The following is a 144,179-nucleotide window of genomic DNA, read 5'->3' as shown; positions in this document are numbered from 1 at the left end:
ATCTCAAAGTGGGAGGCCTTATCGAGCATCAGTAGAACCTTTGAAGTCTGTTATAAATAAAGGAACCTGTTAAAGGAACCTGCATGGGCAGTGATCTTGGATTGTTGGTCTAAGAAGCTTGATATATACAGGTCATTGACTTAAGATGACTTATTAGCGCACACATGCTGCAGGTAATGGAAGCGTAGCTTGCACGCTGCATGCCATGGCTATTCAACCTTCAACATCTCCTATATAACTGAGAACAGTGGACTCAGGGGAGAGATCGAGTGAGCGAGACTGAGAGAGAGCAAAACAGACAGCCAGAGGGTGGTAAGAGAGAGTCAGGGAGAGAGAGCGAAGGGGGGGCCCTGCAAAGATGAAAGACAATGCAATCAATAAGATATGTAAGATAACAAATAATGCCCTGGGTATCTCATTAATCGTAACATAGGCTTATTATGCTGAGCACAGGTTTATAAAGCTGGGTCACTTTGGCTCTCTTTATTGAAATATCAGCAGAGGTGAGAGGAGGTAAAAACACTACTGAGACTAAAACTTAGTGGTAGCTTCAGCAAAATATGTGACAGAAGGTCACCCACTCACCCCAGTAAGGAGCCTGATGTTTGCTGTTGCACAAAAACATATGGGGGCCATTTTTACACCGAGATGATTCGAGATAGCTTGTGCTCTGTGCACATGCTTTGCTGCATGAAAACTAGCTGGAGAAATGCACGCAGACCTTAAAACCAATCTGTTGTCGCATATCAGGTGGTGTGTGTTCAAGAGGGACTGTGTTGTTGTAGACACTGTGATGACATTGAACCCTCTGTCATTCTTCCCTCCATGCGTAAGAGGAAGAAAATGATAGCTTATCCCTTGATGCCCTTGAAGGCAAGGTGTCTCTACATAGTAGATCCATCACAATCAACACAAGATCATTTATATTAAATGCCTTCTTTCTCTTTTTTTTCCCCTTCTTTTTTTTAAAGGTACACCCCATAATATGTTGTTCTGAATGGAAGGTGAATTTAAACAGAGCAATAAACAGTGATCGTTGCACACAACTTGTCCTTCTAATTTACAACCAGGAGCCGGGCACTGGGCTAAGGAGAGAGGAAGGTTGGAAGTTGAGATGCATAATAACCTAATATGTATTTTCACTTAATCTCTATTCTCTGGGTGCCATGGGCTGTCTGCTGTAAAGGTGCATAAAATCCATTAGCGGAGGCCACAGTTTACAAAGAATATTACTGTAATTTCCATAAATTCAATGTTTTTCAGATCTTCAGATATTTATCGACACTTTTAATAGAAATTTAATAATGGTGGAATGTTTTTCATGTAAAGTGTGGTTGTAGTTGTATACAAGATTACATAATCATGCCTTAAGTCTTTTTTTAAAGTATGCCGTGTTTTTCTCAACAGTGAACTCTGCATCACCCCTACACTGTCTTTTCATTCAATATATCCTTTATAGCTCCTACACTTGTGTGAAAAGCCTTAGATTTGGGTATAAACATCTCAACATGGACGAGTAATCATGAATCCTTTTTATGACTGCAGGAATAAAGTTCCAAATTCACATTCGAGGATACGAAACTGGACTTGTGCTAGTGAAAAAGCATTTGTGCAACCTGCAATTACCAAGCACATTCTGCATGCAGCCCAGAAGGATGGAATCAGCATGCAGAGTAATGCTGATTCACTCACATTTTATTGCAATTGTCTTTCTCCATCTTTAAGTCTACACAAATGTCACCCACTATAGGGTGCCAAATGGCTTTCCTGCTCACATTAGTCTAACAGCAGACAGAGAAAAATGTCACCTTCATCAGGCACTGATCAGTGAGTTCCACAACACTGCCCCCAAATGTATAAGTGCATGTACATATGGAACCTTCTTCATGAATTGGAAATTTTCTATCCCTGAATATTCGTATGACTAATGGCATATTGTTTTCTGAGTTACAAAGATGGATATGGTGCAAGCGCTACCACTGCATAAATAGCTGAGCTAGACGTGGAACATTAATAAACCAACCCCCGCATTTTTCTTTTTGCATGTGATACGTTGGTGTTGGCTTTAAAAGGGGATTTGCTGCTTGAACTAGCAGATAGCAAGTGCTGTTATACCTTCAGACATAATTGATTGAAATCTGGGTCTTGTCATTTCTGGATTGCAGAACGATGTATGCTGCTTCATGTAAACGCTGCTTGCATTGACCCAGGCCCCAGGCAAGTCACAATTCACCTACAAAAATATGCTTGGCTGATTAATGCAGGAATCATGTCAGCCTATTAGGGCTATTAAGGTGTAAGCATGCATGTTAAGGGCTATCCAAAACAGGACAGTTTGGAAAAAGGCTGGGGTTAGCAGAGGGTTTGAATTTGACTTATGCATACAAACACAGTCACACACAAACACTAGAACCAATCTGAATCTGGTCCACCCTACCGTACCGTTTCACTGAGTACTGAAATGCTTGAATGAAGATGGATAGGATTTCCTCGAATGTAATCCAAAGGAGACTGCTGGTCATTGCCAGCATACAGAGAAACCATCTTGGTTTCTCTGTATGCTGTCACTTTCTCACCCAGCCAGCTAGTGGTGGGACTAAATGTGATGGGCTTTATGTGCCCTTGATTCCCCTACAAAGGGAAATTACCAGAGATGCTGAAAATGAGCCAGGCATTCATGGCCATGTCTTTACAAGATGTCCAAAGTCAAGGTCTGGGTCACTTTGGCCTCCTCCCTTTCCCCTCTCCATCTCACCTGATCAATATGTCATAGAGCAAAGCCCAATCAAAGTGAAATACCCAGGACACGCCTCCTAATAACATATTTGTGGCCATAAATGTAAAGATTAATGATAACAAATGACCAAGCCAGTTTTATGTATGCCCTGACGCTCTCTCAATGCATGAAATTTCAGGCTAGTCGCTGGTTGTCTTCAGGTTCATTACCTCCACACAGAGGCATGGGAGGTTTCAATCATACCACCCCAAAATATAACCCCCAACCAGCCTCAAAACAGAGTCTACACACACACACACACACACATACACTCACCACCTCCTCCTCTCATAATGAAAACATAGGTTAGGCGCACATTAATCAATGCAGACACCAAGTTCTATGAAATCTAAATGGGGTAAACATCCCCTGAGCATTCATTACCATTTTGTGCCAGGCTACAGAAAAGAAATAAAGAATAGAAGAATAAATATATTAGTGTATTGATTTTGATACCCCATTTTTGTAGGCGTAAAACCTACAATAAATGCACTGCACACAAATCTTGTGATCCCATGCATTATAAAAAGACCAATGACTTCAGACTAACCCTTTAAAGAAATACGCCATTAAGCTTAAGTCTATAAATGCATATTGTGACATAGTACTGATATAATTCGAATGTAGGTTACAACCAGGTTATAAATATTGACACAATAAAATGTAATACATGTTGAAAGAGAACCTTGTAAAAGCAGGCGTTATGACTGTGAGTGTAAAGGGAAAATAAGACTGCAAAAGTGTGAATTCCTCCCCATAATAAACCTACCAACAAGTCCCCTTCATTTTCTAGAACAAACACTCGTTTTAATACATTCCCATATACTTTAGAATTTCAAAACGGAAGGATTGGTGCCTTTGTATTGTAACGTGTAGCCATGATTCTGTTCCTTTTAAACGATAGTCCCTACTCTTGAGTTCATGCTCTTGCTATAGGGCAGTGGTAAGTCACAGCACGACATACAGATATTAGAAATGTAACAGTCCAAGCACAGGGCTGACCCGAGGGGGTGAGAAAAGAGAAAACGAAGACAAGAGGGAGGGAGTTAGATGCAGAGGCTCTCAGTGCTGTTGGCCTAGAACTGAAGAGCCCTTACCCAAATAAGAAGGCTGGTTTGAATGGCTTTCATGGGCCTCTGTGGGCCTCAGCAGGCCAGGAGCTGGCTGAAAGCAAGCTATGATGTATCCATAGGCTCAGAAGGTCCAGAACATCTGGGGTCTCAAGCAGGATCCCACCCTGACTCATCTTGTCTTAAAGGAGAAAAGTGTGTGTCCACGTGCATTAGTGCATGAGGCTACTTCCTGCTCTCTTTAGGCAGCGGTCTATACACAGCGGACATATTATTGTTATTCTTTGAAGACACATGCTGTGAAATGTGTCTTTATTTAGCCTAAGAATGGAGAAACTGTATTTTTATTTCTGCTCTGTTGACACTGCAAGTAATATGATTCCATCTTTGAAGACAGATTCAGACTAGTAAATATACATCATCAGTGCAGCACAGTGTAAAGCAGTTATCACTACTACCTGCAGCAATGATGAGCCTTTGTGGGAGATGGTACCAGTTGCCCTTTACTGTGGTGCAAATTACATGGCGAAGTGGCATGTCAGACACGTGTGACTGTTGGCCTATGAATACATAGGCAGTAATCAGCATTGTTTAAAATGCTCATTTGCATATGCATGCATCATTAATTCTATGCAAATGAGACAGTGGGGACTGCACTAGTGTGACTTTTCATGTAACCCAATAGTATAGCTGTCAGAGGAAGGTTATGAAGAGATGCAAAGTCATTAATTTGTGATAGTCCTTCCATATAGATTCAGTCTTGGTGATTTATGAAGAAGGTGTGCAAAATGAACTTTGTCACTGATGTGTGATCTGTTGCAATCTTTTCTATGTTTTAATGATATACATAAAAAAAGTGCACCATCTACTATGTAGAGTCGTGAGTTATTAGTTATTGTTTGATTTTCTTATGTGATACAAAAATAATCATCCTGCATTGAACTGGCTTGTAAGATATTGTGATTTAAGTGAAACACGGTACAGTAGACAAAGCATCTTGCAAGATATTCAGCTTTTATTCTTTGTTGTAATAGTCATGAAAAATGTTGTGCAAGCATTTGCAATGCACTCAAACATTTCTGATATGAAATGCATGTTTTCACAGAACTAAAATACTGTAAATGCCTGATGTGTATTCTGCAAACACTATTAGTTCAAGTAGAGGCTAAAATGTTTTCATACTTATTAGTGGGGAGAACAAAAGATATGCCAGAGAGAAGTATCAGGAAGAAGCAAACTATAACATCAGTAATATATTGTGAGAATGGACTCGCAAAAAGTGCACTCACACCTGCTTAAATGATTCTACCGTCTAGTTTCTTCTTTGTAATGAGTTAGTCTGACACAGGGGAAAGGTGGCCTCAGCAAATATAGATGAGAATAACACCTTCTGCAGTTTGAGGAGTTGAAGAGGCATCTAATAATGCCACTCTCCTCCCTTCCCTTTGCCTTATATCCCTTAGCTGATGCGACGCTTCCTCCGAAGCCTAAGAAGACGCACGATGACAGCCATGCTCAGAAAAAGATGGTAACAAGATGTGATGCATAACACATGAGAGAAGCTGGGGTGTCATTACAGAGGAATGAGCAGGCTTCATCAAGCACATCACAGATACATTTTGGACGACATCTCTACTTGTGATGCGCTTACTTCAGAGAACACAACATTTATTACCCTGTTATCTTTAATGAAAATATGCAGATCTATTAGACTGCTGTGGTGGACCTGTGGCGCAGATGAACTACTGGATTCTCATTTGCTTTACATAAACTTTTTCTATTACTTTAAAATACTTTTTATTTATTTCATTCTCCACAGAATATTGGATATTAGTATTCTGTTGCTGATAGACTATCCCTTTTTGCTGCTGTGCTCAGAATAAATTTGATATGCCTGAGTGCCTGTAGTAGACTTTGTTTTGCTTCCAAAAAGTGGTTGTTATAGACTCAATACACATCTAAACTGCACGTATCCCCTTTTCTAGTTAGAGAGCACCCGAAAAACTATCATTGGTATGATTGCTTTGGAAAAGAGAAGAGAGTTATGTAAATTAACTACTCAGTAGGACCTTTCAGTGACATGAGGTTGTGGGCAAAACACAAATTCTTCTTAAAGTCAGTGTAAATGATCTGTTTGCAATTTTGAAGCTGCTTTTTTTGTTATTCCCAAAACATGCTTTTTTAAAGCTTTTATATGCATTTACAGGAAGGACTGTACTGATGATAAATCAAAATGACTTGTGCCGTATTAGACAACATTTCCATTGTTGCAAATATAATATATTAAAAACACTATATAAATCTGGGTTACGATGCATTTTTGTCCTTATGTATAAATGGAAAAATTACGATTTTGGATATGTTTGTGTTAATTTGTGTTTGTTTCCCCAACTGAATGTTGACACTTTTTCTACAAAAAGAAAAAAAAAATCTTGTCGACCATGCATCTATAGTTTTATGGAGAAAAGCTTTTTTTTTTTTAAATTCCCGTATTCCTGCTCCAGTATTCCCTTGCTGAAATCTTCAGAGGTATCCAATAGACTACAGGGATGATGCAGGGAAACAGAGGAGGGAGGAAAAAAACTGCTGTGCTATTAAAAGTTCCTATAGAGTGAGAGTGGGAGAAGGAGGGGGATACTGGTTTCCTCTTCTTGCCTGTTAGCTAATAAAAATGCTTACATACAATGAGAGAAATGCACAAGAGCAATTAATATTTTATGCAACAACTCAGACTGGGCCTGCAGCAGGGGAAGAGGGAGAAGCCAGGGAGGAGATGAAAAATAGATTGCATTAATCCCGTGCAGTGATTTACAACAATTATGTCATCTACCTGATGGACGGAGTGAGAGGAAGGCGAAATAATTCTGGGCTTCCACCTTTGTTTGTTTATGTGTTTATGTGAAAGCTAGACTTAAGTGTCATCCAGATCCTCGCACTAAAAAGAAGAAAAAAAAATTAGGAAGAGAGAGAGAGAGGGGGGGAGAGAATGACAAAGTGCCACCTAATGTATATTCAGCAAGCCCTTCCTCACCCTCAGCTCAAGCCCCTTCCCCTGTTTCAACCCTGAAGCGCAATAGTGCTCCGCCGCGCTCGGCACCGTGTCACCATCCACATTCTCCTTCTCTGCTCAATGTTCCATGACAACAAGGTGAGACAGACAGCAGAGGTTAGGCTGAACAGCTGCTTCCTGGGTTGGAAATTCCAGGCATTGAGGGCCATCTGTCTATAGGTTCACTGATGTATATGGGAGCCATCTATCAGGCTGCTAGCCCTGCAGCTGCTAGGGCCGTCAAAGCCCAGTCTGCCACCCGCCCGCCCGCCCGCCTGCTTGCCTGCCTGCCTCCTTGCGTGGCTGGCTGGCTTCTCCCAGCCTCAACCCCAATACAATGAGAGCTCCTTCTTCACTTTGTGTCACACAGAATGGGCTGATTTGATTAAGTCCTGGGCTCTCATTATGTTAGGTAGGGGTGTAGAATTTCAATGATAATCCATAATGCATGACCAGGGGTTTTGTTGCCATGGTGACATAAATTCAAGGTTACCAGCTCAGACGCATAATTGGGTGCGCATTGAGCGCTGAAGAGGTGCTGTTAAAATTCCCCTCATGAAAGTGGAGCATCAATCATGCTGTCGCAGATTGCAAAGTACTCATAATCAGATGAAATGCTTGGCAGAGAGAAAAACGTCACAACAGGACAAGGCTTCCTACTCCGAAAGCCAATCTAACGTTTCAGAGTGGACTGTGAGACAACATATTTTTATTTTTGCTTTCTTTTAGTGTCTCTTTTCTCACTCCCATGAACCCCCTGATTGGTATTTTTTGGCCTTTTTTTTTGGTACAGTAAGTTGTTCTCAGTTCATTTGGCCCTTATCTTGCTCTTCCAGGCAGCATTATGCCCTCAGTCTGTGTAGCTCCCCCCCAAATGATGGAAATCAATTCTCACAAGAGATCAGGACCTCTATGACAAGCAGAGCCTCCAGCTCGAGGCTCATCAGACCCATTTGAACGTCAGACAAAAGCAAAAGATTTCTGCCCCTTGTGCCTTCTCCTGAAATCCTATTGAAAATCTGCTCATGCCTCCTCCAATCTGCACCACAGTTCTTTTATTGATGCTCTTTTATTTATTTTTTTAGGGAGGGTTGGGTGGTGATGGTGGTGGTGAGGGGTGTTCAACAAGGGGATATGCTTGCTTGGAGGCGTGTGCAGGATGGGCATGGTGTCGGGCCCCTAGATAAAACCCTTTTTACCCCCCTCTCCCTTTTATTTTTCCTTCTCGAATCCCTAACAAGGAAAAAAAATCTAAGAACAGATGATTAACTTGAAGCTACTTGTAAGTTGGAAAAGTTAAAAAAAAAAAAAGAATAGAAAGATTGTCAGAAATAAAATGAAAGGGATGAGGGGTTTTTTCAGGGGTTTTTTTTTTAGGTCAGGTTATTGTAAAGCATGATGTGTACCAACCTTTCTCTCTATTATGTCTGTCTGTGAGCTGGCAGGTTATATCATTTCAATCATATGAGCTTCTATCCTGAAATGCCCCCCCCCCCCCATCCATCAATGCATCACCACTATAATTCTCCTATGGTTAATAACCATAAATCAAATGAGATTCATAAACCATTAAGATGGTGCTTATTATCTCTTATACTAGGTAGTTCAGATATTCATGGCCTGGAGGTACGTGCCTTCAGACCAATAATCTGCTCCATCTATGCAATATTTCCCTCTTTTTATCACATGAATTATGCTTTGTGTCATAATTTACCAGAACATTTCTCATCACAAGAGTCATACTCTTCACTGAATTCATTTTCACTGCTTGCAGTCCGTGCCACTGTGCACCACCTCAGCCCTGTCCAGAGCCACTTAACAGGAAGGAGTTAGAACGTCCGATATCACTTGCGGAAAGTAGTACAGTGTGAAATTCAGACTTTTGAATGGTGCAGTACCTATCTTTAGGACAAGTACATGAAAAATGGATGCAGTTTACTTTAACTCCAATGAAGGCCTACTCTTTTCAAACGGAGGCAACAAACAGACGGGAGTTTCGGCGGTGCTCGAGCATCAAATTAAGGCCCTACAAGCCGACATCTGTGTATGCCAGTCACAGCTCACCTTCAAAGGCCCCGTGTACAACTACAGAAGCCATTTTTTTGAGAGTACAAAGAAAAGCAGGTTATTAGGAGGAAGGCTTTAAAAAATGGAGAGACAGACATTCCTTTTCAAGTCCAATTTTCCTTCCACTACTGTATTTGCCACCTATCATTCCAATGAACAAGCTGCTTAAAAAAAAAAAAAAAACTCAACGGGGTTCCTGCTGAAGATCTAAATCAAGTTTTTAATGAGCCCCGTCATTCTAGCGCTGCTGTCACAGGTGTGGATCTGCTGATGTCGGAGCTCAGTGGGGTTTAACACAGGCTTACCCCCCAGTCAATTAAGGAGTCAGCTATTCACAAAGAACAAGCACCAAAACTATACGCTGTCGAGCTTTGTTTTCTCCCCGACATTCTCCGCTCACTCAAAATCCACGGCTTGACGACAACACCGACGCCCAAGTTAATGCTCTCAGGCCTTAATCAGACGTATGTTGCTTAACTTCTTTATTCGTCAGTGCCTTTAACCTATCAGCACAGTTCTCTTAGTTCCAGCTGTTCTAGAGCTCGTGCTTCACATCTGTATTCCTTTTTGATCCAATTGTTTTATAACTTTACAGTTTTTGGGCCATTTTACATCAGGATCTTGTCACTGGTTTGTGTGCGTGTGTGTCTGAGTATCTAAGAGAGAGAAAGAGAAGAGCAGTGTCAGATAGGAAGAAAGCCTGAATTCCCTGTCCTCCACATGAACCCTCGATACTGTCCCATATGTTATTTTCATCCATTTCCCTTGTCACACAGCTGATATGTGGCTTCTTTGAGAACAAACATGTGTTTCAAATGTGTGTCAGTAAATGCTAGGTAGTGACCTGACCCCAAAGTATATTTTATGTGCATGCTGTTCACTGTCTTTTTTTTTTCTGAGGAGAGCTAATATGTAACTAAACTGACACCGCTTATGTGCACTCAAAGCACGCAGAAACAAAATAAAGCAATACATGTGCATCTGCTGAATAAGAAGTAAAGGAGGAAGGAAAGAGAAAAAGAGAAAAAAATGGAGGGTGATGTGGAGAACAGAAGGAAGGTATTGGTCAAGCGTACAGGGTATCAACAAAGCGGTGCAAAGGCTTGTCACTCTTGGTCACTGTGCTTACTGCTTGGTGACTGGGGAGGAATGTGCTGGTCATTCATGCCCCAGAATAGGCGTTGCTCTTTTGCCCCTTCCTCCCTGTGCAACACTATTGTATCAGCAAGAACATTGTTCAAGAGGTCCCTTTGTCCCTTTAGACTTTTGGAGGTCCCTTTTCAGGACATCTACCAAGACCCCCAGTGCAGTCAGGCCAGAGCTGTTCCTCCAACAGCTGTCTGGGATAAAGCTGAAGTCACTCTAAGCTGGCTTTCATTTGAGCCAATGCATTGCAGATGTTTATCTTTCAGAACTAGACTGCTGGCTTGGTGGCTGTTTGGTAAATGATAATGCTGACTTATCTGGCTGACTTGATGCAGCTATGTGCTTCTGTTTTTGGGGTCTTACTCATGGTTGACCCCTAGTAAAAAGCCCGTTTCCAATGTGATTGAATTCAGCTCCAGCTTAGGGGCCGCAGTAAGGCCTTCCCAGTGTTCTGCTGGGTAGATTTTCAATGCGAAAAAGTCTGGCCTCCCCCTTTTCAATGTTTACAAGGTCAAGGTTGAAGGGTCAGTGTTTCTGGCTTAGTTAAATTGGCATGGGCTTTTTTGGCAAAGGATTACCAACGTGGTTACTGCTTGATGTTTAACGTCACTTTTATCGAGGGCAGGAGAATAATGTGGGGACAAGCGAAGGATTTAGGGCCGAAGGCAGACAATTGAAGCATCTCAATAGATATCGAACCCAGTGGTGGGGATTTGCATAACCTGGTCAGAGGCAGATAGGGTAGAAAAACTCTCTCTTGAAGCTGACAGTCTGAAGGATCATTTGAGTGATTTATGTAGGAAATTGTATTTGCAAAGCAAGGGAGATAATTTAATAAAGCAAGGCCTGGCGTAGTCCTCAAGATCAGAGGGCTCTTTGCTGAAAAATGATACAGCCTCCTGTGTCAGGGGATTGTCAGATAAAGAAGACCAATATTTACCGTGGATTTGTGCTCCTTCCATTTCCTGTCTTGGTTTTACTATTATCTTGAAGAGTATTTTTTTTAAAAAAATGAGCAAACATATTATATGCATAAATATAAATGTTTAATATATGCAAATGCGACCTGTTTCATTTCCTTTATGCAAATGGTGTATCATTATTATTAGCAAAAATTATGAGAATATCAGTGAATCACTAGCCAGCTATAACTACAGTGGTGAAAAATCACACAATTACAGAGAGGAGAGAAAGCACTAAGAAACCAGATAAGTTTATGTACATCAGGCTCATAACATCAATCCTTGACAGATAATTAGGCTCTTTATTTAAAGCCTTTACAGTTTGGCAAGGGACATGTCTTCCAAACACATTCCAGTAAGAGTCACATCACGGGAGATGAGCTGAAATGTGTGAAGGATGCTGACCTTTGTTTGTATTGCTGCATAAAAATAAATGAAATGGACAGAATTGGCATTGGACTGCTCAAGTGGAGTGCTTCGAGACCTTGCCTTTATTAGATGTAAAAAAGAATAAGTAGCCATATAAATATATAGACTTGTGACAAATTAAAAGAAAGCTTGAACCCATGACTTTTACAATGAGGGGATCTATGGCTCTGTTAAGCTGTGGGCACATTATGCTGGCATGGTTTGGGACCATTTGTCCTCTTAGAGGGAAGAGTCAGTGCAGTACAAAGCTATTCTGAGCTATCACTTTAACCTACGATGACTCACTGATATCCTTACAGGAGTAGTTACTTCCATTCCCATGACACTTGCCATAGTGATGGAAGAAATGAACTATGTTTAGCATGGTTATTGTAGCAAAGCATATATTTTGTGTACTTTGTAGAAGCTGTACCAGCGCCTTTAGTAAGCAAGCTTATTTTAAGCCTATTTTAGTACAATTTAAATGCCTCCATAACAGAGTAAAAAAATGTCACAGAATCAATGTGAAATGTCACAAGGGTTGTAAAACCTATGTGATTTTAAAATGAAAAGTATTATTTTAGCTTTAAGAAATTTGTGGCATTTTAAGGGACAGATTCAACACTTAGAAAATCCAAGAAATGCTTGTGATGTATAAGCTTTGCCAAAAATGTGCAGTTAGCAGCTTATAAAGATTCTGCATCCAATCTTGGCAAACTACAGTTAATTTAACTGTAGCCACTAAATTGTAAGTCTGTTTCTGGTAATAGAGAGTAGCTTTTCTGGTGCTCTTTCACAGTTTATCAATAATACATCCTTAATACTTTTGGTTGGCAGTTCCATAGTTTGCTTACTTAAGTTACATCCATAGTAGTGACACAGCACTACTACATATTCAGGGTATTTTCTGGGTATAACACTGGCTGATTACATTGTTTTAATGGAGCAAAGAGGTCTTTTTGGAGCACAAGGATGTAATTCAGTTAGAGAAGTATATCAACAAGCTCACTAATTGTTGTAATGCATTAGAACAGATTAGATTTGCTGTTGTTTTGGACATAAGAGCTTGAATATAATGTAGCAAGGTTAACCTCTGTGGAGCCAAGTATTCTTCTAACTAGTAATGACTTCATGAATTTCAATACAATTACATTTTTAATAATTAGAGAACAAATATTCAAAGAGGTCCCACATTATAGAGGTATCATTATGTATACTAACATTTAAATATTTACTGATATTTTTCTCTCCAATCTTTCTGAGTTAACTTCAATAATCACTTCCTCCAAACCATCAACGTGTCTTTTAGGTCCTACCATTAATTAATGTTTCAACATTAAATATGATCAATCTACCTCTATTAATAAAATACGCACCATAGGCCTTTGAGGTGGCGGTAATTAAACCACTCCTTAAAATGCTGTCACTTGATCCAGCTGTCTTAGCTAATGACAGGTCAATCTCTAACCTTTCTTCATTTCTAAAAATCTTGAAAGAGTGGTTGTCAAATAGCTAATGGATCGTCTACAGAGGAATGGTTTATTTAAGAGTTTGAGTCAGGTTTCAGAGCTCATCACAGTACAGAAACAGTACTGGTGAAGGACCTAGGTGCAGTGTTCAATACTGTTGACCATAATATTTTAACACAGAGATCGGAGCATCCCATAGGTATTAAAGGTACTGCACATCAGTGGTTTTAGTCGTGTCTAACGGTTAATTATGGAGTTGCACACGGTTCTATCCCAGGACCAGTTATATTTACATTATACATGCTATACATTATGAGAATGCAAAGCATATATTTTCATTGCTATGTAGATGATACCCAGCTTTATCTATCCCACAAGCCAGATCTCATATCTGTAGAAAGGGAGGCAAAGCCCTCAAGCCCCTCTTCTGAAGAACTACCTTAAAGTTTGGGAGACAGACATCCTCTCTACTTTTAAGGTCAGCCTTAAAACTTTCCTTTTTGATCAAGCTTATGGTTAGGGCTGGATCTGGTGACCTTGATGGCTGTCCATTCCTGAGCCTGGTTCTGTCAAACATTACTTCCTGTTAAAAGGGAGATTTTCTTCTCATTGTCACCGAGTGTTTGCTCACAGGGGGGCTGTCTGAATGTTGGGGTGTTTTTTCTTATATTTTAGGGTCCTTACATTCTAATAAAAATGCTCCAAGGTGACTGTTGTGACCTGGCGCTATATAAATAAAACAGAAAAAAATTATTTTGTTGTTCCTCAATAATATTAATGGATAGTGTCACAGGCTGGGTCTCTGACCCAGCGCTCTGAGTTCATGTTTGTATTTGTCTCATTTTGTTATGTGATTTAGTTTGTGTTATTTCCTATCTGCCTTTAGTTTAGGCAGTTATTATTCCTGGGTTTTCTATGTTTTGGGGTTTTGTATTTATTCATCACATATTAGGTCTGTTAAGTTGTGTTGTCATGTTTTAGTATTTCCTGTTTTATTCTGACAATGTCATGTGTTCTTTGTTTATTGTATTTAGCTTTCCTCTCCTGGTCCTGTCATTAGGTTTATGTCTGTCAGCTGTTTTCCCCCATGTGTCGCCACTTCCCCTGATCACCTCATGTCTGTATTTAAGCCTTTTGTTTTCTTCATGCCATTGTCAGGTCGTCTGCTCATCCATGTCAGTTCACTATGGTTAAGGTTTTTCATGTTTTGTTATTAGTTCACCCAGTTTAGGTTATTGTTTAGTTTTCACCGATGCCCTATTATTTTGTACCCTCGTTGCTAACCTCAATAAACGGCTTGTTTTGTTAATCCACACCACATTTTGGTCTGCGTTTGAGTCCTCCTCTGCAACACATACGGTCTGCCCCAGTCAGACCGTGACAGATAGTTGAAGAAATGTATGTTTTCCTTTGATTTGTAATACATTTGTTTTTCTTTAGGCATTATTATCAAAACATAGACATAGACAAAGTACATATCAACTGACTTTTTATTTCTACCAGAGAAAATTTTTACCAAGACAATTTTACTTTTACTTGAATACAGTTTTTGGTAATCTTCCCATTTCTGTTCATATGGTTCAATGGGTCATTGAGTACTTTGAAGTGTATAAAAATTATGTGATATACACTGTGGTCTTTGTGGTCACTGCATCTTAGCCCAGCGAAACACCTGAGAGATTTTGAACTTATTAAACGCTGCTCTCTCCCACAGATATCAAATCACCAAGTAGGGGAATATCCTTGGAAAGGAGTCCCATTTCTCTGCCGGGGTTTCAGAGACTTATAGAATTAATATTAAGATATTTAATATTACTAACGAGTATATTTAAGTGCACAGTTTCACATATTTAGCATCTTTGAGAACTGTTGTGCTACCTTTACATCAAATCCCCACATGCCTTTTTGCATGTGCACTTTACATACAAGGCCAGTGGAAGCATTGAGAGAGAGTTGGTCTCAGTAAATGTTGAATGTCAGCAGAGTTAGTTTCCCTCTCCTTCTGCAGTAGGTCTGTTAATGTTTAGAGTCAGGGGGCCCAGGGGACCCTAAATCCCATGGACACAAAGAGCCTCTGTTTGCTGGCATGGTCACATCTGCCTAGTGACTCTGTTTGTATGTAGGGAGCACTCTATAGGCCATCAGAGGGGCCTGCTGCAACTGCCCTACTTCCATAATACCACTCTGTGTGCACTGCTCTGACCAGTGGGCTTCGCTTAATGACATTATACCACATGCGCATTAAATTCGCTGTCACATAACACCATTCTTCTCAAGATTCTAGCAGAAATGTAACATCATCAAAATCCAGCTTAGTGACACATTGAGTTAGAAACATTATTGTTTTGTTCATAAAATTACACAGATAGGACAAAAATAAAGGATCACACCATTACAATGTCATTGCAAGTATTAAAGGAAATGCAAATGACTATCTTAAGGAAATCCATTTCAATGCACCATATCGGTCTTATCATTTTCTGAAAGGCATTTCACCTATTTAAACCTGACATAAAGAGTCACAGCAAGGAGAATGTTGCACATTTGGCTTAATGTGGTGTCTTTGAATAACAGATGTTAGCTCGCTGAATTGCATTTTAGTGTTTCTTTCTGTGATGAAGGTTCTTAAAGGTGAAATTAAAGCTTTAGATGTAATGCTTAACTCAATGTCATTTTTCATGAAGCTTTTAAAAAGAAGTACCACAAGGACTCACTCTTGTTTATCGGGGCCTCCTCACCCAGCAATGAAATATACATACACCTTTGAAGCGATTAGTATTGCTATTGACATGGTAAACAATGATTAAAAATATGTGCCTTTTAATGGGCTCCAGCCCTGCCAATCAGATAGTGCGATGCCTAGTCAGCGGTGCAATAAATCATTCGGTCTGGCCAGTGGAAACCAGGACCACTGAGTACATGGATGACTCGATATCAAGATATCAGTGAAAGCCTTTGTTTAGTCCACTGCAGCAAATTAGACACGCTAAAGTGCTGGGCTAATATACACACTGCAATCTTCTCTGACCTACACAGACTGAATTTAGCACATGGGATTCCTCATAAAGCAGAAGTTTTATTCCAGCTGGTTACACAGATTGAATGTGGCCCGAATGAGAGGATGTCCAGAAAGGCCATTGGCTGGAATGAAAATAATCTGTTAAATGAGACAGTGTTGCTGTCATACAGCCAATCACATGGCAAAGTTAGCATTCGGGCCACTTAGAGTGAGCTGGGCTGTATTTAACCAGTTGTAATCATGTCTCAAAAACATTCACGAAATTTTTTTTGAGTCCAGTCGACCTTTGACCTTGTTTATATGGTACAAGATAAAACCCTGAAACAACAATGGTGAGTGGCCAGTAAAATGTACTCCGCCTGCACCATACACAGAAAGCAGTGGCACTCTGGGGACAAAGTGGAGAAGACCTTTCAGGTGGCCACAATGACAGGAGAGGTTGGATGAGGTCAGGGTGGTTTGATACTATCCTATTGGGGCTTTAATTGCTCATACAGAGGCTATAGGGGCCTTCTGTGAAAAGAAGGTAATTTATGACTGGCAGGGTGAGGTTACAGAGGCGAATGTCCCCTTAAAAGAGAGGTATGCATGCCTGAGCCCTCTCCTGAGCTCAAGTGGCTCGGAAGATAGCAATTGAGCTACTTGGGAGGTAGAGCAGCAGTCTCTTTTTCTTTCCCACTCTCTCATTCTTTCTGTCCTCTCGCTAACTCCGCTCGGCTGCTCCCTTGCATGTCCTAGATCAGCTCATCTGGGTGTGCTACGGCAGGATATCAATCTTAATGAAGCTGCCAGGCCAGTGTCGTATCAACTTTAGACTACAGGCCTTGATAAGCATACCAATTCTCTTTAACAATACCCAGGGTAATAACCAGGACAATAAGGTCTCACAAAGGATGGAGTGTGGAGACATCTGAATTTTATGGGTGCTGTGTGTGTATGTGTGTGAGAAAGAGAGAGTGATGGAGAGGTCACATAAATTGTCTAACAGTGGATGTGTGAAGCAGAAGGATGTATTTTAAATTATACGTACAATAATTATACATATATGATGTGCAAGATGTAAACACATTAAAGCAAAGCCAGAAATGAAGAGCAGGGAAGCTGTGTCGTAAGACTCATGCGAGCTTTACCTGTACCACATTATAAAAAAAGAACTTAAACATTACAAGCTGTATAAGCTACAGGTCACTGAGAGAATTTTCTCCTGTGCATTAGAGCTATTAGGTTTTCCTCATCATTATTCAGCTTCCAATGATGTCACTGAGATGATTCAAATGATGTTGTGTTTACAGTATGGTTTTATCTCCACAGCCAGATAGGTCTGGAGTGGGGAATGTGGGCGCCTGCCTGCTGGCTGCTTCTGATTTGGAGGGCGTTGGAGGACAATGTATGACTGTGTGACTGTTTGTCTGAGTGCATCTGGGGGGTTTGGTCACATGAGGCCAAGATGAACACTTGTGGTCTTTAATTTATTGTGGTGGGTTTTATGTAGCTGTGACTATCGCACACATTAGCATCATTACTCGGCTTTCATCAGCGGAGTTTCTCTTAGATTAAAACAAGAAGGAGAGAAAAAAAATATGCAAGCCACAAGCATGTTTCAGCGGGATGGGGTGGAGCTGGGGGGGGATTTCCATTCTGACTTTCTCGCAAGGGCAATCAGAAGACATGTGGTTGGACTTTTGATGTCAGCCTCAAAGAATTTGTTTGCACAAATAGTTCAAATGCTGACTCCACTCATGTAACTCAGCTATGGTGAGCTATCTTGCATCACCTTCTTCATGTAAGCTAATCATAGACATCACTTTAGAATTCCAGTGCAAAAACAACGGTGCTAAATCTAGTCATGATTAAGTCATCTGTATCCATTTGGAGCACCAACCAGAAATATTCCTGCAAACAGTCCATGTTGCACACATATATAATTTTCTGCTTATTGTGGCATAATTTCCACACAGAGCAGGCAGAGGGGGTCAAACAGTACTTTACCTCTTAATGTGAGCTAAACAACCAACAAGCATCCTCCCCAAAAAACATTTTTTACATTTTTGTCCAACTCTGAAATCAGCCTAAACGCCAAGCTGGATGATATAATTCTCAAAAAAATGTATATACTGCACTTAGGAGTATATACTTACCCTTTTAAACACACAGAGGAAATAGGTTACTTGTACAGTCTTGAAGGCTCAAGGAACTTCTTCCTCAAGTGTTTGACACTGATAAAGAAACAATAAACACATCTCTTCGGTATGGATATACAAACAATTCACACATTTGATATGATCAATGGGAAGATAAATAAGACGGGGAGAGCATTTTATGCTACGCATCCTGAATCTGTGAGACCAGTTAATGCAGTCCAGTGTGCGGACAGTCTGGCTCAGCTGGACATATGAGATATTTATAGATCCGTCTTCCCTGTGGATTGATTGTCCAGTGTGTTGTTCTTTATTGATCCAAGTTTCAGGAAACAAACACACCGCAGGTCAGACATCCACACACAGCCTGGGAATATGGACACTGTAGAATTATTGTATTGAGGCAGTTGAAGTAGGGGTAGGGGAAATCAGCTGCATATTGATACAGTGTATTTCATTTAGATGCAGCGTGCGATACTCTTGGGGCTTGAGGGCTGACATTCAAATTAGGGTTTGGAAGCAGAGATTTAAATCTAGATAAATTATAGCCCTCTGAGCAGCTGAATGTCCTGCACATGGCTCTTCTCGCTCCTCTTTTGTTCCACCGATGTCTGGGGGGCCATCTTCCACTGTGGGTGCAAGGTGGCACCGTGTTGCATTTTAATTTCTCTTGTTTTTAGGCAGCAGACTCCATCACTGTCAATGGCCCAAATAATAACGTTTTATCGGTGCACACAGTGCAGCTTACTGACGCTACTCAGCAATAAAGATGAGGTAGAGACAGACACAGGGGAAGAGAAAGAGAGGCCTCAGTGCCCCCGCTGCTATAATTTAGGGCACTCTTATCTATGCCATCAGCTCAGATTGTAATTCAAGAAGCAACAGTGTGGAGGGCCCGGTCCTTTTTATGCACAGCCATTATAGGAGCAGTGAGATGCAGTAGTGGCTTTTAGCACAGGAGATGCCAGACATAGATGGGTCGTCCAAGTGTTTTACAATTGAATGTGCTAAACTACTGCCACCATGCAGCCACACAGGCAGCCAAGCATAGGCCCTGATTCAGGTCTTTCTCTCCCCCTCCTGCTGTCCTCTGCTCTAGGCCTCAGTGATGGGCAGAGAGGACTGAGCTGTTATCCCCTCTGGTAATTACCACCATTAAAGCTAATCCTGGTCCAATTCAGGCTGCTTTTGTTTTGAGCTTTATCTCTTCAGTGCTGGAGAGTTTCTCCTTTCAGAGCCGCACACAAAGACACAGTTTTTAGAGTTGGTAATTATCTGTTATATTCCTACTGCTGGGAATAGGATGAAAAAATACCCGGGATGGACAGGAGCATATCTCCTCTTTTTCTTTTTTTCTCTCTCTTTCTCTTTCGCTGAATCTCTCCATCTTTCCCCGTACTTCTGTCTTACTTTCGCAGTCTTTCTCCCCCTTTTTCTCTCTCACCTTTATTTCATTCACGAGAATTTAAAATAAAAAGTAATTGTTAAATTCTTTGCTGGATGTTATTGAGAGATTAACGAGATTGAGCGTGGATTTATCAATCTCTGTGACAATGCTGCGATAAATGTAATTACAGTCAGTACTTATTAGCATGATGGTAATGCTGGCCTCTAATTTTCCACTGTAATTGCAGCTCTATTTTTATGAGGTGTTAACTGCTATTAATCACATTGATGATTCGGTAAATGTAGCGCAAAGATTTCCATTCAATTCCATTTCCTCTGACCTATCTCTCAGCAGATCTGTCTCTTATCAAAGGAATTAAAGATCATTGTTACATAAAAAGAAGAAAAGGATCACTTTCCATGCAGAACTTGTTTTAATGGATTTTTCTTTCACCCTTCTCCCCCAAATCAAACTCATGTCATAATTTTCAATTTGCCAGTTTTACTTAGTCTATTTTCACCAGCAGGGTGTCACTTTAACATTCGCAGTTGACAATTTGCCAGCTCATAACATAAATACAATGATAAATATATGTGTGTGTGATGGAAGGTCTGCTGCCCTAATCAGTGTTGGTAGGGGGATACAGTGTCTTGCATGCCACATTAATGCCAGTAACAGTATTCTACCCATCATACCAGTTAGGTATCACACACTGGTCTTCAACCCCTATATGAGAGGAATGGCTGCTGGTGCACATCTTTAATAAGCACCATCTGACTAGTAAAATCAGCAACAGAGTGGGTGTGATAGGCAGCATGAATCCAAATGCCCTTGTTATATCCAGAGACACACACACCACCAGCTTTCTTCCAGCATGTCGTTACTTTGTTTCAAATGCCCACTCACAGCTCATCCTCACTCCAGATGGCGCTTCCACTTCCTGGTCGCAGGCCTGCTGTGCTGGGACCTTCTGCGATTGGCCGACCCACCTGCTTCCCCGCTACCTTAGAGATGATTGACAAAAGCCTTCCCCAAACAGAGACCCTTCTGCCGCTGACATTCTGTTGTTGAGTGACAGCCCCCGTGGTGTTGGTGTCCCCGCTGATGTTTTTGGGCATGACATCATTAGTTTTTCTCCATCAAACAGCTGTTCCTTATTCCCGGTGTTCAACATGAAGTGTCCGATTCCACACTTTGGTGTAAACAGTAATGACTGGGCTTTGCATTCTTTGCACAATTCAAAACCTCCTCAAAATGTTGCACTTTTGTTGAAAAGCAAAAAATATACATAGGCCACCCTTACTCACCAAAACAGCAAAAAACCAAGCAACCAACAAGTTTAATTAGTACATTATAGGGGTTTTGTTGTACATATTGCCACTTAAATTCTATAATAGCTAGGCCAAATCAATCTGCATTTATTGTCCTTACACTGTTATAAAAACAATACAAACAACAACTCCATAAATTTCTCAGCTGGACAGTTTTCGCAGAGATGTTGTAATACAGCGGATTGTGTTTTTCTGGTCACATGATATATTTACAGCCTAAAGCATAATATATCCGTCGGCTTCTTCTTTCCTCAGTAGAGAAGGAATAAGGGAATGCCACCTGTGTTGACAGCACCAGCTGATGAGGCTGAGTGACAGGAAGAGGAGTAAGTGGTCAGCTCATCGGAGGCTGCAGCAGCGTGGTCCTCACGTCTTGGCCAGATGGTTGGCTTCAGGTGCACGTGTGTTGGTCTGTGTGGCTCAGGAGTCTCAACAATAGAAGGAAAGCAGACATCAGTCTCTGAATATCCCAGAGGAGCAGTCTACACAGGTAGCTAATGGATACGCTGCCTCCTTGGGCAATGCACTGGCAGGGCACCAGCAGGAATCATGCCTGTCATCATTCAGGCCAAAGGCAGAGGAAGACAGAATGAGAGTCTTTTATATGTATATATTATTTATTATTGCTATTTTTTAGTGGTTAAAAAGAGACTTGGATACTGCCCCGATCCTTAAAGGAGAAAACAAATAAATAAAAAGCTCTTTTTCTTCAGCTGTCATCCACTTAATGCTGACCTGACACAAACGCAGAGACACAAATGATTCCAATTTGCAGGACCAGCCTCAAGCCCCGGCAGTTGTTTTATAGGCTAACCGAAGCCACTCCAGTCCGTCTAATTATTGAAACCATTTTGAAGGGACTTTGTTTTATGTCGTTGTCACCTCATTCCAGACAGCTTGTGACCACAAGGCATTTGAATTGTTATGGTGTTTGTGTATGGTTTTTTTTTTCCACTTTTGTAAATCTGATTATAAAGTATGTTTCCTATTCTGCCCAGATTAGCCATCTGGCTGTGGGACACGGGGAGGGAATCTCTCTGCTTGTTAGGGACTGGCTTTCACAGTTCTCCCTCCGCTAAGCTCAAAGCTCGCTGAGTGACACCGCTGCCCACTCACACAGACAAAAATATCCTGCTAACTGGATGGCATATGTGAGACATTCACCACAGGGTACAGCTCTGTGTGTTTCGGTGTGTGTACAACAGAAAGAGGCTGCGGGTGAATGAAAAAAGAAGAAAGGAGAAAGAAAAAATAGACCGATAAGTGTCTTTTCTCCCCTCTTTTTAAGGAATAATACTTTGTCAAGTAGAGAGTGGGGGTGGAATTAACGTACGTTTGGAGGAAGCTTGGCTGATGGCTTTCCTAGATAAACAGCACCTCTCAAATCAAAGTCCGGGGCATCTTTCCCAAGAGGTTTATGTGGGAAAGTGTGAATATTTGTCCAAACTTGGTGCTGAAAGCTGTGAGCAGTGAGCACATGTGGGAAAGGTGGGCTGAGTATGTTGGGCAAATTGGACTGTGTCAGCTCTGCCTGCTAAACTCTTCAGCTGGTCTAATTGAACTTGACATGGTTTTACTTATGTGGCTTCCTCCTTGGCTTGGTCTCTGCTAGTCTTCTCACTCATGCTTCAGTCATTAGAAAAGTTCATCTCATTGTCCTTCTGACCTTCTAAAAAAAACAGAGCGAGGGAAACGGTGGCACCTCTGTGATCTAAAATAAATTATCTCTTTGCTGCAAAACATTAGGCCCGGCTGGAAAGTGTGAAATCTCCTAAAATACTGGTGAAAAAACTAAGCCGAGCAGATGATTAAGCTGTCACTATATTTTGAGTCTTTTCACACTTTTGAAAACTGATTTTTTTTTTTCAACTTTCTTTGCCAATCAGAAAAGTGTCTTTTCTCGCTTTTAAATGAATAATACCTTGTTATTTCGGGTGTCAGGGAGAAGTGGAATTAACTTACATCTGAAGAAAACTTTGCTGGCGCCTTTCCTAGATAAACTGTACCTCCACATGAAAGCCCGGGGCATCTTTCCTCCAGTTTTATGTGATAAATCCAGACTTGTTCTTCCTCTGATGTATTAAAAACAAGGCATTTAAAGAACACTCCAAAAAAGAAAAAGAAAAACCCTCATAGCTGGCTCATTTTGTATGAAAATAAAATGCAGTAGTTACAGTCAAAGGATACCTCTGTTTAAAAAAAGCACCATATCAACAGGGGGCGCCACACTGCAAACCCTACTATAAAATACTGTACATTGCAGCAAAGTGAGGAAATGCTCCAGAGAGACAGCTGTGTGTTTATTCACTTGCGCACCCACACTCAGACTCCCACACAAGGCATTTAGTGACTGCTAAGAGTTAAAAACAAATCACCTCTCTGACATTTACGCAGGGCTGCTGCTTCTTTTCAGATGCTCTGTGGGATATGACAATACCCGCGGCAGGAGAGGTATTGAAAAGATTTCTGGGGAGACAGGAAGCCTCCACTAGCATGGTGCACCTGGACTACCTAAACAACCAGCACAAAAAGACCCACTTGATTGAGTGAATGTGAGAGGACAATGAGCACAATAAAATAAATGGAGTGGTGAAACAATGCCAAATGATGTCACCTGGCAGTCAACTGGACCCCTGCCACACTGCCAGTTTGGTTGGCCCGTACTGTCTGTTACAAGTCACTTACTCTGTACCTTGTTTGTGCTCCAATTTTCCCACTACAGAGAAACATTTTTTTTTGCCTTTGGCTGAAAAGGCACCATGAGTGAAAAGGCTTTAATTCTTGCTATTTGGATGGCTTACCAATGCAATTTTTCAAAACACACTTCACAGATACTACTGGTGCCATCAAAGACCCCCAGAGGAACATTAGCATAGAGGAGTGTTTATACTTTGCATTGATAGTCCATTTACTCTGGCAAACATCAAAGAGCAGAAGATCAGCTTTGTTGAATGTCATTTACTGTGGCATGAGATGTTTTGATGAAACAAGCTGAATAAGGTTATCTCCATGCCTCTTCTCCGCTGAGAGGAAACAGCAGAGAGACTGCGTCGGCTGAAGCTACAAAATAACATAATCAAATATAGATATATATATTTTTTTTTTTTAAAAAAGGAAGTTGATCTTGACATCCTTGGCTGATAAGATTTCAGCTTTGCCCATAAGCAATAAATAGCTCCACGTGGAAAAAGAGCTGAAAATATCCTCCTCTGCACAGTAAACTAGTGCCATATTGTGGGACAGACTACGCCTTAACAACATCACTCACTGCCAAGATTGACTAACATATGCCAAGATGTTACTACCTTACTAATCCTTATGCAGCTGCTAATCACTGCGGCCACATTCTCAGCACTTTGCTGTTCTGCATCCAGGTTGACTGATTTGATGAGTATCAGATAGCCTGGGCCTAAGCTTCCTGTGTTGCCTCTCCATTTGGTTCCCATTTAACCTGTCTCACAGCCAATAAAAGACCAAGTCAATTACAACAAACCGGGAACTTCATATGCAGGAAATAGGCCAATTACATTAAACCCTGTGAGTTCCTACAGCCAGTGAGCTAGGGGTTAAAAGGAAAAAAAAAAGAAAAGAGTAAAAAAAGGGGAAAATATGTAAAGAGGCAGGGAGTCAAGCAGGAATGAGAGCAGTTTTGGGTTTCAATCTGCCAGTTAATCTTCAAATAGCAAGCCGGCAGTGTGCTGGTCACTGATAAAGGCCCTGGTCTGTCATCACACAGCCTCACCTCCAGTCACTCAGCCCTCCTGTCAGGACGTCATCTGGAATCTGGGAAACAGCTAAGGGCAAGGAGAGAAAGGCCACAGAGAGAGACAGCAGGCAGAGGGGAAGATCCGTTTGTGTGTGCTTGGGTGCATGTGTCTGCTCAGCTCCCTGTCTGCATCTATGTGAGCTTGTCCGTCTGTATATAAATATGCCTCTTTTTTTTTTCCCTACACAAACCCCATCCGGACCCTCACTCGCTTGCTTGCGCTCTCTCAAAATACATACACTCAGCTCAGGTCTGAGTCGTAAAAAGAAATGCTGATTGTGTGATCATGGGTAATTGTGTGACGAGAGGCTGTAAAGTCGAAAAAGAGGGTGTATTAGTGTTTTGTGGCGGTGTTTTATGGGAAGGTGTGCTTTTACGTCTGGGGATGGCTGTGCTGAAAGGTGAGAAGGGGAGGTATCAAAGAGCTGACTTTGTTGTTTAAAGGCAGTGCCCCTGAGGTAGACTGCTGCTGAAAGACAATGTTTACTGCCTGCTGATTGACACTATAAAGGCACCCGGACGACACTGAAGAACTAATTGGATATGCCAAAAAGAGTCACCGGTCTTAATGTCTGTGGGAATTCATTATTAATTTTGACATGATTTAAGCTGCACACACCTGATTTGGAGAACCTAATTCATTCAGTGAACATTATTTAAAACCTGAATTATTGCAGTAATGCTGCCGTTTTATGCTATTGTGATAAAGAATATAGAACCAGAGACCGTGGAAGTAACAATTAATTACTACACTGAACAACTGTGTTTTTGCACCTTTCTCTCTAGAAATGTCCCTTTCATAAGGCACTTAAATGAGTCCTTTCCTGTCAGTAGCTCACCTCGTATGCATGTGGGCTATTTGCATTCAGTTGAGGTTAGCCACTTATCTTTCCTGTTTGACCTCCAGGATAACATTAATTGTGTGATACTTGTAGAAGCACAAAGCAAGCATTAGCCATTCAAACTTTATTGCATGTACAGATGATTTATACATAACCAAGGTTGCTCAGTATACACTTGGTTTGGGCTTGAGAGAGTGCACAGTTCTGATTTTCCATTCAATCATAGTCACAGAAAGAATTACCTGCAATATGTTTTTTTTGTGTAATTCTAAACACAGTAAAATAACTTGTGCAATTCCAGTTTTTCTCCAAGTACTCTTTTTTCCTTTTCTGTAGTTTTTAAATCACAGACTGTGATTTGAAATAAGCTTCAACATTACTCCGCAGCCTTGTGTTCAGTTGCATGTCAAAGCATGGCACAACTGCACTTATTTTCAGTTCACTGCGCTGTGGTCTGCCCGTAACACAGAACCACTGTTCATTTTCAGATTAGTTCACTTTGTGGCCCTGCCTTCAGTCACTGTTCTGCAATGTTCGTTTTTTCCTCCCTCTCTAAGCTCCTAGATCATTTCCAGGCCCTGCATCCAATAATATTTGGTCGAGCATACATACACGCTGGCGTAGTGAGGTGAGTCAGTCAGTCAATCTTTCATTAGGCCTGGGGTGAACAGGGTCACATGCCACTCCTTCGCAGCCCAAGACAGACAAGCTGCCCATCTGCTATTTGGTTGATGCTCGGAATGATAATGCCTCATTCTCCTTTATTTGGGCCTTTCTTCCTCTCCTTCCTTCCTTCTCTCTCTCTCCCTCCACTGCCCTATATCTGTCAGCCTCTTCCTGTCTGTCTATCTACTCTTCTCATCAGGAGGCTTCTGTGGAATAGGGCAGCAGCATTGTGTGGGAGGTGATTATGTGTGATCTGCCGACTCAGACTTGACCTTTTCCATGTTATCCCTCAGATTGAAACCAGCACTTGTGGACTCACGTCCTCCCAAGCTTCCACTCTGTTCATGCTACTTTTTTTGCTGTTGCTTTAATGCTTCATACGCATTTCACAGAGAAGGGACTTCCAGACGTATGCGCTGCGGTAATTTCCCTGCTTTGGTTATATTCCATGACCAGTTTGTGGTTTTCTCTGTGTGCGTGTGTGTGTGTGTATGCACGCACACAAGCATGTGCACAGTTTACAATTTAAGATTCTAATTACAGGTGCGGCTATTTTAAGTGGACTATAAAATTAATAACTGATCTTAAATTGCAGACGCATACAATGGGGAGCCCAATGGTTTGAGCGTAGAGAGACATCTGGAAAAGTGCAACTTAATGAACGTAGCTTTTTTTAGTTAGCTAATCATATAGCACTCAAATAAATTTAGCAGCTGTTTTTAAGAGCAAAGCTTAATTTGTATTTATGGTTCGATTTTTACTTTGGGTTTTGTGCGAAACTGATGAAGCACTTGTAAGACGAGGGAGCCCGAGCACTCTGGGCTGTTAGCATAATTCAGAAGGTTTGTTCATCTTTAACTGCAAAGTGCATTGTTCTGTGTGCGCAATCGCCATGCAAAGCAAATGAGACCAACTTGTGAGCAATTTAGCCTGTTGTCACGTAGAGATGGTGAACATACCTCCCTCTCTCTCCCTCTTTCCGCGAGCTTTGCTGTCGCAGCAGTTGCTGTCAGTTTGAGCGGTGCCTGCCCCCAAATATAATAGGGTTTTCTTGACTGCCTCCCCAGGGATTGACTGGCGGTGGAGAATTCACCATGGCTCATTTGGGGCAGTGCAGGGATGGGCTTCATAAAACTAGCTGCTCCATGTCTCCAGGCAGGTTTGTGGCATTCCAAAGAGGGTGTTAGTTTCACTGATAATACTGTCATTGAAAGACAGCGCTTAGGTTTGCTGTGTTGTCCAATGTCTGTGGCTCTGTCTGCGCCACATCTCACAGGACTCGAGAATGAGTCATGCATATTGATGTGTTCGTTGTAAGGACCGTACTTTATGTAGATGAGGCCTATAAGAAACACTGTAGACCTCATATACTGATAAATCACTGTCACTGCTATACTGCCTCTACAATTTTATAATATATTGGCCGTTACAATTGCCAGAAAAGAAGGCTCATGATCAATTAGTTTCACTGTTTTTCATATCAAAATAAAACTAATACATGTCTACATGGACACTGAAAGAGTTATTGCTGGCTGTTGTCATCCCTTTTGCCTGTAGCAGCCATACGGAAATCCCACTTTAAAGGCAATTTAAGCGTTGTGACAGAAGACAGAATCCACCATCCTTATTCCATGTGAAATTGCTTAAGTCCTTAAGTGTACCTACCTCTCTAAATCAGGCATTAGTAGGCTGAGTTAGACAGTTTAACTGGGTGTCTTTCTTTGAATAGGTGTTTGATTCATTACTTACACGTTAAGCGTAGTTTTAATGACACAAATGGAGATGTGATGTGTTCATAAAATGCAAAGCGATTCTTTACATTTGCATGTTTTCATAGACAAACTGTGTATTTGGTGTTACACTTGTGTTATAAAGTCTGAAATCTAAATATTAAAAGCATGTTATCAGCCTTCTAAACACATGTCTCACCTGGTGTGATACTCATCAGCGGTGCACTTTCACAAATTCAGACCCACATGTTGAGTCACACAATATGAACCACGTACACTTTCCTACTCGCACTCCTTAACCACAGGCCAGTATGTGTGGTATGAGTGGTTTCTTGTTGCTAGACAGCTGCATGCTTCGGCCTCTTCACAGCAGTCGACTGAGCTCCGAGGAGCTTGACAAAGAAGCTTAAAGTCCTCCCTAAGTCTCTAGCCCCTGGGTCGTCTGCATACTCTGAGCCCTGCTCTGGAAAAGGCCTGAATGCGAGTTTAGCAGCTATGGTTACACCCCGGCAGACCCCTGCCGCTGCTCTTGCTTGCATTACCATTTTTTCTCTGGGCTGCTTTGGTCTTATAGCCCAGCAACAAGTTCCTCTTGTGCTCTCTTCTTATTTCATAACATGATGAAAGAACTGACAGACATAGTGCTGCTACAGAGGAACTGCTTGCGGGATGAGGAGTGTGTACATCTGTTTGTTTCAAAGTTTCTAGCAGGTCACATTTGACGTTTGTCTTCTCTGCTTCGTTTGTTTTCCTTTGCTGGAGTTTTTCTTATGTTGAGAAGCTAAAGCAGCACATTGCAAGGTGGGGTGTCTTTCCTTGGTCAGCTATCCATGGTACATCACAGCCTCTGTGGACACAGACGGAGGATGCAGACGAGGCTGATTTGTCTGCATGCACACATAGACCGATTACATAAACACACAACAATATGGGCTAAAAAATGCAGACACAATTAGAAACTCTAGGCATTTCAGCAAATGCATATATGTAGAGGGAAGTCTTGGTACATGCGCTCTATACTGGCCCAGTTTGTACCTGTGTATGTCCATTTTGAGAGTTTGCGTGTGTGGAGGAGGTGGTATCCAATGTCGGCAGCTGGAAGTACTCAAGCTGCTGCTGCAGAGAGAGAGAAAGAGAGAGAGAGAGAATGAAAGAGAAGAGACGTCTGCACAAGAAAGAGAGGCTAAGAGAGGCACCAGCACAGTCTCACTCTTTACAGGGGCTGAGCTCTTGCCGAGTGAAAGCCCCTATAGAATGAAAGCAGGGTCATCTTAACGGTGCAGCCTCCTTGCACACATACAAACACATACTCGCTCACATACACACTGGAGCAGAACAACACCATGGCCAGCATGAGTGCAGAGAGTGCACAGCAGTCCTCCTCAGGAAGCTGGTCTTGTTTAGACTTACAGCTATGTGCAAAGAATAATAAGGACCAGGACAATGTTGGTACAGACATGCAACACTCCCTCGTCGGCCTTTTATGTCTGCATGAATCTCCCTCTTCACTCGGACAGATACTCCCATTGTGTGATATTGCAGATGAAAGAGGATTAGGCATACCTATGTTATGGTCAGTACAGAGTCTCCCACCTGGCAATGCCAAAACAGTCAGATGAAAGATCTTGTGGTTTTTTGAAAGTCACTGCAGGTATTTTGCCATGCTTCTTCTTCTTCAGTTATTCAAGTTCACATCATTTCTTTCTCCCTGCTTTCAAACCTCTCTTTCTTTCTTTTTTCCTGGAGAAAGGTAATGAAGGGGAACTGCACTGCTCAGCTTAGAAGTGCGAAGGCTATGATTTTCACTGTGAAGTGCTAAAAGTTACAGTGCACAGCTGAACTTGTATATTCAAGCCTTTGGCAGAGTTACAGCTAGCTCCCCAGTTAAGCCACATGTTTTAATGTTTCAGGCTTAACCACAAAATGAACAGGTGCTTCAGACAAGGTTTCTGGAAATGTATGTCTGCTGATCTCCTTTTTTTGTCACATTTAACAGTTCAGTCTGGATCATGGACCACTCTTTTTTTTGTTTCCCTTTTCATAGATCTTTACTGTAATTGACACCTCTAGTTTTGTGGAGTGTGGGGGATACAGTCCTGTGCTGTGTGCTTCTCCCTGACAGAAACATCAGTAAATCAACCCAGCGATTTCAAGCGGGTCATTCCGGAAGATTCTGTTACCTTTCAACAAGCAGAGGGCCCCAGGCTGAGGCCAGGGAAAAAAAAGAGGCAAAGAGAAAAGAGGCTGGAAAAATACAGACACCAGAGAGGAGATGTTGAGATTTTAAAGTAAGTTTTTCAAAGGAAGAAACAAAAAGGAACAAGGCAACAGTGCAACTCAGAAAACTTAGAAATAAAGAACAAAAAAAAATAATAAAAGATGTGATATGACGGTGAGAAAAGATCTTGAGACTGAGAGAGTGTGTGAGAGTACTCAACTCAGTGGAAATCCTCGAGTTCATACCGTGTTCCAATCAAAGTCCATTGACCTGGCAGGCCTGTGACAAATTATCCCAGCGGCTCTACATATGACTCAATCAGCATGGTGGATAGCTTTCTGATGAGCAATAGGTCTCCTCGTATATCAGCCAAATCACCCCCTGATGACTGCATCAACATGCAGCCTACACTTCTCTAAGTGTATGGCGAAGGGAAATCTTCAAATCAGCCCTTACGCTGGTACCTGTTGTCTAAAGAGCACCTTTAGACCCATGCTGCACTTCATTTTTGTCACTCCTCCACAGTGGGTTAAGACCAGGGCTTAATGTTCAAGTCATGAACTTGACAATGTGACATCCTTCAAATATAATAAGCTCTTTCAAACAGACTACCTCATGTACGATAGAGAACATAGACTACAACCTGTGCAAAGTCCAAACAAAAACAGGCATTTATTATAGAGAAATGTTACTGTATAGAATAAGCGTAAAGGAGAATGCTTTAATTCTACTTATAAACACAGCAACCACGTACAGATGTACAGACTGTGAAGTTTTGTTTGAGCCTCTGCTAGCTGTCCATTACATAATGTCAAGACTGAATGAGTACTGGATGCCATTGCATTTAGCAGAGCCCCATTTGTGGCTGTGGGGTAGATACGCACCAATCACGTGTGAGAGACAAGCTAGAGGACACCTGATATGCAGCTGAAGGCAAGTGGATGGATTTGCTCTCTAGAACCCAACAGAGCAGAGCCCTGGGCTGCGAGTCGTGAACATTTAAAGGCTCAACTCTCTTCTTCTTGTAATTGAAAGTGCATTCACTAGCAGAATGTGTGTGTGTGTCGATATTGAACCGTTCGATACAGTGCTTTCGGTTCGGTACGCATATGTATCGAACAATACAACATTTGTAATTTATTTTATCAACTTTCCTTCTGACTATGCTGTCTGTGTGGAGCGCTCAGTGAATCTGCGTTCGACTACTCCGCCTAGGCTGCACTGTCGAGCGCAGATCCACTGAGCGCTCCACACAGACAGCATAGTCAGAAGGAAGAGCGCAGGGCACCTCCCCCACCCTCATTCAGATCTGGCGTTTGGAATTATTTTGGTTTTCATGTGACGTATGACCCTGAAGGTAAGCGAGTCATGGACTAAAGTAAAACAGTATGTTGGATGTGCCATGCAATGCTCAATTACATGGGTGGGAACTAGTGTGTTAGCGCAGTTAGCTCGTTAACATGTTAGCCGTCTAGCCCCATGCACGGGGCGATCGGCGGTAGCTCGAGATTTGCCGTGTTGTGGTGTTAAGGTCATTTCAACGAGATTAACCTGAAAGCACTAGTGGGAACACGACGAATATGACTGCACATTTACGCCGACATCATCCTAGTGCAAAGACAAAAACAACAAGCATGCTACTAACTTTAGCCGAGTCATTTAGACAGCTGTTAGCACATGATTCTCCTTATGCTGCTGAGAATATAGCCCAGAAGAAGCGGATAGTATAGCTTTTATTTTGGAAAGAGCCATTTCTCTGTAATAAACTCTCTTTTCCAAAGATGAGTGATTCCTCAATCAGATACAGGGCTTGCAATATCGCTAGCCTGACGTCCTGGGGCTAGCGATTTTTTCACTCGGGCTACCAAAATCTATCTCTTCCCTGCCCGTCGGGCTATTGTAGGAAGGAAAAATATATGTCAATGCTTTTGCATTCTTTCAGAAATGTAGCTGGGTAATTATGTCATTGGCATCGGTGAGCCACTGTCAATATGTGACATATTGAAATCGCGTTTGAATTTGCGCTTGTTTTTTTGCTTTCACTTTGCAATCGTGCGAACTGTGTATAGAGAGCGACAGCACTGATCTGTGAGTGATGATAATTTGCGCACCAATTCCTCTGACATCGTCTTATTAATCGTTAGCTTACTATGCAAACATGACAAGTGAAATCTCCCGCAGCTTAAACATGTGAGAGGTTGATCGCGCAGAGAATCGCTGAGCTTATGTGAGTGAGTGTGTAAAAGCATTTCAGTTCTGCTGAGCCAAACAAGACAGGTCAGGGTGAAGAAGTGACAGCCAAAGAAAAGCTTACCACAAAACGGAGAAGTTATGACAAATCAGACTATAAGGCAAAAAGAAAGTGCAGCTTTATGGTTTCATGGACAAAATAATTTCTGTGGCTGCAATATGACGAGCTAAATAACCAGGGCTGCACATAAGTGGTCCGCAGGTGCGCATTCACTGTCAAAATAAAAAACACGCACAAGGGTTAGGGTTAAATTTAAAAACTGTACTTTTGAGTTAAAATATATATTTATAATTTTAATAAATGACAAATTAAAAATGCATGAACATTTTTTTTGTATCGAAAAAATACCGAACCGTGACACCAAAGTATCGAACCGAACCGTGAATTTTGTGTATCGTTGCACCCCTAATATATATATTAGGGGTGCAACGATACACAAAATTCACAAAATACACAAAAAAATGTTCATGCCTTTTTAATTTGTCATTTATTAAAATTATAAATATATATTTTAACTCAAAGGTACAGTTTCTAAATTTAACCCTATCTTTTATATATATATATATATATATATTATATATATATATATATATATATATATATATATATATATATATAGATAGATAGATATGTATATATACAGTGGCTTGCAAAAGTATTCGGCCCCCTTGAACTTTTCCCACATTTTGTCACATTACAGCCACAAACATGAATCAATTTTATTGGAATTCCACGTGAAAGACCAACACAAAGTGGTGTACACGTGAGAAGTGGAATGAAAATCCTACATGATTCCAAACAGTTTTTACAAATAAATAACTGCAAAGTGGGGTGTGCGTAATTATTCAGCCCCCTTTGGTCTGAGTGCAGTCAGTTGCCCATAGACATTGCCTGATGAGTGCTAATGACCTATAGAGTGCACCTGTGTGTGATCTAATGTCAGTACAAATACAGCTGCTCTGTGACGGCCTCAGAGGTTGTCTAAGAGAATATTGGGAGCAACAACACCATGAAGTCCAAAGAACACACCAGACAGGTCAGGGATAAAGTTCTTGAGAAATTTAAAGCAGGCTTAGGCTACAAAAAGATTTCCCAAGCCTTGAACATCCCACAGAGCACTGTTCAAGCGATCATTCAGAAATGGAAGGAGTATGGCACAACTGTAAACCTACCAAGACAAGGCCGTCCACCTCAACTCACAGGCTGAACAATATATATATATATATATATTGTTCAGCCTGTGAGTTGTGTGAAACACCTATATATATATATATATATATATATAAATCCAGGAGGGTGTCCATGGGGTGTTTCATTTTGAGTTGCTATCTGTCACATGGGTAAACTAATCAGAGAAACAGATGAAAGGTGGGGGCTAGAGGAGGGGTCAGCTACTCAGTGATGGCTTCCTCTGATGGCAGGGTGACCCCTGAACCCCTGCTAGAGGATCCCGGGTAAGGGATAAGCCATCTGTGATGATGAAACTGAGAATGCTAGCTCCCAGGGACTGTGATGACTTAATCCAACCTACACAATCTGTCCTATGCATAAAATTCTATTGATACAGATTTATTTAATATTTGCAAAGGGGGGTTGTTTAAAAAATTGATAAGCTTTTGCTCAGTTCCTCTACAGTAAAACAAATGTTTAATGCATTCATCCTTAAGGACAGGTGAAGCTCAAACCAGAAAAGCATAAACAAAAGCTAGACTTTTCCATGTTTTCCTTTTAAGGCTTGTTTGGTGTAATGAATTTTCCATCTGCCTTCAAAGCCGAAATCCAGTCATCCATTTATACATTTATAATTGGACATGTTGCATAAACCAGATTCCTGCGCTCAATGGAGCCTTTCATGGCACACTAATCAGATCAGACGCCACCAGACAACAGATATATTTACTTGCATCATGTCAGAACAAGCCTCACTTGAAACAAAATACGCTTACACTTTGGATAAGGTGTCTGTGTACAGCAGCAAACAAAAACAGCCGGGAGAAACATGGAGTCATGGAGTTCAGCCACATCATCAGTTTGCTCTCACTGTACCGTCCCCTAAGTGCTGGTCAAATGAACAGCAACAGCTCCGCAGCAGAGAAGTTGTAAAAAGTTAAAAGAAATCCCCCCCCAGTGAACTGAAAGCAAATTTTCACCGCCTTTCTTCTCTGCACGGAAGCAGTATGAACCTAATGCTCAGGGGAGGGGACATTAGACTGTTTATAGTTTATTAATTGTTTCTGAGGGAGTGGAAGTCCAAGCGTGACCTGCTGTTAACTACCATATAAAACATCCACATGTTCACAACATCTGGGGGCTTCAAAGTAAACAATACAGTGAAATATAGTTTGAACATATTACATTTTTTCTGGCTCGAGCAGAAGTCACGTCTGTCTCGGCAGCTGCTTGGCCTTTTTAGCTCCCTCAGTCGTGTCGGCACATGTCCACTGTCAGGGAGCAGTGCCAAAAGCGACCACTGTGTTCAATTATATTCCAGTAATTGTGCATGATACACATTAATCAAATCTAATAATCAGTTTTAAACAGCATATGGTTAGCAGAGCTGCACTGTAAAGTGGAGAATATCTCCAAAAAAAAAACTTCACTTAGCAAGTAAGTATTCTGAACCTTAGAATACATTAAGTTAAAATGTCATAATCAACTTTATAACGACCAGAAATGTAATTTCAAAGCCAGCTGAGGTTTACAGATGCAAACGAGCATAGTAAACAACTGAATGAGGTCTCTGTGTGTGCGCGCGTGTGTTTGACTGGGTGTATGTGTGGGGCATAAAACACAGAGTTGGAATTAATTCTAATGTCATTAAAGTCTGGCAGAGTATCACATTATTTACATGATGTAACCTTCCTCTGCCAGGACATGTCACTCAGGACTCCATCTGCTATAGCTGCCACACAGGGGATCATTTTGAGTGTGTATATGGCCGCGAATGCGGGTCTGTGTGTGTATGTGTTTGTGCAGACACCATGATAATACAGCCTCTAATACGTGACCTAAGTGATGGCCTAAAGCTGTCAGCTCTTTCCTGTGGGAAGAAGAGGACAGCTAAACAACTGATTATCTGTTCCAGTCACCCACAAATACTACAGACAATACCTCGCTGCCAAGAGAACATAGTTCAAGTGTGACATGTGCATGCACGTGCTCGCGTGAGAGATGAGGGGAAGCCTGCAGTGTAGTATGTCTTTTTCTCTTTAAGTCATCACAATCTCTCCCTTATAATTGGCTGAATTAAATTTGTTAATAAGAGATTTTGATGTGGTAAATGTATTTAGGTACTTCAGGCAGGCCTCTTTAATTTAATCCTCGGTTTGCAGTTGTCCAGAGGCATTTATGAATTGATTGAGCTGTCATCTGCTTTGATGTTTTCCTCATTTTTCTTTCCATATTATTCTTTTATCCCCCACCCTGTTTTTATACCCACAAAATGAACTAGTTCCACAATGGGGCCTCTTTATTAAGTTCACCTGTTCACTTAAAAGTAAGCAGGCATGTTAAATATTTCTACTGTCCTGTCTATTTTTATGTTTCTTCTGTTTTAACATGATCAAACAGGAAGGCACACATTTCCTGTCTTTGGACCGTGCGGACTGAATGGTAACATCAGCAGGGATACGCACATACTTTCATCTTCTTTTCATATTCTTCCACTTACTCACTTTGTCAGTCTATCATGCTCTCACTGTCTTTGTGAGGCGTGCTTCTGTAAGTGTGTCTACTCACTTTCACACACACAAAGAAAAAGGTAACAAAGTTTTGGTAGAGCTTTGAGTTTTCCCTTGATCTGAATACAAAGCTCTGTGGTTCGTGTCGGCTCACGTTTTGCTTCCACTGCAGCTCAAAGAGCTAATTGTGCTCATCCCAGTGTGATACAATCACTGACTAATGCATTAGCCATCGTCGTGTTTGATGGAGACACAAACACACACAGAAGTCCCGGCGCCGCTCTTAACACACCTCAACTCTTGTGATGTAGATATGGGAGACTTGTCGTGGGTGCTCGCTTGTTTTGATGGTGGTCCGTGTCGTGGCAGGTTCACATGTTGTTTTGATCCCTGCTGCCCAGTGAGCTCACACAGACACAGCTGGCTAGGGTGGAGCCAACAGGGGTACATAGGGAGTTGAAGGACATGGATCTTTGCCAGCACATTTTATACATAGTGCATATCTTACAAGTACAGCTGAGAATTAGAGATAGTGGACCCTCGCCCCTCACTGCCCACCCTACCATCTGCCCGCCTGGGGCTGGGGGCTCTGTGGCTTAGCTTCCATATTACAAGGCTTGACAGCCCTTGCCCTCAATCAACCTCACACGCATGCACATGCACACATACACATCTTCCCTCCTCTTGTATTCCCTTTCTCCCATCACTTTTTTTTAGTGACAGAAGTATGTTAGTGTGAAAACTTGCTGCATATTAATGTCACTTTAAATAAGAGATTAGTGGTCTTTAACAGCAGCAAAGAGAGATGGCTGTATTTTCCTCTCTTTAATTTGGTTCTTACTCAGAAGGGACTACAAAGCCAGCGAAGGTCAGGTCTTAGTAAGGGTGTGTGTATGTGCATATATCTGGTGTCGAAAATGTGTCAGTGGGTGGTTCAGTGTCTCAATGGAGGTTGCAGGTCTCAGAGTGGATATAATTAGAAACTTCCGTGGAGCTTTAGGAAAAATAGTCCGCTTCCCCTCGCTTATTTTCCTCTCACCATTTATCTCTCTTCTCTGATGACACGATCGGGGAGTTAACCACCAAATCCATCTTTGTGTCTCAGCTTGCTCCTGTTTGTCTCTGCTGGTGTAAATCTCACATCCTGTTCCCCGTCAGCCAAATAAAACAGCAGGACTCGATAAAACACATGGAGGGGAATCCCGAGGAATCGGGATACATGACGCTTCAGTCGCACTGTCTCAATCCTCTCTGGAACAAAGGCTGATTAGAGGACTGAAATGTTTTGATGACTGATATTTGAAAGATGAAAAAGATTAAATAATCTTTGTTTAAAACTAATTTAACAACTTGTAACTACATATTTCAACAAAGGAAGTAAAACACAAACAAATCTTTGCACAACTTTTTGCTGAAATTTATCATTTCCTCGGGTTATGTGTTTGAAGGTGAGAAGTTGTGGACGGTCTGATTTATAAATCATCGCTGCAGTCTCTGAGATGTCAAGATACTGGTCACTCCCTCAAACTTGAAAGGGCATATACATTAAGAGATGACAGTTATTCGTTTGAACCTGTTGGCAGATAACAAAGAGAAAATTTCCCAGTGCTTTTTATCCCTGTACAGTTTTCTATGAATAATGGCAGTAATGGCAGGTTACTAAGGATTGGCTGAGTGACTCATAGACCTTCTATTGGCCTGTTTAATCTCCTATAGCTGTTGAAGAGCTTGTAGAGGCACACATACACACACATTCCCATGTGCAGCTATATATTTGCATTGTGTTATATTACCTAAGCCACCAACGAGGGCTGTAGATACAGAAAAAAGTTAGCTTTAGCTTATACTAAAGGCCTCAAGTTACAGTAAGGGGAATAATTATTTGATATCCTGCTGAATTTGTAGGTTTGCTCACTTCCAAAGAAATGAATGGTCTCTAATTTTTATGCTAGTTTGATTTTAATAGATAGACATGTTACATAAAATTTATTAACTGATTTGTATGTCATTGAGTGAAATAAGTATTCGATTCCCTACAACGTAGCCAGACTACCACAGATTGGCTGTGTCCATGTGGCACACAGATTGCAATCAATCAATCAATAACAGATACTCCTGAGCTCACTTATTATGTGTATAAAACACATCTGTCCACCGTATCAGTTTCTTCTATTCCAACCTATCCACGATCACGAGGAAGACTAAAGAGCTGTCAAAGGATGTCAGGAATAAGACTGTAGACATGCACAATGGGCTACAAGGCCATCAGCAAGAAACTAAGTGAGAAGGTGACAACTGTTGAGATGATTATTCAGAAATGGAAGAAATACAAAATGACCATCAACAACCAATAACCCGTGGTCTGGACCTCACGATGCAAGATCCTGCCTTGTGATTTAAGGATGATAAACAGTTGGGACCACAGTCACCAAGAAAACCATTTTTAACACACTACGCCATAATAAATGATGTTTTGCAGTCCGTACAAGGTTCCTCTGCTCAAGAAGATACAGGGTACAAACCCGTCTTTGCCAGTGAACATCTAAATGATTCGGCAAAGGCTTTTGTGAAAGTTATGTGGTCGGATGTACTTGAAGTTACTTGACCTGCTGTGTTTGAAAGAAGAGAAATGCTGAGTGTGACTTAAAGAACTGCATCCAGACAGTCAAGCATGCAGGTGTAAACTGCAAAGGGTACAGGACAACTTCACTGCACTGAGGGACCAATGAACTGGGCCATGTACCATAAAATCTCAGACAAGAATCTCCTTCGCTCAGCCAGACAAGATGCACATTATGGAGCAGGTCATGGAGTGGCTTAGCCAGTCTCCAGACCTCAGTCCTAGAGACAATCTGTGGAGTGTGCTGAAACTTCGAAAGGCCTACAAATAGTCAGGAAACATGAAGGACTTTCTGTAAAGAAGATTGGGCCAAAGTCCCTCCTGAGACGCAAACCTAGTGCCAATTACAAGAAATGTCTCGTCGCTGTGCTTGCCAAATAAAGTTTTGCCACCAAGTACTAAGCCATGTTTTGTTTGAGAATAAAATATTTTATTTGTGTGTGTTTTTTCTGAATTTGTGGTTGATATTCTGTCTGTCCCTATTAAAATCAAACTATGATAAAAACTTAAAGATGTTCATTTCTTTAAAATTGGGCAACCTTACAAATTTAGCAGGGGATCAAATAATTATTTCCTTCACTCAAGAATGTTTCTGTGTTCCTAAGATTCATATTCCACTTTAATACAGCTAATTAAACATTTTAATCAAGGACAGCACTGAATTGATCTCAGTCCGTGCTAAAGGGAGTTTGTGTTAACTATACCACTGTGATTATTCCTGCTTCACTAGAGCTGTCACTCACCCATCAGCTCTCATTTTTGCCACTACCGTGACAGAAGACCAGGAAAAACAAAGAGCTGAACCCATCCCTGACTTATAATTAATCTCTTGTCGACTTCTATTGACACATCCTCTCTTTGATTGAATAATTGCCTAAGTGCCACAAGCTTCTAGGATTGAGTCATAATCCTGAATAAGATATGACCAACTTTGGTCACCTCGTTCACTACAATTAGCTCATCATTTGCTTGGCTGCGAGAACAGCAGCTCCCCATCTGTTGTGCTCTGGTTATGGACAGCAGTTTTGGGGTTCATTTTTTTTCTACAGAGCCTGGCAACAAGTTCTCATTTGACTCCTTGTACAGTTAGATGAAGTGTGTGAAGGTACTGACACGTGCGCAAATAAATTCACATGCATGTCTGCACACTCTGACAAGTGCAGTTTCTCACATTATACTACCGCTGCTCAAACCCAACCACAGCAAACCACACGCACACACCTCCCTACACACATGCGCTCGCAAATACATGCATATCTACCCACCTGCCCGCAAAGCATTCCCACACCTCACACATAAACAGCCTGGCATCTGTCACAGCTTGGGTGGGGGTGGGGTCACACATGTACATGCACGCACACACACACAACAACACACCCAGAAACACAAACACAGTCCTCTTGTCTACAGTGAACGTACCCTTTTGACCCTTTGACAGGTACATGGAGGATCTCAAAGTGAGAGGAGAAGCCTCAGAGCAGGTCTACAAGTCAGAGATGTGCCCTCTCCATAGGTAGCTGTCTAACTCCTCAGGACTCCAGGGGATGGCTGTGCCTCTTGCAGGAAGCCATAACTCTCCTCTCAGGAAGTGAGGTGTGTCTGGAGTGTTATCTACATCTGTCTTGGAAAGAAGCGGGAGCACAAGAGGTCAGACAAGAATGGGACCACTTATATCATGTTTTATGTATGACGTGTGGCATGTGTTTGAATATTTACATGTGTCTGAAGGTGATGCAAATAGAGAGGGAAAAAAACTGGGAAGAAGTTCAGACAACTCTGCTTCCTTTGTTGACAAAGAGTCTCTATAAACAGTTCAACATGATGCAATTCCAGAGTGGAACCAGTAACAACCACATTTTTTTTCTATCTATTGATCAGAGCCCGAGCTGCATATATTAGGGTTTGTATTTCAGTCATCAAGTCCCTATTGACAACTAAATTCAATTATCTGTCCTAAAACTTTTTAATCAAACAGATGAACGTAAATATTTTGCTGCATTAACTTATCGCTTCTTTAAACAACAGCAGTGACCTTCAAATGATGCCAAAAGTTTCTTTCTTTCCCGTTCTTGATGGTGTGACAAATTCCCTCCGGTCCTAAGTATGTCGAACGACCCCTGAAATAAAACGTTTGAAGAATATAAATGATCAGCCCCCACAATGTGGAGCTAAAAGCTTTCAGGGTGATCCTTGTGAACTCTTAGAACACTCCCAGGCATATAATTAAAAGGTAGTTTCTAATTTCTATGAGAGTAAATTAGCACCTCGGCTTCATTGTTACACCGTGGCTGGTGGCAGGTAGCCTGGGGAGATGGATTGAATGGATCAGAGAGGGTTGGACAGTCACTGGATAATTTTGACAACGGGGTTCGGGGGTATCATCCATCACTCAAGTGCTTACATGAAAGTTTTGACAGGTAGAGGTCATGGCAATGTGGCAGGAGCCAACAGAGATGGATGCCTTTAATTTGGGTAATGAAGAGTTAACCATCTTGGGAGAGCAAGAGGAGCGTTAAATAGGAGAGCCATTCGCCATTAAAAGAAAGTCTTATTTAATTCCTCCAACCCTAATGAAAGACATCGAAACACAATCCTTGATTGACAATGAGGCCCCAGCTGTAATTCCCTGCAGACAGTTCACTTAAGTTCCCTCCCTTGTTAATCTCAAATATAATGAATTGCAAAACTAAGGTTAAACGTGGCAGCGTGAATTCATTATCACTAATATGTTAAACCATAAGATGATTTACAGTGTGGTCTCTCTCTTATTTTCATTAACGGTGAATGGCTTTGATTTAGTCGAGATTCCGCTGGCCTGTTCATTCTCACCATCAATCTCGCCGTCTTGGTCATTGTCCTCTTTTATATCTGACCCCTTCGCTCGAAAATGGAGCGAAGAATGGAAATATGTTGGAGCCGACAACCTGGTGAAAAAAATTATTATTCTGCTTTTTAGTGTGAGTACAAGACCCCTTTTTATCGCTTCCTTGCAAATTATATTCATCCCGAGCTGTCATTCAACTTCATCCTTGACCCAGGTCTTATTGTTCCAGGCTTAATGGTAGTGCTTGTGCCGAGATAACGGTTAATGCTCCACTGTCTAGCAGCAAAGACCTGCAAATGCTATCTTACATTAAAACACCGGGGACCCTATCTGCATACTGAGCTGATATTTATATGGACATTCATAATCCATGTACCTGTTCCCCGTTCATTAACCAAAAGAAAAAGTATTTGAAATGCAAGTTTCTTTCCAAAGTATAATTCCAATATGCCAACCACAAACTATACTGACATACCTTTGCAGGCACTGTGTGGCTTGGGCAACACTCCCTGTTTATTCATATTAATGCTTGAAGGAATATCATACATAAGTCATCCCAGTAAGTTTATACACTCTCAAGCAACATGGCACAGGCCCAGTTTACCTCACCAAAAATGATATATTTGGATTGTCTTCCTGTACTCTGTGTAATGTTTGTGTGTAAATACACATATTATTACAGTATAGCTCTGAGCATGTATGCATACTACCAGACCACAAGATTACTGTGCATAAAAGTGACAAATTGTAACACTGCATCAAGGAGAGGCTATGCTGAGTGATAGGAAGGTTATGGACTCCTAATGACAGGGTTTTAAAGCTAGAGCTTCTACTAATTGGGGTGATGTGTCCATTCCTTTGTCCCCCCAAGACATGTCTAGCTACCAGGGATTAGCCATGATTAAGGTGCTGGTCTTCCTGGTGCTTGAAGACCCCTCATGGTATTTATCCATAGTGGTCAGATTATTCCAGTGATGGACACCTAGAGATCACAGGGGTTGTGATATATCTTGATAGTTAGTATGAGGCCTATTATAGCCACTTTCATTTGGGTGGCTTTAAAAGTTACATATATCAGCAGGCACATTCAAAGAGGCAGTGTAATATTTATGCAGTGGGATTGTTATATAAAAGTAGTTCAAAACCAATGCCTCAGGATATTTTTCACATTTTCTTGTTAAAAGAAAAGGGAGGCAGCTATTATAAAAAACACAATTACAGAGTGTAAAATCATTATGTTCTGTTGGCAAACAATTTAGTCTAGCATCACACTAAGTGCGCTATAATGGTTCTCCCCAATTACCAAGACACTAATTATGTGTTGCTTCCTCCACAGGTTTATCTGGAACACAGTGTTTTATGAGCTGCCCTTTTATTCTTTCAATAGTTTCGTGGTAAAACTGCAATATGACTAAAGCACAGTCTTATTTCTTTATGACAATAGTTGCGCTGATCTTAAGGGGAATAAAAACTCCTGAAGTGAAAAATGAGAACAAAGCTTCTGTCTGAAAGTCAGCAATCATAATTCCCAGCACTTATTCATTACAAGGATTCATACAATGAATCATATTGTGCAAAAAGAATAAACATTAAGCATGAAAATTTATTCAGCATCTCCTTTCCTACTTTTCAACAACTGATTCCCTTTGGCTACTATTAAACACTGCAGTAGTCACAATGAACTCCTTTCCAAAGAAGAAAAAAAACATTCTCATTTAAACCATTACTGTTACTCTGGGTTTGAAATGATCAAAAATCCTCAACCTTCTCTTTTCTTTCTTTAGTCTGTGCCTGTTCCAAAGGAACTTCTCTCTGTGTTTTCATTTGTGAAGCAATCTGCGAATTTAAAGGGAGCAGAACACTCTACCTTGTTAAAATGAATTGTCATGTATGCTTGACAGACACTTATAATGAGATTAGTGTAAGAACCTCAAAGAGGAAATGTTAGAAATAAGAGAAGCGCTAATCCGCTCACACTTTTATGACTAAATTCATTCTCTCTATGGTTTCTCGAAACTTTGCTTTCCTGTTCATTATCCGAATTGTCTTACAGCTCTCATCTTGTAATCCTGAGCTCCTCTATTGACACTCGAACTCAGTTTAAAAAGATCCCATGAGACTGGAATAATAAATTGGAGATTTTGTGTCGCTCATATCAGATCTGTGTTAATATTTTGTATGCAGGGATAAATCCTGCTTATGTTTTAAGACATAGATTACCTCCACACATTACATTAAGGAGTTAAGAAATCATAATAATGTTAATGATAGATAGATAGATAGATAGATAGATAGATAGATAGATAGATAGATAGATAGATAGATAGATAGATAGATAGATAGATAGATAGATAGATAGATAGATAGATAGATAGATAGATAGATAGATAGATAGATAGATAGATAGATAGATAGATAGATAGATAGAAAGAAAAGTAGAGTCCAATGAATACAGCTTACCCTTTGCCTATCCCTAAGTCTCCTCCAATGACCTTTACTGTTAAGATAAAGATAGCTCTTGGCACATACAGAGGGATGTGGAGGATTTGCAAAAGTGGACATTTATGAAAATCTTTCTTGAAGCCTGTCTTAGAAATCCTTCAGAGGCATGAAGGAAAGGGCAGTGAGTCAGTATATGGAGAAGACATACTGAGACTCTGATACGGATGGAGAAAATACCAGTCTATATGTGCATATGTAATGCAAAGTAAAAAGGAAGTCACAGGACTCTATTGAAGATTTTTTTTCTCCTTTTTCTGTGGCACCATTGCTCTCTGCAGACATACAGCATAAATATGTTTGAGGAAAACTTTACTTGCGATTCAGTCAGCATATAAAAGATGATATTGAAGTGACCTTCTGTATTGACTTTCGTTAGTATATAAAGGAGTGTAAAACCTGCATGCAAGACAATACATTTTTTACTGCTCGACAGACACAAAATGAATGAGTGAATGCGATGAATGAGTTTGCAAAATGAATATGGTTAGTCTCTTTGAATTGAGAATTGCGTGCAACATCACCAGAGTTGGCTCAGTGTCTGGGAAAAATAAAAGTATGCTTTCATTGTGGGCCACATGATTCTGATTGTGTTTACACAGTTGTACAGTGTTTACTTAGGAACTTTTACAGTCATGCGGAAATTACTTTTTTTTTTCTTTTTTTCAATTTAGACTTTGTGGTTTCTGACTAAATAAAGCTGTTGAGGGTATAACTAATTTTGCTTCAGGTTTTGGTGGTTATTTGTCACTATATGTGGTTTGAGGGATTGATTTTCTCCCTCCCACTACTCTGATGAAACTCCTCCTGGAGGTTCCTCTGGGAATTCATCTTGTGCTGATAACTTTGAGCTATCTTATCTGGTCACTGTTCAAACAAGAGTGAATTCTCAGATTTGCTTCAGGTGTTTGTCTCTCCAAGGGTCCATTTCTTCTTGTTTTTGTTTTCAAGGTTAAAGCCTGATTGATGTGGTTGATTTTTCCCAGTGCTGTTTTGTCCAGCCACGTTGAAGCGCTGTGATTGTTTAAGAACATAAAAACTCACCAGACTGTAGGATATACATTTTTTCTTAAGACATTGGCTGCTTTTTCCTCTTCTTCAGTCCAGCTCTTGTACCTGACCATTTACACATAAAACTGACCTATGAATCAACCCTGCATAAAAAGGGCATCTAACATAAGGGATTAACTTGTGTCGCATTTTAAATTGTATATTAGCCAAAAATAGCATATCTCGGCAGGGTGTGCGGTGTATTCTTAAACAAATTTAAGGAAACTAAACAGAGGCTCTATCATAGTTCAGGTCTGCATTGCTGTGCTGTTGGTGGGCTTGTCATAATTGATGGAATTATCGATGCAGAAAACTACAGTCAATTCTTGATCCGACATGCAGCTTCATTTTTCAGCAGGGCAATGATCCCAAACACAATGCCAATGCAGTAAAAGCATACATGGATAGAAAAACACTACCAGAGCCCGGACCTCAACATTTCTGAAGCAGTGTGGGATCATCTCGACAGAGAACAGAACAAAAGGGAGCCAACAGCCAAAGAGGAGCTTTGAATGTCCTTCAAGAAGCCTGGAGAACTATTTCTTAAGACTACTTAAAGAAATTAGGAGAAAGCTTATCTAAGACAGTTGAGAATTTGTTGAGGAACAAATTCAGATAAGCTTTCTTCTTCAAGCTTGTTGGAATTTTACTCACTCTATTTATGCCTTATATATAATTCCATGCATGTTTAAATATGTTGCAATATATTTTTGCAACTATTTCACATTTTCCACATTTTCCTATAAAGCTATGAAGGAGGGTAGGTTCAAGTCTTTTACACAATACTGTAGATACCCCACATTTTAGCTTAGAACTGTCATTGCAAGGGCGTTTTTTTGTGTAGTCTATAATAATTAATTTACCTTAACTATCGATAAAAAAGTAGATGTGAGAAATCTGTCAAAAGAAAAATAAAAGCAGAACCTGAATCCATTTTTTTCAGTTTTCTATCTAGTAATTAAAAAAACTCAACAGCCTAAGAAAATCCTGCCTAGGATCTGTCCACGGGGCAGGGATTCTCAATTTGTCATGCTACTTTGAACTGTCAGGATTCGACTGCTGGTGCAAAGATCATAAACCAGTAAAACTTCAGAGCACAGGATGTGAATGAGGGTGACTAAGCGCACTGGAGGCCCCACACTAGTCTCTACACACTAGCCTGTAGTCAACACTATCTTATCTCGTGAGAGGGCAAGTCTGGGCTGGCTAGTAGGGAAGCAGAGCCGCGTGGCTTCAGTGGGAAAAGTTCGCTAATTCTTAGAAAATGAACTTCTGAGTGAAACACGATCAACATATCTAGGTATCTTATCCTGATGTTTTGCTACTTGTTTAACTAGAGCAGCTGCATTTTATTGATGAATTCTTGTGACCACTCCAGACAGCTAGAAACTATAAACAATCTCTTTATTATTTCTGGTGACAACATGTAGTTTTTCAAAACTACACATTATCGCCATTTCTTCTCAAATGAATAAATGGAGAGAGCATGACCTCATGAAACGTTTCCTTGATTCTTTTATAAGCCTCCACCAATATGTAAGAGTGCAAGACCTGACCTGGAGCCATACAATCAATCAGTATTAGTCTTACACGGACTCTAGACTAAACACACTCTCATTACAGTTGCTGTGAGTGCCTGGAGGGCTCTTCCTCCACCCAAGTTTATTAACACAAGGCACAAGTACAATACAAAACTAGGTACCCGGGACTCTTACAGTAAACACTGCTTCGGTGCTGCTGGTACATAATTAAAGGATTTAAATAGACGGAGCTTATGGGGAATGGCATGGCAATATGATTACTGTAGAACGTACTGCACTGTGTAAGCCAGTGTTGCTCCAGGATGATGTAATCCCTTTCAGGTCATTTTGGGTTCCCTCTGCTTTGGGGATCAGATCTGCACTGTGAGCTGAGACAAGAGAGCTTTTATGCTTTTTTTAAAAAATTCTTTCACAGAATTCAAACAGTTGTCATCTCCATAGAGGCTGCGTATACGTAGCAAGCTAATAAAAGTCTAATTCAGATATCCCACATTCCTAAGTGAAAGAATTGCCTTAGTCACATAGTATTCCGTTACCATACTTGTGTTCTACACCCACACTGTTCCTCGTGTCTCTCTCTGGCTGCACTGAAAGATTATAGTCTCCCTGTGGAATTATTGCATGCTGGAGTGGTCGAGTATTTAAAGACGTGGTTGTTGAATTTGGTTATATCATCACTGATGAATGTAGCATGTGCATTTTTTATTTAAGGATAAGTGGCAATAACTACAAAGTCATTATACATCATAATTAAGTATGATTATAATAATTATTATTATTACAAATGTAAAATGCCATTTTGGCTGGTGTTTACCTTATGGTAATGTATATGACTCTGTAAAGTTACTCCTTAGGTAATATCCACCATACATCAAACATACACGTCAAATGCAATTTGGGGCACTTTAATTCTCGTAAAACTCGTTTGTGCACAGGTTCTTGTGCAGGAATATAAATTTACTTAACAAGACGCACTGACATGCTTCCGTAACTTGGGAGCTGTTGCAAAATAACTGTACGAAGGGTACCTACAGCTTTGGCCTCTGACTGTATTTGTGTATCCCTGTGACAAACATTTCCAGCAGAGTGCTCAAACGTCAGCTGTTTACATTCACGACATGATACTCAAGTTTCAAGTATCCGCCAAGTATCAGACCTTGAAAGACAGAGGCCACATCAAGGAGGTCAACAAAGAACCTGACACCCTGGAGATACATTTGCATTGAGTCGAGAATGTAAAGCAACAACAAGGCATAAAATGCCCTTGGAGGAACCAAACACTCCAGTGGTAAAACAACTACCCACAAACTGCTGTGAGATTACCCTCATTGTCAAAGCTTTTCTTATCTTGAGAGAGAAAGACAGCATGATCTTTAAGGAATGAGACCACAGCGACAGACAGCCAGTAAAATGCACACAGGCAGCTGATACAACTTGTTTTAGTATCATCTCACAAGTTAAGATAACAAACTGGGTTGCGGTAAGTGGTATAAACTTACAAACAATAAATCGTCAGACTCATAAGCTGGATAATGCATGGCTAGAGATGACTCTGTGTCTGTGGGTGAAGTATATTCACTTGCACACTGCTGGAATTTGTTACATTATTTCTATGCATAACATCAGAGCAACATTAAGTGACTCCGCTGCACGGGCCTGAAAATACCAATTTACTGCACACCAATAAGCATTATAACCTGATTTTATAGGATATCCAAGAGTACATTTGTCAAGTGAACAGTTAATTTGCGTTTTCCTGTGCTATGAAAACAAGCCCAGCTGCCCCACCGCCCGCTTTCAGGCCCCCACCACTTCTTTACCCCATTGTGAAGCCATCAGATAGTGGCTTCCAGGACTCCACACCTGTCTCAGGGCTATGCAGAGGAGATGGATCCATGCATTTTGAGCATCAGATAGCCTCTAGCAAGGGTTAGTATTGATCTAATGCTTCACTGGCCCTTTGTGAGAGCAGCAGCTGCTTTGGGGGGCTTTTAGATAAGCAATGCAAAGGGAATTGTTTCTCCTGAAACCCTCTTTCAATGTTCATACATGAAAACCATCACTTAATTCAACACTCCATCGCTTTGGAATAAAATGTCCTCTCCCTTGACACGCACGCACAAAAATCAGCAAATAAGCATTAAAGCATTTGCCTTTGGGGTATTGGAAAGGGTATTAGAAAGCAAACATGATAATGCAGCTTTTACTGTTTAATTATATGTAATCTCTAGAGTGAAAATGAAAAAAAAAAACACGGCAAATTTCAGTGTCCCACAACTCTCTTCATTCTGATGACAGTCCCAGTCACTGAATGAGGCAGCTGGAATGGGTTTGTGTGGGGGGGGAATACCACTGGTGCATCTGTGTGAGACAGGCATGGCGATGAGACCCTCCCTAAGATGACTCACAGGCGGTATGAGCTGACACCAGCACCTCATTCACAGCCAATAATGAGCCATGCTAATGAGCAGGACAGCCGCCCTGCACGCTCATCATTAAGCAGTCTTGTGATTCACGTCCAGCATATATATATATATATATATATATATATATATATATATATATATATATATATATATATATATATATATATATATATATATATATATATATATATATATATACATACAATTTCATTCAAATATTTGCAGTAACTGGCACAAATAAATCACACCTACATTTGAGGCAATGCCATCGGTTAATTTGACATAACCTCCTTCCCCACATGTGAACTAATCAGAAGATCAAATACTGCTCAAATTAATTCAACAGAAAAAAACAGGCTGACAATAAAACATGCATGTGCGTGTGCCAACCCCATGAGACTCTGGCTCTGACACATATATCTGATAAGGCTTAATCAGCAAGGGGTGGTCATGATAAAGCATTTCAGTCCTATCTCTGTCTGGGTAGACAGACACAGGGTTTGCCTCAGTGTTCCAAGGATGGAAAGGCAAGACGCCCTCTATCTTAGCATTTCTCTTCTTAGCCTTGTCTCTTTTCCCCCTGTGTGCCTCTTTTTCCCTATTTCTCTCCCTCTCTCCACTACCTTCTGTCTGCCTTTCTAGCTCCCTTTCTCTGTATCAGGAGAGACACTTCTTAAACCCCAGCTGGGGAAAATACGGTGGCTGGGTGGGGGGAGGGTTTCAAAAGGGTAAGTGATTGCCCTCTAGGGGACGAAGCAGAGAGAGAGAAAAAAGCAGGACGCCTTATCGCCCCAGCCTCCAATAGCACTGCTGGCTAGCACCTAGCGCCAAGGGGGAGGAAGAGGGTGGAGGGTGTGCAGGAGACGCCAGCTAGATGCTACTCTGCTTCTTGACACAGCAAACTCAGCGGGGAGCCTTCCATCTATCCCTGGCTGTATGGGCTCGATTCAAAGCTGTATACACTAATGTTACCATCTGAATAAGGGTTGTTGATTCAATCGCATGTTTTATATGAGCATCTATTGAAAGGTTTTAATATATATATATATATATATACATATATATATATATATATATATATATATATATATATATATATATATAGCATGCTTTTGTGTTTTACCGTCCAGATTACAGAAACCCAGTTTTACATAGTGTCAGCACAATTACATTAATTACTATTTATACGCATGACGTGTTTTTCTCTTATAGCTGTATTTTTATTTTTATGGGGTCTATGTGATGCTGCAGGTGTTTAAAGCGCTCACACACTATAAACAGGATCTGTGAGGCAGAGTGTTCTACTGACCTATTTTCTTAATTCAAGCACAGACATGGAAACGCGCAGGAACGAGCCACGCCAAAACATGTGATAACACGTTGCCACTCAAAACACACACAAAAAAGTGTCAAACGTACAATGTTATACATAAAAAATAAATTTAAAAAACAAAACTACAAAAAAACAAAGTCTTCCTCAAAAGCCATTAACGGCTACTAAAATGCATCCTTTTACAACAGACAAGCAGACGTACCGACGCATCCAGGCGCCTGCAACTGTGTCCAAGCGCCACCTTCAGTACTCAACCTAAGGAAGAAGAAGGGGAAAAAAACAATCATACAGCCTACATCTTTTTCCTCAAGATACATATGCAAAATTGTATTTGTTTTAAGAGCAACTTCTCACATTTTTTAAAGTTAAAGTAAGGAAACAGACATATATCTTATGTGCGCTTTGGCGCATGACGCTCATCTCAAGAGCGCATTTCGTTAACTGTGTGTTTAATATGCCTGTCTCGGCCGGCGTGTTGCCCCAGACGCTGTGTACCACAAATCCCCACCTCCACTCCAATGAGAGCTTCGGGAGGGAGGAATAGGGTTACGGGGAGTCTTGGATGGAGTCTGCTGGGCGGAGTGGAAGGGACGTGATTGGATGAGTGACTGTGACGCAGGGGACATGAAAAAGCTGATAACTAGTTAAGAAGGCAGTTTGTAACTCTGGAAAAAGAGTGCAGAGCTTGAGACACAATACGCAGAGGACGTGAACGAACCGGCGCAAAACACAGAGAGCTGAGCCGTCTTGGCAGTGTGGGGCCGTTAAGACACTGCAGCGTCCGGAAACAAAGTGACTTTGAAACAGGACAATGGTGCAGCACACGGACAACAGCGAGACGGATGGGAGCATGTCCAGGGAGGCTACCGATTCGGAGGAGAGTGAATTTATGGCATGCAGTCCGGTAGCGATAAACCCGGACTGGTGCAAAACAGCCACCGGTCACATCAAGAGACCCATGAATGCATTTATGGTGTGGTCCAAAATCGAGAGGAGAAAGATAATGGAGCAGTCACCGGACATGCACAACGCAGAGATTTCCAAGCGCCTGGGGAAGAGGTGGAAGATGCTCAAGGACAGCGAAAAGATCCCGTTTATCAGAGAAGCCGAGAGGCTGCGGCTAAAACACATGGCTGACTACCCCGACTACAAGTACAGACCGAAGAAAAAACCAAAGCTCGACAGTTCAAAATCATCAGCACCGTCTCCGGAGAAGTGCGGCAAGATTGCAAAGACTCCCAACAAGAAGAGTTCAAAGATAAAAACTAAGAGCGGCTCGAAATCCACGCACGGCTACGCGGAGGATTGCGTGTTTCCCAGCTTAAAAGTTGCAAAGACTGTAAAGAGTGAGCTCACCGATGAGGACGATGACGACGAGTACGAAGAGGACTACCGGATGGGGATTAAGCCGGGTGAGGAGGAGCGCCTGAGGCCGTACAATGTAGCCAAAGTTCCCGCTAGTCCAACTTTGAGTTCCTCGGCAGAGTCCGAGGGGACGAGTATGTACGAAGAGGTGCGGAACAACAACAGACTGTTTTACAGCATCAAAAACATTACCAAGCAAAGCACATTGCACGCTGCTTCCGTCTCACCAGCATCCTCCAGGTCGGTCTCCACATCCTCCTCCTCGTCCAGCATCAGCTCCTCTTCCGGCGACGACGCGGACGATTTGCTGTTTGACTTTAGTTTAAATTTCGCTCCCAGCGCCCCGGGCTCTGAGCTGGGCAACCCCAATTCAGGAAACCTCTCCCTGTCTCTTGTGGATAAGGACCTGGACTCGTTCAGTGAGGGCAGCCTGGGCTCTCACTTTGAATTCCCAGACTACTGCACGCCAGAACTCAGTGAGATGATTGCCGGGGACTGGCTGGAGGCGAACTTTTCCGACCTCGTCTTCACATACTGAAAAAACAAAACAAAAAACAAAACCGAAAAAAACAGTTGAGCTAGTAATAACAGAGAAGGGAGATATGAAATTATATATGTCCTGGTCAAATTGTCCCCAGCCCTGCCTCCTGTGGGTTTTTTTTCTTTTTTCTTAAGGGTCCTGGAGGGAGGTGGAGGACCAGGAGGCGAGGTGAGGTTTGAGGAATGAGATGCTTATGAAGCTGGTAGCAAAAAAAAAAAAAAAAGCAAAGTCTGCAGACTTTTTTATCTGGCAGCATGACAGGGTTTTATGGATTGTTTTCCCTCGTAGGTCTGCATTTACTGTTCAGCTTAAAACGGACCACAAAGGGAAAATACATGAACTTCTATGCATCTTTTCCTCTTAAAACAACAACGACAACAACAACAAAAACTGCAGGGAGCTGAACACGGACTGTGTGGACTGTCTCAAAGCAAATCTGTGAACTGACAAATTGTTCAGGATGTTACTTTACAACGGTTTATGTAATTTTTTCTTAATGCCGCAAATGTTTGTTTGTTTTGTAACTGATTCCGTTTTACCTCCTGGTTTGGAAAAATTAAGCAGCCTAAACCTCTGCAGAATACAAGTGTGGAGGAAACATTTTGATACATAACAGACCTCATCTTTTTAAAAGAAAAGTAAGATATTTTCAGGCATATTTTTGTACAGTTGCAAAGGGAATGTTCTTACTGTGCTTTCAGTGAGTTTCAGGCACTTCTTCCCTTTATCATTTGTTTTTAGCATGCAAGGGAGTCCTGGTTTTAAGGATTAAGTTAAATTAAAACTTGCATCAAAAATGCCTTGTGATTTTAAACTAGGTTTTGTACAGTTGTAGAGCAGATTTGTTGAGTATTTGTAGACGATACAATGGCATCATGGGGAACACATACCTCAGAGCTGGAACTAGTTTCAAGATTGTATATGTACTGTAATATAGTAAAGTTAGGAGTTTATGTATATCATACTCGTGATATGTGGATGGGTCCCAATCGCAGGTGTGAAACTGGATTTTGGTATTTTTTATGGCACATACTGTTTTTCCCCCCTTCTCATTTTTTTGTGCAATATATACTCTTAAGATACAGACCATCAACAATTGTAGCAAGTGATGGAAAAACAGACTTGTGCACTGTCGACATCATTTCATGTTATGATGCTGAAGCCTGTCCAGGCAGGAAAATAAACAAATCAGCTGGAACTGATACAAAACAATTTAATATGGCCTCATGGTGTGATACATGCTATTGAAACACATTGATATCGCAATTTGAATGTTATTTGACGCATGATATCAGATAATGGGCATATCTGACACCAAACATCTTAAACCTGACTGCAAATTAGGGAAAAAAAATCATACTAACTCCAAAAGGGCATAGTCTCATACAGTGGTGGTCTGGCATTTTTAACAAGCAAGCAAAAAAAAGAACATTCCATAGTCCTGTTTCATGAAATGAAACTTTATTTTAAAACTGAAGACTGCCTTCTTTTTTTAAAACATTAACCATAAACCTGTATTTTTTATTTCTTGCACTTAAAAAAAGCAGATATTGTTTATTTTTATGTGGGTCTTACATATGAAGTTTGTTTGATAAAAAAAAAAAAAGTTTTGGAATATGACCTAATTATATGCCAAAACATTTTGTTGGGAAGTTCTAGGCAGTAGTTACTTCACATTCCAAGTGTGAATCTGTCTCTGACTCATCTTTTAATAAATAAGTACCTACCACCATCGACTGTCCTTTCAGTTTGTGAATATATGTACACAGATGTGTTATTTGTTGCGTTTGAAAAGGATGTGATGACGGAATGATGCCTATTTTGTATTTAGGCGGATTCTTTAAATGGATGGGCTCAAACTACCATGTGAATTCACATTTAATAAAAAGAAAAAAGGAAAAACACTTTTAAACTGCAGCGTTGAGGTGCTTTTCTATTCGTCTTCTTTTTCAAATGTGTTGTTTTTTGGATTTTTTTTGGCTGTACTTTCTTTCTCTACACCTCCCTGATAATGGACACTGCGGCTTTAAGAAATTGAATTGCCCGCGTGCTTGCGCCGAGCGATGTGATTGGTGGGCTTGGTGGTCCCCTTGGAAACTGAGCTGGAAACAGGAGCGGCTCCTCTCTGCATGTGGGAGCTCTCAGTCTGTCTGGCTTTCATTCAGAAAACTAGCATACTGCCCAGCAAAGAGCAGCATGAAAAGTGTATGAAAGGAAGGATCTGTGGCATATGCAGCTCAGGGATAAACAATGGCACTTGCACTTAGTGTTTAATCTTTGGAAAAAATCAGGAAGAATATAAATCTTATGTAAAAGAAAACTTTAAAGGGCAACTAAGACCACAAATTCTTCATTTTGTCACTAGTTAAATGTGCATAAGGGGCACACAGTTAGCAGATCACTGTGAATAGTAAAGATGGTTAAAAAAAATAATCCCAGTGGTTGTCAGTGGAGGGTTTTCTTTCTACCCACTTATTGTCTGATTTCCTGTTTGGACAGTAAATAAATAAAATTCATGGGACAAAAACAAAAAGGGGAAAAAATAGAATGAGATGATTTCTTTAAAACTGGCACAGATCTGTATGTAGCACACACTTATATCACTGATTTTAATTATTTAACTGTTTATCACCAGAGCAGATTAAATACAAAATCTTAGTCCTTGATTCCGCTGTATTTTCTTTTCTCTGAACAATAGATCTCAGCTATGTATGATGTAATATAAATGAAGCATTAGCCCTATAACAACAAATCTTTTAGAGTGATTGCATCGCTCCAGTGTTGTGCGAGGACAACAGATGCTGCCTTTTGTCTTGTCTGGGGCCAGATTAGAGCGACCAATCTTTCACGCATTATATATAAAGAACCAAAGGCCTTGGCCACTGAGAAATTTGTGTTCATTAAAGCAATAGCATCTCATGATGAATATTTGCCTTGCACTGCTGCCCAGGTACTAGCCTCCTCCATTAGGTCAGTTTGCAAATCTGTAATAAAACATTTATCTGGCTATTACTTTACCTGACCTATTGGTCAAAGTTGCTAATGGGTTTCAGAGCTATTCCCAATAGAATCTCCACATTGATTTTGTGTTCCTCTGAAATATCTGCTCAAGGCTAAAGCCACTGGTACACGTTGAAATGAAATTAGCGACCCGCGGAAATTTCCTTCTATTTCCTCCTTAAATAAATAAATGGAAATCGAAATTGTTTGGGAGACACTGAGTGAAATACTGTCTTCCAAGGAATTCAGCTCTACACTCCGCCCCAGATGGTCCTATTGTGGTGACGAAAAAGTAATTTCCAATCCCACGAGTGCTGAAATCATTCATATAACCTGCAATATCACAGACACACACAGTACGTGACACCTATATAAAGTCCCTGCTGCAGAGCTTGGGGAGGGGGCTGGAGGTAAAGCTTTTAGTTTGCGAATGATCATCTAATATATGTCTGCAATGTCACAGTGCTCAAGGATGAAACTCTGCTCTCTATTTCATCCTAATCATGTTAAATCCAGTAACAATAAGGCATGTTATGATTTCTTCACATCTTTTTTTCCCCCTTTCTCTCTCTCTCTCTCTCTTCCTCTCGCCAGTGAGCTCAGAGGCATTACATCACTGCTTAGTCTGTGCCGCCGCTCAGTAAGATTCCATGTTGTGTCATCGTTGATCCACATGTGCTCCTCTTGCCCCAGCGGGAGGCTAGCTGATATTGCTGTGGGAATACTGATATATGCTCTCCTAGCTGGAGGTTTCATCACAACAATAACATCTCAGCTCGCCCAAATTTAAACCAGTTTACTGATTGTTGATTGTTAAGTGGGCAGGATTTATTCTATCAGCTGAAGATCTCCTGTTTTGTGATCAAGATTGTGTTGACACCAGTTTTGGCCAAGTAAGCCCCCCCCCCCCCCCCCCCCCACCTCCCCCTGCTATGTTATACAAGCATGTCATGCTGTTTCACACTGCCAGTGCTTTACAGGTCCTGCGAGGTGTGTGACAGAGCACTGAAATGACACACCAGCAGTCGGTCTCTTGTGTAACTGCAATATAACCCAAAATGGGGAAAAAAATAAATAACAAAATAAAGCTATTTGAACCATAAATAGCATTAATCATCTTGTGAATATATATGAGAAAACAAGATGTTTATTACTCAGATGTCTATATACCATGAAATCTTAGACGCAATGACCTTATGAGTACTTATTCCTAATGTTGTGTGGTTCCCTTGCTGATAGTCAGGGAAAATGTGTCTGTAAAATTGCCTGCCTGAGCAACAGTGTAGTCCCTGTGTCCTCTGCTCCAGTCTTGGCCTGGGGCGACTCCTGCTGCTGTTGATGGCTATCCATTTGCTCTGCCCTCTCTAAGGATGGGAGGGAGGCAGAGAGGGAGCATCGGCCCCATCTGCCACGCTGATATTTACTATCCCCTCACATTTGTGAGAAGTGGGGGTGGCAAAGGCCCAATTCCCTCATGGTGTTTTAGCACTCTGGCAGATACACACATGTGCATACAGGAAGAGAGAGATCAGAGGCAAATGGAAAGAGTTTAAAAAAAAGAAGTGCTGTTCATATAAAACAGAGTTAAATTCTGATTTAACCTGATGTGGCTTGGATGCAAAAAAGACGACATAATGGATGAGTGTAAACAGAAACAAGAAACCTGCTCGGCATTCCATTCACAGCATCATTGCATGCAGTTTTTCACGATTTAGCAAGAGGCGAAGAGACACTGAAAAGAAGTTTGAGGGAGGCGCTGCACTGAAAGCAGACACAGCAGGTTGCCATGAGCAGTTTAAGCTGGCAGCACTATTGTCCCGGCGCTACAAAAAAACAAACAGTTCAATCACTCCTCCCAGAATCTGCTCTGACACCTGGTAAGATCTCATCGCGAGGAGGTCGCATGTTTTGTGTGGAGCTGCTGGAGGTCACACATCACTCACTTGAATTATCTGGTGAGAGGGCAGGAACTCAGCCGCACACCTGCTTCTTCTTCTTTCTTTTTTTTTTAAACCCAAAGCCCGTGAGTATTGCTCTAAATGAATGGACTTTTCTGGATGTGGGCTTTGCAGATTTAGATGGCGGGCAAACATTCTGTTTGCATCACTCAGCGTGTGAGGGAAAATAAATGGAGCCATTTTTCATTTAAAAAAGAAAAAAGAAAAAGGAAAAAAAATGCCACAATAATGGGCCCGGTGTAATTACAGTCAACTCGTAATGACATCTAGCTCTGTTTAGAGTGCAATCACACAAGTCTGTTGGCCTGATTGTGGTCAGTTCAGGATTTACATAATCTTGTTTGGAATTAATTGTGACTCCACGCTAGATATTTATCTTACGGCTTTACGGCAGCTGCAGGAGCCCCTTGCACTTCCATTAAGAAAAAGGTCATAAACCCCCTACAGTCTAAAGGACTCATAATATATGCAGAATTTTTAAATTGAAATCATACTTTAATCGAGATTGGGTTGTATTGGTGTGTTTTTTATTAAGCACATACATTTGGTGTAGTCTTTATTGCTTTGGATAATTCAGTAGTCCATACATGTTTGCTGTAAAAGTTGCCGTCAAGCCGCTGGTGCTGTTGCTAATCAGATGAACTGAATCTTGTATTATTAAAGCTCAATGCTCCTCTATTACATGTGTGTGCCTGAAGAGGAAAGTCCACATGGGCTTTCTGCCCAAATGCCTGGACTAAGACTGCAGTATTGCCTCTTTCATTGTTTTTGGTGTTGGTGATTGCTTTTAAGCGTGAGCATTTGGCTGTAAGTGATCTTGCAATGCATTATTTTTTTCCTTGTTTTTTTTTTGGATTAGCAATAAAGATAAAACTTGAAATGCAATTACCGGTGAGCACAATGAGGAAGATTTTATTTATGGCACTTGGTTCTCTGGCTGTAATAAAACTGAGTTTAAGAAAGGTACCCTGCTCTCCTGGAACTCTTCATTTTAATGATACCAACAACAGACATTCATGACCGCCTACCTTCCCACCACAGGATTAAGTCAGGCAGTCATCTAGATTCTAAACTGCAGCCCAAGGTTAGCCCATGCAATTTCCCCCTAAAGCTAGAGCACAGCCAGCAGTTGGTCATTCATATGCATCTGAAATCTAATACCCTGCTGCTGTGCCCCACAGCGGCCCCACCTTTCCTGACTCACCAGTGAACCTCGACTCCTCCAGCGCACTCTGACCATTATACACCCTCCCTGTCTTTCATTCTTGCCCTCCCCCTGTCTGAGTCTATTTGCATGTTGCCCAGGTTACACTGTCAGGGTACACCCCCACCCCCACCCAACCCCACCCGTGCACCCCCACCCCAATAGTTAGACTCAACACAGGGTTTCATTTGATAGTCTTTGCTGCTTCAGTAAATAATTAGCCACTGAATCCTCTGGGGGCCCTACACAGGAAGCATGGCTTGCTTAACAGGGGGGCTAAGGTTCTAATGACTGCTTTCCTACAAGGTTTCTGATAGCAAGCATCATGCTGCTGTGTGGACAACAAGAAACAGAATATACCCACCAAATATTAATTCTAAATGTGAATCTGAATGAAGGCTATACGATTATTTTAAATCTTTTGCCTATATTGGGAAATACTCTGCTTACCTTTTTAGGTCTGCTTAAGCAGAAGAATTTTCTTGAAAACAGATGTTTTTGGGAACTTTGCGGAATTAAATGTCATTATGTTAACAAATCAGCCAAATTAATATGCTGATGTACACGTCACTTCACTGAGATGGTGGAAACAACACCACCGTGCTGCGAAGTTCAACATAAACTTTCGTTCCAAATGACAGCAGTTACTTGAGCTCTATTACTTTCAATAATCTCATCATTGTGGTAAAGCAAAGCATATTTTACCAAACTAGAAATATCAAACAATTGCTAGATGGATGCTTAACCTCAATGATTTGCAGAGCAGATACTCACGCAAAGTAATTCCCCATCAGGATTGCCTCTATTTAAAAAAATGACAACTCCTGCCAAAAAATCCATTAACCGCATATAGATTTTAATGGTTCTGTCCAACTATAGATGCAGCGACAACTTTAGATGTTATTTCAAGAGATCAGTGTGCCCATACCTGAGTGGGACTTGAAAACTTTCCTCCCTCCATGTCCTCCTGTGCATGTTGAACCCCAGAAAGGGCAAAACCAATCATGTTGCTGAATAATTAATACATATGTGTATGAACAATTCATATGCATCAAGCTGAATGTACAGTAGTCTATATCCATTATGGAGAAATGGCTGCGTTCATAAAAAATACAGCACACCATAAGCTACCTCTCGAAGACTGTCGGGGAACGAGCTAATAAATCTAGTTCCCTGAGATTTACTTCTGTGAATTAAGCACAAATTTGGCAGCTCCCACCTCTTGTAACAGGATTTGTAGTTTGATTTTGTTGGCTCTGCGACGCTCCCATCACAACGCAGACTTTGAGGCTTAGAAGCATGCGGTCTCCTCAAGATGACAAGCGAGACCGTGTAGAAATGCACTGTTTGGGCTAATGGCACAATCGCAGTGCACACAACCTCTGTGGGAGGTTATGTGTGGCCGTAGATTGTTGTTGTAGCCAGTGGGGAGTGGAGAAGTAGTGTCTGAAGAGATGTGACAAGTAACCCCGCCAGTGATACGCACAAATACACTCACACACACATGTATACACACACACACACCTTCTTTCTGTGGTCAGAGTTATTCATTTTGTTGAGCACCTCAGCCGCCAGCGGAGAAACGCTGTCACTGGGTTATTACAAATACCCCCAAGCAGTTGCGAATGTCCTCACAGATACAGGACAGAGAGAGAGATGTGGGCCTGCATACCACTGCCTGACTGCTGCTGTTTGCTGGTGTTCTGAATGACCTAGTTCCCCCTTTCGGATAATTCATACCTCACAAAACCATGACACCACAGAATACTTATTTTGTGTCATATATCAAAAGACTGAAAATGACAAACATACTGTACCATCACTAGTTCTATTTAACACACTAAAATCACCCACAATTACATGCTTATGTTCCTTTTTCATGTATGCAACTGACTCGTCCATATATACCTTATGTATGCAACACTGAATACTTCACTGAGTATACATATTTATTCATACATTCCAGACTGCTAGTAAATAAACTGAGTTTTGCTGTTCGGACATGACTCACGCACTGAATCTCGGCTTCTTTACATGTAAGGTCTCTATGTTACTCACCTCTGTGGCGGGACTGTCATTTTCCATTTTTACAGAGTGGTATGATTAGGGACACCGCTGTGATCAAAAGAGGGCTACCGGCTGATTTTCAAAACCACACGTTATAGTGCAAATATATATCAAAGGGAACAGGCTGCATGGGTCTGTGTGATATGTCCAAAATGATTTAAACATGCTATGACCATGTTTAAGCCTCAAGCGAACATATTTTAACAGAATAACAAGGTGTTGCTGCCTCTGTGTCTTCATATAGAAGTCTGGGAGAGTTAAAAAGACGTGAAAAAAATAAAGAGAAAATCAAAATTGGTATGGAGGGGGAAAGAGAGAGTAACCAAAATAAATAAATAAATCTGAGGCTGCTATCCAATGAATTATTAAACTCCCTGTTACAGATTTCCCAATTAGAAGGGGTAATCCAGTAATTAACCCAAGGACCAGCCGGCTGGTACAGTATATCACTGAAACGTACTGTCTAATCCCTCTACCAGTATTACTGTGAGCTGCAAATTTCCCTTGCAGCTCACAATAAGAAAAAAAAAACCCACCTCACTAATAATCCCATTAGGCTTCGTTATAGAAATACTCTACTCATCTTTTAACTGCCAGCCTCAACTATGTAATGGCTGTGTTTTTAAAGCAATTTGGTCAGTGGTGACAGAAACCTGCTTACTGGTGAAAAGTTAATGACACTGAAAGCCAATACTGTATCCTGACCACTTAGCTCTGCCATTTGACAGAATTTGTCATAACACAGTTCCTTATTTTCAAAAAGAAACTGATGAATTTCATGTTTATCTTCTTTGCACTTAACTCTAATTTTACAAAAACGGCAAAAGAGAAAAAAAAAGCCTCTTACCAGTATGCCCGGACGGAAAACTACAGGATTATTAGTGCACAGGGCTCAATCGTGGATTATAGAGACCTAAATTGTGTTTAAATAGAGATACAAGGCTGGCTGAACAGTCACAATATCAGATTTTGTTGATTTAACCCATTTTCAATGAGGCACCTGGCTCATTTCAGTCGTGATAGGGTCCCCTATCGTATTGCATGACTGAAACCTCATACTGTAGATTTCTCAAATCAGTTCAGCCTAAAACCCAAATAGTCCAAGCCTATTACACCACCACATCCTTGGCTCTCCCTTTCCTAAAACTTCTGCAACCCTCTGCATCATCCATCCAAGCCAAACCACCTTTATGGGCACATTTCTGCAAAGTGTGCTGCTTTGATTTGCTTTGGCATTCCTGTCCTTATTCATCCAGTGGGGCTGTGAGCTGGAATAATTAGGAGAACGCCATAAGGGCCCTACCACCTGACAAGTGATCAACAAACAATGATTTATGAGACCATCTCGTATCAGGGGATGACCATTGATTTAAACACACAAAGAAAACACACATTTACGCATGGACACATGCACACACGCGCACCACTTCTGAAACAGATGACCAGACACATAAATCAGACTCAGCATCCTTATATTTCAGGATCTGCTGTTTTATGCTGACCTATCTTATTTATCCTTCGTTCGCTTTAATAAACACCCAAAACTCATAAGCTCAGAATTGATATGGATTTCATAAGTGATCTGACTGGCAACATCGAGAGCTGCTGAAATTCCCTTGAAAGCTTGAATGAACCTCCCGCAAATCAATTTTGTCACTCTTTTATGACAAAAATGCTGATTCCACTTTTTTTTTTTTACAGTTTTTTTACTGCCTGGAAAAAGTACAACTACACTGCAATATCTATATGTTGCTGTATGGAATTAGCGCAGTAGATCACATTGGCCTGTCTGTTGTTTTGGCATGCCTAGGTAAGATTTCTTGACAGACAACTTGCATACTGTGTTTTATTACCCTGCCAGCTGCACGGTCATTGTATATCGCTCTTCCTGCGAACGCGCAGGATCATATTTCTATGTGTACTGCAAAGCGGCGGCTTCAGATACTGATTAATGAGTAATGAAATAGCTTTTAGTTATTACAGGATGAAAATATTAATATGAGAGATGCTGAGTGAGAAGAAGGGTGCCTTTATTATGTTACCAGTCTGCTTCATCATCTCATAGATTTGTCTTAGGTTCACAGCATCAGTCAGATTAAGAAGCCATATTACTCATCAAATGTTAAGTGAGCCTGGTCCTATTAGACGCGGTAGAGGCTGTCATCATCATACAAGACTCCTTTTAGCAACTCAGTAAATCTAAGTCTACATTCATTTTGTGCTTTTGATATACTGTCATGGGCAACATTTCCAAAATAGTTAATTAATAGTCAGTAATGGGCTTCTGACTGTTATAGATTCAGTCGTTTACTGTTGGGACTGGGAAATAATTGCTGTTTTTTACAAGTGTACGACATATGCTATGTGCCTAGAGACGCTGCGCAACGTGTTGATGAACTGTGCATTATTGTCTTTCCTACCACAGATTGATCAGAGCTGCAGTCAGGTCAATATGTGTCTAAACATGACTTTAATAAGGTGACTGCACAGACACTACTGCAATACCACAAAATGTGGGAAACAGAGAAATCTGTGCACATGTAACAGAGTGACAGAGATAGTCTACAGCTTTAGTGCTTTCTCCCTCATTCTTCCTCCACCACCGGTGTGAAGTGATCACAACGCACACTGTTATGGTCACTGCAGTTATACTGTTATTAGCGATTGTTGTCAGTCAGAGGCAACAGATCAAAAAGAGTGAATCCATATTGATTAACCGAGTCGAGCTCTCACACACTGGCAGAATTTGCGCTATGTACATGATGATTGACTCCTCCTTTGCTTTCCCTTGCACTGTGGCAATGGGATAATTGAGCATCCACCATGAATCCAGTATTAGAGATTCATGTGTCTCACCCCACCTCTCCTTTTCTGTGTTACATTCAGCTGGCAGATGATTGAAAGGCCTCCGGTGTCCCCCCTGCTCTATGTGGATAAGCAGTTTTCATATGAAACATCAATACTTGAATGGATAGACAGTTTTATCCATTGATTAAACACTGAGTGAATGCGCAAGTACTCACCCTTGCAAAGACTGACGCCCATGCAAGCAGATTCCCCCTCTCCATTTTTGTGATTTAGGGCACATTTGTGCAATGGTTTCTAAGTGGAGTGTCATTACTTCACCTCACCATATTTGCAAGGGCATAATCAATAACTTCATTTGAGCACCGATATGTGTGGACTGAGAATCGTGGTAGTGGGGACCGCAGTGTTTCTCCCCCTTGGAGAACTGTTTGAAAATAGCCCTGTGAACATTGATAAAGCAATGACAAATGGGGATTATGGTATGACAGGTCAAAAACTGCCACTTGAAAATTTTTAATCAATCTCTATTCCCTTCATTTTGCTGTGTGAACTGTGATGTTTCATTCATTGTTTTCACTTTTAGACTGATTAAACAACATACATATTATTTTAAGGATAAAAATCCACTTTTCCAAATCCCATGCATAATTTGAATTGTATTAATCCAAATACACAAGGATTTAACAGACACTTGCACACCTGCAGCGTCTGGTCAAATAGGATGCTTATTGGAGTAGGGATCTCATTCAGATGGTCATTAGACAATCAAATGAGAATAATCTGCCAGGATCTCTATTACGAGGAAGCCAATTCTCCTGGTGCGTCAATGGCCTTTCAGAGTATTACCAGGTGTGTGGCTCATATACTGATTGCTCATTTGTGCCTGGGAGAGATCACTATATATGAATGCCCTTTATGATTTAAATGCCAGTGGGAAAAGTACTGTTCGTCAATATGGAATTGAAAGGGTAAAACAAGCGCAGGCTCTTCCTGGATTTCATTCATGACTTTCATTATGAAGTGACACAGTGACATGACATGTTTTTTTAAAGTGTACAAGTTGCTGATTAGATCATAAACTACTATAGATTTAAGACACCCCATATTTGTAAGTGACTCGCATATGTAATATTATTTTTATTTTTGTCCTTTGTTGTCTTCAGTATATTTTTTATTTAATGCGCTGTTATGGCCTTAGGCTCTGGTGTGTGCTGGTGTTCTGTGTTGCAGAAGTTTCATGGGTGGAGATTCAGGAGGAAATGCACAACACCTGGCCTGTATTTTCCTTGGATATTTAAAACTCTAGGCCTGTTGGTCTCTACTGTTACTGGTCTGCTCCAGTCCTTTCATGGTGTCTGCATTGTCTCGATGCCTCTATGCCCCACTTTGGTTCTTTCGTATAAGTTATCTTAATTTGCTCGTTAAGTCACACATACTTGCCAACCTATGTTGTTTATGCTTCAGCATGAAATTTACACTGTAGCCATGTTGTAACTGCAAACACCTCTGAAACTCTGTAACCTGCTGTAACCTGCTGTGCAGGGACACATATGTTTGCTTTACTACAACAAAGAACAGGAGAGAAAAAGTCACATCATTAGATTTGTTTCTGTGAGCTAGCACTGTAAATAAAACAATGCGACCCGACCACAGGCTAATTAACACATGATGCACAAGTGTAAGCATCAATATCAGCAATGGCATCGGCCACTTATAGGTCCCTCTATAGGCACTAAAAAGATCAGGCCTTTCATAAACATCATTATCAAGTTAAATCATTATTTGGTTATTCATATTCAGTTGGTGGTGTAACTCTATTGTTGTGGCCTACGAGCTAGTAATAACAATACTACATATAAGCTAAAAGAAATGTAAAATCCATATATGCCAGTCTGAAGCATGTTCTTTTCAAGATTTTCATTTTCTCACTCCAAGGCCAAAACACCTCGCCCTCAGTACTAACCCCTGCTGGTGCCTCGAGGTTAACGTGCTCTCTTAATTTTAAGCAAGCGGTGGACACAGGCAATAAAAAGATGTACATTTTAGCTGTGTCATAGAGAAACAAGTGCATGATCTCAGCAACAGACCACCCACCTTCCTTTTCCTCAAAAACATGTTTCATGGCTGTTGCTCTCAAATCATGGAGGAGTTTTCATTTGAGGAGGGTCAAAGACCTTTTTATCACCTCCTTAAACACTCATTCAAGGAACCTCTTGTATCGCACGACTGGACATCCCTTCTCTGTATCTCCAATTGTTGGTAAAATGGGGCAATCTGTATATCCAGTTTTGCCAATGAACTGTATGTAAGCAACCTTGGAGAATATTCTGTGCTTTCAAATTGTTTCATGTCAGCAATCAACTCATTGTTTACACTGTTTATAGTGTTAACATTTACCACCCAAACAGTGCACATCCAGCATGTGGACATCCTTGACATCTGCCTTTTGGCTCAAGTATAATGGACAGATTAAATGTCACCTTAGCACTGGGTATTTTAATCAGTTTATGTATGGAGGATATTTTGTAAGCAATTTTGATGTTTGTTTCCACGAGATGTTAGTGTTGTGTCTGTCAGTCTTGTTGGTGTCTCTGCTTCTCCTGTCCCGACGTGCTCTGCTGCATCCTGCGGCATTTGGCACCCTCTCAAGTCACCTCCTCCTTTGCTATACAGACACACACTCACACACACAAACACATCCACAATTAGCTGAGATAAGCTGGGATTCTGTGACTTCCTGCAGATTCTTCCTCTGATAAGGGAGAACAATTTAAAAGCCCTGCATAGAAAAAGACACGAGTATAAAAGAACCTTTCTGGAAGGCTACAAGAGAAAAAAAATACAACAAAAGTCAATGCAACCAGGCTCTTGGCTGCTGACATGATGACTGGTCACAACATCATCCTGTCATACTATATTAGTTTTGGTTTTTGCACACCTCAATTGCACTCTTTGCTGAAACTCGTTTATCACATTGCAGGGAATGGACACTACTGTAATATATCACAGGGGCCTTTTCTGAAAGCGTGACAATCTGCTTTTGAAAGTGCTCTGTTTTGAGTGCCTGCAACAGAAGTGATCACAATAGCAGATAACTAAGAAAAATATTGCAGGGTTTGGCATGCATTTCAATTAAAAATAAATATTGAAATAAAATTTCACTTTGTTTTACAGACTTAGTTCAATGTGACCTTTGTGAGTTATTCCTTGTGTTGGTAGCATCTGTTTTCAGTGGAAAAGTTGTTTAAGTTAAGCACAAAACCGAGTAGGTATCTAAAAGAATGATGGCTTTTAAATGAGGGCTAAGGGCTACATCTGTCTCACGTTCTCTTTGTTAAGAATCTTGGAGTCTGAGCTGTCCACACATGAGATAATGGCTGGATGAGATAAAGTAATCAAATCCCCTAAAAAAATCACTTAAGTACCCCTCTCTCCCCTCTAAAAAAAATAAAATAAAACTTAAAGTAGCTCTGCTTCTAGTAAAGAGGAGTCTGTCCCTCTATTGTGCATATTACTGCATCTCATCTCGCTCATTGCTGCCTAGAGTGCTATGACAACAGAAGTGAGAATATATTTAATCTCTCCAGCCCTGCTAATAATACTAAGCTACTGGCTGAATGCCGAAAAAAGCACAAAGGGCTAATCATCTCTAGTAGTAAGCATTTTCTTACACATACACATTTTCCCCGCTGTTCTCAGAACTGTCAGGAGTAAAGAGATAAAGAATGGGCAGAAGGGGTGGAGGGGTGGTGGTGGTGGTGGTGGGGGAAGTCAGTTGTGGTGTGAGAAGTGTCTGCCACCACAGCATCATTAACACCCAGTGGTGTTGGAGTAAGGGAGGGAGAGCAGACGGGGCCTCCGAGCACTAGGAGCGAAATTGCAAACCCAAGGTTCCTGATACAACCTGTTATTATTTTTGACACAAGCCATTTACAATAGCTATGAAGGTGGCAATGGAAAATGTAATATTGATTGTATGCCCTCAAGGCTTTGCTCCCCTGACTTCTCAACGTCACACGACTCAAATGTTGGGTGTGATGATATGCTTCTCCTTTTATTTATTTTTTATTTTCTTTTGTTTCCTCCACTTCCACATATCCTATTTTAGCGGCTTTGCTGATGGTCTGTTTGATGAGGTAATTACGCCGGTAGATTGAGAAGGCAAGGTGACGTTTTGGGAGTTGAGAAAAATAATAGAAAGCTGCGTAACTACAACAGTGCAATATGATATTGGTCTGATGTGACAGGTGTTAATATACCCAATGGCAATCTGTTTTTCATCTCTTTTTCATGAGGGTGCTTACTGAATTACTTCCAAATGATGTTTATGAAGCAAGCGACTGTTGCACCATGGGGTAGCGGCGGCTCATTCCAGCGTTATTAAGACGCGCTAACACAGAGCACCGCAAAGAAATGCACTTGGAAAAATAATCAGGTTTTGCTTAAACACAGATGCGTGATAATCCTGGAGACATTTTTGTGCAGGCATGTAGGCTCTGAGCTTCAGCTGGAGGCGATGGAAAATAGAGGAAGCTATTAAGCTCCTGAAACACAGTGACTAACTAAACAAAGCGTGGAACAACTGGGAAAATAGTCGGCCTTTGGAGAAGCCTGTCTCTGTCTGTCTGACAGAAACCTGTCAAAACCAAAACAAACATGTATAACAAGGCCCTCAAAGGACTGGAGACAATTGTGCAAGCCTGTGTGAGCTGCAGCGGAAGTCTTCGTATCTGCAGAGATTGCAAGGGTTATCTGCCAGTGGTAATTAAGCTAGGGCTTCTGTGTGACAACTTTTCACTTGTTTCTGAAATGAATGCATGACCTGCACGCCACCTCTCCATGTAGCTAACCACTGATTGCTGTGCTAAAAGCTATCTTTGTGAAAAGTGCTGTCTAAGAGCTCTTTCCCTCTGGTTGGAGGTGCTTTGGAACACATCATTATGGACTTACATGATTTAGATGACCCCATAAAATTTCCCTAAAAGAAAATATAGTGAGGGCAATACCTTTGTGCTGTCAAGGGTTCTTCACGTTAGATGTTGTGTTTCACTGTTTAAAATTCAACTTTTTAAAAGCATTAAATATTCTCAGTTAAACCTTTGATTTCTAAATTATATTATCCATATTAAACTGTCCATATTAATTACAGATGTAAGTGAGAAACTAATCAACCATCAGTGCTGCTTTTGAGAAACACAACTATGAGTCAGTTCATTGTGTTGCTGTGAACATTTTTCTGGATAATAGCACCTCTCGTTCTCATGTACAGTTAGACCAACATGTTTTTATCTCTGTCATCACATTAGGTTGAGTGGAGGAAAATCACTCTTAATGACACAGAGATTATTGGCTTTGTGTTTTGGTATACCAGTAAATGTGGGATTTCCCCACATAAGCCTTCGCTATCAGTTTACAGTAACTTCTGCATTCTGCAGTTATCCACAAGGATATCAAAACACAATACAACAAGTCTGTGTGGCTTCACTCAATGACATTATCTTGCAATAGTCATGGAAAAAAAAAAGAGTCTGTATCCTGTAAAAATGGAGTGAAAAGAACAATAAATGTGGAGAAATAGTTTTGTTCACTGTTGACTAATGTGTTAAGGATTACTTTCTGGTTTTAAAACTTCCTGTCATGATCTCTTAAAGGAATTCTTCCCAGTATATTCATACAGCAGCACTGCTACAAGCAGTGATTCAATTAAATCTTGAAATCAGGAAATTGTGATATATTGAAAAGAAGGATTGTTCACACTTGGAGTTATAAGTTACACTTCCAAAACATTTCTCAACATTAAGTGCAGAGGACACAAAACTCCAGTGCTAACTCTAAAAACAATAAAAGCCATTAGCATCATGCTAGGGTAAACATTAAAGTACTACCTATTAGTATCTATTAAAGTATTTAGTTTACAACTTTAGCACGACATGTTCAATGGATAAATGCTGATGCTGGTCAGCAGGGGCCTTCATATGTGAGGTTTACATGTTTTGTTTCCCAATGTGTGCTCTGGTTTCTTCCTACAAGCCACATAAATGCATGTCAGTTTAATTGGTGATTCTAAATAGACTCTAGGTGTGGATGTCAATGTGGATGGTAGCTTGTCGCTCTGTGTTAGATATGTGATAGGCTAGTGACATGTCCAGCCTGTACCCTGCTTCTCGCCTAATGTCAGCTGGGATAGGTTCTGGCCCTCTGAAACCGTAGTTATTTAAGGGCTAAAGAAAATGAATAGATATTGAAAGCAAGGACATTGGAAGTAGTGGGGCCAAGGAACCAAAAGACCAGAGGATATCCTGACAGCTAGCAATGTTCCTTTGCTCATTCCTCTGATGCATTGTGCACTGCTGACCTGAAAAGTTGATTATTCTAGATAAAAAGTCAATTTTTATGAACTAGGTATCTAATTTGCTTTGATCTCTTGGATGACATATGTTAAATGAAAGATATTCAAAGTCGAACATACTAGAACAGCAGTGCTCTGAGACTGTGAAGGTAGGCAGTGACAAAACGAAATGCTTAAAATTTATCATATGAACAGTTGCAGGATTATCATGGACTATCAGGAGTGTCATGGTATAGAATACATTTTTCACTTGGCACTGTTGCATCATTTTGCAGTGTGCAAGATTAACATTGCATACAGCCATTTCTTTTTAACCTTAAAAATCTATTTTACATAGTTGTTAGTGCTTTAACTTAATTAAACAGTGAGCGATAAAAGGAAAAAAAGTGCAAAAAAATTATCAGCTGCCATTTTTTCCATCACTGTTGATCTTTCTGAAAAAGGACATAGTCACCTGCAGCTCTATAAATATGGAAATAAAAATGGGATGTGTCTGCAACTACTGATTAGGTATCCTGTATTCATATAAAAATGTATCACCAAAGTTTCAAAAGAGTAAAAAAAACAAAAAAAAACTCAAATTTCACTAAATGATTGGTTCATCAGTGACACAAAGGCTTTTAGATGTTCGACACAACACACTATTAGTAAGTAACTTATTAGTAAGTGTGTAAAAATGCTATTATACATGAATTATGATCTCAATATATTATGTTCATTGTATGCATATCGTGGTAACACCATAAGAATAGTCATAGCACTTCATAAATTAGTCCTTTCTTTTAAGAAAACACAAAATGTCAAGTGTTAGTAGTTTCCACATAACTGTAAATTAGGCCTGTCTCGCTAAAGAATGTGATATGAGGTCTTTCCATGATTAATTCACTTCTAGTTTGACACTAATTAACCCACATGGGTTCAGTATTATAAATACACAGAGATATAGTTAAAACACCAAAAAGCTTTGTCAGCTGGAAATTATACAGTAAGTTTAGGCAGTACGTTTGTTTGTATTTAGTATTTAGTATTTATTTATTTATTGTCATTGTCAAGAACAATGAAATTGCGTTTGGGGCTTCCATACAACCCAAAAAAAAGAAGAAAATAATAAATACCCCTTAAAACCCAAGTGTACATATTTAACCCAGTGTGACTCCAATGCAATAAGACAATCCTTAGCAATAATGTTCGTAGAAATTCAGACAAAGACCTGAGAAACATGACAAAATACAACAATGCAACCCATTCAATATTATTGTACTGTGAGATATGATATCAGATATGATAGTTATCTATTTAAGAAAGAGGGGGGGCAGGAGGGGGAAGAGAATAAAGATATGATGCACCAATGCAGACCAGTTCATTGCTATTAAGAAGTTGGATATGGTTATTGTCCGTGAGAGGGGGGCAGAGAGTTCAGGAGCCTCACAGCCTGTGGATACAGGCTGTTGGCCAGTCTGGATGTTCTGGCCTGTATAGACCTGTACCTTCTCCCTGAGGGCAGCAGATGGAAAAGGTGGCGCGCAGGGTGATGTTGGTCCCGCAGGATACTGTGCACCCTCCTCAGACAGCGAGTGGGGAAGATATTACTGATCTCTGGCAGACTTGTTCCAATAATTCTGCCAGCTTCTTTCACCACCCGCTGGAGTGCTTGCTGATTGGCCTTGGTGCAGCTGGGGAACCACACTAGAAATCCATACGTCAGAACGCTGCTGATGGCACAGTTGTAGAAGTTCAACATCAGAGATCTGGGAATGTGTGCGCTCCGCAGTCTCCTCAGGTAGTAGAGGCGCTGTTGGGCCTTCCGTACAACTGAGGTGATATGGTTGCCCCAGGACAGGTCCTCGGTCACAGTTACCCCCAAGAATTTAAAACTGCTCACCCTCTCCACCGCCTCACTGCCAATGAAGAGAGGCAGATGGTTGTTATGACCCCTCTTCCGGAAATCTACAATGATCTCCTTGGTCTTTTTGGTGTTTAAGACCAAGTTATTGTCGTGGCACCATGACTCTAGTTGTTGCACCTCTGTCCTATAGTTTGTCTCATCATTGTTGGATATAAGTCCGAGCACTGTAGTGTCACAAGTCCTGTAGCCTTGACGAAGCTGATATCTATTTAAAGATCTCCAGAGTGGTTCATTAATAAATTCCTTCTGCTACTAAATGGGAATGCACACCTGTTTTCAATGATATAATCCATAAAGATTAGGGTAATTTAATTGTGACAGATGTTTGCTTGATTGGATTAGCTAACCAGGAAAAATGGGAAATTTAGAATTGGGTCCAAACCAGTTTTTGTGCAAAATTTCACTTTAGAATGCAAAACATAATCTATCCATCCCTCCATTCGCTTCCACTTAACCTTTTCAGGGTTGCGGGGGTGCTGGAGCCTATCCCAGCTGTCATAGGCGGGGTACACCCTGGACAGGTCACCAGTCTGTTGCAGGGCTAACACAGAGACAGACAGCCATGCGCGCTCACATTCACTCCCGTATTCACACCTATGGGGCAATTTAGACTAATCAATTAACCTATCCCCACAAACTGCATGTCTATAGACGTGTGCCCGGAGGGAACCCACGCAAACACGGGGAGAACATGTAAACTCCACACAGAAAGACCCCGGCCTGATGGTGGAATTGAACTCAGGAAAGGGTTAGGGCAAAACATAATCTCACTTAAAAAGTTTTCATTTAGGGTAACTTGGAATCTAATACATCCATGGTTTCTTGTAATCTTTTTGAAGCGGTCTTTTTCAGAGCAATAGTTCTTCAGGCTTTTAGTTTTTAGACATTGATTGCTGTTTCACTCATTTTCAGTCCAGTCCATTTACCTGACCATTTTTAGTGGCGTTTTTTTTGTTTGTTTGTTTGTTAAGTCACTTTATACTGAACAGAAAATGGATTAAAAAGCAGCCAGCATCCAAAGAAGTGCTTTAAATATCCTTCAAGAAGCCTCGAGAAGTATTCCAAAAGACTATTTACAGAAAGACATTTAAGAGAGTTCAGGCTGTGTTAAACAGTAAAGGTGATTATACCACATATTGACCTTCAAGCTCTTGAAAATTGGGCAAACTCTGTTTTTAGCTTATATAATGCATTTCTGTGTATGTTTACATATTTTTTGCCTAACAGGAAAGAAAGTAAAAAATGACAGTAGAAAAGTATACATAGCAAACAGTGTTTTTGACAAACTAGGAATAGTTAAACTGCCAAAACAAAGTTTGACTCGTCTTTTACTGAACTCCAACACTGATTTTAGCGGGATAATAAGAGGCCACTGTATACTCTGCAAGAGATCTGTAATTCATTTGACTTTAAAAGAGCTCAATTATAGTTATTGATTATTTATTCCCCTTTAAAGCGAGTGAACTCTTGCAAGGGCACTCTTATGATTCATGCTGCCCGCTAAAAGGAATGGCTTTTAAATATTGGAAGAGCTGTTTGAAGGAAGGATTGCTGAATATTTAGAGTTCTATTGCTTTCATTTAGTTTGGCTGATGTGAAGTTTAGCCGTTATTCTCTCTAGTATTCCTGTCCTCATCAGCCTCTGCACTTTCACAGATGATGTCTGTTTCATAGACATGGCGAATCGCATTCGTACCAGGCTTCTTCAGGAGAGTGGGCTGAGAAGTTTTGATGAAAACTAGATAAAGGCTGTGAAAAAAGAGAAGATCAAATCAGCAACTCCATCAGCCCTCATAAGAGCTGATCCCCCCTGCCCCGAGAGAGCTTGTGGGATCACAATACTTCCCATAAAACAGCGGGAGCTTGGCCAGCCAACTGAAAAGGACCTGCCTCTCATTGGAGTGAGAGATCACTGAACTGGAGAAGGGAAAGAGTAGAGAGAAAAAGAAGAGGTTTCTCCTATATGCAGGTTGAATGAGGGTCTCAGTGGTCAAACCTATAGAATTAAAACAGAAATGGTGGAGTGGGAGGTGGAGTGGGAGGTGGTATGTGGGGACTGAAGAAAGGGGGAGTTGTTGGTCATTATACGAAGCCTAAGTAGAACACCAGCTCCTCATTCTCCTCCTCCTGAAGGTTCACATCCCTGCTGTGTTTACCACAGCCCCCCTATGGATTCTATTAAATCAGACAGGAATAAGAGGGAGAACTGCATGCCCCCACTGTCTTGCATTTACCTGAGGCTTAGCCTTTTGACCTCAGCTCTGCATGTTTGTGAAAGGAACAAATCATATTCCTGATTAAGTTTGAATGTCTTTATCATAAAATCTTGTTCACTAATTTGGAACAAAAGAAAGTTCTTTTTATGATATTTGTTAAGCTAATTACAAGGTTTATTAAATTGCCCTTTCAGGGTTATGGTATTATTTTTAAAGCCTCATTTTAAGCAATGTATAGTCATTTGTGCTTTTATTTAAGACTGTAGGTATGCTTTCCTTGTTTTCAGATAAAAACAGCATGCAGAAGCATTGCTGCATAATGCAGCAGCCTAAAACCTGCCCTTTAAACTCAAAGCTAAGTGGGGAAAATGACTGGGCAAATGAATCATTTCAAGTTATAGAGCCGTTACCTGGTTGAGGGGACATGTAAGTATGAATGCATGGAATAAATATGTCGTGGCTTTATGAAGTGTGAAATGGACCAATGCAAAGGCTCTCCCTGTTTGTTGCTCATTGTGGAGGTGACTCCACATTTATGAGCATTTACACCCCCGAATCCCAGTTTGCAAACTTAAATTTATGGGTCCAATGGCACTTAAATTTTTACTAGTAAAAAATATTTAAGGAGTTGGTTCATTCACATAATTGTTATTTATCTACCTCCTTGGGGTGAAAGCAGAACCAAATTGCTATTTCCATTTAGAGGATGGAATGGCATAATGATGAACACATTTATAAAGTGGCTGTGTTTTTTACAGAACTTATGCCTGTGTCCAGGGGCTGCAATTAAAATGGTCTGTACACAAAATTGTGAATCCTATTGACCCACCAAACCCAGACACTCAATACAATTTGCTCATTATCTGTTTAGTTGGCTGGTTGTGTTTGTCATCAACTAAGTGACCCTGTCTAAAAATCATCAGTACAAATTGATCAGTTTCATATTCTAAAATACGGCTTAGTTAGGACTTTCTGCATGTGGGATGATAAGAAAGTTGGGTCATATATCCATCCAATATATTTTCATTATTTAAAATTCATTCTCATGCATGTACACCCAGAAAATCTCCATTTTTTAATGCAACCATGTTAAATATAGATAAATTACTCTAGTCCATGTCCATTCTCTGTCTTCATTCTCTTCTTTCATTCTGTTTTTTTTTCTATCCCTTTTTACTTTTCCATTTGTCCAGTTGGTATACCCCACTAAGAACATGATTGCCACAGGCCTGAACCCAGTATCCACTGATTGTGTGGTTTCAAGTCACATCATGGATAACCTTTGACCCCAAAGTCAGCTCTGGCTCTTAGCCTCAGTGTGCAGCTGTGGTGAGAGTTGGCATTCCTCCCCTGCAGGTCAGAGCACCATTAGCCTACACTGTAAGGAATGCAACACCATTTGTAATGACTTTACAATTGACAATAGCAATCAATGTGAAAAACAACTGATGACCTCTCACTTTTTTTTCTCTAAGTGGTCTTGGGGAAAAAAAAAGCCTCTTTGCTAATTGTCCACCAGTTAAATGTTTTTGTGTTGCATTTGTTTATCAAACCATACGAGTGATAAATTGTAGAAGACCTATTAAATGTCAAAAATATGCATCCTTATTTGGATGTAAATATATCATTCATGGTAAATTTACGTGATAAACGATTTTTAAAATCTTAGAACAAGATTTGTGATCTCTCTTGTTGCACTATATAATGGGATTTTAATGGATCTGATAGTCAAAACACATGTTCCAACTGAGGCCCAGGATGTAGGTAAGTTTGGTCAGTGTGACCAAAGCACATATGGTACCTGTTCTCCACACCATCTGAATAATTTGCCCAAAAGCGCTATATTATCTATTTTGCCGTTATTTTATTATACTTCTTTTCTTTTTTTTTCCAAGTGATTTTCTTTGTTTTTCTCAGTTTACTTCTAACTTCTTTTTGCCTTGTGTTTGGTGCAAAGTACTAGACTGATGCACTGCTGTTTTCGCTAAGTTCTTCTGAGTGGTAGTGAAAGACTAGAGACATCTCTAAGCCTTCTGGGACCCCACAGCCACAAGTGTCTGCAGGGCTGTCTATGATAGAGTCTGTTTTGTTAAAGTAGGAGAAAGAGAAAGACCTCATAGTTTTTCAAACCCTTTGAAATGCTGTTTTTGTGATCGATTCACAGACCAATTCAGGGAACCCAGAGGAGCAAACCCCTGCTCATATGCTCCAGGGAAGATCATAGTTTTTTGAAGCTGATGGTATTTGCGTTTTATGCAGGCAAGCTGTGAAACGTGTTGATTTGTTCTGGGCATCAATTGCTCCACAGGCTTTCAGATGAAGATGTTTACCCACTGTGAACTTCTTGCCAATTTATCTCACTGAGGGACAGAGAGTCTTACTGTTTTCCCCTTTGTCTTCCTTGCCAATCCTCCACTTCTCTTATCATCTCTCCCATTTTATCTTTTTACCACACCTTCTTAAAACTTCTCCACTTTCCCCTTTCTTTCGCCCTCCCTGTTAAAGTTTTCTACATACCGAGAAGAGTGCATTTTGCACAAATTTATCAAAGCTGACACTAAGAATAAACTTTTTTTCCTTTGGTCTGAATGCTTAATGATTGTTCCTGTCTTACCAGCGCAGATGGTTGTCGGATAATGCAACCCCAAACGCTGGGGTATGTCTTTGATCTCTTTTGACTAATAGTGATGGCGTGTTTTTGTCGAGAGGGATCATGGTTAGCTATGTCAAATGGGGATTTCATCAGGGCAGGAAATGTCTGTTTTTTGTATTGCTTTACATACAGAGATCAACTTAACTGAATGTTGAGAGGACGTCTCTGTATTGTAGATAAGGTGAAAAGATGTATAACTACTTGTTGTGGCTTATTAGTGATCATTGTTTGAGTTGTTAATCGCTTGTGTGCTTAAAACACTCATATCTCAGTCGCTGATTTGATGGATACCTTCAAAACTTCAAGCCCAAGCACACTAGCACATTGCCATAGAGACAGTGAGAGATAGACTGGGTATACAGAGGCTAAATGTTATTACATTCACATTCTTGTAAGTTGTTCAGAAATGTTACAGTTAGCTGCTCGTGGTTTGATAGATTGACACACTACTTGATTGTTCATGCCATGAAGTGAGTGCACCTGTGATGAATAGTACCTCTATTATCATTCTTTAAGTCAATTAATCAAACCTTCCTGAAACATTTCCACCACTTGCTACCCAGAAATGTAGAGATGAATCGCATGTCTTCCTGAAGGCAGAAGGAAAAGAGTTAAAGTTGAATATGATGGGTTCTCCCCCAGGTTTCTACCCCCATCCCTTCTTTCTTAGGCTCCCTTACCAGTCTAGTGGTGCACTTGAAAGACACTTTTCCAGTATTAAGCCTCAGAGGGAAATTTCAGCATACAAGCTCTTAGCAGTCGATGTGAGATGGTAGTGTGGGGTGCGGTGAAAATACCAAACAACTCATGTTAAGTTATTTTTCCACGAAGGGAGCGGAGAGACAGCTGAAAGGGACATGTTTAGACAGTTGCGTTTCAACAGGGCATTCCTCAGTCACTACCATGCACACATATTCATATACATAGGCATCTGTCAATGTGCTATACTTCATTTAGATACCACCCCCAATTTAAACAAATATATAAATAAGAAAATACTGGGCAGGGTTCCTGACTCATCCATTACTCTCTGCAACCATGTGCACCCACATACTGAAGGACATTCCTGTCCTTCTGCCAACAAGCTACACACACACACACACACACATTGCCACATATGTGCACACTAAGACAAACATACAAACGCATGTGAGGTTGATTAGGAAGCTGCGGTCAGTTGACAAATAACATGGTGTTCATATTTTGCCTGAGGCATGGTAGCAGTAATGATTCAATAATTGTCCTGAGTGCTCAACGTTCACTTCCAATCAGCATCCAGAAAAGCTTTGCAGCTGACAACCCACGCTTTGTAACCTGCAAAGACACACACTTAGACACATACTCACTTAACCACAAAGATTTAGTTGCAACTGTGGTTAATGGGAATAATTAGTGTATTCACATTGCTCATCTTTTTGCTCTCACGTTTGTTATGCGATCCCTCTCTGCTGTTATATCCACTGCAGCCACGCCTGTAGACTAGGAAAGATAAGAACATGTGGAATTAGTTCCTCGCAGTCATGCTCATAACTTGTTGTGATATTCACTTTGGTACACCTGAGCTTGTAATTGAGAAAAGTGACCCTGTGCCCTAGAGCTAGACTGAGAACAGCATTCGTAACTCACATGTTACATGTGTGATCTATCCCACATCTCTATAGCAAGGCCCTTATCTGGGTCACACTGGGAGATGCAAAATCTCTCTTTCTCTCTGTTTACACTTAGAGGAAAACCATTTCAGCAAATCAGCACACTTTCCATGATATCACCCAGCGCCTAAAATGGCAAAACATCTTATCCAAATCAAAGCACTATTATTCTGCATAGCGGAGTTGGAGATTCACTGGAAAAGACTCTTCCCCATATCTCATGCAGACTTTAATTAGTGACAAATTTAGCCTCTGGTCTCAGCTTGCTCAAACATGGTCCCTCTTTAAGGTTAGTTCTGCTTGAATATTTTACCACTGACCTCTCTGAAAGGCTGCCAAGAATGTCAGATATCTTAGATGCGTAGGAGTGCCTTGCTGAGTCTCTCCTGGGTTGGTTGGTTGCCTTCTCTGCTCTGTGTTTCTTCCATTAGCAGTGCCCTCTGCAGGATGCCTGGACTGCATGTGATGATGTAAGCACATTTCTTCTGTGCTGTGCAACTGCCTGTGGCTATGAAGCCATGCAGGGCAGACGGTCTTTTAACTCTCTCTCCCTCGCTCTCTCTCACACACACACACACACTCTCTTTTGCCTGTTTTTGCTTTTGCCTCAAATACAAATTGATCCGGTCTTTATAAGGTTTAGATACATAAAAGCTGCATCAGGTGTTGCCGTTAGAAAAGCTGATATATCCATAGAGCACTCCTCACATTGGGCTGGGCAACACCCACTGGATGGGAATGTGCATAATCACTCAGATGCTGTTTGTTGTGGGAGAAGATATAACATGACTGCCGGCTAAAGATGGCATGTCACAGGGAGACAATCCAGGCAGCCTATAGCCATGTATGATTATGATTTTGCAGTAGAAAGCTGATGGAAAGTGAGCCAAAAAAAAAAAAAAAACTGACAGCATATTTCACACTGATACAGAATGGACAGATTTCCTGCTTATGTGTGAATACAAAATGTGAGACTGACACTGAATGGAAACTGATACTGTATATGGAAGATCATCCAGAGTTGTCCTCGTGTGTGCGAGGCAGATGATGGGGGGCTGGTTAGTTGGTCTGTCTATATGAAACTGCTTAGTAAAAGCCTTCAAAGTGTACTTGGTTTGAACAAAGTCTATATAAGGCTGTGTTGGGAGGCCTTTAGGGTCCTCCATGTTAATTAACTAATTACTTTACTAATTGGACATGTTCAATGTGGCCCTCTTTCCCCATAGCCAACCTCTTCCTTGCTATCTTATCTGAAGCCCGATAGCAGCCTTTGACGCATGGACGCAGTGAGCCTCCCCCATAGCCAATCTTCTTTGTAGCCGTGTGCGTGTGTCAAAAGTAAAATTATTTTAAATTCAAAAAATTCCCATAAGTGACAAAAAGCTTTCCTTCAATTACCTTATTGATATGCAATCACGAGTTCAAATTCATGCTATTGATTTGCATTGCAGACTGGTCTATTTGTTTTTAACCAAAAGCGAAAGAGTACAAACACAGTCTCAAGGGAGGACTGGATAGTAGTTACACAGAGTATGTAGGGGATGCTTGATTTCCCAGACAGATTAAGCTTGGATGGAGAGTAAAATGCTATCTTAAATAGAGGTTTTCCATCACAGGGCATATAGGCCTGGATTTGGTTTAATCTGTGTTTAACCTGTAGAAGTTGTGTTGTCAGGGTGCTTTGTTGTTTGTGGAACTTCAAACTGCGGGTTAATGATACAGTTTTCTTTCTTCCGAGAGATTGTTTACTAGATTATTCTCTAGGCTGTTAAATAAATTGTTTCTGATGGCTAATCTTTAGTTATATGTGTAGGCTACTCTGAGTTTGCAACAGAGGTGATAATGGATATTTTTTCACCTGTTACTGGGTGCGAGCTTGGTTGTGTATTTGAGTGTGCGATCACCTGTGCGCGATTGCCCGTGTCTCTTTAACCTGTTCTTTCTCCCTGTTTTACTTTGCTCTTTCCTCCCCTCTCACTTCCATTACCTCTCCCTTCCCCACTTCCTCATAGCTTTCCAATTTATTTTGTCAGCTCGCTCTCCATTCCCATTTCTACTGCTCTTCCCATTTTTCCTTCATTCCTGCTCTCCCCGCCCTCTCCTTTTCTTTTCATCCCCAGCTTCCCCCACACATACACCTCCACCCCCTCTCACCCTCCTTTGGAACAGGGAGTCCTGGGTTGGGCGACAGCAGCAGCTGCAGAAGGAGCAGCTGCTCTATGTGCGTGTATGTGTGTGAGTGTGTGTACATGCCACAGCTTGTCCCCTCCACCAGGCTGCTTGGGCAGGGTTGGTCCCAGCAGGGTACCACAACCCTGCCAAAAACCCACCAACCAGCCAGGCGCATGTGTGCTCATATGCACGCACGCACATACACATGTGCACAAACACCTCTTGCAGACATAAGAACCATATGCACAGCCACATACAACGCAATTTCACAGATGCATTCATATTCAAATGCACTCCTTTTCAGTGAGAAAGCTTGTGAATCATTCAGTTATGAGCCTTAGTAAAATGTATGGAAATATACGCTCACAGCTTCTCTAAGTCATCCATCCCTTTACAGAGTTTGTGACAGAGAATGCAATTTAGAAATATTCTATGTACAATGTAAAAGGATGAAGGATGAGGCAGGTGTTTTATATGAAAAAAGGGCTGTGTTAAGCTGAACTCTCTTGGTGTCTGAGGGTGAAGGGGGATCATCACATTTCATAGTCAATGGATAGTCCTCAGAGGCTTTCATCCTGTACAGAGGCGATTTCCATTCGCCCTCCCTGCATGATTGCACAAAACGCCCCCTCCTTCCCTCCCACATACACACATGCATATACACCATCATCAAATTATAGGCATTTTTAAAGCGTTCTCAAGTTGCTGTTGTCTTTGTTTGGCTACTCTAATGAGAGATAGCCCTGGGCAATGATTTTTCACAGGTAAACAAACAAAGCTATAGAATAATGTTTGTTTTAGATGGCCGCTATCCTGTCGTTTCACGAGATAGGTTGGATATGATTTCAGCTGAGGGTGAAGGAAAGTATGAAAGCTACAGCAAAAAAAAAGAAAGAAGGAAAGAAAGATAGATTTAATGACAGCAAGCTAGACAGAAAGCGAGAAGGGTAGCGAGAAGAGAGAGATTGGTGCTATCATCCAGTTAGCGGCTGGTGCTGAGGGAATACTGTCTTGTCATCGGAGCCAGCCATGCAGAAGGGGAAGCAAGCTCTTCTATTGCACCTTGGCGTCTGTCTGTGTCTGTGCAGCACCATCTTATTGCCTTGTCGCAACTTACTTCTTCTGACCACGCTTCCGTGCACTCCCAGCTCTCTCGACCTGCTTTTTTTCTTTTCTTTCCTCCCTCTGTTCATTTATTCCCCGTATATCTGTTCACTTTCCCGATTTCCTATCCTATGTGAAGAACATCCATCTCCCACTCCTGTATTTCATTTATTTATTTATTTTACTTCCACTCCTCACAACCTTACCTCTGCATACCCTGGTTAATTTTGCTCGACTTTCTGCCTTTCTCTCTCCTTCTCGTCATGCTCCATTGCTCATGTGGGAACTTCGGTATTATGCCTGTGGTGTTGTGGCCTTGGCCTGGGGGTCAATTCTTAGGCGCAGAGGGGTGCTGGTCCTCTTGCCTCCGCGAACCAGCGGTACTGGACAATGTGCTGGACTGGAAAGATGAACAGCTGGAGGGTTGGAGGCCAGTGGGGGCCAGCAGAGGCCACAGAGGTCACAGCCATTCAAAACTTTGGCTCCCAGCTCAAAGGTATGGGGTGAAAGAGGATCACGCTTCTGCAGGAGAAAAAGAGCTCTTGTTTCTCTGCGCCTCACAAAGGACGCGGCTATGCAGCCGGCAGAGCAGGCTCTCCCTAACAACAACCTCAGCGTTCTGATGTCATGTGATTACATTTTCTGTACTTCCATGCACAGCAACAGGAAATATTACATTTGTCCTGCAGCATGCTGATAATATATGGTGTTTATTTTTAATAAACCAGCTGTGACTGTACGCATATCTGGAGCTGTGCTGGTAATATATAATACTTGGCTGTGGAATGTTCATCTTTCACATTTATGATGCTCATATCGGTAGGAGAAGAAGTCAATAACTTTCATGGCCTAGTGCAGACCCACTAAGCCATTTGCTGGTTCTATAGTATTGAAAAAGCAACTTTTTTTGATTAGTAAACAGTGGAGCATGCCCTTCAGGGTACTTCCCAGGACTAGGAAGGACGTAAAGGTTAATCTTCAGTTTATTGCCACCAGCAGTCAGACAGATAGTATCTTTTAAAATTCCTTGTCAGGGGCTATTGATCCACTGACGTCAGAAAGCCCCTGACATGACATTTCTCGTTTCCCGTGCTGCCCGGACCGTTGCATGACTATCTATGTTCATGCCGTTAAAGGCAACCCTCGGCGTACTCTGTGGCACCTGGCTAAATAGTCCACAGCATTGCTAATAAAGAAACTTCTTTGGATTTATAACACTGGTAATGTTGGTGTCCGCTTACATCCTCTGCTTACATTTGATTTTACTCGGCATGATTCATCTCCCTGGAAAACAAAAGCAGCCAAGTAAGTGACTGGAGTGATAAGGCATCTGTTCCCCACAAGAATGAGCCATCACTCTGTGTTATTGGGCCTATTAATCTAAGTATGTATTTTATTTGAAGAAGACAATAGGGTGAGTGATCAGACTGGCGAAGGCTCTGCCTTTCCTCTTCTCCTGCTCTTCTCTCTGTGTCTTCTTTAGATGCTAGCCTGTGATGGGAAATCTATATGGTGCGAGAGGCCAATTTAGGTGGCTCCAACAGTGTGGGTTTGAAGAGCGAGCAGCCAGGGTAAACATAGCGAGTAACGCCTCCACTCTCTAAATGAATTTCAGCGTGAGGAGACATGAAGGGATGGTATTTTTCATCAGCTGTTTTCCCAGGATAGGTGTGATGAAGAAGCGAGGGGCTCCAGGTAGTTTTCTTCTGTTGTTTGCTGCTCGTTGCGGCTAAAGCCATGCAGCTATCTATGCACTGTGTCAGTGAGTGCCAAAGCTTGCATGTGTAGTTCAGTCGCTGCTTTTAGTAGGGTCAGTCCAATGAGCAAAACATTCCCAGAGTGTTTGTTTTTGTTTACTGTGCACAATTTTGAGCATAATTTCCTTTTTAGGCCTTTTCTAGTTCAGGCTACAGCACTTATGAGCAGCACCCTCCTATTTAAGATATGTTGTATCAGGCTTAGTGGGCTGCAATTAATTCACTGCCTCCAGGGCCTCTCTGGCTTTGTATGAGGGGTCAGACTGGGTCAGGCCAGACTTTTTTTTTTTTTTTTTTTTTCAGAGTAAGCAGCACTAGGTTTGTGGTGGATCAGATGAGACTGGGCTAATTCTCCACAGCAGCTGGTCCTTTTCACTCACTGTTTACCCTCTAATGCAAAATCTGCTGCTTTACCCTGCCTGCCTGTAAAGAAATCTCTTTACACTTCAGCTGACCAAATTTAACAATCCTCTTAATTAAAAGCAGAACCAGTGCTTTCTCTATTCAGGGTGTATTGATTCAGTCAGGGGCGTTTGGTCTGAAGTAAGCAAAAGCTCTAGATCGGACCGTGCTGAATCTAAATTGAGTCGTGTCATGTATCTTTAAGCCAACCACTTCTTTGCTTTCTAAGCCCCATCATTATCTCTGGTGTCCCTTGTTTTTCCTCCCCCTTGTTGACAGATTTAGCTGAAGCTGAGCAGCTTCTCTGGTTATTTGGTTACTTGCTTGATGGGTCAGCCAGTTCTCTGTGCTTTCTGCGGCCACCACCTCTACATTTGGGAGTTGTTTGCCGAATGCTGTGTCATCAGAGCTTTGCTGTCTTGCCCCGGAGCAAGCTAAGTCTAAACACTGCACTTTGTGGCTGAAAGGCCATCTGTCACGGGGAGGGAATCCGGCTTCTCCTCCAAAAAGCATAAACAGGAGCGGGCTGTTAAGCCGTGGCAGAGCTCACTGTCATGGAAATGCCCCATCTGAGTAAGGCTCAGGCCTTAATCCTGCACCCTCCCATCTTTGCAGCTGCTTTTTAGGGCTCCGTGGCCGCCTGTGCATACTCACTGCCTGTTTAGCTGAGAGAGAGGGGTCTTATGAATAACATTCAATCAGAGGTGGTGGGTCTGGTTGTTAGCTGGTGGTTTCCAGCATGTGTAGGTAAGTCTAAGACTGTCAACATGCTTAACCCGCCCTTAATGAATTGATTTAAATGACAGATAAATTATAATTTTAAAAAGTAAATATAGGGAGTTATCACTCAGAGAGCATAAATTTTTACATTTGTATAGGCACAGGTTGAAATTTTGAAGACATTACTATGTGTTTATATCCACTAAAATCCAAGCATTTGATGCCAACATCTGTTTCTAGTGAACTCAATCAGTTAAGTTTATTCTCGACTTTCTTTGTTCAGTAAAGTCACATTTTATCATTGCCTTTAGGTTTTTTCCTTCATGGAAAATCCTGTTTGTAACTACTTTTTCATTTATTTTATTTTCTCTTTTTAATGTGAATATGATCTATAACAGCACAGTCGGTCAGAGCTTTGGCAGCTCACTATCTTTTTTCTTTCAACCACAGGACAAGTGTTGTCTGAGCCTCAGAAGAGCTGCTGAACAATTGAGAGCATATGAGCAGAAGATTCTGACATTTCATACATGATTGCAGAGATTTACGTGAGGTAATTATTGGGGCTGTGTCTGCCAACTCAGAGAGGATCAATTCTTTCAATCAATTCCACTTTTAAGAGGATAGGCCAGATTACCAGAACTGAGGGCTGGACGTGGGGTCCATAATGCTCTTAATAGGTCACTAAAATGTATGTTAGAACCTCTGGTTGCAGTCAGTGGAGGATCCCTCCTCTCCTTTCCTTCTCTTGCTTTTTTTCCTTCTGCTCTCTCTGCTACTTAGTCCGAGTAACTCATTTGATGTTACAGACTATCTGTTATTGAAAAATTTAGAGGGTAATATTTGTCTTTAGTAACTTTATTGACATTTTTTCCAGACAATCAATAATGTCTTTCAATGTTGATTTTAAATCAATAGTAGCACAGATCCAATTTTCCATTGTTTTGATCAAGGCCAGATAATGGACTTGAGCATGACCTGAAACAAAAATGCAAAACCTGTATGTAGTTATCCTAACTGTGAATAATTATTCAGAACAGGGAGGTATTTGTCAATCTGTGGGCTTTGAAGTCAAAGTGTGTGGGTGACCCAAGAAAACGCACTGTTTTTCAGTTATTTTTCATCATGTATCCTTTTTGCAATTAACATTTTTAAATTAAGTGTGGAGATGTGAGCTTCCTACTCGAATATGAAGTAGAAGGGTTTCTGAGTGTGGGGGATTTGCCCCATAGGTCCAGTTGTGGCCTGCATCAGATAAGGATGAGGAATTGTGACAGGATAAATGGGAGAGGTAGCCTTAATCCAGCCAGTGTTTATTTAGCTATAGTAGCAGGCTGGAAAGTCAACACTTAAAGAGGACAGCAAATGCACACCAGCGTGATGGAAACTTGAGACCAGACACCTAAACTGGTGTCAAGGATCTCTGGTCAGAGATCAGTTTTGTTTGTCGCTTCACTGGGAGCAAAATTGCGGAGAATGGGAATTGATTGCTGATCTCAGATCTGCAGCTCCAGTCTTAAAGACATGGTAAACACAGACCCTGATTATGGTAGCCTGCCCAGTGTTTTTAGCACTTACAGAGAGGAAGGTCACTAGAGGCTTGTCAACATTGGAAGCAACAATTCACCCCAAGCTTTGTGCGTGTAAGGAAGGAAAAAGGAGGAGAGAAAACACCACCATCCTTTCAGCCAGCTCCAACAACTTGTTCCCATAAGTCAACAGTCAGTGCTTTGGTGAGTATATTAACATCTGTAACTATTCTAAAACATCTGTAACTGTTCTAAAATTTAAGGTAAAAAACATGTATATATTTGAAAAGCGGTAACTGCCAGTTTCTTCAATATCTATTTGTAGATATTTGCTGTTAAATCTACCGCTAGCATCTAAACTCAGTAACCCACACTGTTTTGGAAAGAGAAAACAATTATGTGTGGGAACTTTGTGTAAAACACTAAATGAACGTTTCATTCATCTCACGACAGCATTTAGTGCCCGTCAGCCTTTACCGTACCACCATACAATTAACTGGATCAGGATTTAGTGCCTGCTGCCGAAAGCACTTCCTTCAGTGGTGGTTATACTGTACTTTCAGACATGTTAATCACAGATCCTAATGACTCTGCCATGCATTTTGTATAGGAATTCTGTCTGGATATTTCATAGCTGTAAATAACTTCTGAAGGATTTCGGGTGATTTTCTGGAAAGACTCAAGTGCTCGTGAATGCCTACAATGCTAAGTTGAAACTAGCTTTTTTTCTTCTACTTCACATAAAGTTGAGATTTTTTTTAAAATATTTTTTCTCTACTAGATGATTAAATGTGAATAATGTCAGCCATGCCGGTGATGAGTTTTCAGCGCATCTGATTCTCTATTTATTCCTTTTTATTTTTACCCTCTCTCTGACTCACTACTGTCATCGGCACATACCTCTGAGACATCTGTAGAAAGGTTGGCATTAGCATGTGAAAGGGATCATGCAGACAATGCTATGCATTATGTATTCACAACATTTGTATGAAATGCAGCCGCTGTCATTCTTGCTAACCTGTAATCTGCTGGCAGTATTTCAGACAGAGCAGGGAGAACAATCTAAAGAATATGCATAGGCTACTTCTACATCCACTATACCATACATGCCGCTGCATACTTGAAAAACCCACTGTGTCTCCCATCCTAAGGAACATCAGATGCACGAAAGTGCCACATCTGTCAGAACTGGCTGAGCCAACTGTCGGGTAAAAAGACACACCAAGTGGCCTCTGTTAATGAGGAGGGGGTTGTTTTTCTTCTTACCCAGAGGCAACACAGGCAAGCAGTAAACAGCACATTTGATCCCGGAGACTTGTTGTGTAGTTGTCACTTTACAAAATCAGTCACACTTTTTCAGCACCATCCCCTATATGAGGGTGCAGAAATCCTGGTTTGTTATGAGATACTATAATGTTTAGTGAATATGAAAGTTGAAAACACACAACGTTCTATTTCTGTGACAAACAGTGATATTATTGAAAAAGTTCTTTAACAATAAAATATATGAGTGAGAAGAATATATATTCTTCTCACTCATTGCCAATCTTATATTGCAAATATCTGTATGTACTGAGACACAAACCTGGACAGCACAGTTTGTAAAGTTATGGTGTATTAAAAATATAATTCTATTATGATATTTATTGCTTTTGGAATGCCTAAACATTGGCACCAGCTTATTATCTGAAGTAAGTAAAGCATGTGATTAATGAGCTGTTTATATGCTCTCACTGGGCTCACTTGTATAATCTCCAATTCCCACACAGTTATGGTATATCACATAAAATATTTGGCAGTAACAAACAAAATGCCCTTTGTGGCCGGAGCCGTCATGGTGTACAGTTTTGCAGATGATTACAGAGTCTTAAAAGTCCCTGAGCTTATCTGCGTGCTCTGGCTGCTTGTCCTCAGCCCATCACGTGTCACAGTAAACTTAGCTTTCAGCGGTAGTAGCGGCCATGGGCTGCCACAGCTGCCGCTGCTTGAGCCGAGCAACAGCAGTGTTTACTCAGACACAGACAGAGACAGGGCGGGCCTATGTGAAACACACAACCCCAAAATGCCGTCTCATTCTTTGCCTTAGTCCATTCTGTGATGCACACTTCAGGCTTCAAATATATCTGTCAGCCCTTCCTACATTTTTTAAAAAAAATTTTTTTATTGTGTCTGTGTTTCTGTGGCTTTTTAGATTAAAGCCTGTTCTTCTTAGATGCAATGATGAAACGTTGTGCACCCCTGGATTTTTGTGTCACAGCTAAATGTGTGTTTGCATGACTATTAGTGAGGCCCGCTGAGGGATCTGTTGCACACCCTTCTGACCCCTGCACACTCAGTGACATAGCACTCCCTCTCTCTCACGAACACACAAACCCACACACACGTCCCCTCTTGCTCTTTCTCTAAGTGGTTTAAATTGTTCCAGACCAACCATCATGTTATTGACAGCTTTCCATTTCTGCATGCAATTTGTGTTTACGCAGGACTAAAAACGCCACAGAATAGATCATCAAGTCCAAACTGTAATTACGAGCTCTGAGTCTTTTGTAATTCCAAAAGTGAGAAACTTTCTGAAGTGCCAAACAACAAGAACATCAATTTTATTCTGCATGCTTAGTGGACTGAATATGCATGCAAAACACATGCCTTGCAGGTCTAATGCCTCTCCCAGGACACACTTACCAGAGAGCTGCTTAATGACAACGTCAATATTGACCACAGCTCAGCAAAGCACTGTAGTACTGTGCGGTTAGTGGGCCAAGTAAGGGAAAGACGTGCAATGATTTTCCTTTTTTTCTTTTTTTTTACTTTCCTCATCCCTCATTCATTGCATCCTGAGAAAAGGTCAGACTCAGCAGTGCTCAGTACTTACCTTTCTGTAGTTCCATCTCCTTTACATCTACACCCTATTCCATTCTGAATTACCATGCGCTAGTTTTCCCATATTTGCTCCCTGAGAACATGTGGGTGCTATGGGTGTGAACATGCCCTGTTTTGCCTGCTGCATCTCTATACAGTCTTTAGTCAGCACATAATTGCACAGTAATGTGAAGTAAATATGGGTTAGAGAAGTGAAGAGGGGGTGGAGTCCAATATATAACCTGCTATGAGACGTGTGTCACATTTAACAGAGTCGGCATGATTACATTATGCTGCATATACCTCTGCAGAAAACAGGCTTTTCTCTTCAGCTCACTTCACAAATGCACTACACCTCACACTACAGATAATTTATCTGTGTCCTGATCAACAATTATTGATTATCTTTTTTGCTAATTGGGCACAAGTTAATTACTATCCATTATAATCATGAATGATGTATTACTGTAGATGCGATTTGCACTGCAGTAGGGACATGCATGGACACTTGTATATGTAAACATACATTCATTCCAAACACACCTTCGCTGCCTTTATTAAACACAATGTCACACATGTGGAACTAATTTAATTTTAAGCCCCTTACACTTGTAAACAAAACAGTGTAGGATTTACATCACTTTTGATACATGCTGCTTCAGTTGATGTTAAGAAATGATGACAGGGAGAATAAAGAGATGAAAGAGGACAGCTTTTATACTTCATTCCTGGGGAAACGCGGTTTTACCTGAAGATATCTGGTGCCTGGGATCTTCTTCTCCAAAGCCTCACAGCTGGTCCGATAAGCTCTGCTGACTCCCCAAACCTAGGTCGCATTCCTTTTGATCAGGCCCAAAATTCAGCCGAGCGTGGCATTCACCTTTTAGCCTCGCTGTCCTTAAGCTGGTTGGTGGCTGCCTCTGCTCCCATACTGCAAAAACAAGAGGAAATGAGGGAAGTTTTGTCGACTGGCACCTTATCTGGTCAGGGTCAGTGCAGTGATCCCCCGCAAATTAACTCAGGACCCGACTTTCCTGCAGCTCCACAGCTTTCGACAGTTAACAGAATGGTCAGGATTTTTGTGGTCAGACATCAAAGCAGTCAAATGAGAAGTGAAGTGAATACATGCTGTTGTTTTTCCCTCTTTATGCTGCACACACTTGCTGTTTGTTAGATAAGTAATGTCTGTGGAGCCATAATACAATATATGAAATTAATGAAGTCATCTGAGGAATTTTAACTGTATTTATTTGTCTATGAGATTTTATAGTACTGATTTTGGTATATCAAAGATGGATGCAGTCAGCGGCACAGTCTGTTGCGAAGCTCAAGCCGAGTATCGTCACTGTTCCCATCTTGGTGTTTTTAAAAAAGGCATGAGGCAAATCAGACTGAGAAAACAGCCAAAAGCAATAAAACACATGTGTCGTACTATTGCAAAAGCTTGGGGGATTGGACTCATTACTTATAGAATTATTAAGCCAACACTGATGTTTTTCTCAACCTCTTCTTTACTTCTTTATGTCCACTTCACTAATATAAGTTTTCCCAAAACACAAGAGATAAACATTTTCGATCTTTTGAAAGCAATGCTTGGTTTAACTTTTCTCTCTCTCTCTCTCTCTCTCCACAGACTTGAGCAGTTCAGAGTGCTGCTGTTTATCAATGACAAGGCTGTAATGATGTGGAAGATGAAGTGCTATGAAAAGAACTCACTATCACCTCCTTTCTTGGGCTTTCTTTGGCTAATTAAAGATTCATGCAAAGCAATGTAGCAATTTTAACAGATCGGTTGCAGGCGGTCCGAGTAATGCTGTAATGCCTTTCAAAGCACTTCTTGCTCTGGACTTTTAAGCGAGGCCTTTAAAGAAGGGCAACTCTGACAAATAGAACCGAGTTAAAGATGATTGATGTGTCTTGAGAAAATCCATCCCATAATATCGCCTTTTCACCTCAGTGATGCTTTCTCCTAAGACTCATATTAAAGCTTAATTCTGCCAACGAGAAGCAGACAGTGCTTTAAAGAGAAGAACACATGTCTGTGAGGCCTGTTTCTCCTTATCTAGCAGCTTCAGCCTCAGCCAAAGATAGATGTCTGCCATGCCAGCATGTTTATTTTCCTAGCCGATTAGCTTCGATTAAAAGCAGACCATGTTGTCTCTCTTCTCCTATTTGTAGATTTGTGAGTCTGCTTGTGTGTGTATGTGTAAGGAGTCTTCCAAGCCTCCCTGTGTGGGTGTTCATGTGAGAGTCACCGTTATTTCATCTCCACTAGGCTGCACATGATAATTAACCCACGGAGGGCTGGGAGGGGGAAGGTGGGTTACAGCTTTGAGTAATTCTGCGCCCCCAACCCCACTACTGCCCCACCTCCCAGAACCACTGCCTCGCCCCTTCCCCTGTCTCCTTGCAGCTTCCTTCTCCCCTTCCCCCTTCACCTTAACTTCAATCCCACCTCAGGCTGTGGGAATTTTCTTTAGTCACACTCGGCTTGCCAGGTAAACAAGCCTGAATAGGGAGATGCGAGTAAGAGTCCATAGGAGCAAATAAAACAGGGGAGGATGTAAATGGATTTATCACTGAGCCCCCTCACCCGCCTGGAACACCCTCACCCCCACATCCTCCACCCACACTCTTTACTCCTGAGTGAGGTGGCAGTCTACTAACTTAGCAGGCTCTTTAACAAGTTGGATACAGACCTCTGAAAATCAGCTGCTAGGGGAGCTTTAAATTAGCCAACTGATTTGTTACGCAGATATTTTTGTTCTATATACATATTGATATGCGGGGATCTAGAACCTAACCTTGCTACCACAGATCAAGAGGCGGGGTACACCCTGGAGAGGTCGCCAATTTGATGCAGGCTAACACAGAAAAACAGAACAACACATTCACACCTATGAGCAATATCTTTTCAGATTGTGGGAAGAGGTCAGAGTACCCGGGGAGAACATAGCAGTCAAAACCAAGACCTTCTTGCTCTTAGGCACCACCACACTAGCATGTTGCCCTATAACTGCCCTATAACAGCATTATGTTTCAAAAGCACAGACAATCTTCATGTCTTCAGGATGTGTGTTTTCATCCTTTCTGAAATAATCTCTGTCCATATAAGACCATCTTACATATTTTGTCATATTTGAGTGGCCTGATGCATTATTTATTTACTAAATGCAAGATTAATATTGTGACTGGGTGTATTTTGACCTAGCAAAACTAAGTACAAAACATATCAGCGTTATTGTTATGTTTGTTCCATACCTCCATACCTCTGCCTCTACAACATTACAGAGTAAGAAAGAGTGATTGCAAAAAGGATGTAACTATTGTAGTGTTTACATTGTATTAGATGGAGGAGTTGTACAGGGAGATGGCCACAGGCAGGAATGATTTCCTGTGTCATTCAATGGTGCTTTTTGGTAATCCCAGTTTCACTGAACACGCTCCTGTGGCTAGCCAGTATGTCATGGAGTGGGTGGGAGATACTTTCCAACATTGTCTTTATCTTGGACAACATTCGCCTTTCTGACATAATCATGTCTGATGTTTTTCATAAAATAGGTAACATGAAAGGGATGTGACCATAGAAAGTTTAAAACATGGATGTAGCTAACATGGTTTTTGAAGTTCTGTTTTGCAGCTTTGAGATGGGCATTGGTGCTGCCACCAGTTAATTGATAACAAGAAATGGATGTGATGCAGAGGAGAGGGTTGGACTGTGAAACCACACACTCATTGGCTAATGAATTGTGACTGACTAGTTGTTAAGCAATATCCCTAAATCATTATAATGTCCTGTCTTCCTTGTGATAAGATTCAGTCAGGAAACAAAGATAGGCATCTCCAGCTTCATTTCCAATAAAACACTTTTAAAAAATTTTTTAGAGTTTCTGAATGATCGGAGTTTTAGGCATAAACATGGCAAAAGTTACATATTTTAAAACAAAAGTGTAGTACAGATGTGCTATATTAACAACTGTTTGTCAATGATTATGCCTTTAATTTCTTCTGGAAAAAATCACGTGTTGGAGGTGAGGATAATTACGGAAAGTGTTGAAAAAGACAGAATCAAGTGAGCATGGGTGGCTGCATATCAAAAGATATCTGATACAAATGTATTAGTGTGGGTGTGGCAGTGTCTTTACAAAAGAAATTAAGGTGTTAAAGGAGGTGGTAAGAGGCAGCTGTGTCAACTCTGTCTTTAGTTTGACTGTGAATGATCACAGTCCACTACCTGTAAGCTCTTCAGCTCAAGAAGACAGGAATTCCCTGCTCCTGTCCTCCCCAAATTATCTGGCAGTAATCCAGATCACAAAGTTTAAAAGCAGGTCAAGCGTGAAAGTCTTATGCTGAGTAAAGAGAGAGGAAGACCAATGTCTGTTCCCGTGTTTGTCAACGCACTTGCACGGTTGAACACCAGTGTGAGCGTGAACAGAGTGCTCGCAGGATACAATCACTCCACCAGCAAGGCCTCATTTTTAAGAGTCTTTCAATGTGAGGGCGGGCGAAGTAGACTTAAACCAAGTCCACCATAAACAGACAGAAGGCCAAATTTATGTCCCCCTGCTGACAGCATTCAGGTGTGTGCAAAAGCAAAAAATCTATCCAGATATCGATCTGGATGAGCAAAGCTGAGGGAGAGAGATTGGATTGTGTACTGCTCCTGTTTCTCAAGGGAACCTTGATCACAGTTATAGCCCCCATGTGTTAATTAACATGCTTTGACTTCAGCATTAGCCCGGGCTCTCATCTTGGTGCTTTGGCAAACTTTTTCCTCCCTAAGAGGTTGTGTTGGCCACGATGAAACGGTGCTATGGCGCAGTTTATATAAAGGGGACAGGATGAACGACTGGTCCTCCATGATGCACCACCACTATTCACGCAAGTGTGTTTGTCTGCGACGGACTGCAGCAAAGACTGCTGCTAACCGATTGATCTTCCGAGGCAGCATTATCCGTCCTAATCCCAGGCTGTCATTAACACCCACAGTGTCATTTGTTATGTATTGAGCTATTGACCAATTGACTGGATGGTATACAACTGATAACAAACACATTGAAAAGAAGAGAGTGAAAGTCAAGGTGAGTTTAAAGAATTAATAAGGGTTCACTTTGCCTCTTTCAATACCCTTAAGATGATGGCCTAAGGAGTGTACCTGCTTTGGGATAAATAAAACAAATTGGACCTAACCTAGGAGTTTGGTTAGGTTTAGAAAGTAATAACCATAATTTTTATAAATCGTGTATGTTGTAATATATTTTTCCTCATCATCTGTACTCTCTTTAAATGTGAGATTTGAGTAGTAAACAGAAATGTGTTCTTGACCCGGATAAGCAGGGTGGATGGATGGCTCAATAGATCAAGATTTGCAATGACACAGGTATTTAGGGCTATATATGTTTAACTGTATGCAGAGAATATTGTACATATTAAAGCTATTCGTAAATTGAGCAGGTTTTAGAAGAAATATGACGTACATCTAATAATCAGAAGGTTGGTTCAATCGCTGTCTGCTCCAGTCTGCATGGCAAATATTCTTGGGCAAGATACTAACCCCAAGTTGGTCTCCAATTGGATGTGTGTAAATGTTAGATAGAAACCATTTACGTAGAAAAAACATAGGACAAAGTGCTTGTATGAATGAGGCAAGTTGCATAAAAGCACTTTGAGTGCTCGGGTAGAGTAGAAAAGCATTATTTAACAACCATTTCCCATCTTCTTGAACAGATTCTCCTGGTACCACAAATAATCAGAAATAGAGGGAAAGCTTGTCATTGGTGTTTAGGGCAGCTAATCCTGTAGGGTTTGATTTCATGGGGTGATTATTTGTGAGTTGCAAAACATTCCAAAAATGTCCTAGCTACTGCACAGCAAATTCAAAAGTGTTAAATTTTTTGGTGTTAATAGTCTCCTTGCAAAAGTAGAGTTAATTTTACTCTAAGCAGAGTCACATTCTTTTAATGTAACTCTGAGGTGTAAAATGATAGTAGTTAAAATCGAGTGTTAAAAATGAGTGTTTCTCTGTCAAATCTGGAGGTGTTACAATGGAAACATTAACTCTTGACCTCTTAACTCTGAACTCCTAGAGGGGCTATGACACCAACAGAGTAAATTCACAGACTCCGCCCCCAGCACGGCTTCAATCGAAGCTGAAGTGAAGCCGTTTCAGAACATTTGCTCTACATATTTGAGTTGTTTGCCATGCTTGGTAAGTCATTTTTTCAAAGATTGTTTCAATTATTATTATGAGCTTTTACTTCTGTGGCTCTTTGGAGTTGAGACAAAGCTGTGTGAAAGGCATTAGCCATGTTGCTCGGTGATAGCATAATATTCTGTTTTAGCTAGCTGAAAGGTATTGTTTGCGGGCAAATACCACAGCCTTGAAAAAAAGCTTGCATGTGAATTTTCAGTCAACCTTTTGGTCAAATACACCTAAAACAATGTCTAGAATGTGAAATGTTGGTATAATGGTGCTACTTGAAGCCTGAAAACGATCGCCCATAAAAATAAAAACACGAGCAAACAGCAGTAGCAGACGTCCTGACTGGATTCTACGTTAGCATTTAGATCCCTCCAGAGTTTTGTGCACACGGTTTAGGTAAAAATGAAAAAGGTTGAGGTTTTACATTTAGTTCAGTATTACCTGTTGCCTGCGTCCTTGTCTTTTGGGAAAATACTTTACACAAGTAATGGCTCAAAGAGGATTCCTTTTTTTTTTTTTTTTTTTTTTTTTTTTACTGTGCTGCAATTGTTTACTGGATTATTTGTGCCAATAATTAGTGTCAACTAATTTTTATTCGATCTCCGCACAGGATATGCTTGTGAAGATGGAATATGGGGGAGAGCAGAAGTGCGTTGAAGTTCCACAAAGGGATGAATGAAGGACATGCATATTGTATTGAAGAAATAAGTGATGAGATGCTGTTATTTGCATTTACCATGTCAGACCTTTTGATAAACAAAATTCTAATGAAAGTGAGAACATGTATACTGTTACGTCTTTCAGAAAATGTTTTGAAATTGTGGTGCACAGTTCAGAATAAATGTTTTTCAAAAACCATTGCATCTTTTTAGTAAATGTTTATTTCCAAAAGAAATTTCTAGAAGTTCAGAACAGTAAAATTCCCGCTTTTTAGAATGAATTAGAAGATAACTCTTACGTAGTTAAACTAAAATACTCTTTGAGAGTTAATATATAAACTCTTAACACCAAGTGTTAAATTATCAACTCCAGACAGATTTGGTGTTTAACACTAAATCAGAGTTAACGTACCAACTCTCCAAAAAGAGTTAAATTAACACTCTCTGGTGTGGACCCATATAGACACTTTAATAGTGTTGAAATCAAATCCGACAGTGTTAATTTGGACATGATGGATTTGCTGTGTGGATTTGCACAAGAAGCAGAACTTCCCGATGTGTCTTCTTTCACTACCTTTAAAAGATTTTCTTTTGTTTTTCTATCCATCCATTTTTTTCCTGCGTATCTAGTTCAAGGTGTTTTCTGTGCTTTATGATGTTTCTTTCTGTAACTGTTCCAGCCTTTGAAGAATATCGCTTGATTTGAAGACAAAAAGTGCTTTTCAGGTAAAAAGAATTTTTCATTTGTACAACTAACAGACTTCAAAGATGCTTTTTGACTTACAAAAGACATTCAGGTTTCTGTTTTCTAAGACTGTATTTCAAAGTAGCACAATCGCGCACTTAAAGTTTCGAGGTGTTGAAGTAAATAGAAAAAAGCTGATGTTGTCACTGAGGTTTAAAGAGCCTAAAGTGGTGTTAAAACTGTGGTCTCATCTTTTCATGAGAGCACTTTGATCAGGTGACACTGGCTGCAATTTTAGGTTTCCTATTCCAGGAGATCGTAGCCAGCCATAGATGCGAAGTCAGGTTGCTGCGATGGTGATCTCCCTCTAAATAGTCATATGGTTACTTGGTGCTGTGTTACATTACTGGTATAGTCTCAAGACCAAGAGACTTTCATTGTATTCTTGCCATCATTGTCAATGGTGGAGGTTGTTACTTGAGAAAAAAAATTACTGGACATAAACCATTACTTTTCTTAAATATAGTGCTATACTTAATCAAAGTAAAGTAATTAGTTACACCCTTCTCCTTACATTCTTTCACATTAAGGCCATTATACACTGATTTTCATAAGAAGGCGGCAGCAGAGAGAGTTTTATGGTTTGATGTAGGAGTTCAAGCTGTGTCACAACCGCTTTCGTACATATTTCAGAATGTCAGTGGGGCAGTCTGAACTCTTGTTGGCAGAATTGAGGCCATATTTGAAGAGGCAGAGAAATAATTTCTCTGAGAGCCAAAAGATAGCCAACAACACAAACGCAACGAGTTGAGTGTGTAAATACATTGCGTAACATGTTTCGCTGCTCATTTGGTGTTTAAAGGCCTTTAGGCTTCAAATTCAGTTAATTCAAGTCACCGAGTTGGGCCCTTAAGGTGCATTTGTTGTATCAGTATCTTTTTAAACATTGCTCATGCAACTAACAGACAAATATTATTACAAAAATTTTACCAACAGCCCAAACAAGAAGTGATTCCTCCAGTTTTGATGAAGAAATTCTTTTGTTTTATATCTATGCTCTATTTCTATGCATACACACAAACAATATCTCTCTCACACATAAATGTAATTTAAAAAAACTACATTTGTTAAACTTCCTGATGTTTCAAGCTCAATATCTAACCTCACTTATGTGCACTTGTGTTTGCAACAGGCCAAAAGTGGATTGAAGAGTAGTGATGCTTACGATCCCTGTGATATGGTCACCCACCATGTGAACAGGAACAGAGAGGCATCGTTGAATCTCCAGTATATAAATGCAAACACAGAACTGCAAACACGCATGGTAAAGGAGTGCAGGCACCAGTTCTGGGCCAGAGCCTGTGCATACTGACTGACATAAAAAAGAAGCACTCAGAAATGGTTAGCCACTGAAAGACTGAGTAGGAACACCAAGGGCCATAAAAAATAAAACATCAGAAGATTATTAAGTTCAACAGACTGACAGAGCAGCTGTGGCATATCAGAAGTAGAAAAGGAAACACAGCAAATTGTTTGTTCCTGAGAGCCAGTGGGAGTGTGGAGAGAAGTATATGGAACAATGGTCAGTCCACCACAGTTTAAGGAAATCCCCCTGTGATTTGAAAGTTCAGTGAGCGTTGCTCTCTCTTTCCTGTCTACCACTGCACTGCTCCATTTCCCTTGTATCCACTGTTAAAACGATTTTAATCAGCTCAAAGCAGTCACCATTAAACGAAGGAATGAAATGAGAAAATATGGAGAAATAGTGTGTTGTACTTTTCTTCTTTTGCCATTTGCTGATGTGCCCACATGCTTTGAAATTCTCTCATGACAGCCCACAGAGGGAAAAATCTTTTTTGTCCACTGAACATTTAAAGCTGTTTAGCTACTCTACTTTTAAAAAAATACAGAAAAAAGATGAGTACAGTAGTAATATGCTTCTAGTCTTCAGGGGCGGTCTGGTGAATAAGAGAAAACACCAAAGCTCTACATATACTACAACACAGACTGCACAGTCCAAGTAAGCATGTACGTCAAAATTAAAGCCACATTAAAATTGCTTTGACATGCATTCTTATGGTAATGGCAGTTTTCCCTCCTTGCTTTCATTTGGCTGTCTTAATGACTGCGCCCTGGAAGTGCAGCAGCATCCAATAAGGCTTCATTTAGAGCCCAACACTATTCAGAGTGAATGAGGGGTAACAAGGGGCCCTAGATGAGGAGTGGAGTACTGGTTTGGTTCTTCATCAGCTCCACGTGGCAGTTGGGTTGGTAATTACGCACATTATCAGTCATTAACGGAGTCTGCCACAGCCCTTCAGACAGGCAGGGAGTTTGGTCTTGTTGCAGGGGGAAACGGTTGATGGAGCTGGAGGGGGTTTATCCACTGGGGTTAGAGGCCTGGGCTCATAAACACTTATGGACCAAACCATTCTCAGGACAGTGAGGGTTACTATCCAGGAGGGAGACCCCTTCAAACTACATAAATTCAGGGCTTTCTTTTATTATTTGCTTGCTTTTCCAGCACCAGTAGGAATGTTGAAGTAATAACTGACCAGTGATTGGCATATGAGTCAACATCTTTTCATATTTTAAGCGAGAACTTGAGTGTCAGTCTGTTACTCTGTCTTTTGCTCCATTTTTTAAGCTAATGTTACAGGCTAGCATTCACATGCTTTTAAAAACAGTGCTAAAATCCTGCATCACTCAATGGTTCGTCTTGAGCCGGGAGACAAGTCAAAAACAAAAAACAAAACTATAATCTAAGATCTAAAAACCTTTTTTTGTTTTTTAAAAAAATTCCAATTCCAAAGCACCTATAGAAAGGCTACATTTAAGGTAGAGCATATAGACAATTATGTTGCAGTCAGACACATCATTTGCAATTCATGATGCCATAATTATACAAACTCATTTACCCCATGGAGTAGGAAGCCTGTTTTTAATCTATTGTAGTGTCTCCATTAGTTTTCTTTTTTCTTTTTGCATTTTCACAGTTTTATTTTTCATCTTTATTTCGTGCTATCCTTTTTGTTTTTCAGTATCTCCCACCTATTTCTTCCTGAGCTCTTAGTCATATGGCTTCCCCGATGACAGCATGTTCCCTTTGCCTCTTTTTCTTCTTGTATTCTTCAGTCTTTTCTGTCTTTCTCTCTCTCCCTTTACATCAGACTATAGTCTTTATTTCTCTCTCTCCTGACAACTCTTTGTGTATATCTTCTGGGCTTGCCGGAGATGCAAATGACACAAGAAAGTGATAAAAGTTGCATGCTGGCACCACCGTAATTAAATATTAAAGACTCCTTTTTCCCCACTTTTTTTTCCAGGAGAAGGGATGCCTGTGGATATTGCTTTCACATTACAGCAGAAAGAGTGGGAATTTTATAGCGGACTCAAGCAAGATGCTCAAGCTTTTATCATGAGAAATGAAAAAAGTTTATAGGAAAGACATGGTAATTGTCACAGGAGATGCATCATCATTCCTTTGTGAAAACTTGATGTAGAAGAATCATTGGAAACCACGTTGATGAGTAAGCGGTGATACATGTGTTGTACAAGGAGTTCTTTTTTTTTCCAAGCAATATTACACTTTTTTCTAATGTTTTAACATTTTTTATACAACAATTTCTTTATTAGTTGTTAGCTGTTACATCATCTTTACATGCGTTATTCTAATGCAAAGTGTGACCTACTTTCGTCAGTTGTATTGTTCCTGGGCTTAGTCCCATCAACCCTGTTTTCTATTCTGTTTCTATTCAAAATGAGGATAAAAAAAGATCATTGTATGCGTGAGTGTGTTCATCTCCCAATGTCTCTCTCCCTTGCTCTTTTGCACACACTGTGTATTTATGTGTCATTGTGTGTTTGCATCATCTGTAGGCTTAGTATTGCTTTAGCAGTGCCCCAGTAAGTGTGTGTCATGACTGCATCACTACATGGGGTATGGGCCTTTCTGCTGTGCTCATCCAGGCAAAGCTAAAAAAAAAAAAAAGATGATGATGATGATGTGGAGGAGGAGGAGGAAGAGAAGAAGAGGAAGAGGAGAGGGAGGTGGAAGAAGGGGCTTGTTGCTTTTAATTGAATTGTAAATGCATGTGGAGGGGGAATGGGGCTGCTCCTAGCTGGGACAGACAACAGATGGAAGGCAGGGCCTGCCCTGCAGGGTGAGAGGGGTGAGAGGGGAGATGGGTGGGTGGAGGGCAGATAGATGGATGGATGGGGGAAGGGGAAGGAAAAAGGGACTGGTGCATGAAAATGACCAGGGTCTTTGGCCTTCCTGGAGTCTATGATTGTTCTCTCAGTTTTCTCTCGATTGCTTCTCCTCCTGTCTCTTAAAAATCAGAGTTTCTCGTGTGAAAAATGACACCACCTATCTAACTACTAATCAATAACTCTAGAAACACTGCAGTCACTTCAGGCAAATGAGTTTTCTTGTCCTGTTATGAAAACCCATAGCTCATATGGTTAAATTAAAGTTAAATCCACAAATAACATATATGATAGTTCACATTCACTGTGTGATTTCCTGGTATGTCTGTACAGTTTCAATAAATATGGAAATTATAAACAATGTTTTTCTGTCATAATATATAAATAGGAAATCTCAGTAGTCAGTTCAACGTAAATGAGAAAAAAAGGAGTCTTGCTTGGTAATTAAAAATAGAGATTTCCTCACAGAAAAGCAGAAACAGAAAACCATATGAAATCCACTCTTTCCATGACACCCCCCACTACCACCATCACCAACCCCCAACTCTCTTTAAAGAAAGGAAAATTACCCCAGTCTGCCCTCCTCAGGTGAACATGGCTTAGGGATTTTGTCACTGCACTCAGCAGACTAGGTCAGAATCTGAGACACACACATGCACTCATACAGCATGACTAGGTCAATACAGGCTTTACCCCTTGACTAGATTAAGGGTATTTGGGTTGTTTGTGCATTTGTGATGATAATAACTCCACATGGGGTTGTTTCTCATTTTACTCAATTGATCAACACTCTTGGGCTGATTTACCTTTTACTCTGGGTCATGAGTTCAGAAAAAGCTTAAACTTTTGTGTAACTTCTGGGGGAGTAAAGTAGCAACACAATCACACGCTCAGCTGGAAGCCATGATTTGCCATATGCCACAGGATTCATTTGCTGAAGAGAGCACCCTGAATCATAGTGTATTCTAATATTATGGGCAGGTGCTTTTCTTTTCAAATGTTCACTCTGTGATATCCTTGTGCATATTTTATTTTTATTTTTTTGTACATGTCATTTTCAGATATAATTCTGAATATAAATATGTATATTTTTCTTATTACTTGTAGGCGATGGTTGTGATGGATACTCCTCATAACTGTCTCTGCAGGCATGATGTCACTGAGCTGCCTTAGTTAATCTCTCTCCTCCCAGACAGCATATTCACAGCCTTGGGGCTAGACCCTACTCCTACATCTATCTGAAACCACCACATGCACTGTTGCTCTCCAATAACTCCACTCAATTGCCCATCATTCCTCCTACGCCAACCCCCATCTCCAAAAAAAAAAAAAAGCCTTTCAGAGTACACTATCCCCCGCTGCATTTTTATTCTGTTATTAATCTGCAGACACGTCTGCCAAATAATTAGCCTGGCCAAGATATTTATTCCCTGGGTGATATTTCCCTACCTGTGTTTGAGAGGCAATGGGGAGGACAATGCCATTGAAATGCCCTTTTGGAGCTGAAGGAGACTAAATAGTGTGTGTATGTGCCTAGAGGAGGTTAGTAGGAATGGTTTGGGGCCTTGCCTGAACCCTGGGTATGCAGGGTATGCAGGGAATTCATTTGGAAGTATTACAAATGCGCTAGTAACCTTTTCAGTTAATGAAAAAAGGACGTGCTAATAAAAGAGAATAAGCTGGAGAAAGACACTTATGAGGGGATATGTACTGTAGGCTTAGGTGTAATTCCCAGTGTGTGTCTATTGATAATCATATACACTTACTGTATGCATAGGCACAGCAGCTCCTAGCCGATAGAAACATGTAAATAAGCTTATATGCAAGCAGCCATAGACATAAATAGAAAAACGGCATCACTTGCTGGTAGTACAATGTAGCCAAATCTCACGTCTTGCTGGGTGTGATTATATCCAGGAGGTAATGCATTGCCCCGGAGGTGGGAGATGGTGGAAACATGAGTGCTTTGGCCTTGAATTTCACCCAGGACTGCCTCCCCATCTCCCCGTGCCCATTTTTCACTCTTAGGGGAGAGCGCTCTACGAGCTGCTGGAAGCGTGGGGCCATGGGCTGACTTTTTAGAGAACCACCTTGTTGCACTGAAACACTCTGACTGACAAGCCAGTAATGAATATCCATGATTGAGCCAGTGTCTCTCCTATGTGTAAAGAGCAAGCAATTTATGTCATAGAGTCCAACCAGTGGTGATGATGAATACCAACATGTGGCTTTTTTAATGCAAATAACACGGATTCATTTTTGTCTATGCAGTTGCTATATGTTTCCACTGTCACTGTATTTGTTATGATTATATAAAGTCTTATGGCTCTTTTTTTCTCTTTACTTGTGGGTAAATTCATATATGTGTACTAAAAAAGATTTTTATTGCCTTACACCTCTTATCTCCATCTTATCCCTTATTATGAGTATGACCCTCACTCTCCAAAGAGCACACAATTTCTCTTGAGTTAGATCTCGACGCTGAGTGAGGCCTTCATGCGCTATCATATGACAGCATGAAAAACACTCTGTGTATTGTGGGGATTTTTTTAATACTCAGCCAAGTCCAGACAGGAGAAGGAAAAATAGCCACAAATGACTGGGCAGCTGTTGAAGCCCGTCGACCTCGGATGTCAGCCTAAGTGTAATTATTTTTCACGCATGCCATGTTGACCAGATATACACCGCTTGTGTTCTATTTATCAGGCCTATCATGTGGGATGAAGGTGGGGCACGCGCCCACGTATGCGCACAGAGACACGTACTTATATGTATCAGTAGTGACCTGATTCCACTGGGTTGGTGTGGGCAGATAAAGAACATCATCGCCCTCAGTAAGAACTTGCTGGCACATAAATTTCAGTCCAAATCTGATTTGGGTTTGAATGAGACTGGCATTGATTAATTGGAATTTGCACCACAGGGGATAACTCCCATCATTCACATCAGCAGATAGTTTGCATGCGTGCCAATTTGATCATCTCCTGCATCTCTATTCCCCTCCTTTATTGGCTGGTGCATACTCTGCTTCTTTGGCCACAGTTGTGCACTTGTCACCCTCCCTGTCTGTCTCTGTCATGATGTCTGAGCCTCAGATGTCTACTGTCTTCAAATGTCTCTAAATGCCAGGCAAAGAGATGGGAATAATATAAAAAAAAAGAAGAGAGAGAGCAATTAAAATGGAAAGCAGCAGGTCATGTTGGGTTAGACCTTCAGATAAAAAAGGCCTCTGAGCAAGCCAAGCAGTTTTCACCCCTCCTCCCTCCGTGCCTGCCCCGGCTCCCTTCTCCCTCGTTCACTCTCTTGTCACCCTGAACAGCGGATTGACATTCAGTCGAGGACAGCCCTGGCTGGCGGTTAAAAGAAGTGAAATTAATATGTGAGTTGAAGAGAGAGTGTAGCAGGGGGCATAGGGTAGAAGGGGTGGGGATGTGTTGGTGGTAGTGAGTGACTGACACAGTTTTTGATGGAGTGCAGACATGGCTGACTCACCCTCTCTCTCTCTTTCCACCTCTCATTCTGCTCCTCTCCGTTTATCTCTCTATCTCCAGCCCGCTCACCAGGGTCGTCACCCCTTCCTCCCACTGCCTCCCCCCTCAGTCCCCCCTCCCCAACCTCCATCCTCTCCGGCCTCATTGTTTTACATCTCTTCATTCAGGCTTTTATGGCTACTTCGTCCTCGCGCGGTCTCATCTCACCGCTGGATGATGGGTTCCTCCCCCAGTTATCGCGGCTATTTATTATCGACGTCGATCCACATCACATTTCTCTGACTTTGGGAAGATGGTTTTCACATTGGACTGCTTTACTGACTCACCATATAACACATCCGCTGCGCAGCGCACACAAACACGTGCACACTCACACACAAAATGGCACGATCAAAGAGGAAACATCACATCACTATATTACACTGCAGATTTACTGGGTGCTAAAATGCTATGTGGAGTTTTAATGCCTCATAGTGGAACACTTTGACAGCATTTCCAGATTATTCTTTGCAAAAATGTCCCACACTGTTTTTTGTTTATTGCATTTTATTCATTTTTATGTTTGTATCTCGATGACTTTTCCTGCTGGGTCAGTATTTATGGGAATGTGAAAGAGCTTGGCTCTCCCACATAATTGCTGAGACATGATTGACATGGGTAAATCATATTTTAGGGCAATGCGTCATTTAGTCTTGATGACATCACAAGAATTCTTGGAGGTGGAGAGAGGGTTAGCTGAAGCCACATGAAGTCAGCAGGAGAAAGAAATGGTTCTATCACTTTAGTTTTTAAATAAAAATGCACTAAACCTACTTCTCTTAAACTTTTACTGCTTCTCTCTCTTTTTTCTACCGATTTCAAATAAAAACACTCACCCATGAACAGTGTTATCAGATCATCACTTCAGCTTTTCCATTTTGTTCCCCTCTGACAAACTGTTGAGCAGACTACTGCAAGATAACTAGAAATCTATTGGCGCTATACCACTGTGAGTTATGTAGAGGGGGGGAACATGTTTTAGCACTTAACCTCCATAGTGGGAGCAGCTGTGGGGCCCAGAGGGACTGTGTGTTCAAAAGAGGAAGGCCAACTGGTTGCCTAATTAACTAGGCTGGCTTGATGACACAATAGCATCTTTTGAAATGGCCAATACATTTCTGGAGCAGCAGCCCAGCTGCAGTAGTGAGGAAAGAGGGGAGGAGAATAAAGACAAAGAAAAAGAAGGGTCAGATACCCAGTGCTCATACTGTACACTCAAACACACATTTGTTGTTGGCGCCAACAAACAGAGTATGCATAAAGGTGTAAAGCTTGCCTGTCTTGTCATGTAGTTTTAAATTTGCAGTAAAGAAGCCAGAAACTCCTATCCCTGTTAGGGTTAGGTTAAGTGTTGCACATCCTTTTTGGTTATTTAGTTACAATTGATTCTATAAATGTACTCTGAGTGAAGTGCAAAATATTCTGCAGTTCTAAAAGTAAAAAAAAATGATTGTAACACTGCAAAATCAGCTTGAACAACATTTCCATGGAGTGTTTTTTTCTCCAAAGACATACATTGGGGAGTTGATGTAATCAGCCACTGTACTAAGAGTTGGTAGATTCGCTGAATTTGGGGTTGGTGAGAAGAGACGAGGCTTGAGTGGAACCCCAGGTAGGGCTCCACTCATTACAGATCGATCCCCCCGTCTCCTGTGTCAGGTCCTCTGCAGGCCTGATTGAAGTGTTTTCACCTAGTCTTCGTGAAACTATATATAAAAAAATAAAGAAAAAAATCTCTCTGCTTCCTATTGATTTCAAAATGTCAAAACTTAAATCTTAAGAGGAGCAGAACAGACTCCAAAAGGCTTGAAGCTGGCCTTAATGGCTGCCAGAGAAAAGCTTTTGGGAAAGTTTTACCCAGTTTATTCTTTCTATAATAGCTTCCCCTTTGTCTCACTCATCAGAATGGATTTTCCAAGGGAAGAGGTAAGTGAAGCATATCACCCTGCCATAACGAGGCAGAAACTGTCAGTTAGGCTAGCATCCTGCCTGGTTCATTGAGGATTAGGCTGGTTGGGGAATGTTGTGAATTAATCCAGAGCGTCAGACATCACACCGAAGCCTCGCGCTGGATTAGTATTAGCTTTTGTTTGATTCGTTGTGAATTAACCAACATAATCCACCTGGTGTCAGACACAATAAAAACACACCAGCTGACACAGAAACAGGATTAGGCTTACAGAGGAAAACAGCAGATCTGACTGCTATCAGTCAGTTAACCAGGAAAGCTGTTCAATCAAATTATAAAATGATAAAAAAAATGTCCTCTTCCTTTTGCTGTTGCCTGAACTCTTTAGTAGACTGAAGTATGTTTGTAGTGTTAGCGTTGGAGAGTTTAAGTTTTATTTCACAAGCTTTTTTACATCTTCCTCTTATTATATAAAATGTTCGGAAATGTGAAAAGGCACACTTGAGTGTTGTTTCTGCGCTCCTTTTTTTTCCTCCCAGTTATCCGGCCTGCATGCCAGTAGATGTGTCGTCATTCCCCTGGCTAAGGATGAGATCCTGCAGAGGAGGAGGCAGACGTGCTGGGAACACCTGCTGGGTTCCCTGCCTCCGCTTCTCTCCTTGCTTCCATCTCTCCACCTCTCCCTCGCTGCCTCTCTTCTGAATCTGTCACTGCCGTTTCTTTCATCTGTATCTATTTCTCCTCCCTTCCACCCCTCCCCTCCATCTCTCCATCCCTGCTTCCCTGCATCTCCTATCTGCCCACTCACAGGTGCAACTGGAGTGAAGCTCAGCAAACACTCCCTCTGGTGCTGGTCCACCTTACATACAGTAATGTACCTTCTCTGTAATACACAGGATGAAGGAAGAAGGATACTTCTGGGCTGCCATGTATTGTCAGAAGACACTGAGTTTACAGTCTTTATTTTTTACAGGAAATAGACATCTCTACCATCCCAGCAATCCCAACAAGTCCTCCCATATTTCTACAACTAAATATAAAATAGACAAAAGCCCAAAAGATTGATATACAAAGACAGAGTTAAAGTTCTTTTAAGGTCACCTGTAATTATCTTTAGAATCTAATTCAGTTCAACTTAGCATAAATCTAACACTAACAGACTAATTTTGCCATAATCATCAATTAGCAATGGTCTTCTCATGACTGTAGCATTAATAGGTGACCACTAGCTGCTCCAGGAAGTCTCCACCCAGAACAAAAAACACAGTTAGCTATTTGTACTTGTGTTTTTTATTGAGTAAATAAAATAATAAAAAGTTGTTAATAAGTAGTCTTTCAGTTACTCTGATGATTTTTTACATAGATCCTGCAGAATGACTTTTCCCTGTTTTCTGGCTGCAGTGCATTTTTATATTTAGCATTGTGAGGTAGTGTATGGCAAGTGGTAAGGAAAGTGATAAGTAGGCAGCATCAGCAGACTGGAAGTGTACTTTTTTTCCTGGCATCGCCATTCTACCATCTTAAAACAACAGTTGTCGAAATCTCACTTGTTTTATACAGAATTTTACACATATTAAGAAACATTAAGAAATGGGTTAGACCAAACAATGCAATCTAAACAAAGACACAGGAATAAGATTATTCATCCAGTTGACAATCTCATTTACACAGCTAAATGGTTTGAAAAGTAAAACACTGCATACAGTACTACTCAAAAGGTTACTTTAAGGAAAATAAACAATACTATGAAAAAGGAAAAACCCTTCATTTGGTCGTACCCAGTGATGCAGTCGATGACATCATGACCCTATATAAACAGGAAGTGCTGAGTTGGCCCCTCCCACACACCTGTTTTGGATATAGGACCATGGTAAGTATAACCAAAGCAACATAAGCTCACATAATTTACCAGAAATGTACCTGTTATCAAAAGAAGATTCAAATCGCCTGATGGTTTAGTAGTATTTGCTTTAAAAGCATATGCATGGATGTAAACTGTAACATAATGCTACCACAAACAAACCCAGGATAGTATGTAGAGCAATGTTACACCAGTAATGTCTAAACTAAAGCATTATGGTCAACTGTAAAAAAATAGATGGGATAAATCATAAATATGTTTATCCACTTCGTCATATCCACTTCGCCAAGGAACTGATCGTGGACTTCAGGAAGACCAGGAAACACTTGACCCCTGTTTCAATCCAGGGGGTCAGTGTTGACATTGTGGAGGACTATAAATACCTTGGAGTACACATTGACAATAAACTGGACTGGGCTAAAAACACCACAGCACTTTACAGGAAGGGCCAGAGTCGTCTCTATTTTTTGAGGCGACTGAGGTCCTTCAACATCTGCCAGAAAATGCTGAGGATTTTCTATGAGTCTGTTGTGGCCAGTGCGATCCTCTATGCTGTTGCATGCTGGGGGAGCAGGCTGAGGGTCGCAGATGCCAACAGACTTAATAAACTGATCCGTAAGGCCAGCAATGTTGTGGGGATGGAGCTGGACTCCCTCAAGGTGGTGTCGGAGAGGCGGATGCTGTCCAAGATAAAGACAATGTTGGATAACACCTCCCACCCACTCCATGACATGTTGGTCAGTCACAGGAGCTCGTTCAGTGAGAGACTGAGATTACCGAAAAGCACCACTGAACGACACAGGAAATCATTCCTGCCTGTGGCCATCTCCCTGTACAACGCATCCACTTAACACACTGTTTGCTGCTACAGCTACACATGTTTCTTTTCCAACTATTTATTTATAAGTGACTTATGTATGTATGTATGTATATATATGTATATATTGTACTATTCTTAGTTAGCGTATTGTCTGTCTTGTCTTAATGTTGGTTTAAAATGGAGCACTGTAACAAAAAATAATTTCCCCCAGGGATCAATAAAGTATTCTGATTCTGATTCTGATAAGCATGTGTACATTGCGTTAATCTATTTGTTCCCATTAAGACAGCAAATACGAGTACGTCCCAAAACATCAAGCTTTTTTTCATTTGTTTATTAGCCCCTCCCCCAAATAAAATGAAGTAATAAATGAAAACTGCTTCTAAGAATCAGAAGGAAAACCTGAGTCACTGATGTGTCTAAACATCGCGTAGTATACTATTCATCAGCCCTCCTCCTTCAGAGCCAGGGGTGTAGGGTCAAAACCTAAAGCTGTTGGCTCCATCAAGACTTCAAGCATGGTCTGCCTTCTCAAAGCCCAATCACCTGAAATGCAAGCTTCAGCAAGATGACTGATACTTATTGATGGTTTCCCCATCATCATGTTTAGACAACCTCAATAAATTATGCTGCATGTGATGTTGTGCGTGCGTGCAATATGGTCATACATGTTGTAGACGGGACGTAGATGCATCAGTCTCAAAGGGGACGTGAAGGATGACTGGCTGTCTTCCTGTGTGTTCTGAATGGAAAAACTGTCACGGATTTCTAAATTGATTACGCGTCCTCACATCTAGCTTGTAATTGCACAAGACTCAAGGCAAGCCTCGTTTCTGACCAGATCATTCAATCACTTTTCATCTATTATGAAGCATATACTCAAAACTCAATACAGATAGAGATGCTTTATCAAGTCTGAGATATCATCATGGTGAAAAATTGACCACATTAATAACGTACCACTTCGCTATGTTATGGTTCATATTCAGCTCAGTGAACGTTTAGTTCCTACTACAGGATCTTCTTAAAGGTGGCTTTGTGTTCTCTTGTCTGTGCCACATTCATTATTTCAAAGTAAGGATACCTCTCTCTGTGCTCCACGCTACTTGAAATCTGAGGCTTTCATAGTGATAGAAGATGAAAGGAAACTAAAATACCTGCAAAACAGAATCCTAATACCATTCTCGGCCTGCCTGCTCTGTTATCACTTAGATCATAGGAAGACACTCATAAAAGGCCGGGCTCAAAATAAAAAGCATTTTCCCAAGTGGACGATGGCACATATAAGTGGAGCCACTTTGAAATGCAGACCCATCAGTCAGTTAGTCTGTGTTGTCCTCCACACCTCACACAGTGCAGTGGGGGCTCTCTAATGTCATCCCCACGCCATTTTTTTGACCCCTCCTATGTGTTCTGTGGAAGCAGAATGAGGCAGGCCGCCAAATGCTTTCAGTGCTCATAGAACAAAACGCCTTGCTGGGCCTTGTTTTATTTCCTTCAAGTAGCATTCAACACCTCCCCATCACATTTGCACAGACAACCTCCCATTACCCTACGATTCAAATCAAACATCATCTTTCATACGTTGTAAAGGGCACCCAGAAACATGTAATTATTTTCTCTCTCCTCTCCCTGAGATCAAAGCTGAAACAGCAGTGATTACAGAGAGTCAGGTTGTCTTTGAAGACACTCTTCAGTTCCTTTCTTTCTCTTACTGGTTACTGTATACAGAGGGCTAAGAAGACTCTGCAGCCTCTCCTCAGTAGGCAGACAGTGGCAGGTGTGTCCAGGGTTTTAGGGATCCCCTGTTTATAATCTACTTCACCATTGATCCATTCCAGGATTTCTGATGGATCCTTTTTACCCTTTCTCCAGCAAGCCCATTTTCTCTGACTAGTGCCAATAAATAGGCAGGAGGCTCCACTGCTTACACTTCTGTATTTGAACCCTGGCTCTAAACCATAGTTTTACATGATCTGTTTTTGGTTTGTGGGGTTAACATGGCAAGGAAGAGAGATGCACTGATTGCAGTGTTTATAAAGAGAGGGTAAAGTATAAGAAGAGTTTGAAAGAGTAATCGTGAAGAGTGTATACTCTCTGGCTTATCATAGGAACCATATTGCAGATTTCTTTTTAATTTGGCAATCCAAACATCATCATTTGCCCAGAGCTTTGCCATTTTCCAGTTGTATATTTACAGCAAATGGCTGACTGAATTACAACAAGGAGAAGTGAATCAAGTGCTGCTCTCTCTCTTACACTCTGTTAGTTTTAGGTGGAGGGTAAAGTGTTTTCTCATCTGATAACAAAGGCAAACTAACAAAGCTATTCCAAGATTTTCAAAATCTTCCAGCTGTGAGTGAGAGCTTTAGTGGACAACTAATAACACAGAGTAACAATTTCTTTGTGTTGGCTGATGCCATGAATAAGAAATGCCATGAATCAAAACAGAAATAGTCTTTGTGTTTCATTCACTGATTGTATTTGACTGAACATCGCCACAACTCACCGGGTTTGTGGAGTGTTGCTGTGAAGCTGAAACTTTTTAGATGAGTTGGTGGAGCTCATTGAGTGACCGTGGGGTGTATATAAAAGTAAAAAAAAAACAGGGCTGTGATGTCACCCGTGGGTTCGTGAAGGCTTGGTGGTGGTGATCTGAAATCCTGAACACCATGATGAATTTTAATGACTTGTCAGTCACAACCTAAAAACGTAACCTTACTTTCTTGTCTGTTTTAATGTAAGTGAAAGTATAATTTCCAAAATTGACTTAATGTATTTTTAAAGAAGATTTGAAACTAGTGATTTTGACCATAATCTTTTTACCAAAGTCATACATTTAGTGAGTTTCAGTTGCGTCAAACCAACCTGCTCACCACTAGATTAAAAGAAAAAAAGATATTCATGTCCGAAACAATGACTTTTAAGTATTTATGTAATTTAAGTTATTGTGCGTAAAATTTTCCATGTACTTTTGTTATGTGCAACAAAAAAAAATAAAATTCATGAAATCTCATCAAATTCAGTTTACACAATTTTATTATGTATGATATTATATTTTCCTTAATTCATTGTTTGAATAATAAAGCTTCGATTTGACACATTTTAGTTATTGTTTAGCTGTCTCTGTGCTTTTTTAACTAAGTTTGTATTATCTCTGTTTTTTATCAAGTATGCTTCTTGATTTAAAAAAAACAAAACAGGGAATATTACTGATATTTTTTTCCTAATTCATGAGAGAAGCAATGCGGAAATGAATAAAATCATCAGGGTTTTGGAGCCTGCACCTACCATCCCTCAGCGATATTACCCTTTAAGACACTTTGACATTGACTTCACTTTTCAGTGAGCACTAAAGTGTCATCTGTACATGTTTGCTCCCCTGCTGATCACCTGTAATTTCAACACTTCTGCCCACTGGTCTTCAGGCATCACTGGAAGCACAGAAATATCCCCAGATATTCCAAATATTTCACCTCTTCGCCAACACACACCAGCTTCCCTCAGTCGACTCTACCTCTGCAGGAGTAATGGCTCACATCAGCTGAGCACAGAAAGGCCTGTCGCAGGGGGAGCAAGACACTAACCATTAGAGAATTTACGTCAGCCCAAGCGCAAGGGTCAGAGCGGTCAGACGGACCACCCAACAGCTTGGTCATCAAGGACAAAGACACGGAGGAGGGTGAAGGAGGGAGAACGAGGGAACGAGAAAATGAGGGAGGGAGGACAGGAGCTTGGCTGTCTCCTTTCAGACTGTCCTGCTAAAATGTGCTGAGATGACACAAGCATTTACATACATGTGTGCACTCAGCTGTGAAGACACATGTACTGTCAGCATACTTAAAGTATTGTCCCTTATAATGTTAGTGTGTGATTTTATGCATCTGACTGCTATGAGGTGTACAAAGAAGTACACAAGTGCAAGTCGGCATTAAGGAAAGACATTTTTCAGGAGAGTGGGTTGTTTGTTCTCCTTGCAGAGTGATGACAGGGTCCAGTCTGCTTAAACACTGAGCTAACAGCGCAGCCATCACAGACATACTTTCAGCTTCATATTTTTCAGCAACTCCTGCTTGGGTTATTTGGGTCGTCATGACATGACAAAGTAATTGGTTTGCACAGATCACTCCCTGTATTTGACAACCTGCCCCATTTACTGTCTGAGCACTCAAGTGAAGCTGCTTATAAATCTTTCACCGGCTTGATTAATTGTCTCAAAAGTGCTCTAGTGCCAGGTAAATAAATAATGAGCAAAGCGATGATTTCTATTGTTGTCCAGTCAGCAGGTTGACCTGCTCAGAGGTCAACTGTAAAAAAAACATTTGTCAGGAAGAGGGGAAAAAAAATAGAATATTATATGAAAATAAATAAATTGCCCTGTAATTTTTATGGTGTATGTGTTTTTGGCTTTGTGTATGCATATCTGCATATAAATATTTAAAGGACTCTTTAGGTGCATGCTTTGTCATCTTCCCTCTCCTTCTCTTTGCAGTGGAAAAGCCTTCAATTCACTGTTCTATTTAGGAAAAGGTAATGATAACCTGCCCTGTGGTCTGGCAGACCAGCAGGGGGCAGAGGTGTGTGGGTGAGTGTGTGCAAAGGTTTTGGATGGTTTTCACTCATTCACTTAATTACATCAGAAAACAGACAGTTGTTCACTGCTGGAGAGCATACCAAACAGGAAGCCCCTTCTTTTCTCTCATACAGTGTCTCCTTGGGTGTTACAGCTCAATATGAGGTGTTCTGTTTGGCCTGGCTAGGTTTTAATAAAAGCTGACAAGGATTTATCACCTGTTCACGGCTCAATGTGCTGCCACTCTGTCAGACAGAGGTTGTACGTGTGGTGGGGGGGGGGGGGGGGTGGAGAGCTCTGGCATGCAGCAGTCATATTCACCTCATATTAATGTGTTTGCAAGAGCACCAAACTCGCCTGGAGGAACGAGGCAATGAGGTTGGCTGATGAAGAGAATATATTAAGGAGCAGAGTGTCACTTTCTTTCAGTGCGCATCCTTCAAAAGTCTGCAGTGATTGAGTCACGTCCAATTTTTATTTTACTACACATCATGTGTGGAAATAACAAGGGGGAGGGAAAACAAAAAGCATTCAAAGTTTATTGGAACAATAACCCACACCTGTGGATATATCTTGTGGACAACGGCTGTCTCATGTTAAAATGTCCTCTGGAAAGGTTTCATTAACCTCCTTCCATCTACCCCCCTCTATTTTTCATCACACTCTGTCCCTCCTGTTCCCTCCATCCCTCTTTCTCCACCCCATCTTCATTTTTTGTGTGTGCCTCTCACCAGGCATTCCCATTGAGGACTTCCTCAGCTTGGTTGCTAGGTGATGGGCCCCCGATTAACGAAGGAGCAAGAGGGTAAGAAAGGGAGGGTGTGTGCGCACACACGCGTGTGTGTCTCTTTCTCTGCAGTTATCACTAATTGACAGCTGCCGGCCCTCAGGGCTGTAGTCTAACCCCTCGCCCACAGTGTAATCGGAGGGCAGGGCTCTGTCGCCCCCCTTAGGAGAATGAGGAGGTTGGGGAAAAGGGAGGGGCAGTGGTGGATTGGCTTTGGCCTTATGTTGGGCCAACACACTGCGAGACCTGTTTAGATAAGCAAAACGATCTGGGGAAATAGGCAATGACATCGGGGAGGGGCTGGGTGGGTTGGGGGGTGAAAGAATGAGGTGAGAGGTGAACAGAAGATGGGGAGTGAGAGATAGGGGAAGGAAATCAGGAGGGCACCGAGGGACAACGATACTGAGTATTGAGAAGGAAAATGAGGAGGGTTGAGGGAAGTGGTCCCCAGTTTTTTTCTCACTACCAGTCTGCCAGCTCAACACCATCTGGAACTATTCTCAAAGACTGCCCAACTCTCCCCACCCTAGCTGGGACAATCTGATTATTCAGTCCCCACCCCCCCAAAAAACCTTGTGCAATATAAATCAAATTAAAATGAGATTATTGTGATCATATTTGGGGCTCTGAGGTTGATAATGAGTTAGGGCACATGCAATTGTGGCTGTATATGAGGTCTGTGCGATATACACTGCAAATGTTTGCCAACTTTGGTCTCAAGTTTGCATTCGTCTGGAAAGGCTTTCAAATATTTGCTCAGGGTGCTTTCAGTCAAAAATTGAAAAACTGTCAAAGAAACTGGGTAATGTTGAGAAGCAGGAAACCTCAAACTGCCCTAATAAGAAATCATCAGTGATTATTAAACAGAGGCTTTCATGAAATTACTGTTTAACATTTATTCATTATAACATTATAATTATCCTCTTATCATTAGTGCTTTGAAAGCTGTCTGAAATAACTCACACTTTTTCCCCATTATAGCTATTAGAAAGTGGCAACAGGACTCAAAGAGCAGATGTGTATGCGCAGCTGAATTTTAAAAGATTTTCTTCCTTTCAAAGGGAAGCAATTATAAAGGGCCCTTGTCAAATATTAACTGAGCTTAAATGTATAGCGTGAGGCACAGACTGCAGTACATCATCATAAATTCAAAGTAATTAGCAAAAAGCTTTTGATGCACGTATTCCACTCTCATCACAGCTTCTCTTGTGAAAATGCTTAATAATAGCACTCCAGACTGCTAGAATGTAATTAATATGCAAAATAAAAAGTACGTTATGCTGAATCTTCACATAACGCATAGAATTCGTTTGCCAAAGTAAAATATATAGCACACGAATTTAAAAGTCATGCGTCTTGTACAGTGGAACAGAACACCGTTACAAATGTGTCATCTCAACTGTGCACAATCATCATGACTGATTGTTTTCACAGGAAGCTTAAACTGAATCACTGTATAGGATATGTTTGTCTCAAGATAAAGTAACATTGCCACCACTGTAATTATCTTTGCGTGACTGTAATTATTTGAAAGTGTTCAAAACGGATCACTTTTTCCCTCCGCCTGACTGCTCCGACTGCTCCGCCGACTCGCTCTCATCTGTGGCCGAAACCTGTCACACGCAGTCTGCCTCTATGTCTTCATGCAGACTTTGACATTGCCAAGCAATCAATAGATCTTCAGCACAGAAATGCGTCTCACCCTGATTATAATGAAGATAGCTGGTCATTTAAAATGCTAATGGGCAATTTCACCTAATAAGAGACATTCAGCCCAGCAGTTCATTAAAATTTAGAGGTGGAAAAGTCTATTCCAATTAAGTTTCACCCTCTTCCCCTCCAGCACCAAACCCATTAGGATTTTAAGAAATGTTGAAATGTCCCATCTTCCAATCTAAGTATATCTAAGTATGCTTAAAACTTGAGTGTGTGTGTGGGGGGGTGGTCTTTAAGGTAGTTGTGGGGGATGGCTAAACAAAGGCACCATTGATGAACATAAGTGGCGTATGACCTCATTGGCCACCACATTGTCCACATATAACCCCAGTGCTCTCTTCTCGATTCTGCTCTTAAATATTCTACGACTATCTACATATCAGGAAATTACTCTCTGCACACATTTTTTTTTCAAACGTGTGTACCTGAGAAATAAGCTCATATAAAACCGACACCAAATATTTAAAACTTGTGATGGAGATCTGTTTTTATGATGTGTATGTTGTTTTGTTTTTTCATTTCATAGTGGTGTGATCACTTTCTTTTGGCCAGCAGCCTGTGAGTCTATCTTTAAAGTTTATTTTTCATGCAGATAATTAACGTGCGCCTACCTCGTGGAAACCTGAGGCCAACTTGACAGCACTGGAGCAAAAACTGATTTGTGCTGTTTTAGATTTTAGTTTTATGCCAACATGTAGAAACTAACTTACCTCAATGCATTCTGTTTTTTTTACTTATATTTAACGTTTTAGCATATCCTTGCTAGTTTCACCCTGTAGCATCTGATTTGAAACATGGCCTAAAAAGTAACTGACCTGTGATGTAGTGCAGGAATAAATCCTATAAACAATGCAGTCCTCTCTTCTTTTTTTTGGCAGTGGTTCATATTAAATTCACAGTAACCCTGCCAGTAACAACAGGATGAACACTGGCTAGATCGCAAGAGGGAGGCATATAGAAGGTCCTAGCCACTTGCAACACAAATGGAAACCAATAAATCCATGAGCAGACAACTGAGTTTTGTCCAAAATCGACTTGAGAAATGCTCTGTTAAGTCTAGATAAAAGGTCAACTAGCAAGTACAGCGAAAGTGGTTCCATCTGCATGTCGGTGCATGCGAGGACTTGTTGTGGAGCTTAGATCAGATATCAGGATAAAAAGTATAATGAAAACAGTAGATCTGAGTAGAATCTCAGAGAACACGAGGACACATATTAGATTTGAATGCTTAAACATTAGAGAATAAGGTGTATGTGATTCATTCAGTGCTCTAAATTTTCTTACACACAATGATATTCTGCTTTAAAAACAATATTTATCTTACATCTTTGTGTTGCCCGCCTATCGATGTCGATTTTGTGTCGCCTGTCAAAGCACTGGTTGAAAAAACATTTTTCTTGTGAGTTAAGAGATGGGACATAATGATAAAAACTATCTTTAATAGATCAGTTTTTAAGGGATAGTGCTGTTTAAAGGGTGATCAGTGTCTTATGTACACCCATAGTCCTCAGTTTTAGGATTTCATTCATTAACCAATATTCTTGCAACACAACCATAAGTTACGATAGAGCCAAAACCCTTTGCACAGTACCTATTGTAACACTTGTATTCAAGCACAGTCATAATCCAGTCTTGTTCTTCCTTTTATTTTGACACCGAGAGCAAGTTTATTGGGAGAGTCAGATATCGTGTATCAGTTTATGTGCACTGTGTCACTGCTCACTGCGTGATCTGAGAGGAGTCTGTATTAACATAGTGAATCAAGCAAAACAAAGGCTCTGCCAATGATGTAAACAGAGGGTATTAAACCTCCTGCAGTTCACCGCACGGTCATCTTCAGCTAATTTGACTGTGCAAGAAATCAAGTCTCTACTCAATTACAGCATCTGCTTGTCATGCACAATTATGAGAGAGATAGAATTTATGACTAACAATTTCTGAGGCTGTATTTGAAAGAGAGGAAAGTAAGTATGCCTTATGAAAATATTTTTCTTCTCTAAAACGCACAAAAGTGTGTGCATAATGTTGATATCAATGCCTGATGGGATTTCATTAGAGATGCAAGATTTGTTCTTCCCCAAAGTCTCTCTCTCAATCGCTTTTTTTTTCTTGTTGTTGCAAAAGTTTTCTTCCTGACCTTTCTGGTCAGAACAAGACCTCTTCCATGCTCTCACAGCCAGAGAGCCATTGGCAGGCCTTGGGTTGGCAATTATGCCTCAAACTGCTCCCTCCATCTTTCTCCAAACGCTCACAAATGCAGAGCATCTACCACCCACTGCATTCACAGTAAGGTCTCAAAGCCATCAGACGCCAAAAAAACAAAACAATATCTGCTTCATAGTTTAGCTATGATTCCAGGAGAACTGTTTGTATGGAAGTGCTTCCTGAGCTACAGACTTCTGCAATTCAGTTTTTCTAAATGAAAATGTTGATCATGAGTGTAAAAGATTTCTGGCATGATCTTAGAAATCTGTGAATAACATAACATCCTGCATTTCGTATGCCATGCAGGATTGCACAAAGGCATTTTAGGCCTTTACATTGCCTTGAGAAGTTTTCCACAGCTTAGATGACTTTTTTGCAGGTTGATTAACTGCTTTGAAGGTAAGTTGAAACAAAATAGTTTTCAGAGCTTTCCTACATCTTCACAGGCTGAGACTTGGCTGATCGAAGCGTGAACTTCCTCTTAGCGCACTGTAGCAAATGGGCCAATATGTTGAACCCTACATCTCTAATGAGTTTGAGATCAATCACAACTGATAGAATTGCCATATTTTAGTGGTGGAGCAGTGGGTGCTTCGGTGCATAAAATGCAATCATTTATTCTGAGCAGCATTTAGTGAAACTGTGCTTTTTGACTAATCCTCTGGAACTGATTAAAATAACTCCTTAAAGCACAAACATGATTTAAGTAAAGCCATTAACAATATTTAATCTGTATTTTTCTTTGAGCAAATCCCTGCATTAACGAAGCAGAATGATTTTTGGTTTCCTCTCAGCCTTGTATGCTGTACAGTGTGAAACCTGAAAAGCAAAAGTATTGAGAAGTAATTACGAAAAAGAACAAGTTGGAAACTGGGAGCTGCGCCATTCGAACCCTGTGACTCATATTCTCTGAAGTGGTTTCCCTTGTCTCACTGCAGCTGAATAGCACACAAGGAGGCAGTTAGTGACCCAGTGACCCCATCCACAGAGAAACAGAGCTGGGTGGGATTATATCAGTGTTTGCTGGACTTACGCCAGTGCTTAGCCATAACATTCTGGCCAGAGATAACATACTTTTTAATTACATATGCACTACCAGCTATGTTAAATTTTTCCAGTGAACCCTCCCTTGGGAGGTCACCTCTAAACTTGACACAACACATCAAATACAGCTTAATGTGATTACCATGTACAGGGGTCTGCCGTTAAGTCAAGAGTAAGGGGGAAGTTGCTTTTGTCTGGGGATAATCTGTGCAAAGGACAATGTTTTTTAACTTAGGAGATGTCAGTTTTTATAAAGAAGCAAAACTCAAGCTGCTTTAAAACTACACGTTTACATGTGTGTAAATTTGTATTTGCCCAACTTTACTGCTACTTTCTAATAACAACTGATTTGGGTAAGAACTGAAATACTGCCTTAGTGATATGTTATCAGGATAAATATGAAATACTGAACTAATCTCTGCCTGGTTCCTGCCAATGCAAAATATGCATGATGGGAAATTCATTGCATAAACTATGTGCTTATGGCAGTGAAATCCTTGTTATATGTATTTAGGTTATTTTTAGGTAACTTAAAGCACCGGCTGATAGGCTTAATATTTTGGTGCTCATCATGGCTGTCATTAAATATTAAAATCAAGACTTACTTTAAGCACATATGAGATGCTATGATTTTATTGATATTCAACCAAAACTGTGATTTTTCTTTTGCCTTGCTGAAGAAATGTTACAATATTATGGAATAAACTCCAAGTATTGCATTTAATCTGTGTTTAATTTATAATTGCAAAAAAAAACAGGAACATTTGTGCTTTTAGTGGTGTGTTACTGCTTTATGATGAACATTTCCAGCTCTTAAGGTTTCAGCAACAAGTCGCAAACTTTGTCTGTAGTTTGTTGTAAAGTGCATCATTCAGGTGTTACATCCATTTAGTAGAAAACAGCCTGTTCTGCCTAGAAAAAGAATAGTTAAGATTGATGAGACTAAATTGTTTCAAAACCAAAACAACCCAAGCTTGTGTTTTCTCCAAAATACAGTACTGTTCAAACTTCTTGAGCCACTCCCATTAATCTATACTTTGGTTGGAAAATTTCTGATGCTTGAAGCTTGAAAGTCAATATTTGGCATGACCACCTTCATTATTCAAGACAGCCTGACCTCTTAGGCAAGCGTTCTTGTCATTTCTTTAAGGACTCTTCAGGAATAATTCTCCAGGATTCTTGAAGTAAATCCAAAGCTCTTCATTGGATGTTGGCTGCATTTTGTTCTGCTCTCTATCAAGTTGATCGCAAACTGCTTCAGTAATGTTGAGGTCCGGGCACTGAGGAGGCCAATCCATGACTGGTAGCATTCCATTGTGTGTTTTTCTAACCAGGTGCAGTATGTCTGCACTGCATTGACAGTGTGTGTGGGATCACTGTCATGCTGTTGTCAACCAGACACTTTTAAGATGGTATTGCATTGTAGTACAATCCAGTGATACTTGTATGTGTTTGTAATTTCAGTAATTTTGACAAGATTTCAAGCACCACTGACTCCAGTGAAGCCCCAAACCATGACAGAGCCTCCACCATAGCTCTCTTCTCACAGGCTCTTGCAGATTGATTAGAATTTGAACTAAAAACTGAACATCTGGATTCACCCTTCCATTGAGGCCATTTCTGATTAAGCTTCAGCAAAGAGTAAATAGATCAACTGAATAGTCAGATGCATCTACTGGGTCCTGCGTCAGGTTTTGATGGATTTTTTTTTTTTTTTGTTAATCGTTATTTTAAGGACTTGACTTTAGATATATTTTTCTGCTCTTGATAGTTTTTCGCCACTTCTTTTTGCCCAGTTTCCACATATTATGTCCTCATATTACTGCACACACAGCCAACAGCTCTATGGGAATCACTATGTTGGTTCAAACTGTGTTGTCTTTGGCATTTTTTGTATATTTGATAAAAGAAATGGATGAAATTATGTGTTTTGCAACAGGCTGCTAGCAACAAAATGCCTAAAGTTACAATTTAAAATGGGTTCTATCCCAAGTTGTCAGTCACATGCAGACACAACACAGGTTCGTGCCTTGAGTTAGGTGCCTTTTTTATGCTTCAATGATCCGTCAGTGTTAAATGGCTTAAAAGAAGAACAAAAAGGGGGGGTCTTCAAAAAAACTGGAGAACTATTGATCAAGACCAATTTTAAAAATTACGACGAGGTGTAGCTGCTTGGAAGCAAAATATAAAAACATATGAGGGGTGCCTCAAAGGGGTGTGCATATATGTAGTATCTGTACTTTTTTAATTCATGTATTTATTTTTTCTAATTGAATGTTGCAGGAAATTTTGTATATAAATCTACATAAGGATTTTTGAGCTGCTTCACATGCTCTTCTCTGCTTAGACGAATGAATACTAAAAGCTAACGGGAGACGGTGGCAGACGAGATCCTTGATGTTCAAATTGATGAACGGACGTGAAGCAGCTAATGCAAAATGTCATGACATTTAAACTATATCACGATGCTTCTTCTGTCCATGAAAGTAATTAATACATTCATTTTTGAATAAAGAGTTGCCGTTTTGTTTTTTTAACTAATGGACAAATAGATTAATGACCCAAATTTCAACAGTGTGGAGTTTTCTTTAACCATAGATCCCATGCACTCAATTCATGTTATGTGAGTGCATAAAAAAAGTAGTCTCATCCATCAGATCAGTGCCATTTCAAGGTAACCTCATGATTCTGTGTCAAACTGTCAATGTGGACAGCGATGTAGCATGGCAGCAGTGCCCTTTAAGCTATAGCTTTGAAGCCAAAGGTGTAACAGCAGGGGAATCATCACAGAGAGAAAAATGAAGCTACTGCAAACACCCATTCGGCAGGATGTTGAAGCCGTCTGCTTAAATCACTCTGGTTGTTGTAAAGGTGCCTTATTTAAGTGTTTGTCATCACAACCTATACCTGTACACAATATTTCCCAGCTCTAATCACATAATGATATCTGATATAAAGTTCAAAGGAAGTATTCTGCTTAAAGGCCCATAATCTGGTCTATCATACATTGCCTTTTATTTATAAGGCCTTCTTTTGTCATTTTATATCATCATAAAGAGAAACTTTACAATGTGATGGCACAAAAAAGAAGCCTGTCAAATATTTGTGGCTTATCTTTAAAGCGCACTGCTCTCTTTGTTAAAAATACATTAGTTATCCTTAAATTTGCATTTCAGGGCTAAGATCCCCAACATATTTCCAGTGATTTTTCATTATACGGATAAAGTCTGTTGAACAGACAACTTGATTTGCATACACACTTGTCAAAAGTTATACTTGTGCCCTTTATACTAATGAAGCAATTATGTTGTTAGACAGCAGGTCTGCGAGTCTATTTGGGAAGGTGTTGTGGAGTTGTTCAGTTGCAGTATTAACATGGTTATCCGGACCTCAGAGAGACAGGGGCAGACAGAGATGAATTGCACATGGTTTAAAGAAAAGACAGAATTTCTTCACACTGCCCTTTTACTTCTAAGAGACTTTATTTGAAATGCAATGTTTCAGTTTCTAGATTATCAGCTTCAAGCATGAAAAGTGAAGAAAAAAAAACTAAATTACATTTTATTCTGAGCATCAGTACACATCCAAACCCTAGCATCGTGGATTATAGCTTGTGTGCCTGTCAATCTTGTGGGTAAAAAAGAAAAAGAGAAAAAAGGCAAAAAAAAACAAAACCATGATGTAGCTGATAAAGTTACTATACTATACTGCTTAAGTAAATGAATCTTAGAATTACTATGGTAAGACCTTGTGGTCTTCAGACAGTGATTCAGAGATAAAGAGTTTACAGAAAACACAACAACACAACACTATCCAAGAGAGGCTGTTTAGCACCATAACAAAACAATCAAAGAAATGCAGCACCATCAAGCCTTTAAGTACCAAGAGCTTGATATGTACATTCAGTGCAGGTGAGCAGGACGACTCTGACGAGACCGACCACATTTCCTCCTGAGGCACAGAAAAAACAAGCTTGTCACCTCCATGACATCCCTTATATATTCTCAAAGTACCTCATGTAGTTTATGTTCTGCCATTAGGCCACCATATTACACTTAAACCTGAATACCATGGTAACCAAACTAACCTCCCCCATAATAATAACACCAATATTAAAGCTGTATCTAAGAATAACATGATATTTAAACTGTTAATCCCTGTGTAACCCTTTACACTGGCAGTAGGTACACATTCCTTTGTCTTGACAATATATTATATTATATTATATTATATTATATTATATTATATTATATTATATTATATTATATTATATTATATTATATTATTATATGCATTTTTTTTTTTATAATTGTTCATGTAACTCATAAATAGAGGAGGGGGAAAAGATTTACATTAGACTAAGAAAATGTGTAGCATTTTGGATCAGAAACTGAAGGTGTGCATTGGCATTTACAGTCAGCACTGTCAAAAGGGGATCTTTCACATTTCATGAGACAAAATAAATCATTTTTAAATAAATGTATTTAATAGAATGAATATTAAACATGGGCTGTTACTTTTGAATGGTTTTTCATGATGATATATTTTATTTTAAGGAAGGCCATCTCTAAACCCTGAACTGTATCACAATCTTCTCTGGTTTTTTGGGGGGGAATACTGATAAATGTGGAATAAATTATCTTAAACTTTGCCATGCTTTCACAGAGCATGGCAAAGTGACTTCTGCAGCGTCCTTTTGATGACCGTGCTTTCCTCTTGTCATATTTAAACATACTGAGGATAATTAGTGGCTGAAGTGTGCTAACATGCATGCACGCTTAATGCATGCATGCTCTCTTTCTTGTGCCACTCCAAATTCTGTAAGATCTGATAGCTGCTGTGATCATAAATGAATAAATTAGTCCTCTGAATCAACTGTGTGAACAAGCTTGTTTGACCAACTGTTACATTCACAACTATCTGCATTAAGACAAAATACAGCTTTTACTTTCGAAATTCAAATAAGATGTTATTCACCAAAATAGTAGCGTGTCATAACAGATTGTTCTAATATTAGTCTGTTCATCTTGCTGTCCCTCAGCATCTTCTTGTGGCATCCATTCAATTGTATTCTTGACATCTTTGTTCCAATGATTTTAATAGGTTAAAATCAATGTAGGGAACTTTAGGACACTGTGAGATTTATTGTCAGCCAGGAGTTTGTAGGCTACATGTTGGTGAATAATGAGGAACAGTGAAACATTTAGCTCAATCAATCTGGAGAAAATTAGGCTTTTTCCAAAAGCCTAATTATCCTCAACCCTTCGATTAATGTCTCTAGTAAAACTACAGCAAAAATACCATTCATTTGCTCTGACAAAAGTCAGGGTTCACGAGAACAACAACAAAAAAAAGATGTAAAAACTTTGCATTGCATCCTCCGGACCCTGTTTATCTGTCCCTGCAGTATACTGTGTCCTTCCGTTCATGAGAAACAAGGCTGACTGTTCTTCATTCAGGTTCAGTTAAAGTTACACATTAATATCCACGGATGACCTTTTAGATGAGCTGCAGCATTATTCTTGCGCGTTCTAACCTGTCCAGTTTGGACATAGAGTAATGTGCTGGTTGACCGCCGAGCTGACCCTTCCAGGCATTAGAATGTAGACCACATGTCTCGACTGTGTCTACCTCGACTGGAACATGCGATAAAGTCTAAGACAAATACAGAGCAAATGTGTTGTATGAAGTCTTATCTGTTTTCTCCATACTGTGCAGACGGAATAAGCTCTATCTGGTTTGTTCTCTTCCACTTAATGTGCATGGCTAAGCACATGAGCATGCACGCACCTAACATATGCACATGTAAACGCACACCCAAACGACATCACCAAAACAGATCAACTGTACAAAGATTCTGCAACCTTCAAATATCATTGAACTCCACATTTGTTTTTGTTTTTTTCAGCCACAACAATGACAAAAGCTTGATTGACAAGTTCAAATAACTGGAAACATTAGCATCTTAATTCTGGGTACTGTCACATTTGGTTAGCATCTCCTTTTCAAGGATGCAGCTAATAAAGGAAAGGTATTCATTTTACTGAACAAGCGCTCCTTTATAACCTAATTGCTTTTGGTTCGATGACTTAAAAAGTCATTAATTACAGGGCCAACAGTAATGGAGGTTAAGGTGGCTTTTTCACCAAGGTAATGAACCGATACACACAGCGGCCAAGCAGATTTTTATGTGATAATAGGAGGGGTGAACACCATTTTCCATTCTTGCCCAATGACGGTACTAGTTCAGAGAAGAGGGTAGGTCCTTTCATAGTGCTTGAATTAAAAAACACAAATCTAAAAAGGCAACAGATAATTGAATTCCAAGCAGTGCTGTTTGTAAAGCTATCAGCATATTACATGTGAGGTGCAAATGGCCTTATCCAAATGCGGATGACATTAAAATGATGTGTATTGTGGTAGCGCAGAATGTAATGCGTTTGTATGTGCAAATGTGCATGTCCATTCTCCGGGATTTCATTATAATGTCGGTAATGGAAGGGTGGCTTTCGGTCTGCTTGCAGCTCATCTCTTTTTGTTTTTCAACTTCACAAGACATGCTATTTACCGCTCTCTTCCTGGCATGACATCGGTTACCTGCTTAAGAATTTAAAAATTAAAAAAAATACACCGTCCTCACTTCCTCGCTTCAAGCATGTCGCTCAGTGTTTCCGTGAGTTCCTCCTTCCATCATCGATCAGAGCAAAACAAAACACGCACCATTTCCTTTCAGACTGTCGCAGAGCACATCCAACAGAACATTTTTGTCCTATGACCTCTAACCCCCTGGAGATCTAATGACATTTCATTGATGGCCTTCATCACGTGAGCTGGGGGAGAATAGAGGGACAGTGAGAAAGAGGGAGCAAGGAGAAAAGGAGGAGGGGAAACGGGGGTGATAGCAGTGGTTGCTCAGTGACTTTGGAGGAGATTAGACGATTGAATTCACCTTTAATGACGGTGGAGATAGTCTTTCAGTAGGGGGAAATGCCAGAGCTCAGCAGTTTGTTTTGTGTAGCTTTAAGAGCTTCCTGTGTCAGGTTCAGGTTGCCTGTCTCTCTCCCCAGCAGCGGCCCATTGTCTCCAAGCCACAAAAGACAGCACAGTGTTGGATGATCGACAGAGTGTCTCAGCAACCCACTTCTCTGCTACAGCAAACCTAAACTCCGTAGGGCATTCCTGTGTGCGACTTCAAGGAATCTCATGACAGTGTCCCATTGCAAAAATGAATCACCATCACCCACTCACAAACTTAGAAAATATTTTCTTGTGTAAATTAAACTTCAAAAGAAACTATTTGGAGCTCATCTTTAAAGTCTGGGCTCATGCTGTTCAATTTATGGAGTCATTGTAATTCATACAGATCTGTACAGTACACAAAAAGCCAGTGTGTGTGCTTGTGTGCGTCAAGTCTTAACTTGAAACAAATATCTGTCACTAATGTGTTTACTCCACTGAACATAAGCAGACACATTATTTATTCATTTCAAAAAAAAAACATATGGAGCTTCAACTGACAAGTGCACACACAGATACTGCATGCACTTATTGTGCATCTAATGTATGGATACAAATGCAAGTGCTGTAGTAACACCATTGCAGATTTGAAATGTATTAATAATGAATTATCTTCCCTTCACTTCTTATAGCATTAAAATGTGTATATATAATTGTGTATATAAAACTGTGTCAGTTGGTCAGGGCTGAAGTGAAATGTAATATTTGGCAAAGCTGACCAACAATAAGTGTTTAGTGTGAAAGACTTTCTTTGGCTTAGTGAGGTCAGGGAGAGGTTGAAGCATTGCCTCGAAGCAACGGGGAAACACAAGCTCTACACACTTTCTGCCACCTCCAAAAAGCGCAGCTGATCCAGGAGCAGGCCAAACAACCCCAAAAGCCTTTTTTGCTTTGCAGCCAATTTTAATTAAAACAGCTTCACCCTGCTGCAAATGAAAAGGGAAGCGCTTGATTGAGTAAGGTCCAGAAAGGGCTGAAGTCCTGCTGCTGACCAGAAAGTGAGACCCTCCACCCTTTATGTTCAAACTGAGAAATGCACACACGCACACACACACTGACATACACAAGTCTGTTCCTTCTTCTGCTTCACCCTCTTTCTCTTGCTCCCTCTGGTTCTGAACCTGGCATTCCTGCTGGCCCTGCCTCTTTGAAGTGGCTTGTTGGAGCAGGCTCCCATTACAGGGGCCGAGACTGGCGAAAGCCGATCTGTCTGTCTGAGGAGAATGGCCCTGGCCCAGGGGTTAATCAGCAGACCCAGTACACTGCCCACTCTGTCCGCACAAGCACATACACACATACGTACAAATGGAAACACTGCCCACTCTGTCCCCACAGTGCAGCTGTAACAAGACCAGCCAGATTTGGAGGTTAAGAAAGACAGCCACAGCCCAACTGCTTTGAAGTTGACTGGCAGCCACCAGGATTTGGACTCTTAAAGAGGAGAGCTGGCTGGCGTTCAAACATATACAGGGTCATGCAGTGTAGAGAGTGTGTGATTTTGTGCTTTGGGAAAGGAGAGAGGAAGCTGACTAATCGTCCTTCTTAGCCAATTCCTAAATGGTGAGCTTGGGTTGTGATCACCAGCACAGCTGTATTTAAAAAAAAACTTAAAAAAATCTGAACTATGTTGATTGTGCAAAAAAAAATCTCTGGAAGCCCAAAAGAAGCTGAAGAGCGCATCTGTTAAGAGCAGTATACAACTGTAGCAAATGGGAATGTTGAATATGCATTAACCTTTTATTATGAGAAAATGAAATCATTAGTTGGGTTTATTTGGCGTAGCCACCATGTATATTTATATTTAGATTGCTTTTATCTTGACTTAATGCATCAGTGCTGTTATTGTTAGGGAGTTATTCCACAAAATAATCAGTTGGCAATAAACCCTAATATAGCACAGCAAACCGCGACTAGACCATCAAATCAGAAAAGTGTAAATTCACAATTTTCTTTCCCTTTAAAAAACTCATTATAGAGTCAAGTATATCATTACTATAATAAAGGTGAGGGCACACCAGAATCAATATGCAAAACCAAATGGTTATTTTCTCTGCTCTGTCAAATTGTATTGGTTTTTCATTATGTAAAGGCAAACTTCTGGGGAAAGCTGCTTCAGACATGTTTTCTTAATGGTGTTTCAGGAATAATTCCAGTCTTCCATTCTTCGTGAGTCTTCATGAGCTAAGCATTCAAATAGGTAGCTCTTGTTACATATCTGGCCTTTAAAAGCCACTGAAAACATTTGATACTACCAGCAGTTTTCCCTTTTTCCCCCCTTCCATTCTTCAGGCTGGGCCAAGTTGATGTCAGTGTAAAACAATCCATAATAAAAGAGACAAAAAAAAAACCCAAATCACTTCACTTTAAAGCCCTATTTATGTTCTACTATCCACAGATTCAGGGTGAATATATGGGATCCCTGACAAGCCTGTTCTGTACAATCCACTTATCTCGCTAGTAGCATCTGGGCATGGATATGATGGAGTGGATGTTATCCAACATGGCACTGTGACAAAATCAACAGTATAGTGTGCTCTGCACAAGGGCAACGACTGGATCATGTCTCTCTCTCTTTCTCTGTCTCCCTCTCTCCTGTTAGCAATAACAGTTGAGAGCATATAACCAGATGACACAACTAGAGACAAAATTAAAGCTAAACCTGTGCATTTGCTTATTCAGCTCATTTCTTACAAGCACAGATGACTGCTTTTCAGTCCTGAAGACATTTGGGGAAAAAATCAGACTTTTTTTTATGTTTAAAGAAGTAAAGGACAGAAATAGCGCAGGCCATGTGGAAACTGCACACCAATTTGATAAATGATCTGCAGGTGTTGATAGCTTTCATGACTACCGCCAGTCATCTTGTTTCTAAGTGCATTACCAGATTTGACCCCAGATGCGCGTTAAATGTTCCAGCATGTTCTTCTCTTTGTTTACTCAGTGTAGTGTGCCTCATGCCCAGAGATGAAATTTTGTCCCCTAGTTGAATGCTGTTTGGCGAGCGTTAAGATCATCAGTGTTCTGTCCCGGTCCTCGGGGGACCATCTTCATTTGCGTCTTTTGTTTATCAAGATGTTTGAATATTAACGTAGGCCATTTTTCCGGTAATAATGAAGCAGTGTTGCATATCATCACATCTGCACATTTCCATACTGCTCTGTAATTCTGCCTCTCTCTATCTTAATTTCCTGCTAGATGTATTCCATGAGTACGATCATTTGCATATGAGTAAAAGGTCCTCAGTCTGGGGGAAACCCTCCCTTTCTTTCTTTGTATTCGGATATGTGTTTGTTTATTCTTCATTTGCATTGGGTACAAAAAACAAAAGACAATAACGTGATAACGTGATGGTCTGTTGCTGTCGCACTGTTTTAAATTTACATGTGTTGTGTGACAAGGGCCTGAAGACAAAGATGCTAATCACGTCCTCTAATGAGCATTCTTACTCTTCAACCTTGGCCAATCTTAGCACCGGTACCTTTACAGCCATGCTATTGCACTGCGAGCTGCTCATCTGCTTCATTCACTATCCACTGCAGTCCCCGACAGGTGCTGGTGACGGCAGTGTTTATACCCAAGATCCCCCTAGCACAAAACTTTAATATTCATGTTGCCCGATAAAAGGAATTACTTCTGATTGCTTGGAGGAACACTGATACATCTGGCAGATAGTGGAAGGGACTAGTTTGAGGATTCAGATTATGTTTTATTATTTATTTATTTATTTATTTATTTATTTATTTTTGGCTGGGCTGAACTTTCTCCGGGAGCTAAGTCTTTTAGCTGTAGTCATTTCTTATCTCACTTGGCACACATTTGTTCCTCTGCGAGCTCAAATATGTCTTACAATGCACATGACCTGTGAAGGGGGAAGAGGGATTTGGAAGTACAAGCTAATGGCCAGAAAAGCAAACACATTTCCTAACATTTCATGAAACTGGGATAACTCTGTGGGGTTGTGCAAAAATATTTCATGTATTAAGCCATGGAGAGAATCATACTGCTAATCAGCAGGTTGGTGGATCGATCCCTGGCTGCTCCAGTCTGCATGAGAGTATTCTTTGGCAATGTATGAACCCCAAGTTGCTCCAGTTCCTTTAATGGAGTGTGAATGTTAGACAGAAACCATGTAGATATAGAAAAAGAGTGCTTGTGGGAATAAGACAAGTTGTGTGTTACTCAAGTAAAGCAGAAAAGCACTATGTAAGAAGCAATTTATCTAGTATGTGATATAGATAAAATGTCCTGAGCGCTGCGAAAACGTATCCGTTATAGATTTTTCTGACTATAACCTGCATATTTCTGTATTTATTTATGTAAAAAATAAATAAATAAATAAAACTGACATGGTGCGTGCACTATGATGAGGCTGGTGAGTGACTATCTAATCCAGACCTGCAGGGTCTTTACCTACTGACACAGGCATCTCTAGGTAAAGAATGACCCTCATTTCTTTGGACACAGCACTAGGTCCGCTCCCCCAGATCTGGGCGCCCATTCCATTTCATGGTGCATCACCCCTGCACGTGATTATGCCGTGCTTTCAGGTGCAAAGGAGGAAATGTTTCGTGAAACTGATGTCCCTGTCAGCGATGTGCGGCTCTCCCTTCTTTTCCTGAGTGTGTCACCTTACTGATTGGTAAATTACCATTCCAATGTGAAGAGTGTCCCCACCCCTGTCCATAGCTCACAGGTACTGAGAGGATATGAGGCAAAGCGCTCCTGGCCTCATTTGCATTGGCTGAATGGAAGTCATCCGGTTTAATTTCGAACCAAAGCTGGTAAATGGTTACGATGTCACACGTTAAAAACATATGCTCCCGCAAACACAGCTACATGCCACATGCTCATTTGCTGACTGAGAAGCAAGAGGATACAATATTTGCTAGCACATAAATAAAAGAAGTAGTGCTAATGGATTTGCTGGATGCTCCTTTAGAGCCAAGAAAACAGTGACATCATTTTATTTCTGAGAATGTGCTTCTTATGAATCTATGAGGGGAAACTTGAATGTCAGCCAGTGACAGGCAAAAACAATATGCACGGCACAGAAAAGCAGACTATTTGAGCTGGATATGTGTAATTAATTAGTCATTAGTTGATTCTTTGGGCTCCTGAGATGACAAAATGAAATCGACTCAGCAGTTCTGCAAAATTAACACTAAATCTCTTGCTCGCTCACTTCGACGTTCCCTGGGTCGTACGCGGTCCAGATTTATTTTTAAATCCAAATCCCACAAGAATCCCACCGAAAAGTGCAGCCAACATGAGGCTGATGATCTAGGAGTTATTCAGAGGTCGTTTTTATACACATTTACAATTAAACATTCAAATACAATCAGTTGTTGCCTTGGTAAGATGCATACATAGTTACTTATAAGAAAGCTGGTTTCTTTTACCGACTCCAAACATGGTAAGCAATGCAGAGGAAGTTAATGCGTGGTTAGGTCTGCGTGTGTAATACATATGGGGGAGTATATTTGCAGTTAAGTGAAGCCTGGTGGCTAAGTATGTGCATATACAATTGCTAATTCATGTTACTGTGTGTAATCTAGTGAATGTGTCTGTCTTTTGTTTGTCTGCCTAGTGTTGGTGTGCCTTGGCAGGACAGTGTGGAGCATGGGCTTCTCATCTGGGTCTGATGGTCTATTCTAGACCAGAGACGCTGGCTCAGTAGACTGGAATCCTTCAGGGCACCAGGGACATCTGATTCCCCCACTGCCTAAGCACTGAACTAAATGCTCCTGCATTATTCATGTGTATATCACTTTATTGCTGTGCAAGGTTTTCACTCAAAGTTTCTGCCGCACCATTTACTGTACCTACCCGATAGATGTTAACTGACTAAACTTTCCCCAAACTCCATCTCTCTTTCTCTAGCTCCCTGCCTCGCTCTCACTCATCCATACATTAATGATGACAAGATATTGTGGAAATCTAGTTAACATAGGCTTCACATTTTTCTTAGTCACAGAGTAACAGTCTACACTATGCAATCCACCCCAGGACACACTCCGAGGAGAATGCCATTCATTTTTTTCAGCCCATTCCAACACCGATTGACTGTCATAAAAACTCTTTTTATGGATTCATAAAAATATACCCATGACTAAAGTCTCTGATTTAAAAGTTCCCTTTTCTTTTGTCTGTAGTGCCTGCCAATTTTATGACCGTGATCAGTAAAATTCAATGTTAAAATAGATAATACTGATGAAAAACTAAACAAAAAATTAAATTCGAAGGTCTTTTTATAGTAAAATCAACAACAGAATAAAATGTCTTGGTTCTCCACTTTTGGACAGCATATTCTTAAAGTGAAGACAGTCAACTTAATATAATCTCACAATTGAGGTTATTATGTTTAATTAAAAGTAATTTCTGTACACAATAAATGTGACGCTTCTTTTGTTGTGTGAGTCATGTAACAAATTAAACTGAGGTAGCCTAGGAAGCTGCTAGTTTGCCTTGATGATATTGCCAGTTATTCTACAGTGCTGAGATAGTAATTATAGCGGCACTAGTTTTTGTTTAGAAAAGAAAAGAGAATCTACTTTCAGTTGCTGCCTCATTGGGGTTGTCACAGCAGGTAGCTCCGCATGTTTGATTTTGCACCGCATGCCCTTCCTGACGCAAGCCCAAGGGATTTGTGTCTCCTCCTGAGATTAAATCAGGAATCTTTTCCTTGTTAGGTGTGTAAACCACTGCATTATGGAGCCACTATTGTCTTAAAACGCTTCCCTCTTTTCACTACCAAGTTACAGTCCAAATCAGTCAGAATTTGCATGGTTGAATTTTGGACTGCAATCCACCAGCTGGAGTGCAGAGGTCCTGAGTGATAGAGGTTTGATTAAAGTCTGTTGAATGGGAAGATGTACTTGTGTGGAGAGCTAATGCTCTTCTTGTTGGAGCCTTGTAATGTAAAGCCTTTCCATAGATCTGGAGATCTACTTAATCCTCTCTTTAGTTCCCTGTGGTGCAAAACAATGAGGCTGGAGATTTGCCAGTCCTAGCAACAGATAAACATCCAGGAAAGCAGATGAAGAGCAGAGCTGGCTCAATAGCTGGGCTGTTGCTGTGGAGCAGTGTTGAAGATAATGTGGTATGACATGCGGTTTTGATCTGGACTGCTTTAACACAAGATGCTTTAAGCCATACACAGGGCAAATGGAAGTCTGTGCTAATTACCTGCATGAGTCAGACACAGAGCGCGAGTGGGAATTGCTAAGCTCTGCCAACATGCTTCCACACCTTTTGACCTGCATTACTCCAGCCACCGGGTTTCTCCTGGTCAATGCATTGCAGCACTGGGCTGCCCTTATAGGCTCCAGTCTGACATGCTTGATGGCCTGTCGGCTTTGATACGACATCACTCACGTTTGCCATCCTTGTTCACTTGCCTGCATGCTTTCAGTTGGATTTGATCAGGAAAAGAAGGACAATCCCACTCGAGTTGTGTGAAGAATTTCTGTACATGGTTGGCAAGTTAACTGGACCCTTAGCAAATCACAGGGCCTCGATCCAAACTTTTTCAGATTGCTAGCTGCCATGGTAGCCAAGGCAGCGCGGCCTTTAAAATGTCAAAGCAAAAAATGGTACAATGCATAACCCTCATTCCCAGAAACACAGCATGTGAACTGTGAAAATTACATCTGATAAATATAATGAACAAGACTCCCTGCTTTATAGCGGTACATCCGAACCCGTTCGTGATCTCTACTGGGTGTGAAGGCCATAGCTAAAATTGCCACAGTCAAGGCATCTATGCTCTTTGTGCTCAAAAATAGATGGTGACAAAATAGAAAGGACAGCTTTTCTAAAATGTCAGACAGTAGGGGTCCTGCTGAAATATCTCCCCCCTCTCTCTCTGTCTATCTTGATCGATAAAGCTACCTTTGACAATGCTGCATGTTGTCACCATGACATTTGGTCACCCTTCTTTATTCCCTCACCTGGCTCACTGCTGAATAGGAATATAACAATGAGATTTAATACAGGATCAATAGCTACACACCAATGATACATTCACTCGCATAATGAATACTGATGGATGAAAACAAATACCTTCATGGGGAATTTGTATTCTGGACAGTGTGTCTGTAATAGCCATGCCTATGATGTTTCATTATGGTCTTATCGCTTGTGTGTTTTTCTCTCCATCCATACAATCAGGGAAAGGATATAGGCATGATTTAATCAAGTCTATGGCAGTAACGACAACACAAGCTCTTGTGTATTTATGAAAAGTGCTCTATGTGTGCTTGCATCTGTGTGATCTCATGCCCGTGAATAGCGTGCCATTGTTTGCATTTCATTCAACAGTTATAGGCTTAGTGCAATATGCATAATAAATACTGAAAATGAATTGATCTTTACCACATGCCCCTGCCTGAATATTGAGTTATATTTCAGGGGTCCTACATTTATAATGTTTGTACTGCATGCACGGATTTGTGACTGGAATATACATGCATGAGTTATTCTATATTTACATTATTTGTTTACTGTACATGTTGAGTGCACTTTAGCGGTGTGTTCATACTTCTAGGCATATGTGATTGCTTTCATTTCCATGTGCAAAGTAGTATGTACATGCCCATGAAATAACTCCCATTATATAAATTACATTTGGTGCATAACTTTCTCCGTGTTTGTAAGTGCCACTCCAAAACAAATTCGGTATCCTCCAGCCTGCTGTTGTTTGATAGCCACCTTAGTGTATTGTGTTGTTTGGTGTTTGGGCTTTGGGCCTGCATCTACGCCCCTGCATGACTGACGCCCAGTGTTTAAACATCTCTTCACGTGTTTCCCTTTTGATCAGTGTCTGCCATTCTTACTGATTTTCCAAATCACTGATGCTTGTCAAAGAATTAATTACCTGGATCGTTGCTCCGTTGACTCCAGCACCAGCTGTGGGGTTCGCCAGAGAGACCTCAGTATTCTTCCAGCATTCCAAGCTAATCACCCACAGTCCATTTCAAAGTCAACCTGACTGCCCACTACCCGGAAAATAATGTGGAATTAGACTGCATTCTGACATTAACGGTTTCATATTTGCATACAGCGTAGAGCAGAAGAGCGTGCAGCAGCTTGTCAGTGGGAGGTGAATATCAGCATCAGAGACAGTGCCTGTAGCAGTTGCCTGCTATAGCTGATAAGCATTGCACAAATTGTACATCCTCGCTGTGTTATTAGCCGATGTATAATATGATATATTCATTCATTCATGTGCTACCTGCACATTCAGTGAGAGTCACTCATTCTTGTAGATCACAGTTTAGCTAAAACAAAAGAATGCAATCATTTGCAAAATTCTTGAATCACGCATATAATAGTACAAAGACAATGCACCAAGTGTATTTTGACTCATGGAAAATTGGCTTGGGAGCAGAGAAGGCACTGGATTTACTAAACCGCTTTTTTTTTTTCTTTGCATGATAAAGTTCACCAACAGTTGTTTTTAAAAGATTTGGGACTGTACAAAATCATTTCTAATTTTTAAACCATGAGGACCATCATATCATGATAATTCAGTGTTGGTCTTTTGTGTGTCGATATTTTGCTGGCTTTTCACAATCTTTTATTGTGTTTCATAGATGATTCTCAAAATTCTTTACACTGAGAAACATCAGTTTTAAAAAGCTGAGCCATGCTGTTTTTCACAGGATTGTGAAGAACTCTGATTGGTTATAACTGATTAGTTATACTGTTTATACCACTTTTAGTTTATTTTTGATTGTTTCAAATTACACAACCTATCCAGACTTTTGTTTCCTTTATCCTTGCTTATTTGAAAGCAGTTTCTGAATTAAATTCAAGTGCTACAAAAACAACATTTTTCACTTTTAATAGTATATAATATTTTTATTGTGCTATTTTTTGCTTCATTTTCAAATCACTCTAGGGTTTAAATCACTTCCACATCACTGCATTCTGTCATATTTAGATTTTATGAAGTATTTTGGACAGAGCCTTGCAGAAATCAGTCTTGGTGATTCCACATTATAAGCTCGACATATTCAGTATTGGTTTGCCTTCAGGGAGTATCAAGCCATGCATCTTTCTGTGAGGCTTGCATATGTAAATAGGCTATAAATACACCGTGCCCGCTCGCTGGTTTTGTCTGTCCGTCTGTCCGTCTGCTCGCCTGCTGGTGTGTCTGCAAGGTTGCAGCAGCATGACGTCAGCCCAGCTCCGAGCACTCACTGACCTCTGTCACAGTGAGGGGAGTGCAGTGCACGCTAGACAGCCATGTAACAGTGCAGACAATGTAGGCATAGCATAAACAGAGAGACCTGAGTGCAGAAGGAAATTAGTTGCAACATGTTGCAGTATAGCCAGAGACTGGGCTTAGTAAAATAAGGACTGGAAGGGCGTTTTGAAACACTGCTGTTAACATGTTCTTTAACTTGAAAAAATAAAAAAAATAAGGAGGAATAATATTCAGAAATGAACCATATGAATACAACTTTAAAATTTGCCTTATGAATATACAAATGAAGTCAACTTCAACAACATATATACATCTAATCAGCACAGGGAACTTAAGTGCATCAATGTTATTGAATGTTTAAGTGTGTTTTGATTATGCTGATTATAATCAGAACATTTGCTGTTGGAATAAGCACATTAAGCTCAGCAGACATCCTTTAAAGGAACCAGTCGCAGCCACTGTAACAGTGTCAGTGTCAGTAAGTGTGTGTGTGTGTGTGTGTGTGTGTGTGTGTGTGTGTGTGCGTGCGTGCGTGCGTGCGTGCGTGCGTGCATGTGTGTATTCACTTGTGCGATCATTGTAGTCATTACCTAGTTTCCGTTCCTAGCCTCAAGCAAAATAAGAAATAGCAGTCTTTTATTCTGACAAGTTGTCATTCAGGTAGGGTTTTTTTCCCCTCCCAGTTTGTTTCAAAGGTTGTCCGACTTTGCTTTCAGAGACTTCTGTCAGTTTGGTGGCTGACAGCTGATAGTGCGCCTGTCCACAGGAAGTTAGTTTGCAAGATTTCTCTTAATGAATAAATATTATAAACTTCAGAAGGGCTCTCAGAGCAGCAGAAATGCATTCAGTCACGCTATCTTGTTCATATTTTTGAAGGCTTTATTTTAACACAAGATGAGGGAGAGATTTTTTAACTCACGGCAATGTATGACCTTAAACTGATTTCGGAGAGATTTTTGGCACCGTTCTCAGCAAATAAGTTCTGTCAGGCTTTCGAGCCATCTTCTTTTAACCTTTCACAATTTTAGCTTGCACATTTAATACAACGTCTCATTCCATTATTCAATGTCCCATTTCCTAGCAGGCTCAAAACCGCAGCAGGTCTCCCCAGGCTTTTTTTTCCCCAATCCAATCCTATTTCACAGAGACACTGTATTAAAAGTGAGTGCATTCTTTGGCTCGTACATACTCTCTCTTTATTTACAATCTCTCAAATGACGAATGTATTTTGCCATATTTACCTGTGGTTGCCTCAGCACTCTGAATTCATTATCTGTAAATTTGGGCAACAGAGAGCATTTTCCCCTCCAAAAAAAACTCATGGATCAGGGCTGATGGAAGACATCCACAGAGCCTCAGGGCCAAATGACAGACCCAGAATGGGAGATTTGTTAATATGCTGCAGGAGTTTGACCTCTAGTTTGGAAGGCCATTGCTAATGTTTGGGTATCTACTGTAGATCATAATGCACCAAATAAGGGGGCAGGGATTGCTCAGTAGGTAGAGTGGTGGCCCCATGATCGGAAGGTCGGTGATTCGAATCCACTGAACGGCTATCCTGAGGTACTTCTGAGCAAGGTACCATCCCTACACACTGCTCCCCGGGCGCCCCATGACTGCCCACTGCTTCACTGAGAGAATGGGTTAAATACAGAGAGAAATTTCCCATGGGAATCAATGAAGTATACTTTCTTTCTAATTTCTGAGCTGTTATGAGTTGTAAAATCAATGGTTTAATTTGGTTTAATGTGTCTATATCTTGCATGTGCAGTTTTTTATTAAGAAAATACAATACTGAAGAACTTTTCATTTCCATTTCTTTATGGAGCAGTTATTTTGATGTGATATGATCTAGCAATAGCATGCAGTGCAGCAGCCAGATTGGTCCGCTTATGTTTCTTCCTTTGTCTGTCTCTTTAGTGGTTGAATTTAAGAAAACAATTTAGGTTATCCATCACTTTATGTTTCAATATGGAAATCTAACTTTTGGACTGAAATCACTGTTTTTAGTGTTTCAAAGCATTGTCTACTATGGTATGAAAGCAATCAGGTGAAAACACATTGCTTGCGCCCTGGGCATTGCTTTTCACAAACCTCATCTCAACTCAGAGATATGGTATAACACCTTTGGATCCATGAAAAAGCACCTTGCACTGAAGTGAGAAATTGGCTACGAGTCATTATGCACAAACACCTAATGCCTTGGCATTTTCTGTCCCTGCCAAACAATCATCTTCCTCTCCTCTGTCTATTTGCAATTAATGATTGAATTTCAGCCCCCCAAAAAATCCCATTTCTGCTTTGTGTATGTATCCCAATACACACAGCTGCTACCAGTCCACACAGCAGCATGCACAGCAAAGCTTATCTCCAGCCTTTAGATTGGGGCCTATGGAAACAGTCTTGATTATTTCCCTCCTTCTCCAAAGCACTGCTGTGTGCTTTGGGATTAGAGGCTTTCTGTGGCGGCTGCACATGCACACTGACTGGCTGCAGGCGAGAGAGAGAGAGAGAGAGAGAGAGAGAGAGAAAGAAAGAGAGTTCTTCTGCTCAATAACACCCCCCCCCCCCCCCCCCCCAACACACACACGCACACACACACACATACACACCTCCCTTCGCCAACCCTCTCTCTCCGTTCAGCACTCAGCCCACCCAACCCTTCCTTCTCCTACCTTCCTCCCTCCCTCCCCATGCCTGACACACTAGCCAGTCCTAGGAGTATTACATCACCCTGATGTAATGTCTAACCAATCACAATACAGCGGCATTAAACCTTCCAGGATTATGGAAGTCAGTAGCTCAGACTGGGTAATGAGTGAGAGAGGGAGACAGGGAGAGTAGCAGCACCAGTCAAACGTATTTTCAAGAATAGCCTCCGGATCAATTTTGCCCCTCTTATTCCTGAAGAACGGAAATAGAAATACACACTGTCAAGGTGCCTTATATTCTTGTACTTTAAACTTAGGAACTGAAGAAACTCTCCAGTGTTCTTGAAAAGTGAAGCAGATGACTCACAGGATAGTATAATTGTTTTGATGTGGACTTCCCAGATAAAAACCCCTCATATGCATTTGTCTAATTCATCACAACAAATATTCACTATAGCAGAATTTTGCTGTACAACATAGTTTAGAAAAACTGTACTTGACCACCACTTTATTGCTATTTTTGTTAAAGAGGATTACCACTCAAGAGAGCTTTCATCATTAATCACATGTTTGTTCACTTGTTTGCTTGTTTGTTTGTTATACGTAAGCGACAAAGCTGCAGCATATGAGTTGATCAGATCAGAAACAGCTTGTATGCCTTGTTCCGGTTTATAGTTTCCATTCATGCACTTTTACTCTGCTTGCTATAATTTTATTTTATTATATTCAAGTTCAAGATTATTTTATTCCATATTGTATAAAGAATTAAGTTGAGTTGTCAGGTTATGCAGTTGCACAAGAAGCCTTTTCAGTGAGACATAATTGAGTAAAATCAGCCAATTGTTTTATCTTAATAATGTGTAAGTGTCTACTTCTGGATGTCTGGGTTAGAAGGCAGTCTTTAGTGTCATCTGAGTCTAGTCTTTCTATTAAATGTGCTCTTTGTTGTCCTTGGTCTCTAAGGAAGATGAAGAGTGTCTATCACGGTGATTGGCACTGCATAGTACCTTCTTTTAACTCATGCACGCACCAGACACCTGCACGCCCTTCCGCTGAGCCACTCAGACACATACATGCGCTCATTCCTACATACACCCTGCAGGCACAGACAACATCAGACAGTGTAGCAGAGGCAGCATCAGCTTGCAGTGTGTGCCGCGTGCCATTTGCTACGGTGTGTATCGCTGATTTCAATGTGTGTGCACAATCAGTGTACTGCCACACCAGTACACTGACTGTGCCACACTGCTGCTCTGGACGCCAGGAGGGGGGGGGAGAAAGAAAAAAAGAAAATCACACGTCTGTGTGGCAAATGCATGTAGCTGCAATGGAAGCACTGCTGGGAAATAACTGCATAATGTAGGACAGCATGGGAATGCTTGGGTCTGCCAGGACATTTCGCAGGGAATGATGAATCACTGATAGGATAGCAGAAGGCAGTATCCTGCAAAGAAATGCTCACTTCCAGGATCAATGTTCCATACCATCCATATTTATTCACACTTTGGTTGTGTCAAGATGTGTATTGGCAAAATGCAGTTTTTACAGTATTGCCACTTGTACACAAGTGGACAGTTCATAGCAAAATTGTCAACAACAGTTTGGCTCAGCATCCGATTTTAAAACCATTCCAAAGTAAAAATGAAGAAAAAAAACTCGTATAACAGTTCTGCAGAGGCTCACATGGTTTCATATTTAGCCTTGTGTGTGAGTGTAAGCACAGCTGAGGTAATTCTAACACCCTCATACTTTCACCCCCGTATGCAGCTTGTGTGTTTGAGAGAGGTAGTAGCATCTGTGGTGTCAGGTTTGCTTTTGCTTCAGGTCTTGGTGGGGGTGGACACTGAGAAAGTTGTGGCTGTTTTACCTGACACACTTCTAATTCCTCCGCGCCATGGGACCATCTACCCCCCAGCTTTTTTGTTTTCCTTTCCCATTTGAAGCCCTGCCAAATGGGACAAGGCCAGAGGAAACTGCCACATTTTTGCTTGAATGGCTGCTACTGCTCTTAGAGCTGGAGTCAGTACCGCTTGCTCTCTCTGTCTCTCTCTGTGTCGCTCCCTCTTGTTCTTGTTCTTGCTTTCGTTCTCATTTTCTCTGTCTTTTCACTGAAAGATCAAGCAACCAACCCCTACCCACCATCTCCCAATCCCTTGTCTTGCGCCCCTCCCCCCTATTCGTGAGCGCTACCATATTTGCTGGCGCAATATATGCAACTTTGGGTTGCAAAACAGGTAGAAAAATGAGCCATCCTGTAGCGCGGCCATCTCATTAGAAATATATATTCAAGTCGTTCTGAGCGCAGCTTTCAAATTTTACATACAGCAATGTGCAGAAGAGGGAAAGTGAGCGCGAGAGAGAAAGAGAGGGGAAAGATTAATGTAAATCTCAAAATAAGGAAGGCATTAATATTTCATTAGTGTCTTTTTTTCTCCGTGAGTGACAGAGGAGGGGAGATAGTGGCTGATTTAATGATTTTAGAGTCTCTTTCTTTCATTTGTTCTCTCCCTCCCTCCACTGTCGCTGCCTCCCCTGGTTTCCCAGTCAGCAGATGGGCTTAGCTTCATCTTTTTTATGAATTCCTCACAGACTCAGCTGCACGTAATTACAGTCAATTCTTCCTTATCTCTCAAATTAAAAAGATTAGATTATTTGTGAAAGAAATGTATGCAGCTCCTCTCAGCTGATAGCATGAACCAGACTGCATAGTAGGTTATATGCATTACCACTGTCACCGCCTACCCATCTCTGAAAAAAAGCCCACAGGCACCTTCGCAGACCTGTACTTTACACAGCCCTGTGTACCTAGATATCAGCTTACTTCATTTCAATATAGGTGCTATGTCAGTGTACAGTATTATCTTCAATGAACTGTCTGTTCTGAAAGAATATTACACTCATGTTTTCACATTTTTAGAAACCCAGTGGATATGGATATGTACTGTCTGTTACAAAGAATATAGACTCGGCTATGAATCAGCAACCAGCTTTGAACCTTTGTGGGACTGACTCCGTATCAGTATTGCAGATTGCCTCTTGCTTTGCTCAGATAAGACCCAGTAAGGTATTCTGATATCTGATACACTAGTCAGCACAGATGCTGTGTTTTTGTACTTCATATTGTCATATTTTGCAAATCTTATGGGTGTTAATACATTTTTGTGCAAAACAAACATTAGGGTAATGTCACTCACATAAAGTCACACATCAGGTCAGGTAGAAAAACTGACAATTGACTGCATATGTATTATGCAATATATGTTAACAAATGAGCTCAAACTCAACTTTATGAGACTCTAAAAGAGGATAAAATGTAGAAGTTTAGATTAAGACGTGGAACAGTGCTTTTATTGACTCGATATTGATCTCTTACAGTGATGTTGTTTGATTATTCTGCTCTAGCTTCCAGGAGAAACAGTCATTGTTGAGTGGAAATGGAATAGAATCCAGATTTCTCTTGCCGCCCAAGGGATTAGTTTACTCACCATCACCTCCAGCATTACCAATTGATTGGCTCATTGAGAGCACATCCATTCCAGGTCATGAACTGTATTCAGCCCACAAGCAATGGAAGGATTTCTCAGATCTGCATAGATTCAACTGTTTTTCTTGTAACCCTGACAGTCCATGCATTGATAATACTGCCGTTTTTTTGAATCTCATGCGATTAAATGTAGCAGATACTGAGAAACATTGAAATCAATTTTTAAGGAATATCTTTTTCATCCTTTAACATTTTGAAATTTTTATAAAGCTGACTGGTGTTTACATGTCTGGACTCATCTATTTTTTGTTAGACTGTTTTGTGAGGTTAAGTGAGTGAATGAAACATCATAAAAATATTTCAGATTTTTACCAGTATAAGCCAAAAACCAAAGCCTTTCATAGCATTTGTCTGCCTTGTGCTGTTGGGCCCACAGGACTTTCTCAGGATGTTCTGAGGTGTGGGTTCTATGGGTTGTAAATTGTACTGGTGCAGACCCTGGATGTTGATCAAGCTGGAATCTTGGAAGTCTGGAGGGCTGGTCAGTATCTTGGGCTCTTTGTTCCCTTTCCCCAGCTGTTTCTTATCAGATTTTGCAGCATAATGTACCGTCCTCCTGTTGAGGCTGCCGCTGTCGGGCAGTGCCGCTGGCATTTGCTCGGGTATCTGCAACAATCTTTAGGTAAATGGTGCATATCAAAGCAGAATCCACTCAAATACTAGGACCCAAGGTTTTCCAGCTGAACATTGCTACAAAAGCATTGTGGGAAAAGCATCAGATTATTAAACATAATCTAAAACTACTTTTTAAAAATAGTCTATTGTGGCTAATTGTTTGTACATATTGTGTGGCTTTATAGCCAAAAAAAATACTGGAGGTGCATTTCAGTAGACTCAATTTTCCACTGCTGTAAGTAACTTCTGCAGTATAGCAATTGCAGGCTGTTTGGCAAAATCTCAAAAACAAATTAATAGGAAGACCAATAAATTGACCCTGGTACTATTTTTTACATCTTTTTCTGTCATGTGGAAATGGAGCCTACTACCAAACCTATGCTAAAAATGTGAAGATTGACAAAAAGGGAATAACTAGTGGTCAGTGTCATTTTTCTTTGGCCCAGGCTTTTAGCCAGTAAACATTTGAAATGCCGCCTTCAGCTGAAGTGGGGAGAGACACTTGACAGCAATGTCAACCTTTCAGTGATTAGCTGATCATAAGTCATAGAGGTGCTTAAGTGAGACTTATATAATTAACTAAAAACTCTAAACTCTAAATTGGATATGATGAATCCCTAAAGCTTCAGGAAGTCATACTTTACTATAACACCCCAGTGAGAGTTAAAATGTCAGAGGCTGAGATTTTTCTTTTTAGGACACAAACTGTTGTTTATGCGTTGTTGTTTTTTTTGGGGGTTTTTTTGTTTTTTGATGCACAGATTTCTGAAAGTACAGCACAATACACTTCTGTCACTCTCAGTTACTGATTGTGATTGGACACTGACGCACATTTAGTAGAGTAGAAATGCGTGTTTGTCCTTCAAATACAGATGCTTTATCGATTGGGATCATTACATACCAATTAAATCGCTGTCTAAGTGCTCTTGAATGTATGCGATTAAAGCTCTTAATGGTTGTGTTACTTTATTGTTGATTAAGGCTGCGTTACATTTGAGGTGTTTTACAACTAAGATGTACTTTGTGTTCACTGTGTTTTATCACAGTGTTTTGCTTTTTTACTAGGCACACACAGTTTTGTATTGATCAGTTTCATGAGAAGAGGCAGCATCCTTAGAGGTGACTTTGGCACTAAAACTATCATGGTTAGAACATCACTGAGGTCTATGTGATCACAAATTGTCAGCTGTATAATAAAATAATAATAATAACAATTTAAGTGCTATACCATAATAACACTGCTTCTGTGAGTCTTTCTGTGTTCAACTATTTCAGATGGAACAAGTTTATCAATACTATTTTTTTTTCCTAGCTGGCAATGATATAGATACAGATGGAATATGTTACATGAGGTTAGATGAGGCTTCATTAGCATTTGTTTCTTACTGGTTGATGTTTGTGAAGACAGTCACAGAAAT

General features: G+C 40.7%; 1 protein-coding gene and 3 long non-coding RNA genes across 4 annotated transcripts; 2 read left to right on the top strand and 2 right to left on the bottom strand.

Annotated features, from left to right (window-relative positions):
• Positions 1-25,547: 25,547 nt before the first annotated feature.
• Positions 25,548-43,638, bottom strand: LOC309695119. The gene is made up of 4 exons (XR_014273039.1): positions 40,628-43,638; positions 40,015-40,212; positions 28,862-28,942; positions 25,548-28,673 (listed from the first exon to the last, which is right to left on the bottom strand). It is a non-coding gene; the product is annotated as an uncharacterized lncRNA (long non-coding RNA).
• Positions 31,245-97,875, top strand: LOC309695121. The gene is made up of 4 exons (XR_014273041.1): positions 31,245-31,401; positions 40,034-40,242; positions 96,066-96,111; positions 97,263-97,875. It is a non-coding gene; the product is annotated as an uncharacterized lncRNA (long non-coding RNA).
• Positions 50,818-53,906, top strand: sox11a (SRY-box transcription factor 11a). Its single transcript, XM_082515584.1, has one exon. It carries the CDS (start codon positions 51,080-51,082, stop codon positions 52,169-52,171), a length of 1,092 nt encoding a protein of 363 aa, XP_082371710.1. The 5' UTR covers positions 50,818-51,079; the 3' UTR covers positions 52,172-53,906.
• LOC309695120 lies at positions 77,454-78,747 on the bottom strand. The gene is made up of 3 exons (XR_014273040.1): positions 78,305-78,747; positions 77,738-77,814; positions 77,454-77,649 (listed from the first exon to the last, which is right to left on the bottom strand). It is a non-coding gene; the product is annotated as an uncharacterized lncRNA (long non-coding RNA).
• Positions 97,876-144,179: the final 46,304 nt, after the last annotated feature.

This window comes from Aulonocara stuartgranti (assembly GCF_965226115.1).
Source record: "Aulonocara stuartgranti genome assembly, chromosome: 19".
In the NCBI taxonomy this organism is placed as follows: Eukaryota; Metazoa; Chordata; class Actinopteri; order Cichliformes; family Cichlidae; genus Aulonocara; species Aulonocara stuartgranti.
Note: the sequence above shows the minus strand (reverse complement) of the source record. Positions and strands in the feature narration are given on the sequence as shown.

Excerpts from the sequence above, each read along its gene's own strand:
- sox11a (XM_082515584.1), top strand. The coding sequence starts at position 51,080 with ATGGTGCAGCACACGGACAACAGCGAGACGGATGGGAGCATGTCCAGG.